Raw genomic sequence first — 144,179 nt, 5'->3', positions numbered from 1 at the left:
TTCCTTGACTGCTTCTGCATTGGGACAGGTGCTTTATCCTCAGTCTACCATCATCAGTGTTGTTGTGTGAGTCACGGTCTCCAACTGCTGCAATTCTGGCCTCATAATGACAGTTTCTTGTTAATTTAATTCCATCTCTCAAAAGGTGACTAAAGGTACATATTTACTTCAGTTTATTTTTGGCATTTAAGTTTCTAGTAATTATACCTAAAGACAATTATGCATTGCAATTTGACTATGACCTGTTTATACCCTGATTGCTAAAGCATATGTACATCTGATTCCCCACCAAATGTACTTTACATGGGTCACTGAGTGGGATCATTGAATTATTTTTCCACCTGTATATGAGAAAGAATGGATAAAGGGGACCGTGGGTTATGTTCCCAACTTTAAATGATCTAGAGTAAGAAAAAGAAAATGCTGATAGCGACTTTTAGACTATTGCCTGAAAACAGGAGGTGCAACTGAATGTACTGCACATTCTTGCAACAAGCTTGCAAACAGCAGGTGCAAATTCTTTTCTTTTGGTAAATGCCTGGGAAATAAATATCCAGACTTACTTTTTTCCACTCAGGCTCACTGTGGTTGTTGCAGGAAGCAATGGAGACAGATGACAGATTAAGCAGCAGAGCAGCGACCAGGAACGGGAGCAAGGCAGGGCCCGTGAGAGCAAAGGTTTCAGGGCAACTGCAAATATGAATGACAAAGTCACAAACAACACTGAGCTCTGCAAATAGTGATTACAGCTTGCAGCCATACGTTTCTCTTCAAGATTGTGAAAGCTGATGGTTGTACATCAACAAATGGCCAGTGCCTGTGAATACCTGAAATGATTTGAGGCCACTCTGGGGTTTCCTTGGATACTCAAGTAATTAGGAATCCCTTCTCCCAAACCGGATCTGCAATAACTTGAGGTAAAATTAGTTCTTATGTACCTTCTCCCCTGTGGATTCTGCTGAATTGTATTTGTGTCTGTTATAGCATTACGCTCTGTTGTTTTAGGTGTACAAAGCTCTCATTTTCCTTGCAGACTTTGCATTTTGGGTGCAGGACCAAGTTTAACCCATCTTTGGGAGGCAGCTTGGCAGAGTGTCAGCTGTAGAGATGGGGATTCGGAGACCTGAGATGAACCCTGGCTCCCCATGACTCTCTACATGACTATTGCCAAGGGCCTTCTTGGAGCCTGTTTAAAGAACTGAAAGAGTCTATCAGGATTCTCTCTCTCTATGAAAGCCCCAACTTAAATAACACACACACACACACACACACACACACACACACACACACACACACACACAGAGGCATTACTAGGTTATATTATTACTTCATGTAGACTAAACAAAGGTGTCAGGCAAACAGATAGATCTAGAGATAAATATTTTAATAACTTGTCTATACATTCAGACAGACACACACACACACACACATCAATTCTGCCTCTTTCTTTTCTAATGCAAAAGAGCTTTCTCTATACGAGGAATCATATTAACCAAAGTTAAATTAAACTGCAAATTAACTTTGGCTTAGCAAACCTGAAAAGGAGGAACACTTCTCTTTCCCAGTACCCACCTAGTCAAGCTCTGGGTTACCAGTCGACCTCCATGAGGGGAGACATTTTGTGATGACTAGTAGTCAGACACAGGAATCACTTAGATGGGGAGACGAAATTCCCCAGAGGAAAGTGTGTGTGTATGATGCTATTATCAAAAATAAGGATTTGAGAATGAAAGTGGTTTTGAGAAGACAAAACAGTGACTGTCTTTTCAATTGATGGGACACCATATATAAGACCACAGTGCCTGGGACCCTCAATGCTTTTGTTCTTAGTGCCTTCTGCGACCCAGCTACATTCAAAGTCATTTCTGAGACTGTTTGAAAACTATAGCTCAAGGGGGAGGGGCACTGAGAGGCCTCTGTCCCTGTTGCCTCCCTCCACAAGCAGGAGAAAAATGTCTTTGTTTTGAAGTAGAAGATTCACAGGGAATTCAGAAAGAGTGGTGAAAAATAACGGAAAGAGACCACCGTGAAGCCATCCTGAGGTCTATTCTTCCAGCCCGTGAGAATTACAGTTGAGGCTCAGCAAGTCCCATCAGAATTAGTGGCAGTGTTCAGAGAGGTGCCCACAGAATGACGGTGAAGATTGCTTACCTCTTCTCCTTTTCCTCTCTCTCCCACTCCTCCTATTTCTCTTCTCCTTTCTCTTACTCCTCCTCCTTTTTCTCCTTCTCCTTCTTCTTGTTCCTTTCTTCCACTCACCAACCCCACTTTCCCCTTTCTCCTCCATTGTTTTCACAGTATCAGATCCCCTGGGGCAACCTTCCTTCCCAGGCTACAGGTTCAGTCCCAGGAGCTAAGGGGTGCAAGCAGTGGGTGGAGTCATTTCGACTAAATCCAGCTAAGGCCACTGGGGGCCTAGTAGTTCTCCATGCAATAATCTGCTCCATGTGGCTTCTCTTTCAGTCTTTTTCCCCCTCCCGATTGAAAGTATATTCCAGTAAAACTGGAGGTGAAGAAAATGATGGCATTCCTAAATTCTTGGCCATAGCAGGAGACTGAGTGGCATCTGAGATTGGGCACAGAAGAAAGTAAAGCCAATGATGGGTAAGGACCCCTTTGTTGCGATTATGTTGTTTAGAAAAAAGAACAGGATGTAGAATCAGGAAATGGGAATTTAAAAGCCTCACTCAACTATTTACTTTGTGATAGTGAGCAAGTCACTTAGCACTTCTGTGCCTCCATTTCCCCATCTGAAGAGAGTTGACTATACTTCTCCTGGTTGCCATCAGGAGGAAAGGAATGAAGACCTGTTAAGGCACCATGCCATTTCTCTGGATCTCTGACCTCCACCAGGAAGCTGGAGGCTGCGATTGTTTACGAGTCCAGACTCTGATTTTGAATTGAGAATAGAGATAGTTGTGCATAAAATTAGGATGTCAGGGATTTGATTCAAAATAATATAAAATTGGAGAGTGAGTAGGGGACTATTGCAAAAAGGACATTTGCCATGAGTTGGTAATGGTTAAAGTGAAGTACTGGACACACAGGGGCATTATTTTACTAATCTCCCTACTTTGTATATACAAATGGCCCTCACTTTGCACAGATGTGACGTGCATGGATTTCAGTTTCCATGGTTTAAATAACACCAGCCATCTCATCATGTACTTTGAATTTTAGTTTCTATGGTATATACACTGGGAGCAATTGCACAGAGACTAAGCTATGCTGTTGGCACTTCTGTCCGTACATCACTGCATAAACAACAGATGCACACCATTATCAGTGGCCAGTCACGTCACTTCTTTCAGTGTCTATCTGACTGGTAACTGCCCTTCTGTTGTTTAGCTCAGACAGGAAGTGTGTGGCTGTATTTCCTCATGATAAACCCACGTGACCGTTTACAAAAATGGAAAATTGAGAGACGTGTTCCCCCACCCCCCAAAATAAAACCATGAATATGCACCAAAGAAATAAAAAAAATGTTAACATTGGACATGAAACCGGAGCTGCATGTAAATGACTGTGGGAAGTGGGCGCTTCAAGACTCAGCATGTGCTGCCAGAGCAGCTTGGAGAAGACAGAACATTGACTCAACTGGGGGAAGTGGTTTTGATGAAAGGTCAAAAGGATGAAGAGTTCCAGAGGAAGTAACACTGAGATGAAATTCCATCTTCTAGGCATTCTTGGTGATGCTCTCAGCACTGAAAGTGCAAAGCATAAAATGCTGGCTACTGAATCAAGCTGGGGAGTACACTCACCAGGGCACAGTAGCAGTTTGCTCCATACTGTGAGTCAAGCAATGGGAAGGCAAGTGCTGTTAACACTAAGTTACAAACAACTAAAACATGCTTATTCAATTAAAATATTATTTAATTAAAATCTTTCTTTCTTTCTTTCTTTCTTTCTTTCTTTCTTTCTTTCTTTCTTTCTTTCTTTCTTTCTTTCTTTCTTTCTTTCTTTCTTTCTTTCTTTCTTTCTTTCTTTCTTTCTTTCTTTCTTTCTTTCTTTCTTTCTTGCCAGTCCTGGGGACTGAACTCAGGGCCTGGGCACTATCCCTGAGCTTCTTCTGCTCAAGGCTATCACTCTACCACTTGAGCCACAGTGCCATTTCTGGTTTTTCTGAGTAGTTCATTGGAGATAAGAGTCTCACACAATGAGGGAGGGAGTGACCCTGTTCAAAAAGAAATGTACGATTTTTGCTGCCTTTACTACATGGGTCAAGTGTGAAGATAATGAACCTTCACTCAGGAAGAAGCATGCCAAGGCCATTCTATTACTGCAGGCAACCTGAAGCTTCGCTTATACCACCCTACCCTTCCCAGTGCAGACCTGAACACTGAAGACCCCAGCTCCAGCAACTCCTCAATGCCCCCATGCCAGCTGGAAAGAGCCACTTAACTTTTTCAGGGTCTCAAATGATGGGAATTTGCTTTGTTCTCATAACTCCATGTTGCTTCCATGGCCCACTGACCCCCCCTGCCCCCCCCACACTACCCCCAGGAACCCCTCTTGGTTCTCAGGAAAACCTCACCCCTGACCTAATCTGAAAGTGCTAGACTTTCAGCATCAGGAGGATACCCCTACCATAAAGCCCCAAACAGGACAGTTTGCACTAAATTCCAAAGACTCTCACCCTACAATGTATACAAAACTAAAAATTCCTCCCTCCCTGCTCTTTGTTTCTCTGACTGTGCTAGGTGTTACACAGAGTCCCTCTGCAGCCATGATTAAAGCCTGCTCTGGACTGAAAAAAGAGAGAAAGGAAGAAAGAAATGTATTCATTACCTGACTTATGTAACTGTAACCCCTCTATACATCACCTTTACAATTAAAAAAAAAAAGTCTCACAGACTTTTCTGCCTGGGCTGGCTTCAAACTGTGATCCTCAAATCTTGCCCTTCTGAGTAGCTATGATTATAGGTGTGAGCCACCATCACCTGGCTAAAAGGTTTATTTTCAATGTTTTTTTTTTTTTTTTTTTTTTTTGGTCCGGTAGTGGGGCCTGAACTCTGGGCCTGGGCACTGTCCCTCAGCTCTTCAGCTCAAGGCTAGCACTCTATCACTTGAGCCACAGCGCCACTTCCGGCTTTTTTCTTTTTGCTTATGTGGGGCTGAGGAATCGAACCCAAGGCCTCGAGCATGCAAGGCAAGCGCTCTACCACTGAGCTACCTTCCCAGCCCCTATTTTCAATGTTTTTAATTATAGTGTACTAAATAAGTATTTGTTTTACCAAGATCTTTGTTTCTCTATATGTATCCCACCAGCAGTAAAAGAATGTTTTGTTGTTGTTGTTGTTGGTGGTGGTGGTGGTGGTGGTTGTGGGGCTTGAACTCTGGGCCTGGACTCTGTCCCTGAGCTCTTCAGCTCAAGGTGAGTGCTCTACCACTTGAACCACAGTGCCACTTCCAATTTTCTGGTGGTTAATTGGAGATAAGAATCTCATGGAGTTTCCTTCCTGGGCTGCTTTGAGTTGCTATCCTCAGATCTCAGCCTCCTGAGTAGCTAAAATTACAGGCTTGAGCTACTGGTGCCTGGCTTAAAGAAATGTTTTGACATTCCTTTTTTGTGTGTGCCAGTCCTCGGGCTTGAATTCAGGTAAGAGCACAGTCTTCTTGCTTTTCACTAGAGGCTGGAGCTGTACCACTTAAGCCATAGCTCTGCTTCTGGCTTTTTGGTGTTAATTGGAGGTAAGAGTCTCACGGTCTTTCTTGTCCCAGCTGGCTTTGAACTTCAGTCCTCAGATCTCAGCCTTATGAATAGCTAGGATTAGGCATGAGCCACTTGCAGCTGGCTTCACCAACATTCCTAAAAGTTAGGAAACAACTGTAAGTTACCCTGTGAGTTATGAAAATCACTTTGCATGGTTTCATCTTACACAGCCAATTTTAGTCTTGAACTGTAGAAAGTGAAGACTGTCAGCATTTGAAATTGTCAATGCTATTTTTCTTCTAATCCCCATTCAACCGCTTTCTTATAATAATTATTTAACATTCCTGTGCTTCCGAGTCCTCTTTGTCAAATAAAGGCAATAATTACAACCTTTTCACTTGTAAAGATTTAACAAGTGAGTGGCTGTCAAGTAAGAACTGAGTAGAGTGAATGGCATAAGAAAAAAAAGACACTGAGTGAACACTGACTGCTATTTTATGTATGGATCAGAACCTGGAAGGAAACAGAATACACAAAGTATTCAGAGAGAACTATAAAAATCCCTACCACCACTATCAGATGGCTTGTGCTCTTCCTGTGAATGCACTCAGTACAGCACAGTTCAGGTTGGCCAGTAATCTTCACATCCTGATAAAGGTACACTGATATTCATCCCTGTTTCTCAAGTTCCTTTTTTTTTTTTTTCATGACTAACGCCCTATCCCAAAGAATCTATTTTAATATTTTTCTCTAACCAATTCCCTATCACAATTTAATACCCTCATGCTATTCACATACCCTATACATATTGTTTTACACATCCAAAAAACTGATATCTGCCAGGCGCCGGTACACACCTGTAACCCTAGCTACTCAGGAGGCTGAGATCTGAGGATTGTGGCTCAGAGCCAGCCCAGGCAGGAAAGTCCATGAGACTCTTATCTCCAATAAGCCACCAGAAAACTGGAAGTGGCACTGTAGCTCAAGTGGTAGAGTGTTTGCCTTGAGCTGAAGAGCTGAGGGGCAGTGCGCAGGCCCAGAGTTCAAGTCCCACGACCGACAAAAAAAAGAACAGAAAAGAAAGAAAGGAAGAAAGAAAGAAGGAAAGAAAGAGAGAGAGAAAGAAAGAAAGACAGACAGAAAGAAAGAGAGAAAGAAAGAAGGAAGGAAGGAGGCAGGGAGGGAAGGAAGGAAGGAAAGAAAGAAAGAAAGAAAGAAAGAAAGAAAGAAAGAAAGAAAGAAAGAAAGAAAGAAAGAAAGAAAGAAAGAAAGGAAGAAAGAAAGAAAGAAAGGAAGGAAGGAAGGAAGGAAGGAAGGAAGGAAGGAAGGAAGGAAGGAAGGAAGGAAGGAAGGAAGGAAGGAAGGAAGGAAGGAAGGAAGGAAGGAAGGAAGGAAGGAAGGAAGGAAGGAAGGAAGGAAGGAAGGAAGGAAGGAAGTGATACCCTTCTTCAACAATTTTTCCCCTTTTAGGGGAGATGGCACTGCCATTGACAGTACACTACGCAGACCAAAATGCAGCAGACATGAAGATTGCCCACCCAATGTCCTCACTGCCAAATCTCAGCTTCCCACCCCTTCCTCCCCCACCCCTCACTCCAAACCTTTCTAAGACAACCTTCATTTTGTTATTGTTGCTGTTATTGATCCACCGTCCTCTGTAGGGCCTTCCATTTTACTAAAGCAATGAGACAACTCCATTCCTTTCGCTAGCAATTTTGATTAGGAATTGATATGTAACGACTCTGGACATATTTTTTCTAAGTGGCTTTGGGGAAAGGTTTCTTCATGAATATAAAAGAAACACATACCGAGAGATTGCCTAAATTTTTCTCATGAGTTTTGTCAGTTCTTGTTGTGTTGACTTCAACTCTGGCAGCTATCTTTTGTCTATCAGGAGAGTTAGCAAGGGGCTTACATGACATGCTAACAATGAAGAATGGATAAAAAACAAAACAAAACAAAAAACAGGGGTCTTGATTACATGGAATTGCTGAATTAATCAACCCTGGAGCTGCCTGCCTTGGGATATCTTGTCATATGAGTCCGTACTTTTTCTTATTGCTTTAGTTTGCTCTATCAGTATTTATAGGGACTGTGGCTTTAAGGACCGCAGGTGATATAAGAAAAAGAGCTTTGAATAACAGAAGATTTTGAGCAAGTAAATTAGTAGAGTGTCAAGGCTTCACAAAAATTGAGGACTGCTGTGTTTTGGAAATAAAGACTACATTTTTCTTTTTTTCTTTTACTTGTGAAAATACCGTACAGAGGGGTTACAATTACATGGACAAGGTAATGAGTACATTTCTTATCAAGCATTGTTGCCTCCTCCTTTGTTTCCTCTTCTCATCCCTTCCCATCTCCTCCCCCTCCCCCCTTCCATCCCCCTTTCTTCCATTCTTGAATAGCCTCATCCATGTTCACAGCTCCAGAATCAGACTCATGAGTTAAAACTATCAATTGGCCAGACAGTCTTGGTAAATTACGCTTTCGAGAATCAGTCTCCTTTCAAATAAAATTAAGTCAGGAGTATCTGCGCTGGGTTAAAAGTTGTTAGTAAAATGCTTAGAATTGGTCTGGCATATCAATAGTATTTTATAAATAGTTGTTCACTTTTCTTTTTTTTTTTTTTTTTTGGTCAGTCGTGGGTCTTGATCTCTGGGCTTCTGGGCTTGGGCGCTATCCCTGTGCTCTTCAGCTCAAGGCAAGTGCTCTACTGCTTGAGCCACAGCACCACTTCTGGTTTTCTAGTGGTTAATTGGAGATAAGAGTCTGACAGACTTTTCTGCCCAGGCTGGCTTTGAACCCTGATCCTCAGATCTCAGCCTCCTGAGTAGCTAGGATTACAGACATAAGCCACCAGCGCCCGGCTCACTCCTCTTATGATAATGGCTTCTACCATGGCCTCTTGTCTGTTCCCAGATTTCCTCCAGGTACTTCTATCTGGACATTTTAGTATTACTACAAATTGAACTCATTTCCTCCCTTTTCTTAGCTACTACTGTCCTAACCAGACAGTGTTCTGTGTTCTGGATCCCAGAAAAGGACTGTGTTGTTTCCTGAGCCTAGAATGTACTTCTGTGCCTTTCAAATATCCATCTGCTATGTTCCATTAAAGCAACTTAATCCCTGAAGTGCTATAAGTGGCCTTGTCTCTAGCCTCCCATAGTGTTTTATATCTCACATGTCACTTTTTCATTAAGGGGAAATAACTACCTGTCTTCCCCAATAAACTATAAGCTTCTTGCAGACTTGGACTGTAATGGACATTTATAGTCTGAGTCTGTTTATTGGAAGAGCATCTTTTCTTTCCTTTTTTTTTTTTTTTTTTGCCATTTCTTGATAATATACCAGTTTTCACTCTCCTGCCTGTCCTTTTGGGGGGGCGGGGGAGACAGATCTATTCCCCCAGCTGCAGAATTGGTTTTACTCTCGAGGGGTAATTTCATGCTCACCAAAGCAATAGGTTTATATCTGGATTTCTGTATTAATCAGTGCATTTCCCTGGACATGGGGGTTGGTTTCAGTAAGCTTGTGTGACATGGAGGATTATTAGTTTGTTTTCCTGTAGCTATACCAAAATAACTGAAGTGGGGTAGTAAATAAAGAAAGAGAGGCTTATTTAGCTCATGGTTGTGGATACTAAGAGCATGGAAGCTTCTGCTCAGGTCTGGTAAAACCCTTCTGGCTATATCACAACACAGTAGCTTGTGTCATGGCAAGACTCATGTGAAAATGAGACAGTAAGTCAGAGTGTGAGGAGAGCCAATCTCCCCTCCCCCAGTCCCATAGGCATTAATCAGAGTCCTGTAGGAACTGTGGTAATTCCTTCCTAGGTGATGGCCCTCGTGATTGATGTAACCACATTCTACCAACCCCGATCTTCTGAAGGTTCCACCCCACTTAATAGCACACATTGTGGGACAAGCCTCTAAAACACAATTCCTTGGGGGCCCAAACTACATCCAAATAATAGCATCCAAATGACAGTAAAGAAAAGGCAAACTTTACTAGATGTTTCTGAGAAAGAAATGTCTTTGGTTTTAAATGCGAACTCCATCAGAGATTTCTTCTCTTTGGTTAACCTTGGTGTCTAGTGGAGCTGTTTGGGCACAATGTGGGATGCCATTCTGAAGCTGAGCAGGCACATAGGGGAGATGACCCAGGAGCCACTGAATTAATCCAGTTCTGAATTCTGCCCTTCCTCTGAACTTGGATTTGCATGAGCCAGGATTGCTTAGTAAATTGGAGGCAGATCTCTAACTTGTAATAGGAAGAGCACTCACTGATAAAGTGGTCCTGCGGGCAACATTGTATCCACCACAGTATCTGCCATATGGCAAGCATCCAAGAAATGCTTGTTGGGTTGGATAAGCCCAGATTCCTTTCTGACTCTCTGGCTCTACTCTGCACAGTTTCTCTGTCAGCAATCTTCTCCATACAAGTTCCCATCTGCTTCCCTCCTCATTTGAGCTTAAGGCTTCTGGTAGGAGTAGCTTCTCATTTTTCAAAAATGGAAACAGAGCTGGGCACTGGTGGCTCACGCCTATAATCCTAGCTACTCAGGAGACAGAGATCTGAGGATCACGGTTCAAAGCCAGCCCAGGCAGGAAAGTCTGTGAGACTCTTATCTCCAATACACCGCTCAGAAAACCGGAAGTGGTGCTGTGGCTTCAGTGTTAGAGCGCTCGCCTTGAGCTAAAGAGCTGAGGGACAGCACCCAGGGCCAGAGTTCAAGCTTCATGAAACATTCATGTCTATCCAGTCAGGTTCTCTTTCAGAAAACCCTTGATAAATACTGACAAATCTTAGTTCATAGTTTCTCCTTTTTCTAGACTTGGACTATTCACCTTGTACATTGCAATCAAGTCATTTCAACATTGCTTCATGAAGTTCTAAGCTTATTACTTCCTGGTGATAACCTGTAATCACCTTAATGTAGACCAATAAACTAACTGTCTACAAATCATGTTTAGAGTGTGTTATGACTATTAATACATGAAGTTGCAAAATATATCATGGAATGATACATTTTCCAACAATGTTCTTTTGAATTCTTTTGTCTTCTCTGGTTGTGGTTTAAGAGCTTCATTGCTATGAGTATAATTTGTTTTTCTTCTTTTTGAAATTCCCAAGTATATAATATGTTGTCATTAACTACATTTTTATGATGTACAATAGATCCCTTAACTTATTCCTACTGTCTAATTGAAGTTTGTGCCCTTTGACTAATATATCTTTAATCCTTCTACCCTATTCTTTGATAACCACCATTTTGCTTTGTTTCTGTGAATTTAATTTTTTCAAACTTCACATATGAATAAGATCATATGGTATCTGTCTTCCTGAGCTTGGCTTATTTCCCTTTGCATAATGTCCTCCAGGATCCTCTATGCTGCTGCAAATGACAGGAATTCCTTTTTAAAAAAAAATAAGTAGAAATACTCCTCCATCAATTTTGAAACATTTTGCTGAGTCAGTGGGGAATTGAAATATTAATCTTTAGAAAACCACACATGGGAAATGAAAATTGTGTGGGCCCCATTTATTGCGAATTTAGGATACATAAAATTTCAGTTTTATGCTCTGAAACAGAAAGGAAGAAAACAATAAAAGAAAGAAAAGCCTAGCACAGCCACTGACATAAAGTCAGCACGTAAAATGTCCATTCCTCTCCCTGCGAACTGTTTTTCACATATCCAGGGACTGACCTAGCTCACCTAAAGAAGTGATGAGATCCAGGCTAGCAGAAGGAGCTGCTGCTGCTCAGAGATGAGCCTAGAGACACTCAAGGCAGGTGTGGCAGCAGAGCATCTAAGGTTGCTTGGTAACAAGTGGGTGCCACCATGCAGAACAGCATCTGCACATCATGGGGGATGACAGGCTGTGTAACCTCTGCAGAGCCTTCTCAATCAGGACCTCTGCTGCCTCCTCTTTCAAACCTTTCTCCCTGCTAATGCCATATCATATAGCGTTTGGGCCACTCTTTGCCTTGCAGTGGGAAGGAAATTCAGCCTGCAAGAACTACAACATAGAAGCAAAGGCAAGGTGAGTATGCTCCCAGGGGAACTAAGCCATTGCACTCTATGCAACTGCTGCCCGATGGGCAAGAGCACTGGCAATCTCTCAGCAGCCATTTCAGCTCTTGTTTGTTCTGCTCTGGCAAGTCAGAAAATACAGCAGCGTGATGTGATAGATTTTCTTAAGTTCCATCAAGACAGCTATATCTCTGTTCCTTCATGTCTAAGTAAATTCCTATCTGGGTTCTCTAAGCCAATGACCACACATTTGAATCTAAATCTATTGAACTATGTCCAGCACCAAGAGGTGACTTAGCCACAGGGAGAGGAGGGAAAGGGACAGGACTGGAAATGAATTTCTGTCTTGAGAAATTCCTTGCAAAAGAACAAGTACAAAGATAACCATTATGTTGAGCTCTGTAAATCCAAAACAGACAACACACATACATGCAAACCTATGGATTGACACCAATTGTAGAGAAAGCCTTGCGCTAGGTATGAAAAGGAGAGGAGACGAAGCCCTTTGTCTTATAATTTTGTAGGTAAACAAGTTTTACAAGCAGGGAACTTAATTCGAAAAGAAACAGCATCATCCGCATGTCAGAGTGAAGAGACAGTGAATGGGGAAAAAAGAGTTGGTTTAATCATTCATTTGCTTATCCAATCATTCACTCCATAGACTGTTATTAAGTGTGCCAGCTGATGCAATAGAGTGGAGACACAAAACCAAACAGGACACAGACTGTGCTCCTGGGACTCTCAGCCAGAAATGGCAGTTACACAAACAGGAGCAGTAACGTATCATGAGGGCTATTGCAGATGCAGGTACAAGGTTCACAGTAATGCTAACCAGGTGGAAGTCTGTGGGCAGAGGCCAAAGGAGGCTTGAGAGAAGGAATGGCAGGATGACCTTTCTGAATGTCCCATGTGTGCAGAGCAAGTGGCAGACACTGAAGATGTTGAGGTCACCCATAGTTCATAGTACAGAGCTCTCAGGTCTGGTGAAACCCTTCTGGCTATATCACAACATAGTAGCTTGTGTCACGTAGCTTGTGTCTAAAGTCAAAAGTAGCTTGTGTCTCATGTCTTAGAAGCCCAGGTTGACTGAGGAACTGCTTTGGGGGCCTGCCACTACAGTGTGGAAAGCAACATTAGAGGAAAGATGTCCTCTGTTCGAAGAGAATCTGATGCTAGGAGACTGCTCAACTCTAGAAATGAGCTGGTCAGCTCCTATCCTCTTCAGAACATTTACCAAGCTGGTGACAGGAACTACCTTAAGGATAGAGCCTGCTGTTCTTCCTGACCACCTTTGAGGAATCGTTTCCCAAAAACTGTCACTCTGGAACAGACAGAAAGGTGTCAAGAGGGCCTGATGGATGATCCTCTGCAGGTAGACAAATTCAAATCAGATGTCTATTTCTTTACCATTAGTAAGCAATGCAAATGAAATTCAGCTGACATAAGTGAAAAGGGTCTATTTAACATAAAGATACAGGGCTGGCTTTTAATACTGGAGGAAAGCATCAGATGGCAGGTCCCAGTCAGAACCGGAACCAGGGAAGCAGGTGGCCTTCCCGTAGGAGCCCAGTGATGCCTCTCCCTGTCTCCGCTTCTCTCTGGGCATCCACTTCTTCTCTCCGTCTTCCTGTCTCAACATTGCAAAATAGACCACCCACAGTGTTTCTACCTTCTAGTTCCTGGGGCTGTAAGATCCTGTAGGAAGTTTGGATCCCACTTTTTTTTTGGGGGGGGGGGGTCCGGTCGTAGGGCCTGAACTCTGGGCCTGGGCACTGTCCCTCAGCTCTTCAGCTCAAGGCTAGCGCTCTACCACTTGAGCCACAGCGCCACTTCCGGCTTTTTTTCTTATGTGGTGCTGAGGAATCGAACCCAGGGTCTCAGGCATGCAAGGCAAACGCTCTACCACTGAGCCATCTTCCCAGCCCCAATCCCCCTCTTTTTTTCCAACACAATTCCATATGTGTCCCCTCTGGGAGAGGGACTCTCTCTCAACTGAGGAGATCGCAGGTTTCATGCTGAGTGGATGGCTTCTGGGAAATGCCATTTATAGGCCAAGGAGGCCTCTCAAAACTTTGGCAGGCTCTACAGAAGTCATCAGCCATGGATCTTCCTATCTCTGGACTCTGTTCCCTAGAGATAAATATTCATTGCTGTACCTTGTGAGTGAACTGATTTGGTGAGTGAATACATGCAAATCAGTATATTAGGAGGCCCTCTGCCCTCTGTACACAGAGGTGATTATAATTTTTATAGTAGTCAATAAAGATATAATAGGACCTACTTTTAGGAAAGTTCAACAGACTGGCATGCAGCCCTCTTCCCTGTGGCAAAGCTGTCCATGTTAACATGAAGATGTGGGCGAGGCCTCTCTTTCTCGGCTCTTCTACCACTTCTTATGTCTCGTCTCTTATTGGTCCTCCCAAGCTTTCTTGGCTACTACAAATCAATTATTTACTCTCTGAGGCCTGTCATGTCCACAGGTACTTATTCATAATGACCACATTGAAGAACGTTACATTTGTATGCTTATGGTATAACCGTGCTCTCAAACTGTAAGGCTGTGGGTTGAAAGAGCTTTCTGAATGTCTGGGACACTGCTGTGAATCAAGCATTCACCTGACAGCTGTTGTTGATTCATCATGTACTCACAGGGAGGGCAATATCCACTTACAAACTTATCAAAAGAATCTTAGGAACTCATTTACTTCAGGCCACTGCTTCTAGCTAAGATAAGGTGGAAGCTTCTGAAACAAATGGGCAAATATTTTGTATCTACTCCCCCCAAGCCAAAAGTTGGACAGATTGGGATTTTCGAATGGAAAGGTCCTCTTGGTTAGTCTTACCCTCAGGATGGGTTTCGGTTCCCCAGGACCCAAGATACAGCCATCTGGTCTACAGTTTAGCCAGCGGCTGTGGCTCTCCCAGAAGGCTCTCTCCAAGCTTTGTTGTTTTATCATTAAGTGAATTCTTCTTTGAATGGAGAATCTCAAGTCTATTCTTGTGTCATTGCCATTCATTGTTCCAGTTCAGTAGACCGGTATGCATGCTTCTTTCCCCTGGAAGCCCTTCTTGATATGGAATAAGAGCCATGTGTGCCAAGAGCCAGTGGCTCACACCTGTAATCCTAGCTACTCAGGAGGCTGAGATCTGAAGATCATGGTTCAAAGTCAGCCCAGTGAGGAAAGTCCATGAGACGCTTATCTCCAATAAAACACCAGAAAACTGGAAGTGGTGTTGTGGCTCAAGTGGTAGAGTGCTTGCCTTGAGCGGAAGAGCTGAGGGACAGTGCACAGGCCTAGAGTTCAAGCTTCATGATCAAAAGTAGGGAAAAAAAAAGCCATGTGCATCATGTCAAATCTCCTCAATCCAAGGCCATGTGCATCATATCAAATCTCCTCAATCCAACTGTCCTTGAGTCCTTACCACATGAATGGTTCATAGGCCCTTATTCTTCCCATTGGGCAGATTCTGTTTCTAGCCCTGCAAATAATATTCCAGTGTGGTCTAACTGGTGATCTGAGTGGGAGAAGGACCTTCTTCATTTCCTTTCTTTCTTCTTTGTTCTAGATGTAGCTGCCATGATTTTATTAATATCTAGCTTTTTTTCTTTGTCATTTTCTTTTAGTGGAAGTATCACAATATTGGCTCATATTAAGATTTCAAATTTCCTGTAATTTTTTTCAGAATAAAATTACTTTGTTATTATAAACATTATATAGATTCATTATAAAATACATATGCAGTAGGGAGGGTTGTTATGAGTTCAGTGAGAGAGCGCTTGCCTCGCGCGTGCACACACACACACACACACACACACAGCAACACATGCAATAATCATATTGTAACTATACTTATTTTTCCTGGTCCTTGGGCTTGAACTCAGGGCCTAGCACTGTCCCTAAGCCTCTTTGTGCTCAAGGCTAGCACTCTACCACTTGAGCCACAGCCTTACTTCTGGAGTTTTCTGAGTAGTTTATTGCAGATGAGAGTTTCACAGACTTTTCTGCCTGGGCTGGTTTTGAACTGTGATCCTCAGATCTCAATTTCCTGAGTAGCTAAGATTACAGGCATGAGCCACTGGCACTTGGCTTGTAATTGTACAAGCGATAACTATTATAGTTAACATTTTAGTATCTATCAGACATTTTCTATGCATAAACAGTTTTACCGGGCTGGGAAGTTGGCTCAGTGGTAGAGTGCTTGCCTTGCATGCATGAGGCCCTGGGTTCGATTTCTCAGCACCACATAAGCAAAAAGAAAAAAGCCTGAAGCGGCGCTGTGGCTCAAGTGGTAGAGTGCTAGCCTTGAGCTGAAGAGCTGAGGGACAGCACCCAGGCCCAGAGTTTAGGCCCCACAATCAGACTCCAAAACAAAAAACAAAAAAACAACCAAAAAAAAAGTTTTACCAAAGTAGTAGTAAACTACTATAGACTAAATGGCTTATAATCCTTTACCAACCTGACACTGAGAGGTGAGGTCTATTTCACCCTTTTTATCTGGCCTAGAACCAAGACCTGTTGGAATTAATAGAATTATTCAAATAACCCTGGGTAACTTCCAAAGCTGGCTGCAAGCAATGTCAGCTTCTGCTCGAACCCAATCACTATGCAAGGAGGCCTCACCAGCCACGTGGGGCATCCAGAGAGAGGAGGATCAAAGCTGGATGCAAAACATTGCCAGAGCACCCACATGGTGACCAGTACCAAGCAGCAACTTTATCTGTTGGAAGTATTGTCTGCCAATAGTCCCAGGTAGAGTAAGTGTATGGCCTCTCTAGGAACATAGAGGAATGCAGCCTTGGCCAGTGACGGGCTAATGAGAAAGGAAAAAGACCCAGCTCAGTGGGTGGGTCACTTCTGAAGAATGGACCTTTGGGGCTTACTTGAGACCTGAGTTGAATGCTCACTGCAGTTCCCTCCATCCCTCTGCTCTGTTCTCCTCCCTTCATTCCTTTGTAAAACCTTCCTCAACAAACTTCCTGCACACAATCTCCAGCTGAGTCTGTTTCCTAGGGAACCAACTGCCATAATGACATTTGACTCACATTGAATTGGCAGATTCTTCTTAAGACTTTTTCAACAGTCTTGGACTTGAAGAACATTTTCTTCCTATTCATTTCCATTTATGAAACCACTTATTATACTAGTATTATGCACTAATTTGGTCCCCCCCCCCACCGCCTCCACACATGCAGTTTGTTTTGGGGCAGGATCTCACTGTGTAGGACAGACTAGCCTTGAACTCATCATCCTCCTGCCTCAGTCTCCCAAGTGCTGGGCCCAGTTTTCTCAATCATTTCAATTGCATCATGTTGAAGGGCTTATTAATAAACAGATCTGGCAATCTATTCTAAGAGCAGAAAGGACTCAAATCCACCAATGCCACCATACACATAGGAAAACCGAGAAACACAAGGTCCAGCAACTTTTCAAAGGTCACACAGAACAGGAAGAGGGCATCTTCTACAAGGACATAATATACAGATGGTACATGAAAGGCTCTGCCTGTGGAGGTGCTAGTTTTTAATGCTACCCTAGTAGAGTATTGCCCTTGATTGATTACTTACCAGTGAAAACCTATTCTTACTAGCAATGCTGCTGCTGCTTCCTCCTCCTCCTCCTCCTCCTCCTCCTCCTCCTCCTCCTCCTCCTCCTCCTCCTCCTCCTCCTCCTCCTCCTCCTCTTCTTCTTTTTTTGCCAATCCTAGAGCTTGAATTCAGGGCCTCAGTGCTGTCTCTGAGCCTCTTCATGCTCAAGGCTAGCATCTTACCACTTGAACCACAATGCTACTTCTGGCTTTTTCTGTGTAGTTTATTGGAGATAAGAGTCTCACAGACTTCTCTGCCCAGGCTGGTTTTGATCAATCCTTAGATCTCAGCCTCCTGAACAGGTAAGATTACAGCACAAGCCACAGGTGCCTCGTTTAGCCATGCTTCTTTTATCTGCTACTCCTTCACAATGGATCAAGACCAAGAGATAGGTTCCCTTTTTATTGTATTAAGAGCATAAGAAAAGTTCTAGTCTACAAATTCCACTATGTGTACTTTGGCCTCAACTATACACAGTTAACTGCTGTGTCTTTATTTTCCTAGCCTGGCCTTGCGCTCACAAGTTGTAGGGTATCAGGCAGGACAAGGCACACAAAATCTCTATGCGAGATAAAGAGAATGTAGGTGCATGAGGAATCATTTTCCACCCTGCCTGTGTACAAATCCTCACGGAGGGTTTATGGGGAGTAGAGGTAGAGCCTGGTGCCTGGATTGTTTGTTTAAACTCCACTGGTGATTTTGATACAGAGCCACGTATGGAGACCTCTTACAGAGTGTAAAAGAAAAACAGAAGAGGTCTGCCTCTAATTACCCATTAGCTAAAAAGGTCTTAGATTATCTGTGCATTTAAAATTTTTATAGTGGCCAGCACAATGAAATTTCCTACCCTTTCAAGTCACTCCAAAATATCAATCTAAGGTCATTTTCATCTCCCTAGAAATGATAATGTAGGTTTCTCCCCCTAGCAGTTTACACATGCATCCATGTACATGCGTGTGCACACACATGCATGCGTGCACACACATTGCATCATCTCTGCTTATCTGTATACTGAAGTTTTAATAGATTCCAAGTCATGTCTTTTATTCTTTAACTCTGTTCCATAGCCTGTTCTTTCTGGTTCAGGAAAACAATCTGATGAGGTGCTGACAGATAAATGCATAGGAGTACAATCTCCAGAGTGCGCTATGAACCGCATGGTTAATTTATTCCATGGGGATAGTCTCTGAGAGTCCTAGTTCTCCCTTCTAATAATTGAGTGGCCTCAAGCAAATAGCTTACTCTCTGTAGGTTTCCTCCACAGAGACCTAGATTATCACGGCTACTTCTGATGACAGTTCTTTTGGAAAACTAGTTGAGCATCATCAGAAAGTTGCTGCAATGGCCATAAAATTAAATAAAATTAGGCCAAATGAGAATGAAGTTAGAAGCCCTTTCATCCAGTTCACACCAAGGTGAGTGGTGGTTACTTTGTCTACCTAGCAACTCTTTTCCCTCTACTCTCTTCTGGCAATAGCACTTCCTTCCTTTAGGGGAACTTCTCTCTTCTTCCATATGGTCCTGGAAGACTGATGATGAAAATTCTGGGGATCCTTCTGGGGCATAGAAGTGGGCATGTGACTCTGGTTTAACCATAAGAATATCCTACTCATCTGGCCAGGGTAACTGGTCTGGGAATTCATCCAAGGGCCAATTCAGAAAGAAGAAGAAGAGGAAGAAGAGGAAGAAGAGGAAGAGAGAAGAAGAAGAAGAAGAAGAAGAAGAAGAAGAAGAAGAAGAAGAAGAAGAAGAAGAAGAAGAAGAAGAAGAAGAAGAAGAAGAAGAAGAAGAAGAAGAGGAGGAGGAGGAGGAGGAGGAGGAGGAGGAGGTGGAGGTGGAGGAGGAGGAGGAGGAGGAGGAGGATTTTTCTAAATAAAGAATGTGGGAAAATGATTTTTCTCTCAGGTCAACAGCTATATGATTGTGACCCCAAAGCTGCCATCTGAGATGACTGGAAGAGGCCACGCTCAAAGAAATGAGACAATGAGGGGCTGGGAAGGTGGCTCAGTGGTAGAGCGCTTGCCTTGCATGCCTGAGGCCCTGGGTTCAGTTCCCCAGCACCACATAAGCAAAAAGAAAAAAGCTGGAAGTGGCTCTGTGGCTCAAGTGGTAGAGCACTAGCCTGGAGCTGAAGAGCTGAGGGACAGCGCCCAGGCCGAGTTCAGCCCCCACGACCGGACCAAAAAAAAAAAAAAAAAGAAATGAGACAACGAGGGACAGGGAGGAATGAGAGATGTATTTTTGAATCAAGTTCCCAAATCTGGCTACTCTGCATTGCTACTTTTTTTTTTTTTTTTTTTTGCATTGCCACTTTTGCTTTTTGAGCTACCTCCAAATTTCCCCACAAGTCAGTTTCTCCTCCTCTCCCTTACTTCCCCTCCTCCTGTCTTTTTTTTTTAAGCCCAATTTTAGAAAGCAGAGTCTTAATGAACCAAAAAATCCTCTGATAGCTCCCCGCTCTGCCAAAATAATGGGAGTAATATAAGTTATTTGTGGCTCTGTGTATTTAAGCAGTGAGTCTGTGTCCATCTTTCCTTGATCAACGTTGGATTTTTTTTTTCACCTTGATAATTCTGGGCATTGCATTTTCCAGAACTGCCCTCCCTATATTGCCCTAGATTAGAGCTGCCCGAGAATGAAATTCCATGGGAGGCAGCAGTAAAGCCAGGCATCGTGCTTCAAGGTCATTGTTGGTGACAGGTGGTGAGAAACTGCTGTTTGCCTTCACCTTCCCTGCTCTGTGACTGCCACGTCTATGCAGCAAGAGCGACTCCATGCCCCCTCCAGATGCCTTTCAGTGAACTCCCAGAGGCAGCAGCAATGTACTTCCTCCCAAAGAAGGGCCAGGCTGGCAGCAGCCTGACCTGCTTTGCTTCAAGTTCCTCTTTTTTTTGTTGTTGTTGTTGGTTGTGGGGCTTGACCTCTGGGCCTGGGCGCTGCCCCTCAGCTCTTCAGCTCAAGGCGAGTGCTCTACCACTTGAACCCCAGCGCCACTTCCAGTTTTCCAGTGGTTTATTGGAGAGATGAGTCTCATGGACTTTCCTGCCCAGGCTGGCTTTGAACCGTGATCCTCAGATCTCAACCTCTTGAGTACCTAGGATTACAGGAGTGAGCCACCGGCGCCATACGTGTGTCGTGACTGTAACTGCTCTCGGCCTATCTCCCAATTGTATAAGGTTTAATTCATATCAAATTCCTAACATCCTTCACAAACAGGGTGGCTCTGCACGTGTGGTGGATGCTAATGGGACTGGGTGGATTCTGACAAAGCAGCGTCAGCATCCTATCTTTGATTTCTGCTCACACCCTGACCTACATCCATTGTCCCCTCTTCTCTGGTCTCTATGTCTTTATCTTTCTCATTGCCTCCATTTTCCTTTTTGTTGGGAATGCTGTGTACAGTCTCAAATGACTTTTGTTTCTGATCTCTATGTGGTTCACTTTTACACCATTCCTGTTCTCCACTCCCAGTCGTAAGTATAGGTCTTGCCAGCAGACTGAAGGTGTGACACAAACTGACACGCAGCTAAATCAAGTGCTAGGACATCTTGCCCCATGCTTCCCACTTGGGATTAGTAATTAGGAAATATCACTACTAATGGGCACGGTGTGTTGCTTAAGTGCCCAATAAATGTTTGATTTGTGTGTGATGTATATCTTCTGGAGGGTGTGGGGCACCGAACTTGAGGGAAAAGGAGCGAAAAGTGCAGCAGTGGAGCTCACTGAACACTGATGAAAGTGAAAGTGAACTACACAACTGGTGGGTGGAGATGGGAGGGAGGGACTGGGAAGGAGTGAGGGAACAGAAGACACTGTAGGAGAGGAAATGTACTCATTACCTGACTCATGTGATGGTAATCCCTCTGTACATCACCTTTACAATAACAATAAATTAATTTAAAAATTGTACTCTGCATTTGAGAAAAGTTATTATTATGAAACTTGCCTGGGCACCCCAAAAAAGAAAGAAAACTATTTAAATTGAACAGTACTGGGGATATTTTTCATCAATATGGTGTATCATTGGTCCATTGGATCTTCATGTCTGGCTCAGAAATTTTCTACTGGAAGTTGGCTGTGTTCTTGGGCTCCAGGTCTCTTTGTGACAATAGCTCAAAGATCATAGCTACTAATTTCAGGCCAGCCACTGCTCAATGTGAGTCAGCTGGTTGAATCGGCTGGCCTTTCTAGGATTTGGCTAGTTTATTTGTATCAATGAAGTAAACAGGGATTTTTAGACCATTACATCTTAGGCTTGGAAGCAAGTCCAAACTATCCCTAATTAGGGGAGTTGTCCTTTGTAGCTTTGCTTGACTCATTACTTACCTAAGACCTTGTGGCTATATGTCACTGTTCCACATCTACGGGAAGATGCTGGAAGTATGATTCAGGTCTCTAAGAAGTAGGGCAAGTCTAATGGCAAGATTCTCTGTAGAATTAGGAATGTTAAATTTTTAAAAAGGACATTGTAGCCCAGCTCCATATGAGACATCAATAGTAGATAATAATTTAGGACTAGGAGAACTTAGAACAAGCAGTTGGGGGAAAAAATGTTCACTATAGACAAGACTAAAACAGGTAGCTATTGTCACTAGGTAGCTAGTGGATACCCAGATTATTTGTTGTTGTTGTTGTGGGGCTTGAATTCTGGGCCTGGGTGCTGTTCCTCAGCTCTTCAGCTCAAGGCTAGTGCTCTACCATTTGACTCACAGCGCCACTTTTGGTTTTCTGGTGGTTCATTGGCAGTACAGCCTCATGGACTTTTCCTGCCCAGGCTGGCTCTGAACTGCAATCTTCAGATCTCAGCCTCCAGAGTAACTAGGATTACAGGTGTAAGCCACCGGCACTAGGCTATGGGCGTCCACATTTTTTTTTTTTTTTTTGTCGTGGGGCTTGAACTCTGGGCCTGAGTGCTGTCCCTGTACTCTGCAGCTCAAGGCTAGTGCTCTACTTTATACCCATGTTAACATTTGATCCTCAACTCTGAGGTCACCTGCAGTTTACAAATGAGGCACTGTCCTTCCATGATCTCCAGTACATTGCCTCGAGTTGCATGGGTGGTAGGGATACCAGACACCTTGGAGTAACTTCCAATCTTTATTCTCTTTCCATGCCAACCCTGCACTTCTATACTCAACTCTCAGTTGTGCTTGATTAAGTCTTTTCCAGTTTTCTGGTAAGAAAGGAACAAAAAAATGAATACCTTTCATTATATCGTAACATTCCATATCATATATCATTTCCTATATCAATGGTTGATTTGGTAAAATTCTGATGTTGTTTGGAAACTATCTTTCAGTCAGTCATATAGACTTGGTTATTCTTACCTTCTCCATATGTGTGTGTGTGTGTGTGTGTGTGTGTGTGTGTGTGTGTGTGTGTGTGTGTGTGTGTGTGTGACTCATCTGTCTGTCTGTCTATATCATCTCTGGATATTTGGATTCTGCTGGCCTTAGATGTCAAGGCCAGGTATTCTAACCAAGTAAACCAAGCGAACAGAGGCCTGAAGCTCGTCTAGTAAGGTTCATTTGATCCTGCTACTTATCGTATCTGTCCCAGCTCTGTCCCCAGAACCTCCTAGTGTACAGGAAAGATCAGTAAAGGCCTAAATTCATATTTGCACAATTGTTTGCAACTACACTCTGCCCTCCATGTTCACATCCTAAGATGTGAAGGTAATCAATGGTCATATCCATGTATGGTTTAACCCACTTGTAAGAAACAACAGTGCATATTCCACATTTCAATGGATACTCACTGGGTCATTTGCTCAGCTGTACTTCTCTGGACACACACACACACACACACACACACACACACACACACACACACACACACACACACACAATCACCAGTGGATCCTTGGATGGTTCTAGGTAGTGAAAGTGCTATAACCTGCCCAGATTCCCACTTTCAGGAAATTGGAATTTTTTACATAAAGCCCCAAATAAAGGGGTCATCTAGGGAGGCAGGCCCTTTGTGATAGCACCCTTCAGGGGAAGTTGATCACAACCTGTTGCTGAGGAGCACTGATTGATAAAAGACACAGAAAAGTATGGTGCTGGTGGCTCACGCCTGTAATCCTAGCTACGCAGGAGGCTGAGATCTGAGGATCTTGGTTCAAAGCCACCCAGGCAGGAAAGTCCATAAGACTCTTATCTCCAGTAAACCACCAGAAAACCAGAAGTGGCGCTGTGGCTCAGGCTCAGTGGTAGAGCGCTAGCCTTGAGCTGAAGAGCTGAGGGACAGCGCCCAGGCCCAGAATTCAAGCCTCACAACTGACCAAAAAACAAAAAACAAAAAAACAAAATTACAGCCTGAAGATCACTTGACCACACACACACACACATACACACACACACACACACACACAAGTCGCATGTGCACACAAATAGAGTTATGCATCACACAGTGACATTTTGGATAACCACAGACCATATATACAATGGTAGTCCCCTAAGTTTTTAATGGAGATCAAGAGTTCTTATAACCTAGTGACATCATAGCTGTCCTCACATGGTAAGGGAACACATTACCTGTGTGTTTTTGGGTGGGGATGCCATAAAACCCCAGTAACGTTATTAACAACTAGTAAAATTAATTCTTTTTTTTGGGGGGGGGTCCGGTCATGGGGCCTGAACTCTGGGCCTGGGCGCTGTCCCTCAGCTCTTCAGCTCAAGGCTAGCGCTCTACCACTTGAGCCACAACACTACTCTGGCTTTTTTCTTTTTGCTTATGTGGTGCTGAGGAATTGAACCCAGGACCTCAGGCATGCAAGGCAAGCACTCTACCACTAAGCCACCTTCCCAGCCCATAGTAAAATTAATTCTATACTATCTATATTATCTAAAAAGGATCCATGTTCAAATTTTCCCAAAGAACCAGACAAAATTCATGCTTCTCATTAAATTATACTATTGCTCTAATATCCTTTTATCTACAACAACTCTGTTCTATCCTGAAAAAAATATTAATTTATGTCTGAGTGACTTTTTTTTTTTGGTCTCTTGTGGGGCCTGAACTCTGAGCTTGGGCACTGTCCTCAACTCTTCAGCTCAAGGATAGAGCTCTATCACTTGAGCCACAGTGCACTTCTGGTTTCCTGATGGTTATCTAGAGATAAGTCTCATGGACTTTCTTGCCCGGGCTGGCTTTGAACCATGGTCCTCAGATCTCAGCCTCCTGAGTAGCTAGGATTACAGGTGTGAGCCATCAGCACCTGGCTATGAGTGACTTTTTTTGAAGAGCAATGTTTTCTTTTTTTGGGGGGGGAGGTCCGGTCGTGGGGCCTGAACTCTGGGCCTGGGTGCTGTCCCTCAGCTCTTCACCTCAAGGCTAGTGCTCTACCACTTGAGCCACAGTGCCACTTCCAGCTTTTTTCTTTTTGCTTATGTGGTGCTGAGGAATTGAACCCAGGACCTCATGCATGCAAGGCAAGTGCTCTACCACTGAGCCACCTTCCCAGCCCATGAAGAGCAATGTTTTCATATTCTCTGTTTGTCTGATTTCTTTTCTCATGGTGTTAACTGGACGTCCATCTGTTATGTCTTCTGCAAACTTCAAGTTAGACTATATTTATATTGAACACTTTTGTAAGGAAAAAAGTATAGAGCATACACTATGTATAGAATATAATACTTGATAACAACAATAAATGCCTAACTTGTGAGTTATGTGTCTACTATACTATACTTTTTGGGGGCAGTGGGGCTTGAACTCAAGGCCACACTGAGCTTTTATTCTTTTGGTGGTTAATTAAAGGTAAGAGACTCATGGACTTTCCTGTCTGGGCTGGTTTTGAACCTCCATCCTCAGATCTGTCTCCTGAGTAGCTAAGGTTACAGACATGAGCCACCAGTGCTCAGCTCTACTATACTTTTATTATCATTTTAGGATGCATTCCTTCTACTTTAAAACATTTACTATAAGACAGTTGGCCATGTCAATGCCTGAGCAGCCCATCCGTTTTAGCAACCATCCTGATTGCATCAGGAAGCCAGAGTAGTGGATGACCTCCATCATGTAGGTTTGTGAACATACACACAATGATGAAATTGTACTGTGTGTCTCAGTCAGTGGGTGACAAGGCTGTGTATAGAATTAGGAAACGAGTCCACCTTTTCCCTGTTGCTCTCTCTCTGCCATTCTGTGGCATCATCACAGCTTGCAGTTTTATTTCCTGCTTCAGAGATTAATATAAGCCCATGCATAGTAGGGCTCACAGAAGGCAAGGCCATGCCTTACTTGTGGAACCCCATAGGCCTAACCAATCCCTGACTCTCATTGGCCCTCATGAATATTGTAGTTGTTAGATTGACTGAAAAAAATGATGAGTTTGACCATTTCTGGGGTAACCAATATTAGAACTACACTCAGACTTAGTCACTTGTCCTTCATTTAAATACTGTGCTGATTTAATAAGTAGGCAACCACTAAATAAATTCTTTGTTTAAATGAACAATGCTCAGTGGTTGAGCAAGGGCTTAGCGCGCATCCATCCCTGGGAAAGGAGGGAGGGATGAGAGGCAATTCCTGTGGGACACTTCCCATTTCTTCTTTGGTGAGATTCCGTCTCCATATTCTACCCTCATGCCTTTTCTCTGCCCTGTCCCTGTCGCAGATGCCCAGCTCTGGGCTGTGCCCTCTCTAGGAGCTTCCTCCCTGTCCCTGTCTATCGCAGGTACTCTGAGTGTGTCTTAGGCCCTGTTCAGAGGGTACAGATGACAGCCCTGGGCTGCCATTCCAGACATATCACCACACCTGGCCAAGGCCCCAGCAGCCCTGCTGAGATGTATAACCACAAGAGGGCATGGCGAGTGGAGCTCAGGGGAGGGCTGAGAAGCAGGTGGAGCTAGAAAACTACAAATACACTGGTGAGCTTGAGGGCTGTAGTAAAACTACTAGGAAACTTTCTGTACAGTCCTTTGGGCAAGCAGCCTCCTTGTTGGAGGACTTTTCTTGGGGACCCATTGGTCATTCCATCTGTCCCTTAAACACATTCATATAGGTCCAGGTGATGGTTTTGGATGGATGGGAGAGATTCAGAGTCAAGAAAAGCAGTCTCATGCACAGAGTATGCCTTCAACAGTCAATGCCTCTGTCCCAGGCCCTCCTCTGCCTCTTGAGTACTTGGCCTATGTGACAGCAGTAAGGCTGTTGACAGAGGTGAGACTGTTGGTATGGCTGAGGATGCTAGACATTCAGAGTCCTTGCCTGACATCATCTTGGGAAGGAGCTGGACAAAGAAGAGGGTGGAGCTGGCATATGAAAACAACTACTAAACCTGCTTTACCTAAGTATGTAAATATCATTCACAATGTAAAGTGCCCTTAGACTTCACAGGGCTTCCATTTGTGTTTTAGGATTTTACCGATAAGAAAATATGCATTTATACTCTTTCCACACACACCCCCATGCCTGTGTATCTTGGAATCTAATCAGTTATGGTTGTTTTATGTTTACTATTGCAGATCCATCAAAAAATTAAAACGAGGCTGGGAATGTGGCTTAGTGCTTGCCTAGCCTGTATGAACGTTGGGTTTGAATCCTCAGTACCACATAAACAGAAAAAGCTGGCCGCGGTGCTTTGGCTAAGTGGTAGAGTGCTAGGCTTGAGCACAGAGAGGCTCAGGGGCAGTGTGCGGCTTTCAGCTTAAGCTCCAGGACCAGCAAAAAAAATTAAATTAAAACTAATAGTTTTCTTAAGTAGTATATTGAATCAACTTTATTTTGATATACTTCCCAGACTCCTTCCTATATTTTCATGTACCTGTATAGAAAAATGTATCATTAAAAAAACATTGACCTGGGATATATAGACAGATCCTGCTGAGAGAAGGGGAAGGGAGGGACCATAATTATACTATTTTGCAATCAAACTTAATTTTTTCCTTTTTTTTTCTTCTTTTTCTTTCTTTGGTGGTATAGAGGCTTGAACTTGGGGCCTTGTGCTTGCTTAGACAGGGGCCCTCATGGAGCCACGCTTCTAGTCCTTTTTGCACTGGACATTGAGATGGGGTCTTACTTCCTTACCACCATCCATCTATCTTATGCTTTTCCTTGCTTTCAGCTCTTAATTGAAATGAGGTCTTAACAAACTTTTCTGCCTAGGCTGGCCTCATATGATCCTTCCAATCTCAGCCTCCCAGGCATCTAGCTAGCATTACAGACACGAGCCACCAGTGCCAGGTGAGGTTAGTATTTTTTTTTGTTGTTCTTTTTATTTTCTGACACAGCCCAGGTTGGTTGGCCTTGAACTTGAGATCCTGAGTGCAAGTGACTTATGTTAAAGATTCTACTTCTTTGTTATGAATGTTCTTGTAAGGTCCGCTCCTGGATGGCGAGCAGACTCCACCCTCCTCACAGCAAAGTCTCCACCCATTACCTGTGTTACCTAGGCAACTGGGACACCTGGAAGAGGTCACATCTGCATCCGCTGAGGTCACATCTGAATTTGATGTGGCCACACCTTTCCCTGCCCATACCCTGGATAAGGCCTAGCCCAGGCCCAGACGCTCTTGCTGCTCTTTTCTTGCTCTCTCTGTTCTATTCTAGCTCTCTCTCTGTTCTTTTCTTGCTCTCTCTCTTTCCCAGCCACGTGGAGTGCCAACCTTGCTTGGTCCCAGCAGGTCTACCCCTTACCTGAATACCACGTGAGTGCTACTGTTCTTACCCCTCTCTCTGCTCTTTTCTGGCTCTTTTCTCTCTCTTTCCTCTCTTCCCAGCTCTCTCTCATTCCCAGGCCTTTCCCAGCCACGTGGAGTGCCAACCTTGCCTGGTCCCAGCAGGTCTACTGAATAAACCTACCCCTTACCTGAATACCACGTGCGTGCTGGTGCTGTTCTTACTCGGCTACCTCTTTTTAAAAACCTAACAGTTCTAAGTATATTTCCCTTGTAGAGTTGTTTCTATGCTTTTTCATATTCAAAAGCCTTTTAAGTATTTGTACAATAGGAGCCATATTTTCTTTGCTATAAGTTCTGCCCTACCTGTTCTCAGAGCCATGATTGAAGATGGTGTTCTTCTCCACAATGCCCTACCCTCATGGTGACTTTTTTTTTTCCGTAGACATGGGGGTGTTTTTCCCAAGTTGCTGACCAGAGGAGGGATGACTCAGATCAGATTTCTGCTTTGCAGGTTTTAGAAGTGAAAAGTGGTGGCAAAAGAGTTCCCATTATCTAGACCCACTGGCAACACTTGGAGAATGAAAAATGGAGTGAGCTGTGGTAAGGACAATTCTTCCCTTGTTATGCAAGAGAGGTGGGAGTCATGGCCTCTCCTTCCAAGAACATAGCTGCGGGCCAGACTCATTACAGTGGGGAAATCTCACCGAAGTGGGAACACCTGAGGGACAAGACTGGCTGCTAAGATCCACCAAATGAACTCTCCAGCAATGCCTGGCATGGGCCCCTCTCCCTCAGGGGCTGCTGATTGCTCAGGCTTTTACAATTCTCAAGCTGTGTTCCAAGGAGCTTTTGTGGTTTAAATCAATGTGCTTCTGGGAATAAGTGCCCTTATTATTTCCTAGTTCACATTAATTGCCTTGCTCTTATACCACTGTGACATAATACCCTTTGTACTGCGGCACAATAACAGTCCTTTCAGGAATCTGTAAGAGCTTTCTAATTAGGACCCACAACCTCAAGACAGAGGGAGAATCTGAAGCCCAGAAGCAGGGATGACAAAGCCTCACCTTGGTCACAAAGGAGCCAAGACCAACTGTGGCCCCTACTTGGGGGTGGGTGGGCCCAGGCTAGTGTTTCTAGCAGTATAAACAGAATTTGGCTGCTTAGGTTCATGGCAGGGAATTCTGGGTCTGGGTCTTTGCAGTCCTGCCCAGTGCCATCTGCTATTGGATTGAGGACGCAGGAATTGATTAATAACTGTAATGTTTACGATCAGTTCTCCGGGGCCAGGCTTCTAGGACAAGCAATTACACGGACAGTAGGCTATTTGAAAGTGAATTCTGCCTTAAGTAAACTTTATTGACTACTTATTATGTGCCAGGAACCATGCTGGACGTGAAGAACACAAAGACACAACTTCCAAATGCTCCTGCAGCACAAGAAAAGCCCCATGTCTCTTCCTTATAGCAGTTATATTACTTTCTTCAATTTTAAGTCTCCTTGTTTCATGTTCTGAGTTTGAGATGAAGGATGTGAGGATGATAGAGGCATGCAATGTCCTAGGCTTGTTATGCCCAGATAAGGATCCCCAAAGACCACCAAGGAGTCAATTCTGATGCTGCAAGCACACAAGAATCATTTATTGCAAGCTTGAGCCTGGACTCTTCCAGTTTAGCAGGGTTATTTTATGGTTACAGCAAGGGTAGGGGGTTTCCAACTTACATGATTGGTTGACACTTAGTGAGTGAATCTTGTAACAGTCTTATTGGCTAGTGTGCATGGGCTAAGCGGTTAAGCAGCAAACTATGTTAACTACGCATCTGGAGCTTTAGGTACCTTCCTGTCATCCACTGATGGCTATTGCTAGGGGAGTTATGGGCAGGATGTTATTGGGACATTTCCCAGTTCTTTCCAGGAACCTGAGTTCTTATTTTTGGTAAAAGTCTTTACAATGGGCACTTTTGGTAAAGGCCTTCACAATGGAGTCTAAGATCAAAATGGCTGTACTTTGGCGAAGGCCTCTCAGGCCCAGGGAACAAGGAATCTAACATGTCCTAAATGGGTATAGTCAGCCAACTTTAGTCTAAACCTTCCGATTCTCTGTATTTTATTTTGGACGTTAAGAAGGTGGACTGTTGTTGCTTTTGTTTTTGCCTTGTTGCTTTAACCTTGTACTTCTCTCCATGGAGCTGAGGATCTGACTAGGGAAGATCAAGTGCCAGGAGGGCTCAAAAGGAATGCACAAAAATGAGTGTTTCACCCAGGGCAGCAGGGAACTTCAGGCAGGGACTCTGCTGGGCCCTGCATGTAACAGATAACCCATTGACCCATGAAGAACCAGAGAGAAAGGGAAGGAGAGGTGAAGGATGAATGAGGAAGACCTAGCTGGACATTGAAGCCCAAATCACCCCAAAAAGTGTTCTCAAAATTCTTATGGTGATTCTGTTGCTGGAGATGGCGAGGAAGACTCAAAAGATAGTAAAGTCTCTTAAAAAATAATTTTCTTCCAAGCCTTAACCAGTCCTTTTCACCTCAGACCTCAGACCTCAGATCGCAAGCTTGGTGACTCTAGAGCTCCACTGGGCCTCTGTGATACCATGGGCCACGCTTCTACCATATCTCTGTTCAACACTCAGAACCTGGAGGCAGTGTAGTCTCTGCCTGGCTGAGCCTACCATCAGTAGGCTGATCAGTCAGGGCCACTGCGAGCAGGGATGAAAGCAAGGGTTGGAGGCAGAGTTTCCTGGCCAACGGAGGGACATGGGACAGTGGAGGGAGCTCTTTGATCCCACTGACAGGATATAGTAATGTTGGCCACCAGTGGTCCACAGTGATGCCAATCTTAAGGGCTGGCAAGCCTGGCCACTTCAGACAAGGTTGAATGTGATGCAAGCTATTCTACCTGGCTAAAGAACCAGCATACAGAGGGATAGAAAAAGTGTGTGTGTGTGTGTGTGTGTGTGCTGTAGGAAAGAGCATTTCGGTGGAAGGAAAAACAAAGCCACAAAGGTGAGAATGTGCAACCCAAGCTCGCAGAATGTCCAGGAAACTAACTTGCCTGCAGTCTGGGTTATTCACATAGGGGTATCCAGGGATGAGCTTGGCTGTTAGGCTGGGGTGTCAGTGGGCAAGATGAGGCTGGGGTGTCAGTGGGCAGGGTCTTCAGTGGCAGATGGAAGGACGTAGACTCTATCAGGATCAAAGTGAGCATGGTTTTTGTTTTAAAAAAAACTGGGAAACAATGGAAGTAGTTTATTCTGAGGAGACCAAAAGGAGTAGCAAGGAAACCAGGAAGTGGAAGCAATATTCCAGGAAGATCGTAGGTTGTGAGCTAGGATGTCGGTCGTGGGAACAGCAAGGGATAATGCTGGGAAGGACAGGGCCTCCTGGCCTCCAAAGTAGGGCAGCTTCTGCCTGGACACATATCTCAGAAACACGCAGACACGTATGAGGTGAGAGAAACACAGCCTCTTCACCCTCATTCCGTTCTCAGCTGTCAGCTTTGACCCCAGTCTACCCCAACACTTCTCTGAGCCCTTCTCTTCCCTCCATCCCATTCTAGGCCATGCTGGAGGCATTTGCTCAAAGGACAGGGGTTATTTATATCTGCAGCTGCACAGCCAGAGTCTTCTATCAGAGGAATTGTGTTCAGTGGGGAGCAGGCCCACACCCCATCTCCCAGGCAAAGCCCTCAGTAGGGAGCCTGCAGCTGTGACCACCATGTGATTCTAAGGGAATGGCGCCAAGAGGTCATATGACCCATCCAACTGCCTCCAGAGGCCCTCTGGCAATGCCCCCCTTCCCCCCCCCCCCCCCCGTGGCTGGACAGACCTCCTGTTCTAAGGCCCTTAACAGTTCTCATACCACCTCTTTCCTTTAGCATATGGTTATTTTCCTATTTCACCAAGTCCTTCCTTATACCCCTCCTAAACCCCAGTTCTGTGGTTGGAAGGTGAGGGGCATGGCTGACTCTCCAATACCCAATAAGTAGGGAACAAGTTCTGATCAGGTAGCAGGTGGCTCACTGTGCTGGTTTTGCTTCCCTTACTTCTTCCAGCCTCAGCTCAGCTCTAGACTTGTGTTGGTCAGGAAGACTGTGTGACAGACACCAAAAGGAGTTCTTGAGTCTGTGAACTTTTGGTCCTCCAATGACCTGGAACGTTATTACTCTTCTCAGAGGCAAGAGCTGACCACAAACCTGTCTTAAAAGGACATTTCTTGCCCAGATGCTGTCTGGGCCCACACACTTCACCTCTAAAGGATCTGACCAACATTTGGTGGGTACCAGTCAGGTACCAGTCTGTATGTGTTATCTTTAGTCTTCACCACTCTTGAACAGGGCACTTACTAGCTCCTCTTGACAGATGAAACCACAGCTCAGAGGTATGAGGAATGCTCAGAAAACAGGGATGGAAGTAGAGCTGTGGCTCAAGGGGTAGAGTGCTAACCTTGAACCAAAATGCTAAGGCATGGTGAGTGTCAAGCCCTGAGCTCAATCCCCAGTACTGACACAGAAAATAACCAGGGGTTTGCCGTGGAGCAGGGGATATTAGAAGGAGCAATCTGTTCCTATGAGTAGGACATGGTGACATCTTCCATCACGTATCTAGGTCGCTGTACGCGATATTGAATGTGTATTTGGTCAGAGGTACACAAAGGGCACAGACAATTGGATGGACTGGTCTGAGGGTGTTTCTGCAGGGCTGGAAGGTCAAGTGCCTTTTTCATTGTGGAACAGTTCAGTTATAAACGACCACGCTCTGATCAGAGCTATTTCTCTCTGACAGGGTTTTGAGTTTTCCATCTCCCTCCAACAGAGACCTGTAGCAGGTTTAAGGCGGCCATGGAAAAGCCTGTTTCTTCTTTCTTCCCTGGTGAAACTCATCAGACACCGAATCAGCTCAGGCTCATCCAGCAGGGTTTCATCATCAGCCTTCACCCCAGTCTCTGTGAGAACCAGTGGCACACAAAGAATGTGCCATCTCCATTCCCAGTGCCTGGTAAGTCACCTGATGGGAGTCTAAACTGTGTGGCCTTGCTGGCTGTGCCTTTGGCATGGATCTGGCTCCGGCTCAGACAAATGATGAAGAGCCGCAGGGCTGTAATGTCAGCTGACTTACCTTGAGCGCTCAGGATGAGGAAATGTTTTCCATCAGCCACTTGGGCAGGGGTGGATGTGGGTGTGGAGGTTGGGGTAGCGCTCGAGACTTTGTGTTCTCCTATGTCAAGGGCTCTCAAGGAGAGTCCAGAGGTACTCCTTTGCCGAGACGGCAAACCTAGCCAGGACTAATACACTTTTGAGCATCCCAGGGGACAAGATAACCACTGAGTAGGAAAGAGCTGATGCTGCTTAAGTGATTCCGTGATTACAGTTCTTTCTCAATGTCCCTGGTCTCTTGGAATGTGATACTGAGGCATTTTGAGTCACGCAATGGCCCGGCCAAAGCAGCAGCAATACATGTTAAGTTTTGAGTATGAACTCCAGTTCCTTGAGGTCACGTAGCTTATTCTTCAGGAACTTGCCTTTTTTCCCTTCTCCCCTCTCTGATCATGCCTAGTAGAGACCAAGAAGGGACATCGGTGTGTTTTTGTGTCTGTTTTGTCAGTTGTGGGACTTGAATTCAGGGCCTGGGCGCTCGTCCCTGACCCTCTTCGTGCTCAGGGTTAGGGCTCTACCACTTGAGCCACAGCACCACTTCCATTTTTTGAGTGGTTAATTGGAGATAGTCTCACAGGGCCTTTTCTGACCAGGCAGGCTTCAAACCCTGATCCTCAGATCTCAGCTTCCTGAGCAGCTATGATTTCAGGTGTGAGCCACCACTGGCAGGCTGGGACATAGGCATTTTAAGTGTTGCAAAAAGTCTGTTTTCCTAATTACTCTATTTCCCTTCTGCTTGTTACTAAAGGATAATATCAAGATTCAGAAGACAAGGATAGAGCGCCTGGCGAGCAAGTACAATGCCCTGATCTTAAATCCCAAGAACTACTGAAAAAAAAAAAAAAACTGTTTAGAACATGTGCGGGATTATGTCTGAGGTGACAGAGGACCTGTCTAGCGAGCCCAAGTTCAATTCCTAGTACAAAAAAGAAAACCCAGAGGTGGCATGTTTTTGTGCTTCATTTCTCAGCTTTTATTATAAAAACGTTCTCTATGTTCTCTGACATGAGAGGGCCGATTCCATCAGGACACTACACAACTTTGAGGGGTCTTCTGTGGATTCTCCCATCTTCAGATCAAGCCTGGGTATACGCAGCTCACAGCAGGATGGGAGCTGCTTTCCCTATTACATGGCATCTGCACTTGCTGGTGGGTAGGGACAAAAAAACAAGGGTGTGGGGATACAAGTGTTAACACTTCACCCTGCTCAGCTCACTCCTTCCATGTCATCAGGAGGTGATGGAAGCAGAAAGCCTCATCAGCTCCACTGTTTCACTTCTCAGACAGATCTTAGGACACAGAGGCTCTAGGCACTGGTAACCTTTCCTAATTCTCAATCTAATTTAGTCCTATTGTGAGGGTTCTTAATCATCTAAACACTTGATTCACTTTCACAAATAAGCTTCATTAAAATTCACAAATGACACTGGATGCTGGTGGCTCATGCTTATAATCCTAGCTACTCAGGAGCCTGAGATTTGTGGGTTACAGTTTTTGAAGCCAGCCCATGTAGGAGTCCGTGAGACTATTACCAATCTACTACTCAAAACGTGGAAGCAGAGCTGTGGTTCATGTGCATGTGCACACACACAGATACATGCACAAACAGACACATACACACATCACAAATAACATCTCTAAGAAACTTGCCGGGCACTGGTGGCTCACGCCTGTAATCCTAGCTACTTCGGAGGCTGAGATCTGAGGATCTTGGTTCAAAGCCAGCCCACCCGGGCAGGAAAGTCCGTGAAACTCTTATCTCCAACAAACCACCAGAAAACCGGAAGTGGCGCAGTGGCTCAATTGATAGAGCGCTAGCCTTGAGCTGAAGAGCTGAGGGACAGCGCTCAGGCCCAGAGTTCAAGCCCCAGACCGACAAAAAAAAAAAAAAAAAAAAAAAAAGAAAGAAAGAAAAGAAAAAAAGAAACCTAAAGGGAGTTGAGGAAAGTACTATTTCTTCTTTACAAACCTGCTTTCTTTGACATCCTGACCTCTGGGAATTTCCTGAGTTTTCTCATTTTCCTGATTTTTCTAATTCATTTGGGGTTGTTTCCTTACCCTTAGAAATGTGTCTTGCTTTGTTTTAATCATAACTGTAATTCAAAACTCAGTTGCTCATAGTTTACTGTACTGAGATCTACCATAGGCAAGTGGACTGGTTTCAGCAGGGACAGTAAAGCACAGCTTCTGATGTTAAAGGTACTCTTGGGCAAGAATTGAAAGAGCAGGTGATAAGCTCCTGTAAGGTGCTGCTGGTAGGAAATCTAAGCCAACTCACCAGACCTTCAGACTTTCACACATCCCATTGTGTACTTTCAGTTTGATTGATAGAAGCTAAATCCAGCACTGTAGAACAGGGTTTTGTTGGGCCACACAGGATTGCGTTACCCAATCCACTGTCAGCTATACGCTTCCATGTGGAACCTGTAGTACATCAAACGATTTCAATGCCTCATCTAGTGGCCTATTTGCGGGTTTTATCTAGGTCTTAAAGTAAAAGTCCTCATTGCTTCTTCTTTCATTCCCTATGCCATCCCATATTATAGGCAGTAGCTACACAAAGGTATTCAACGGAACTAACAGTAAATGAAAGATTCCATTTTCACCATACTAGCCATGTCTTAAAAAGTGAGTACTGTACACAGAAGTTAGGGGCTAGCCGGGCAACAGTGGCTCACGCCTGTAATCCTAGCTACTCAGGAGGCTGAGATCTGAGGATCACCACTCAAAGCCAGCCCGGGCAGGAAACTCCGTGAGACTTATCTCCAACAAACCACTAGAAAACCAGAAGTGGTGCGGTAGAGCGCTTGCCTTGAGCTGCAGAGCACAGGGACAGCGCCCAGGCCCAGAGTTCAAGCCCCACGACCGACAAAAAAAAAAAAAAAAAAAAAGTTAGGGGCTCTATTGGACAGTGTAGTCTTACGAATGTTTTCATTACCGCAGGAAGTTCTATTGGCCAGTACTGCTTATACTCCATATACCAAGTGGCAGCTCATCTTCTTTTTCAACAATCCCTTCTTTGAATCAAACTATAGTTCTGGAATTATCTTTTCTTGTGGGGGGCGATGGGGAGAGGGAATACTGGAACTTGAACTCAGGGCCCTTGGGCATTCTCCTGCTTGAGTCATATCCCCCAATATTCTGCTGGCATTTATTAAACCAGTGACCTACTTAAGGATCCATGGTGCATTAATTCTTATAAACAGAATTTACGAGGTCATTGCAAGGATATGCAGATCTTCTTTGGTTGGTTAGTTCTTCACAGAAGAGTGACTTAGATATAGCCTCCAACTATAAATTATCTGCATCTTGGTTAGTTGGAGCTTAGATAGGGCACATCAGAAGATCTCTTGGTGTGAGGTGAAGTGCAACAGTATTTTAATCTCTATATGGTCAATACACTATTGCTATCATCATTGAAGGAAACCAGCATAAAATATTTTACATAATTTTCTTTGTATGTTTACCTTGAAATATTTTAATGATTTCTAATAAAAATTGTGTTTTTGTTAGGTCAGCATTATTTTTGCTATTTTACACTAAGACTGAGCATAGAGAAAGATAGTTTGAATATATTTAGTAGCAGGGGAAAAGTAACTTTTTATTTGGAAGAGATAAAATGCTAAGTTTAAGAACTGACCTAAGACTGAAAAATAGGATAATAATAATAGCAATAATTATAACAGCAAATACATTTGTCTGCTGGGCAGGAAGGATTTGTGTGTTATACCTACCCTTGAAACACTATTTTCCTATTATTGAGATACAGTAAGGAAAGGATGCCCTTTAAGTAGCTTGTCCAACCTCACAAAATTAGGTAGAGCTAAAATTTGACCTGGGTAGTGTGGCTTCAAAGGCTGTCCCATCAGCTTTCAGGCTACATTAAAGTCACTACACATTAAAAACAAATAGCCCTCAAAGGAGCAGGCTACAATGCTTGATAAGAAATGTACTCACTATCTTGCTCATGTAATTGTAACCCCTCTGTACAGTATTTTCACAATAAAAAAAAAAAGAACAAATAGCCCTGTCTTCTTAGATTCAACGTGCTTTTTGTAATCCATATTTCTAAATTTTTGGAACATGCTTATTTCATAATATAAAATGTTTATCTTTTGTCTTTCCTTGAGTAAGTTTTCTTTTCATTAATTATGGTATTGAAATGATAAACAGCTCCTCCCCCTCAAGAAAAAAACTGATGCAAAAAGAATACTGTAAATATACTGAATATAAAACCAGAATTCTGTCTTTGTGTCTAAATAACATACTTTTTTTTTGTTTGCTCCATGGTTACTTTCATACTCTGAAATATTTGAATTTGTTCTTAATAATTCACTCCCAAATTTGTGCCAAGGGTCCTGTAGTACACTAAGTCAGAATTTTCATCCTTAACAAAAGTCTTTTAAGGACACAAAATCTGGGAAGGTCTCAAAGGAATTGGTGGCTTTCTAAATTTGTTCCTTTTTTAGATAATTCTACTTTGAAAGTTCCAGAAACCTGAAATCCACACTATAATATTAGCTACTTAATTAAAAAATAAAGACTTTCCAGGAACTGATGTCAAAGTATAGCTCAGTGGCAGAGTGGATGCTTAGCATGTGGAAGGCTCTAGGTTTAATCACCAGCACTAAAAGCTACAAAAAAAGCCAGGTGCTGGTGGCTCATGCCCATAATCTTAGCTACTCAGGAAGCTTAGGATCACAGTTTCAAGGCAGCCCAGGCAGAAAGTCTGTGACACTCTTATTTCCAATTAACCACTAGAAAACTGGAAGTGGAGCTGTGGCTCAAAGTGGTGGAGTGGTAGAGTGCTAGCCTTGAGTGAAAAACCTTAGGGGCAGCACCCAGGCCCTGATTTCAAGGCCCACGACTGACAGAAAAAAAAAAGCTTCAAAAAAACTTTTTCCAATTTTTCATTTTTAGTACTTGGGCTACCTGATACTGCAATGCTCGAAGAAATCTAGTCTAACTCAGTGATTTACAAAGAAAATAATTTTAGATAGTGATAGAGTGACTTGCCCTAGATCAAAGAGTTAAATCATCAAAGCCAAAAGAACCCAGGCTTTTTTTTTTTTTTTTAATTTTTTATTTTTTTGGGTCCGGTCATGGACCTGAACCCTGGGTCTGGGCGCTGCCCCTCAGCTCTTCAGCTCAAGGCTAGCACTCTACCACTTCTGGCTTTTTCTTTTTGTTTATGTGGTGCTGAGGAATCGAACCCAGGGCCTCAAGCATGCAAGGCAAGTGCTTTACCACTGAGCCACCTTCCCAGCCCCAAGAACCCAGGCTTTTGATTCAGCTCTTTCCATACCAAAAAGGACAAGGAATTCTGTGCTTCTTCCCTACCATTCTGGTTATTTTCCCCAAATCTTATGTTCCTAGATGCTCACCAAAGATACTGGTGGGCTTCTATAGAGATGTGATCTACATTGGACCCCAAAAAGACTTGCTTATGAAGATGTCTGGACAGGACAGCATAGTGTACTATTATTCACAATGGGGCCATATATTGTTCATCAACCCAAGTGATCTTGAAGGGACCAGAATTGCCATTACCTCCTGTTCCTAGAGGTTAAAAGACAAGTTTTTGAAAAACAAAAATACAAAAACAAACAACTCCTTTTGTTAAAACTTGAACTCTAGACCTCCTTTGAATCCACGTGACCTTGATAAGAAAAAGTTAAAACACAAGCAAAGAAATTGGGAGATTTATTTAAAAGGGGGAAATTCCAGGGAATGTGTCTTCTTCATATTAGCAGCTGCATCCAGCCCAATTAACTATTATCAATATCTGCAATCCAGCCAGCACCCTAAAGTTCAGAATTCATGATGCCCTAGCACTTAATGATCTTCAGAAACAGTTATGTTAATACCTACTATAGTGTGTTAAGACAAGAAAGTATGTTATTATATGGTTTTCAACCAATATTGTAATAGAAAAAAAGGGGTTTTCTGGCTAGCCAGAAAATTATATTCCCTGAGCATCCCAACAGTTTGAGGTTAAAGAGATTGTTCCTTCCACACAATCCAATCTAACATCACATACCTTGTCAAGTAATAACTAAAGAGTTGTCCCTTTTAACTTAAAACATTAAGAGAATAAACGTGATTTTTTCCCACTTGTAGAAACAATGGAAAAAGTATATATTAACCACACAAATATCAGAAAATACAGCAAATTAACTTGCAATTTTTCTATGTAATTGCTAGCTGCTCTGTGAGTCTATTAAATACTAAACATAAATAAATTAAGATTGGTGTAGTACAGGAAGAGACAGGTAAGTGGTTAAAACAATGCAGTAGCATGTTTCAATCCTGCTAGACTGCAGGCCTCATGCTCTGGAGCCTATGGCATGACTACTACCATAGCAAACCCTGTGTGGACTGGTCACATTTCCCAATGCCTAGCTTAGCATTCCAGGTTGATGTCAAGCAGCAAGCCTTGTAGTTTGGTAGTGAGGCAATCAAATTACTAATCCAGTCACCTCAATATGTGACTATTCTTAAAAGGAGAAGAGAAAGTACACACTCAGTAACAACCACCACCACCCAAAAAAACCCAAAAACAAAGGAACAGCAATAAAATAAAAATGTTAAATATAAAATAAAGGACTTCCTTTAGAAGGAAACAAGAAAATAAAATCTTCTGGGATAGGAAACCAATTATTTCTCAAAATAATTTCTCAAAAAATTTTAAGGAGCCTGGGAAGGTGGCTCAGTGGTAGAGAGCTTGCCTTGCATGCCTGAGGCCCTGGGTTCAATTCTTCAGCACCACATAAGCAAAAAGAAAAAAGCTGGAGTGGTGCTGTGGCTCTAGTGGTAGAGCGCTAGCCTTGAGCTGAAGAGCTGAGGGACAGCACCCAGGCCCAGAGTTCAGGCCCCACAACCAGACCCCCCCCCCAAAATTTTTTTTTAAGGAAGCCGGGCACTGGTGGCTCATGCCTGTAATCCTAGCTATTCAGGAGGCTGAGATCTGAGGATCACGGTTCAAAGCCAGCCCGGGCAGGAAAGCCTATGAGACTCTTATCTCCAATAAACCACTGGAAAACCGGAAGTGACGCTGTAGCTCAAGTGGTAGAGTGTTCACCTTAAGCTGAAGAGCACAGGGACAGCGCCCAAGCCCAGAGTTCAAGCCCCATGACCGACAAAAAAAAAAAAAAAATTTAAAGGAGAATTTCCCCCCCAGAATGTTACACTGCAGAAATTAATGAGTAAGTGGATTTCACATGATAATTTTCATACTTAATATGAAAAAGCAAACCTTTTCAGTCAGTTTGGTCAATCCCTTGGAAGTCTGCAGTGTGCGCATGGCATGGTTAAAACCGCGTGTAGGCATTGCGCTGCTGCTGCTGTAAGGGTTGCTGGGCTTGCTGCTGTTGTAGGCGAATCTGCTGGGAGTAAGGATCTTCCAGAGATTTGACAAATATGGTAGTTCTGGGGCCAGTCTTCCATACGATGCCATTGGCGTCTTTCACTGAGGATTCCACTGTGATGTTATGTGTTCCAAGGATAGCAAAGTTCAACAGGAACTGGGTACTGAAGTAATCATTATGAGGCTCAACTTTCTGCTCCATCTCATTGGTCATATTGTCAATGGGTATCTGCAATGAATGAATGTTGAATAACAGTAGCTACATTCATTCAGAGGCTCCTGTTCTAGGTACTTGGTTTAGTCCTTGCAAACAACCAAGATACAAGGTACTATTATCAATCATCCTTGCTGTTTAGATGAGCAGGCTAAGACAGAGAGGTTAAGTAAGCTGCCCAAGGTGATAATAAAGCAGAGCTGGAATGTGCACTCAGGTGGGCTCACTTGGGTCTACTGGCCCAACAATTAAGTGACATTGCCACTTATCTCTCCTTGATCAGAATAAGCTCCCAGAGCCTTTCAACCCCCTCACAGGCTGGCCTCTCTCCATGTTCTCTCTTCCCTACATCCCAATTCCCATCTTTATTCTGTAAAGTTACACACCTGAGTTAGCCTCTATAGCTCTAAAAGTAATTAAAATCATTATTGGATCTCTTGTCTGCCTAGATTATCTGGGCAGAGGAAAGGGAAGTCTCCTCAAACCCCAATATCTGCTTTTATGTTCATCTGATCCCTCTGGAGGCAAAATTGCCACCTGCTTAATCACAAAAGAACACTGGCAAACTAAGCTGGTAAAACCTGCATCACAATTTTGCCGGTTTTTGAAATTACCTTGTAGTCTTGTCCTGATTTACTCTGAAGTGTCGAAGAAACATTCAAACAGACGGACTGAATTTTGCGGAAGAGTCCTGGTTTAGATCCATGCTGAACAACTCCCTCTACCTTTAATGCCAGCTGCTGGTTATTCTGTACAGCAATGGGTTCTGCAGGATTCCGAGGGGATGGAGACAGTGCAAGCTGGAATGCAAACATCAAATAAATGGCCAATAACCTAGAGCAAGCTTCCTTCTGCTAACCACTGGTAATAACTAACACATTGGCCTAAGCACCCTACTATACCCATGTTGGGATAACTAGGCAGAAAGACCTTCAAAGCCCAACTTCCTTATGCCTTTTGTCTCTTAAATACTATAGAGCTTTTTATCCCAGATTTCAGTTTTGTTCAAGGGCAACAGAATTAGAGACAAGCTAAGGCACTGCTCTGTCAGGGTTTATGGCAGAACTTTCACTGACAATGAATCTCTTTTAGTAGGAAATGTACTGAAATGTTCATGTCTAGCTGCTGTCTCTATACTCTTAGGTAATTTAGAACAGATTAAGTTCAAATGCAAATGAACATTAAATGCTAGGATTACTTGCATAATGAAGTCATGATATAAAAATGTAAATTTCCACAAAGTAAGTTTCCATGAGTTTTGGTCAGTGGCACTGAGAACTGAACCTAAGGCCTTCTGTATGTTAAACAAATACAACTGTTCTTAAAAAAATTAAATTTAAAAAGAAAATATTTAAAGTCCCAAATATATTTCAATTGCAGAAAGCTCAAGTCTTGCTAGATGAAAAAAAAAATTGAGTTACTGATAATATTGTTGAGCCACCGAACTAATCAACCCTGGAGTCAATATGCTTTAGGAGGAATTCTTGTCTAGATAACTAATTTTCCTGATTAGTCATTTTGAAATGGAATTCGGTTATTTGTTACCAAAAACATCTAAATGAGGGCAAAAGTTCACTGAAGACAGCAAGTGACAAGGATAATTCAGGAAATCTCTTAGAAGTGAAAATCCACTCCTTTCCCAACATTCTAAGATTCAAAAACAGCTTTTTTGGAGGTTGAACTCTGGTTCTCAAACATTCTAATATTTGGGCTATACCTTTCAGTCCTTCTGAGTTTTTTTTTTTTTAAATGGGGTTTGAACTGGGTGCTGTCCTTGAACTTTTTCCACTCAAGTCTAGTGCTCTACCACTTGAGCCACAGCTCCATTTCCAGCTTTTTGGTAGTTAACTGAAGATAGGAGTCTCACAGACTTTCCTGCCCCAGCTGGCTTCAATCCTCAGCTCTCAGCCTCCTAAGTAGCAAGAGCCACCAGTGGTTTAAATGATTTCAAAAAGTAACTCTAGTTATTGGCCAGTTCTTCAAAACTTGTGACTCAAAAGACAAAAGGACTTTGAAGGCAGGACTGGTAATATTTTATTGGACTTGCTTCAGTCTAAGTTCGGTCTGAATAGCTTGGTCAGACAGTCTCAGTTCAAGATTTTTCTGGATGATTATGATAAAATCACCAACTTACTGCTAGAGGTAAGTGACAATGGACTATCTCCAGTTACTCAAATGTATGTCCCCATATATTTATCACCAAAAGTTTAAAAGGGAGTTTAGCTCTCAAATACCACTGCCTTCACCAAATCATTTGTTAAAGGGAAGAAAAGCATACAACTAAACTTACAAATTTTGTTAAAACCCAAGTTAAGATCCTGAAGTATAGCTATGTCCTATATAATTTCAACGTTTTTTTGTTTTTTTTTTTAGGTCCAGTCGTGGGGCCTGAACTCTGGGCCTGGGCGCTGTCCCTCAGCTCTTCAGCTCAAGGCTAGCGCTCTACCACTTGAGCCACAGCGCCACTTCTGGCTTTTTTCTTTTTGCTTATGTGGTGCTGAGGAATCAAACCCAGGGCCTCATGCATGCAAGGCAAGCGCTCTACCACTGAGCCACCTTCCCACCCTCAACATATGTTAACGTTAATCGTCTTCCTATATTACCTTGATGCTGGTAGACTGCAGTTTCTGGAAAAAATATCTCTGAAATGAAAGGGGTACTTTCAGCAAGGCAATGATGGCATTGCAGAGGCATGCTGTATGCTGAGGAAAACAAAAATAGAGTAAGTTTTCGAATTTCATCAACAAATCGTACATTCAGGAAGGTATGTAAAATTGTGTATGCTGGAAATTATCATAAAAGTTCCTATCAATAAGCAATATGCACAACATTCAGGATATATACCAGTTCACTCATTCATGTCAAGAATTATAGATTATTACATTATCTTGAACTGTATTCCATAAGAAATAAATCACAAATGGGAAGAAATCCACATTGCTCAAGGCCAAGCAGTTCTGGCATGAATTTAGGACCTGGGTGCTGTCCCTGAGCTTTTGTGCTCAAGGCTAGCACTCTACCACTTGAGCCAAATCCACTTCTGGCTTTTTGTTGTTGTTTGTTTTGGGGTCTGAACTCTGGGCCTGGGAGCTGTCCTCAGCTCTTCAGCTCAAGGCTAGCGCTCTACCACTTGAGCCACAGTGCCACTTCTGGCTTTTTTCTGCTTATATGGTGCTGAGGAACCAAATCCAGGGCCTCATGCATGCAAGGCAAGCACTTTAGCACTGAGCCACCTTCCCAGCCCCCACTTCTGGTTTTTTTGGTTGTTAACTGGTGATAAGAGTTTCACAAACTTTCTTGTCCAGGCTGGCTTTGAACCAGTCCTCAGATCTTAGCTAGGACTACAGGCATGAGCCAGCTTAAACATAGTATTACTGGATCATTTTAGATACTAAAATATAGAACAACTATCATAAAGCAGAGTATAACAAAGAGTATGGTAAAGGAACCAGATCCCTACAGAATCTTGGCTTTGAGAGAGTTTATTCTTTCATCTCATCTCTACAAGTTAGCTTCTTTGTCCTAATAGCTATGATGCCCAGAGTAAGCAATGGTACAAACTGACTAGAATTCAGATTAAAGATAATTTTAATCTTTAGTTGCTATTTGTAGTTATGCTTTCATGGGATTGTGAAACTTTCATAAAATACTTTATTTCTAAAACTGATTTCACTCATGTGGGTTTTGATAATCTCAGAGGAACAGAACCACTGAATTTAAGTGAAAGAGGTCATATAACTCAAGAGTTCAAAGAAAGCCTGGTGTGGTGGTGCATGCCTATAATTACAGCACTCAAGAGGCTGAGGCAGAAGGATTATGAGCTCAGTCTTGAGATCCTGTCTCAAAAATAAATAAATAAAATAAAAAGGAAGGTTACGCAGGCTAACTTTCCAGTTTATTAATGAAAAAGATCACAGCTATGAAATGGAACAAAGTGGGACTAGAACTTGGGCTGCCTGACTTCTTAGTGACTATGTGCTATTCCATCAGTGATTTAAAAATAGACAAAAGTAAATTAAAGCCACATCAGAATGTTTTTAACTTGGGATAAATCAGTACCATTCTGTGTACGATGCCTTCCTCAGTCTACTGCAATCTCTATGCCCTGTTCCCACCCCCAGAACCACTGCAGATTGAAAACCACTAGACAGTAAAGGCCCTCTAGCTGCTCATGCTGTAACATGGCTTTAAAAAATTGGGCATTATGGCAAAAAGATGGAAAAATCCATTTGTTACTGGTTTCAGGCAGGTGAGTTTTATTGCTAAAGCAGCACTACACATCCTCCTGAACTAAGATTCTGGGAAGCATGTGGTGGATTCATCATAGCTCTGGTGGAACCAATCTTTCACAAGAATTACTTTTGCTTCTCTCTTTCTTTTTTGGCAGTGCTGGTCAATTATTTCCACACTAAACCAGCAAACTTCTCTTTTGTGTTATATCTCTACCTTATACAAAAACTCTACTTAGGTACATGTGTTGTTCCTTCTTAAGATCACAGGCAACTTGAGGAAAGGTTGTGTCTTTGTCATTTTCCTATTCCTAAGACTCAATAAATACCTGTCTGAGCTACATTTGGGGGCTCAGAATATAAAACGCAGTTTAGAAAGAGAGAAGGAAGTTAATATTTTATTAATTAGTAGCTACAATTATACCAAGCACTGTTAGACATTAAGAATTATTTCATTATTTCCTAATAATCTTATGAGGTAGGTTTTCCCATCTCATATAAATGAACATTAAGTAATTTACCCAAAGTCATAGAGCTTGGCTGAGCAAGAATCTGAACCGAGACTACATATTGGTGGCTCATACCCACAAGTCTTAGCTATTCAGATTAGAGGACTGAGGTTCTAAGTCAGTCAGGGAAGAAAAGTCTGCGATTCCATCTCCAAAATAATCAGCAAAAATCAGGCGTAGAGATATGGTTCAAGTGGTAGAACAACAGCTGAACAACCCAGAAGCCCAAGTTCAAACCCCAGTACTCCTTCCCCTTCCCCAGTCAAAAAAAAAAAAAAAAATTGGGAGGAGGGGGAGATCTGAACCTAGATCTGTGTGAACCAGGGTTCTTTTCTCTATTTCATCCTGGACAGAAACGTCTCATTCTCTCCATTATATTCAACTACAAAAGGAAGTTATTGTTCAGCATCTATTTAATTTCTCAGGATAGCACTTAGTTTCACAATCTCCCCTAGCAACCAATCTCAATGTCAAATAGGCTGTATCAATTCAACAAATACTACAACAACTTTTACATGAAAAGCATAATGTCAAGGAGGATATTCACTCCTAGATCTAATCTATCTCTTTAGGGTAGAAACAACTTTTCTACTTTCTTCTAAAATGCATGACTAAGGATGAGAGTACAGAAAAAAGAGCAGAAGCCAGGAGAGCTAATGTATGAGCAGAAAGAGAAACTCTCCAGGCCCCAAAGTTCAAAGAATGGCTATTATAGATTGAATTTCTGTATCCTCTTAAATTCATATACAGTGTTGAAGCTCTAACCTCCAACATGGTATGTAGAGGACAGGCTGTTAAGAAGGGATTAGAGCTGGGTGCTGAGGGCTCACACCTGTAATCATAGCTACTCAGGAGGCTGAGATCTGAGGATCCAGATTCAAAGCCGCCTGTGCAGGAAAATCCATGAGACCCTTATCTCTAATAAACCACTCAGAAAAAGACAGAAGTGGTGCTGTGGCTCAAGTGGTAGAGCACTAGCTTTGAGCTGAAGAGCTGATGGACAGCACCCAGGCCCAGAGTTCAAGCCCCATGACCAACCAAAAAAAAAAAAAAAAGAAGGGATTAGAGTTATTGTAGAAGAGGAAAAGAAACCAGATTTCTTGCCTCTGCCTCTTCTCTCTCTCTCCTCCTCCTACCCCCTTTCTCTACTCTCCCAAGGTTCTCCACCACTGATGCATGCCTCCAGCCACTTTTAGCACTTGTTACACCTAGACTGTTATCTTCCTGCTTTTCATTTCTTGATGTAGCTAGGAATGACTGGCAGATATCAGACCAGCTTGGGTCTTGTGGATTTTAATGCCTAGGCCAGTCTGAAATTGTGACCTTGATCTCAGCCTCACACACATACATCTAGGATGACTAGTGAAGAGCCACCGGTACCTGACTTGATGTATTTTATTTTTAAAAAGCTTGCCTCCATTTGAGTAGAGATTTTAAATGTCACTGTGGCTTTGTAACAGAGATATACCTAGTTGTATAATAGACCATCCCATTTAATCCTTTAATGCTATGAGGCAGGTGTTATGTCAACCCTGTTCTCCTGATAATTAAACAGGCAAAATGTTAACTTGTTAGGCTCACCTAATAATTATCAAAGATTAATTTAAAAAAAAAGAAACCTTAGAGTAACAAAAATTCAACAGAATGAATGTAACTTGCCATATAAGAAACGGGAGTATATTTCCGATTGAGTGATTCTACCTCCTCCAAGACATGATTATATACAGACATCATTCTTCTCTCATATTCACTATCAGCATGGGCTGCTCCGGTAGATCCATATTCCTGAAAACTGAAGTGAAGATCAATATCAAATAATCAAATAAAACAGTAACTTCAATGGTTAAATGTTAAGCACAGTCTACATTCATGTTAATTTAATTTAATTTTATTTTATTTTTTTGTCGGTCGTGGGGCTTGAACTCTGGGCCTGGGCGCTGTCCCTCAGCTCTTCAGCTCAAGGCCAGCGCTCTACCACTTGAGCTACAGCGCCACTTCCGGTTTTCTGGTGGTTTATTGGAGATAGGAGTCTCACGGTCTCTCCTGCCCGGGCTGGCTTTGAACCGCGATCCTCAAATCTCAGCCTCCTGAGTAGCTAGGATTACAGGCGTGAGCCACCAGCGCCCGGCTCATGTTAATTTTAAAAACAATGAAGTTATGTCTGGAAGTGGAGATATGGCTCAAGTGGTAAAGCAAAAAGCCAAGTGAGAACATCAGGTTCTGAGTTCAAGCCCCAGTATAGGCACAAAAACAAAACAAAACAAATAACAGTAACACAAAGTTGTAGATTAAAAAAAACTGAGGCTTAGACAGGTTAATTTGCCTATACTCAGATAACCAGTAAATGAAATGGCAAGCTGGAATTTAAACACAGAACTGACTTCAAATGATGGAAATCTTAGCCACTCCAGTTGTTAGGTAGTATGAAAAAGTGTAAAGCAGTCACAGCCATAAAGTGAAACAGAAGATATTTGTAAAGATTACAATAAATTCATAGACAATTGCCAAATTACCAATAAAGACATACGAGTAACAGCTAAAAACAGAGTGAATTGAGGAATGCCATAGAACAAAATGGTCTTGAACAAATCACTGGATAAGCATGATGGATATAACTTACAATAGAAAATAAATAGCTAGGAAATTAATCTAAAGCACAGAAATAATAATAATAAAAACAACCAGGACTGTGCAAAGAGAGTTAGTATACAGATCATTCAAGGAAATGTTTCACCTTCGTTTCTTCTTTTTTCCTCTACTGCTACAAATGCCTAAACTACTACTTTTTTTTTTTTTTTTTGTCGGTCATGGGGCTTGAACTCTGGGCCTGGGCGCTCTCCCTGAGCTGAGCTCTTCAGCTCAAAGCCAGCACTCTACCACTTGAGCCACAGTACCACTTTCAGATTTCTGGTAGTTCATTTGGAGATAAGACTCACAGACTTTCCTGCCCAGGCTGGCTTTGAACCACAATCCTCAGAGCTCAGCTTCCTGAGTAGTTAGGATTACAGTTGTGTGCCACTGATCCTGGCAGGGATAAGAATTTTAATATAGAAAAACCAGGAATATCTTTTGGTTTGTGAAACCAAAGAATAAAATTTCCAGTTCAAGCTTAGTAGTATTATTACCTCACAATCTTTCACAATAAAGCTCAATTATACAAGAAACTGCTCAATTATTTATCCAAATCAGTGTTTTGCAAATAAAAGGCAGGATATTTCCCTAGACCATCTGGAGTCAGAAAATTTATGTTTTCTCCTAATTATATGACCCTGGGCAAGTGTTAAGAAGACTACATCCTTTTTGCTTTTTCTTCTAAAATTCCTTTTCTAAGACACTGCTGTGAAAGAAAGGCAAAATAACATTTGAAAATATTTTAGGGTTAGGAAGGTGTCTTAGTGGTAGAGCGCTTGCCTCGCATGCATGAGGCCCTGGATTCGATTCCTCAGCGCCACATAAACAGAAAAGGCCGGAAGTAGCACTTTGGTTCAAGTGGTAGAGCACTAGCTGTGAGCTGAAGAGCTGAGACACAGCATCCAGGCCCAGAGTTCAGGCCCTACAACTGGACCCCCCCCCAAAAAAAATTATAATACAAACTATTATGGAAATTACCTTGCCGATTCTGGATCCAAAATTAGGGCTTCTATTGCATGAGATATCAGCAAACAGCTCTGCTGCTGTCTAAATTAATGTTAAGTTAGACATGAAAACACGGAAATCCATTTTATATTTTATATTACCTGAATATTAAAGTCAAGAGGAGGACAGCTTTTAGAGAAAGTGATCATGTTACAAGCTCAAATAGTGTGGAGCTGTATTTTTTCCTTTCAAATGATGTATATTGCTTATACTAGTGATCCTCAAATTCTGTTCCAGGAAGAATATTTCAGAGGTTGCTAAATGTGAAATTCATTCACAGAAACTTTGTTCTTATGTATTAATTACAGCAGTTCTTCATAAGAATTTGAAGCAGAGAAACAACAGAAGTTTCATGGGCAGATTTTTAAAACCAAAAGAAAAAAAACCCTATTATCTATAGTGTCTTTATCTTGATAGTTCCTAAGTAGGGGCTCAAGGGATCTGTCAACTGTCTTAAAATTATTTTGGAGTATATATGGACAAATTCTGTGTGTGTACTGGTACTTGAACTCAGGGCCTAGTTGTTGTTCTTACCACTTGAGCCACAGCCCAATTTCTGGCTTTTTGGTGATTAACTGGAGATAAAAAATGTCTCATGGGACTTTCCTGCCCAGGCTGGCTTCAAACCACAACCCTCACATCTCGACCTCCTGAGTGGCCAGGATTACAGGCATCAGACACTGGCACCTGGCAACATTTGCATTTTATAGGGTGGAGAGTGCAAAGCATGTATGGTTTCAGTCAGTAAAACAAAAGCCAAGAACTACTGACTGGCAGGTCCTACAACTTCAAAGTATTTCTTTCTTCCTTCACAAGTGATCTGAAGTTGCTAATAAGGATATATGAAGAACTTAAAGAGGACTTAGGGGACTAAAATGATGACCGAAAGTACTGAATAGATCGTAAGTAAATAAAGGCAATGATAACTAGGTCTTGGTAGCCACAAAGAAAGCATGCTGAGGCGAAGTTTTTCTGGTGGGAAAATGTGTGGTGATTTGCAGCTCAAATCAGCACAAACAATACATTAATAGAACACAGGCTTGCTTTGTTTTTTGTTGCTATTTTGGAGATGAGGTCTTTCTATGTTCTTCAGGTTGGACTGAAACTCCTAGCTTCAAGTGATCCTCTTACATTGCCACCTAAGTAGCTGGGACTATAGATATATACCTCAGTGCCTGGAAGAATTCAGGCTGTGGATGTTTTTCCTTGAGGGGGAAAAAGACTACCACTGAATCACCATTTTGTTTTAAAATCCTGGTATATGCTAAAAAAGTAAAAATTCTAAATTTCAAAATATGAAATTATAATAAACTTGAAAGTTATCAATATATATTTTGGTTATGGTCTACATTTAAAAGATAGTTCCCAAGAATAAGAATGAAGCAAGTTAGGATACAATTCTACATTCCTCAGAGTTGCTGAATCAGCATCAAAAGATGCCTGATAAAGATCCCCATATCTTGAAGCAAGACTTCGGAATTCTTCCATGGATTGCTTCATCTATAAAGAAGGAAAAGAAATCAACAACAATAAACATCTACCTGTTATTACATTAAAAATATAAAAACAGAAAAATCTTCAACAAAAATTCAAAGAAAAATCATATATCATTGTTCATTTTCATAAGTGAAACTACAAATGTTCACAAGATTATAATTTATATATTATCTTTAGTTACATTTGTAACTTCCACTAGAATAGTTATAAGCATTCCAAACTTCCTCGTTGTAATTCCAATCTCTTCATATAACATGTAGTACCCACCAAGGCATCATTAATCCCAAAACACATCAGTCTATTTGGCAAGATGAGAGAGTTAAAATATTTGACACTATGTCTGAGTCAAACCACTGATTTTTAACTTTACAGATTTTTTTTCATTTCCCAACCTCAGAAGCCCCAAGAGGATAAATGAAAATTGCACTGAAGAGAGAGTTAAGACATGCCTGATTGGAGATTCGACCACATCTCTGAAGGTCATTTCCTAAGGTCATGGCAATTGTTGTGGCAATTGCAGGTGGAGGGCTTGTCTTGAGACTATTACAAGTACAGATAAGTTGAGAGAAGGCTTGGAGAAGATCAATCCTGAGTTTTACAAATTCGCACTGAAAACTTAAAGGATTCAGTGGTGTACTGGCAGCCTGGAATAAAAAAAAAAAAAAAAAAAAAAAATATATATATATATATATATATATTTAGGATAAAGTAAAAACAATAAGAAGATGGGAGAGTGAGAAGTAAAGTTGGCCTTATAAATTTGGAGGGTTTGCATGTATTTACCCAATCCTGGTTCACAGGAAGCCAGATGCTGGTGGCTTACACCTATAATCCTAGCTACACAGGAGGCTGAGTTCTGGAGGTTGATGTTTCAGGTCAGCCCAGGTAGAATCTGGAGATTTCATCTCCAAAATAGTCAGCAAAAAAAATAGGGCTGGAGGTGTGGCTCTAGTGGTAGAAGTCCAGCCATCAAACAAGCCAAATAAGTGCAAGGCTCTTACTTAAAATCCTGATTCTAGCAAAAAACAACCACCCCTCACCCCCCCATATCAGTATCCCAGATTTGCACTGAACATGCAAAGACTATTTATAAAAATGTCTACTTGCCTAATATACCTCTCAAAGTGCAAAAAGCCTTTATATAATGTAAAGATAGTAACTATACTTAATATATTTACTTTATGGTTTTCAACCTTTAGAAGGTTGTGATCTAATTAAAAAACAGTACATCCTAAGATATTAATGATTAACAGTTTAATTGTTTTATTAATTCAATCTATCAATCAATCAATTTTGATGCCAGTACTGGGGTTTGAACTCAGGGCTCGGGCAGTGTCCCTTAGCTCTTTCTCCTTCAAGATGGGAATTCTACCACTTGAGTCACAGCTCTACTTCTAGATTTTTGGTGGTTAAATGGGAAGAGACTCATAGACTTTCTGCCCAGACTGGCTTTTAACTGCAAATGTCATATCTCAGCCTTCTGAGTAGTTAAGATTATAGGCATGAGCCACTGGCACCCTACCAATTCAACTGTCTTAAATTTCTTAGATGAGAGCTGAACTGTTCTTGTATGAAAACAAATTCCCCTACCCCTTCTTCTTCCCCTTTTGAGTTAGTACATGCTATATTTAATTTATTGCTTATTAACTTCATAAGTGACGAGGGTACAAGTAAATATATATGAATACATTGATATATAAAAACACTGGCAATAGTGTTCTAACATAAATTAGAATATTAAAAGAAAAGCAAGATACAGTTTGAGAGAAAATTGTTGCTATTCTGATTTACAACTAAAAAGAAAATAGAAAAAAGACATCTTTCATAAGGGTCAAAGACTTCTGACTTTGAGGCTGGTAGCTATTTCTATGGGCTAGACCCTTTGTTTTTTAAAAAAATTTTTTTCATAGTGTGCTGAGGGCTGAACCCAGAGTTGTGCCCATTTTAAGCAAGTGCTTTGCCACTGAGTCAAAGCCCTACCTCCCAGTTTTTTATTTTTACAGTTGTTTTATTTCTAAGAAGGAAGATAACTCTAGTTAAGTCACTATATGAGCAAATTAAACATCTAATGTTGTTATGGGGTCCTCTAGGTACAGAATCCTGAACTGAAGCAGATGAGAAGCTTGAGTCTTAAAGCCATATGATCTTGGGTCAAAATAATTTATGTCAGGAAGCTAAGGGGCAGTCGATGCTTATATCTAGTTAAAAAGATAGAAAGCTACCTTCTTCAAGTCTTGTCAAGTAAACAGATCAAACAAAAATGCTCAACCTCCTCCTCACACAAAATAGTCCTAAGAAGTACAGTACAACTAAAAATGCTAGAAGTTTCCAAGGACAGTAAGGATCATACTGCTTTCCTCTCTAAGAAAACTCACAAGAAGAAAACATTTATTTTTTTTTTTAAATTCTTGAGATCAGAGTCTCACTATGTCTCCCAGGTTGGCCTTAAACCTGGCTTCACGTGCTTGTTTCATCTTTAGTCCCAAGTAGTTGAGACAACAGGTACATGTCATAATGCATGGCTCTTGTTATTTATTTAATCCTCAAAGCACAGAGCTTGGTGTACAGAAAGTTCTTATGATTTGGTGGATAGAACTCCCATTTCAAAAGGAGAAAAATCTGAGATCCAATGATCTACCTCAAGTCACACTGTATGAATAGCAGAACCAGACTAACTCTCAGTGGCTCATCTGTCAGTACTGCCTATGCCCGAATAGTCTTTAATTACTATTAACACTCTTCAAATATATATATATATATATACACACACACACACACACAAAGAATACTATTCAATACTTTTCAAAAATTAATTCCAGATATTCCACTGTTTCGTGAATCTTAACTGCTTGACAATTTTTATCCTTATTACAGTGAATGATTAATAGTTTTCTGTTCCACATAAGCCAGATAATGAAATGCTTTTATTGATCTGAACCAAAAATTACACCTTTAAATTTTTCTGTGATATTTATTATCCTAATATAGAAAACAACAATATTCTCAGAGTAGTAAGATAATAATAAGAATCATAGTAGTCAATGCTACCCTTTAAAATGGAGAGGACTAGGAATATAGTTCCCAGTGAGGCATGAGCTCAGAATGAGTTCTGATTGCCCACCCAACTAAAAACAAACAACAAAAACAGGAACCTTTATGAATTCCTGTTTTAAAGAGCTATGAATCAATTCTAATAAGAATCAATTCAAGCTGGGTGCTACTGGCTGATGCCTATAATCCATGCTACTCAAGAGTCTAGAGATCTGAGGATTGCAGTTCAAAGCCGGACCAGGCAGGAAAGGCAGTGAGACTCTTATCTCCAATGAATCACCAGAAAACTGGAAGTGGTACTGTGGCTCAAAGTGGTAGAGTGCTAGCCTTGAGAAAAAAAGCTCTGGGACAGCACCCAAGCCTCAGGTTCAAGCCCCATGACTGTCCAAAAAAAAAAAAATCAACTCAAAATATATGCTCCCTATAGAAGTCTATATTTGTCTATTTTATGCTATCTATTTTTTGCTCTCACTCGAAGTACTACTTTTGCGATAGCCCACCATTACTTTAGGTATGATATAAATGCATATACACAAGTATTAAAGTTTGTGTCTCCCATATACCGTTTTTAAAGTTGTGTTGAAACACTTTTAAAATGTTCTATGTTGCCAGGCATGTGGCTCCCTCTAGTCTGTAATCCTAGCTATTTGGGGGATTGGAAAATCATGGTTTAAAGACAGCCTGGGGAGAAAAAAAAAAAAAGTTCACAAGACGGGCTGGGCACTTGATCCATACCAGTCATTCTAGAGGTGTGGGGAAGCACAGGGAGGATGATCACAGTCCAGGCCAGCTTGCATAGAAAGAAAGACTACCTTAAAGACAACACAAAAAGGCAGGAAGAGGGCTGGGAAGGTGGCTCAGTGGTAGAGCGCTTGCCTTGCATTCATGAGGCCCTGGGTTCAATTCCTCAGCACCACATAAGCAGAAAAAAAAAGCCGGAAGTGGCGTTGTGGCTCAAGTGGTAGAGCACTAGCCTTGAGGTGAAGAGCTGAGGGACAGTGTCCAGGCCTGCGACCGGACCCAAAAAAAAGAAAAAAGAAAAAAAGGCAGGAAGAATGGCACATATGGTAGAACACTTGCCTAGCAAGTATGAGGCCTTGAGTTGAAACCCAGTACTAAAACAAAAGCTGGATGTTGATTATAAAACCTCTTTACTATTAGGGGAAAATGCCTTTTGATTAATGTAGAAAGTGTTCATTTTAGGGAAACAGATTCTTATTTAGGGATATAACTCCAAGAAATTAGTATAATTTTCAAAAGTTAAGAATGTTAAGAATCTACCACCTCTATTTTTCTCTCATCTTCTTGATGACAGTGAAAATAAAAGTTGTAGATGGCTGATTGTTAATCTGGATATCAGAAGGGTGAAAAAGCAGTCCACTAGAATCTTTGCTTTAAAAAGCTCAGAAATGTGCTGGAGATGACACTCAGTGGTAAAGTGTTTACCCAGCATGCATAAGGCCCTGGGTTCAATCCTGACTACTGGGAGGAAGGGAAGGGGGGGGGGGGGGGGAGGGCCAGAAGCTCTGTTTTACTTCATGATGAACAGCAATGTATGAAATAAGGTCAGAGGTTTATGTCTGAGGATGACACTGGGCTAGGTTGGGAGATGACTAATGGATACCCGGAGAAAAAAGATATCTCCATGCCATGTGTCCTTTCTGCATGAATTCAATTTTCCTCACATATGTACCCAGAACTTTATTGAAAAACAACATGAAAACTTTCAACAGTCTATGAATATTAAAAAGGTTAGGGTGGAAGGGTTAAGACTTATATCCATGACCAATTTATTACTTTATTCCTATTTATTATACTGATGTTGATAACTATACCTGCTAGCAGGTTTCCAAATAGTTAAAACTGGATTAACTGAAGAAAAGGGGGAGATTTATACAAATTATTACTCCCAAGGTGGAATTAAGTAAGAGTACTCACGGTTAAGGAAGCAATCCCTTTATGGTAGAATTTTAAAGAGTCAGCAATGCAAGAAAGTGCTGAACTGTAATTCTCTTCCTGCAACCCAGCGAGACACTGCTCTGCATGTGAGAACTCCTTCAAACTATTCAGCCAGAAGTAGAAGTGTTCTGAGGCCACCTGAGTCAGCAGACTCTGATAAAGCTCTCGGGCCATGTCATGATTACCCTAAAAAAACCGAAATTGAAGAAGCACATGATGAAGTTCTTATATGTAAAAGAGTTGATGTAGCAGGTAAAAGATTAAGCCCATACTCTTGTACAATCACTCTTCATATTACATAATTCTTTGAGACTCATTCTAAATTTCTTCAGAGAACATATACTGAGCTGCTTTTATGTAACATAATACCTAAGGTTCTTTTACTAAAACAGTTCCAAAGAGAAATTACTAGAATTAACTATAATCCAAGTCTAGAATTTTAGTTTAAAATGCATTGTCTATCATTCTAGATGAGCTAATTTACTGGGGTGTTATTTGATGCCTCCAGGTAGGGGAAGGTCAATGTCCTGAAGTGCTTGGGATAGTTTGTTACAATGAAGAATTGGCTGCCAATAAGGCCCCTCCCCTATTGAGAAAACTAAAACAGAGAACACCCAGAGTAAAGTTGTTTTAAATTTTGTTGTCTAGACTTATCCTCGGAGCATTTCTGTACTAGCCATGCTTTGTAGTAGATAGTTAATAAAAATCGTTAGGCTTTTCACATGACTCAGAAGATTACAACATACTAAAACTTTCCCATTTCTACTAAAGCAAGATCAGTTTGGGGAGGAAAAAATGAAGAAAGATGTTCTATGTTGATAAAGGAATAGAAACAGCCTCAGGTCAAATGACACAGGGCAAAATGAGAGTGGTACTAACACACAACAGTCAGACAGCGCTCACACTTTCACTTACTCGTAACAACACACCATTTTTTATGAGAAAGGTTAAAAAATTAGACTCTTTTCTCCTATATATTTAGAATTTATGGCTTATGGTACATGATGAGAAATTTCCATGAATCCTGGTCATTCAGAAGGGACATACATACCATTCTGGAAGCCTGTCTGGCAATTCGGTACACAGTCCATCCATTGGAGACACTTTCAAGCTGCTGCTTAATTACTGCCTTTACTTCAGGAGATAATGCTTTCTGGCTAGCTACAAAAATCACAGTGGCCAAACTCACCTAACATTGGGCAAAAAGAAAATAACATAACTTTATCCAATAGTTAGATAACCTACCCAAAAGAGAAATGAATTACGGTCCTAAAAAAGGAACCATTTGTTTTCCATTGATATTTAATTTTCCATTTTGACATCATTAAGTAACTTATTCCACTGTCTAAAAAGGCTGTTTATAAAAGTAGATAATTAGAAAGAACTCTCATAAATTAGGATAAATGATAATATATAGTGAGATAATTTATCAATGAAATTGATAGAGATAATACAGATTACAAAACAGATAAGCTATAAAAGATTACTTGTAGCTTAACATTTATTTAAAGCTAAAATGAACAAAGTAATACTGTATATTACTAAAGGATGTATGTGGGGCTGGGAAGGTGGCTCAGTGGTAGAGCGTTTGCCTTGCATGCATAAGGCCCTGGGTTTGATTCCTCAGCACCACATAAGCAAAAAAATCCAAAAGTGGTGCTGTGGCTCAAGTGGTAGAGTGCTAGCCTTGAGCTGAACAGCTGAGGAACAGCACCCAGGACCAGAGTTCAGGCACCACGATTGGACCCCCCCCAAAAAATAAAATAAAATAAAGGATGTATGCATGGGATAATAAAAAACACCAAACTCAGGCTGGTTGGTTCTTGGGAGAAGGGAAGAGAAAATAATTAAGAAGATACACTAGGGCTTCAACTGTACTGCTAACACTATTAAGCTAGGTTAAAAGAAGAATTTGTAGTTTAAAAAAAAAATCCTGGTACTAGTTTATCTCGTGTGTGTGTGTGTGTGTGTGTGTGTGTGTGTGTGTGTGTGTGTGTGTGTGTGTGTGTGTGTGTGTGTGTGTGTGTGTGTGTGTGTGTGTGTGTGTGTGTGTGTGTGTGTGTGTGTGTGTGTGTGTGTGTGTGTGTGTGTGTGTGTGTGTGTGTGTGTGTGTGTGTCATTGGGGATCCAACTCAGGACCTTGCAGATTCTAACAAGCATTCTATTACTGAGCTAGATCGAAGTGCACCAATTTTATTTTAACTTCAGCATGCTTTTGGTCTGCTTATTTGCTTTTGTTTGTGATAGTCCTAAAGCTTGAGCTCGGGGGCCTGTGCTGTCCCTGAGCTTTTTTCCACAAGGCTAGCACTCTCTCACTTGAGCCACTGCTATTTTTGACATTTGCTGGTTAACTGGAAAGAAGCATCTCACAGACTTTCCTGCCCAGGCTGGCTTTGAACATTGATCATCAGATCTCAACCTCCTGAGTTACTCTGATTACAGGTATGAAACACCAGCATGGGACTAGTTTGGCTTTTTAAGTAACATCAACAGTAGTAATGACTTCTCTAAACATCTCCCATTAAACCAGATTCTAGTCATTTGAAGCAGGTTTAAAACAATACCAGAAGTTCCTGTTGTTTGTCTGTGGCTGATCGCCCAATGACCTTGTAGAGTTCCATGAGGTCACCAAGCATTCCATCACCCAACACTGGCAGCTGCATGGCAATGGCTGCCAGGCAATGGCACATCAGGATCCGATGGGCATCCTGAGCACTGTGTAACTGAGTCAGCAAAGTTTCCACAACTGACTGGCTAAGATGGGGCCGGCCCTTGGCCAAGTTCACCATACAATTTAAAGCAATCTGCACACCAAGAAGAAAATGGACTAGTTACACTTTGAAGATATTAAGTGAAACTTACAAAGAACAGTATATAAGTTAGTGAAGACAAAAAACAAGCATCAAGCAGTAATGTTTTTCTTCATAACAAACATGGCATATTGAATCCTACATTAGGGTTGTGAAGTTAGAACTGTACATCAGCATTTCAACTACTCATTTCAACCTAAGACTATTAAAGATGAAAATCATACAAATTAATGCTAAAGAGTCAAATGTATGCCAAATAAAATGTCAACACAGTATACTTTTACTACTTTTCAGGAAGTGCCGCTGAAGTGGTTCAGAATGCCAGCATCTCTCAGGATGATTTAAAAGCTGCACATACTCAGTTGGGCATTGGTGACTTATATCTGTAATCTCACTGCTCAGGAAGCTGAGATTTGAGGATGTGGTTCAGAGCCAGCCTGGGCAGAAACCATCGAAAGTCAGAAGTAGAACTGTAGCTCAAGTGGTAGAGTGCCAATCTTGAGCAAAAAAGCTAAAGGATAGAGCTCAGGTCCTGAGTTTAAACCCCAGTACTGGCACCAAAAAAACCAAAACAACAACCCCCCGCCCCCAGATTCCTAGATGATTCCAAATGTAATGAATTAACTTTTGTGAGCATTCACAGTAGCCCTTGGTGACTATTTTTCCATTTTTCAACTGAAGTCTAAAAACCAACTATTTATTGTATAACCATTCCCCTCAGGCCCACTTTATGACGTGGCTAATCACACAGCTAACAAAACCAGAAAATTAGAAATCCCTTTACTTTTTCACAGCTGAATCTTTTGTCAAGTCTCTTATATCCACTATTAACTCCTTTCCATTCTTCTATCACAATATAAATGTTTCTTATCTAATTTCTTGAAGAGATGATCCCAACAATTATCCTACACACCACCACTGGTTGTCATCTGTGTGGTGTCCAACATATCACAAGTGTGAGAGTCTGACACTCAAAGGGCTGAGGCTCATCTCACCCCTTGTTAACTAGATGGATGGCTTTGAATGAGTTCTTTATATCTCTGAGCCTTAATTTTCTGGTAAGTATTAGGAGGGAGAACAAGAACAATTTCATAAAGCCATACATAGATGTAAGCCTTCAAGCCTTCAAATGTTGGGCACATTAACACTCTTAACAAATAATGCTAATTACAACAAAGATTAGAACACACCTATTACTTAAATTTTTAAATATCTTTTCACTATATACAGGATCAAGTCCATGTTCTTTTTAAACATGGTGTATGTTATCTCCCATGATTACTTTTCCAATCTTCTATAATATTATCTAGTCACATGAGGCTACTCTCCATTGTTCCAATATAAAAGGCACATTCCTGCTTTCAGATCTTTTACAACAGTGTCCCTCTGGGTTCAATCTTTTCTCACTACTGAAATTCTTTTTTTTAAATTGTGAAAATACCATACAGAGGGGTTACAATTACATGGGCAAGACTTACTACTGAAATTCTAATTAATAAATTTTTCAAGGCTCACCTCATATTAACATCTACCTGTGGAAATCTCTCCTAATAATCTTGGTTGAAATTATTCACTCCCAATTCTTATCTTCTCCTTAGAATTACACCTTTATTTATATGTCAGTATCTTACTCCTTGAAGGAAGTGTCTCTCATATAGGAATTTCCTTGATCATCTACTAATGTCCTAATGCATAGAGTCTAATGTTTTGTGAAAACTTACAACTGTTGGCAAAAAAGTATGTTTTTGCTTTTAAAAAAATTAAAAAAGTAAATATATTGTGGTCTTAAGGGAATCTTTCCAAAGTGAAGATCAAGGGTAGATGTAGTCCCGGGTAATTTGGCCTCAGGGTCAAATTTAGCCTGCTGCTTATTTTTGTTAATAGTCTTATTGAAATATGGAAATCATCCTCCCTTTACCTTAAACATTTGTCCATGTTATTTTTGCCCTATGATGTTAGGATGTAGTAGATACCATGGATAGTAGACGGCCTACAAACTAGTGTTTGCCACTCCCTAGTTTAGGCCATGAAACCAGGCATTATACTAAGTGATGTTTTCACCTTTAAAGTGGCTTGAGCACCTGGGCTATCATCTTGACTACAAAGTACCAGAAGAGATTCTAGGCCAAAGACAGCATCTTGCTCCAGTGCCAAAAGATCTAGAAGAGAAATACTAAGTTTTAGGGTGACCAAATAGAGGAGTAAAACATAAACATTCATGCAAGGGAAAAACATTAAGGAGTCTAAGATCTAGGAAATTGGCTGGGAATGTGGCTTAGTGGTAGAATGCTTGCCTAGCATGCATGAAGCCCTGGGTTCGATTCCTCAGCACTATATAAACAGAAAAAGCCAGAATTGGCGCTGTGGCTCAAGTGGTACAGTGCTAGCCTTGAGCAAAAGCAGCTCAGAGACAGTGACCAGGCCCCAGAGTTCAAGCCCCATGACTGGCACAAAACAAAGCAAAACTAAAACAAAGAAAAGATCTAGGAAACAAATGTGTAAGGCTAACCTTCCTTGAAAAAACAGGGGGAACATTTGTTCTGAAATGTAAAGATTTCTTATTTCTACCACTGTATTGAATATTATAAAAATATATACATAAAATCATAAGCTTAAGTCACAAAGCTAAAAAAAAAAGCAGAATGGAAACAGCAGTATCAGCTCAACTAAAAAAAATATAAGGAACAGAAAACTATGTAGTATATGTTAATATTCTGATGATACATAAGCTATACAGGTCCACTTTCACCTTGGAGATAATATTTTTCTGCTTCTAATGGAAGCTATCCACTTTTAGAAAGTAATGAAGACTTTATATACTCTTATTAATGTTTAAAATTTAATATTAAGAGTCCTTTAGGTGGTTGATATAATAGCAGTATTATACCATCTTTTCACTACCACAGAGTGATAATTTCTCTGTAGGGTCTAGAACATTATGAAATGCCTTAGTTGTCTATATTTAGGTTAATATATGCCAGCACTGAGAACATATAGCAGTTACTTATATTACATGGAAGAAATATCCTTACTATGTTCTAGATAAAATAGGCTTAACTATTCAAATGAGAATCAACATATAACTTTGAGAAATGTTTCCTGGGTTAGTAGGAGCCTTGTAACAGTGTAAAGACCAAAAAAAGGTCAGGGTCCAAGCAGTGCTGAAGGCTGGTAGGGAGCTTGTGATCTTCAAGAAGAACAAGTAAGTACTGAAACAGATGGATTGTCCAAAATGCACTTTCTATTCCTGAACATAAAAAATTTTTTTCAAATCAATAGGCAAAATATATCAGAAATACAATAAAATATGTACATTGTTTTCTTTGCAGAGCCATCTTGATGATGCAAATCTTTACATCTATCTAGACATGGAAATTCTAGAAAAACTAAATTTGCATTGCTATGCTAGTCCAAATGGTTCTAAATTAAACTAGTTGCTATTTGAGTACCCTGATAACCTAAGTAATTTTTCTATACTGATGAATAGTATAAATGGATGTATTATAACCTGAGGATAGAGTTCTAGGTAGTCCCTATCCACAATACCCACATGTAAAGGTTAAGTGGTGGGAGGGAATGGTCAAATTTTTTATAAAATCTCTCAAATTCACAACCCCAATCCCATGACCTCAGATTTTTTTTTTTACAAGGTTAAAAAGCTTAGACTCTAAGACTATTTTAGGAGGTAACTGCCCATAGGCAAAACAAAAACCAAACAAACAAACAAAAAAACCCCACAAATACACATAGAATGCTGTCCAAATTCCAATTAAAAGTCCATACATGTTGGTACTGGCCAAGCTCACCTTTTTCTTGACAAGAGACGGTTATGTTAGTTAGGACTCTAACTCCATGTACTGCAATGCCTCTGTTATTATGGTAACAGCACTCTTGGGCTAATTTGACTAAATCAGAGGATCTGGGGGAAGAACCTACATTTCCTAAACAAGAGAAAAACAAATATAGATTAGGTTATAACTGAATTATGTAGTTCCAAAATAATTGGTTCATAGTTTAGTGTTCTTTAGTTTTGAGAAAATCTCTAACATGAATTTTTAATAAAATTTTTTATTTTAGCCCAGTGCTGGTAGCTCATGCCTGTAATTCTAGCTACTCAGGAAGCTAAGATCTGAGGGTCCTGGTTCAAAGCCAGTCGGGGCCAGAAAGTAGGTGAGACACTTATCTCCAATTAACCATCAGAAAACTGGAAGGGCACTGTGTCTCAAACTGATAGAGTGCTAGCCTTGAACAAAAGAGCTGAGGGGCAGCACCCAGGCCCTGAGTTCAAGCCCCATGACCAAAATAAACAAACAAACGAATAAATAAAATTTTCTACCTTAACCCTATTACCAATATATATCATCATTTGTTTCCTCTGTCAAAAGTACTTAACATAGGCACATGCCTATTACAGTAACACAGTACATGCCTATGCCATCATTACAGTTTTGAAATCAAAGCCAAAACAACCATTGGCTATCCTGGGAGTGCTAATGGATTCTGATAAAAATGGATGTCCTTGTCATCTTCTTGTCAGGTAAAACCACTCCTTCAAGAGAGATAAAAAAGAATTATTTGTTTGTTTTTCTTCACCTCCGAATTGTTGATATATTATACCTTAAAAAGTTTACATAAGAATTCATGATTATAGAACTGGAACGATTTGGGGATCATGTAATATAATACTCTTTTTACAGAAGAAATCAGTTCAAAGACTTTCAATATCCTTCCATTAAGGTCATAAACCTAGTTAGTTATACGTTACTCCTATACTTTATACTTTAAAGGTAAGGGTGCTACAGAGTATAGCACTTTTTCAAATTCACATTTGAAATTCTATAGTGTGGATTTTAATTTATAAGAGAGAAGTTTTCAGTTACAACTGGGAGAGCTTCAAGAACAATCAGGACAATTAAGCTTGTTCAGTTTCTTAGAAAGTCTTTCTTCATTTCTGTCTTCAATTTCCTCTGATAATTCCTGTCAACCCTGTCTTTTTTTTTTTTTTTGTCAGTCGTGGGGCTTGAACTCTGGGCCTGGGCGCTGTCCCTCAGCTCTTCAGCTCAAAGCGAGCGCTCTACCACTTGAGCTACAGCGCCACTTCCGGTTTTTTGGTGGTTTTATTGGAGATAGGAGTCTCACGGTCTCTCCTGCCCGGGCTGGCTTTGAACCGCGATCCTCAGATCTCAGCCTCCTGAGTAGCTAGGATTACAGGCGTGAGCCACCAGCGCCCGGCTCAACCCTGTCTTTAACTCCATGAGTGACCACATTTCTTTCGAGAATAAAGGGAACACTACCAATAATTACAACAGACATAAACCAAGATTATTCCAGACAGTGTAGGAAAAGGTGAGCAGAACTTCTTTCATTTTTTCCTTTTGTTCCCCTTTTTTATATCTGATTTTACACCTTGTTATAATTTTCTTTAAATATTTCTTTATGGAGATTGTTCCATGTCATTTATTTTAATAGATTGCACCAATTCCTAATGCAGTGATCTATCATAATTTATTTAATGAGCTCCCTGTCAATGGACCTTATTATGATGCTATGACACCCTCCATTAATGAACAATATTTGCTATTACATAAATTGATGCTATCGGTAATCCTGTACACATATCATTACTCAATTTGTGAATATAAGTAAGACAAATTCCCAGAAATGGAATTTCAGAATCAATTGTAATTTAATGAATATTTCCAAACTGCCTATGCAGAGTTTAGTAATTTACACCCACATCAGCAATGAAACAAAGTGACTGCTACCCACACGCTTGTCATCATAGCACATCATCACACTTCTGAATCTTTGCTAGTATGATGGATCAATATTATTTTAGTGTTTTAATGTACATTTTTAGATATATATGATACTGAACATCTTAAATACATAAAATATATTACTGACAATTTAGAAATATTAAATTTTATTTTATTTAATATACTATTTCTGGTTATAATGATAAAGTGCTCATCAATAGCTACAAATTTATAGGAATAATCTTTGGCTTTTAATCTCCTATGAACATTACCTAGTTTAGCACTTATCTTTTGCTTAATTCTATACAAACTACATTTTAACAAATTTCAATGGAAGGACATATTTCTTGCTTTAAGAGTATGTATTATAAGCTCACACAAATACTTAGATTAAAAAAATTTTGAAAGCCATCATGTATTCAGGTTAGTCTGGTATTTTTAAAAAATGGAGTCAAAACATATATATATATATATATATATATGCGCATACATACATATGTATACATGTAAATATATATCCACACAAACATATTTATATATGACTTTGGATGCATCTCTAAACTTTTGTAAGCCAAGCTCCCTTGTATGTACCTGCATGAGAAGGTTCTTATAAATTTTAAGATACTATCAAGACTTAGCTAAACAGCTCTTTTAAAGTGTGATGTTAGTTAAGAATATTATAAGCTAAGGAGATGAATGACTGGCTCTCATTTATGCAGAAAAATAATTCACTGAAAGAACACTGGATATATATAATAGCTTATTTATTTAAAAAAAAAAAAGGCTGTGAAAATCTCTCTTATACTCCAAATAGACATTCCCAACACATCAAGAATTATTATTTCCCCACCTATCTGTACTTGGTCATGTGACTTGCTTTAGTCAACAAGACAATAAATGAAAACATGATGCAAACAAAAGATTGAAAAGAGCTGTATACTGGTGGTTTGCTTTTTTTCTGGTTGCAGCTAGCATACTGAGAATAAGCCCAAGCTGTCTCTCTGTACATGAAGTTACATGAAGAATTAAGGTATCTCTTCTATAAATAGAGGCCATCTTTGACCATCCTGATTAAAGTTCCAGATGTCATAAGTGACCTCAAAGAGAGATCAATAGAAAAGCCAAGTTCAATCAAAACAGCTGACTCATGGAATAAGTGCAAATAAAATGGTCATATATTTAAGCTACTGAGTTTTGGGATAATTTATTATGTATCAACCAGTAACTGATAGAAAGTACCTTAAAGAATCACTAGAGGGTGGGAAGGTGGCTCAGTGGTAGAGTACTTGCCTTGCATGCCTGAGGCCCTGGGTTCGATTCCTCAGCACCACATAAGCAAAAAGGAAAAAAGGCCAGAAGTGGCGCTGTGGCTCAAGTGGTAGAGTGCTAGCTTTGAGCTGAAGAGCTGAGGGACAGCGCCCAGGCCCAGAGTTCAGGCCCCACAACTGGATCCAAAAAAAAAAAAAAAAAAGAATCACTAGAAAGACTGAAATATTAAGGTCAGAAAATGGGAAAAAAGGAGAGGCCTGTGAGTAAAAGTTCACAGCCCCAAACCATGCACATGATTAGTGCAATGAAGAAGCTGAATCCCTTGTTACTCATTACTTGTTTACACAGCTATCACAGGTACCAGACATGGCCAACATCCACTGTTAATGTATTCTGTAAAGTGGATGTTGCTATGGTCACTGCAACACTATGACTACTATTGGTGCCCACTTATTGTTACTGGTTCTTAATTAAGTCTGTGGCATGGACATGATTATTTGAGTCCAGGGCATGTAATTGTATCCTAGCCATAAAGGAATTATGACGAGAATATCAGGTCTTCCTATCAAAATTTACATGGCAGGGAATTTCCCTTACCCAATAAACTCATGCTATAACATTTTTTTAAGAAGTCAAATAAATGCATATTCAGTTAATATTGAGTGACTAGAAAAAGTGGCAATGGAGATTCAATAAAACTTTGATTAATTACTGTAATTCTAGCTACTCAAGGAGGCTAAGATCTGAAAAATCATGATTCAAAGTCAGCTGGGATAGTAAAGTCCTTGAGAATTTTATTTCCAATTAACTACCAAAAACACCCCCAAACACCAAAAATGGGAAATGGAGTTATGGACTGAATAAAGTGGCTCAGGGACAGTATCTAGGCCCTGAGTTCAAGCCCCAGGAGGAAAAAAAAAAAAAACCACCCAAAACTTTGCCTTAAGTCTGTTATATAAACAAGCTCTTCAGTTGGCATTAATAAAGGCTTTTCTGAATCAATCATTTTTGGAAAGCATTACTGATCTGGGATAAAGTGTTCATTATGTTCCAGAGAGATAATTTATAAAAAGAAATATATAACATTTTCTTTTAAAATCAACAAAACTTGGTTGAAAGTACCCTTGAAAGATTAAATTCAAGGGAAACTTTGAATCAGATACATAAAACCTAACCAGTTTATTTTTGTGGTTTGTTTTCTTTTGTGGGGAGGGGATGCCAGTCCTGGGGCTTGAATTCAGGGTCTAGGTGTTGTCTTTGAGCATTTTTGCTTAAGGCTACTGCTCTATCACTTGAGACACAGCTCTACTTCCAACTTTTTTGGTCACTAAGTGGAGATAATAATCTCATAGGCTTCCCTGTCAGGGCTGGCTTCAAACCACAATCTTCAGATATCAGTCTCCCCAGTAGCTAGGATTACAAGCTTAAGCTATAGGTAGGTGCTTGGCAGCAAATCAATTTAATCTTGTTGTTGTTGTTGGACATGGGGCTTAAACTCAGGGCCTGGCACTGTCTCTGAACTTCTTTGCTTAAGGCTAGCACTCTACCACTTTGAGCCACAGTTCCACTTCTGGATTTTAGCTGGTTAACTGCAGATATGAACCTCCTGCCCGGCTGGCTTTGTAGTGCGATCCTCAGATCTCAGCCTTCTGAGTAGTTAAGATTACAGGCATAAGCTACCAGCACCTGGCTTCTAACCAGTTTTTTAAACATTCTAAAAAATGTTTCATTCAGATATGTTTAAAAAAGGACAAATCCTAAGAATAATATTCTTGAGTTAAGAAATCACTTTCAGGGCTGGGAATGTGGCTTAGTGATAGAATGCTTGCCTTGCATGCATGAAGCCCTGGGTTTGATTCCTCAGACCCACATAAAAGTGGCACTATGGTTCAAGTTGTAGAGTGCTAGCCTTGAGCAAAAAGAAGCTTAGGGACAGTGCCCAGTTCCCTAGTTCAAGCCCCAGGACTGGCAAAAAAAAAAAAAAAAAAAAAAGAGAGAGAGAAAGAGAGGAAAAAAAATCACCTTCAATAGATTGTCAGCAAATAATAGAACAATGAAACTGCCCCAAATTGTATCATAAAGGGGTTGGCAGGATTGATTGGAACCCACTGTTGTATACATGCACAGAAATGTTACAATTAAATTGCCCTTTGTGTAACTAATGTATGCTAATAAAAAATAAATTAAAAACTCATCTTCAGATATATCATTAGCATATAATGAAATTATAACCTTCTCTAGGTTTAAAGCTTAAGAGAGGAAACAACTTGACATCAACACAGATAAAGGATTTAGCACATGATCTCTACTTACCTGGAGCTGTGCTGAAGTAATGTTTGATGGCAATGGTCCCTGATAGTGTGGAAAGGACAGACAGCATCCCTAGTTTTAAGCTGTCATAAGGAGTTTGGAGAGCACATTCACAGAGGGCCTGAAATGCAGAGGAGAAATGAATTTAAAACATCAATCTATTGAGCTGTTGACTTTAAATTTTCTAGCTCTTAGAAAAATGATATATTATGGTCAAATTGTCAAACTTTTTTTTGTGTGGGGCTTGAACTCTGGGCTTGGGCATTGTCCCTGATCCTCATCTGTACTAAAGCTAGAGCTCTACCACTTGAGCCATAGCACCACTTCCCATTTTTGAGTGGTTATTTGGAGATAAGAGGCCGACAGGGAGTTTTCTGCCCAGGCTGGCTTCAAACCAAGACCCTCATATCCTCAGAGTAGCTAGGATTATAGGTGTGAGCCACCAGCACTCGGCCAAATTGTCAAACTTCTTAAAGGAGCCTAAGACAACATGATTACTAAATGTAAAGTGATCTCCTGGTTCAGAAAAAGAACACTAAGTAAAAAGCAAAGAAACCTGGATAAAGTATATACTTCAGTTAATAATGAATCAGTGTTGGCTCATTTCTCTCTTGTGGCTGTTGTTACTATTTCGTGGTGCTAAGAATCAAACCTAAGGCCTAATATATGCCAGGCAAGTACTCTACACTGAGTTACATCCCCTCACCCCAACTGGTTCTCTTACAACAAATATTAGCATAATAGTATAAAATGTCAGTAATAAGTGGCGCTGTAGCTCAAGTGGTAGAGCGTTCACCCTGAGCTGAAGAGCTGAGGGACAGTGCTCAGGCCCAGATTTCAAGCCCCACGACCACCAAAAAAAAAAAAAAAAGGAACTTCTGGGCTGGGAAGGTGGCTCAGTGATAGAGCGCTTGCCTTGCATGCCTGAGGCCCTGGGTTCAATTCCTCAGCACCACATAAGCAAAAAGAAAAAAAGCCAGAAGTGGCGCTGTGGCTCAAGTGGTAGAGCGCTAGACTTGAGCTGAAGAGCTGAGGGACAGCGCCCAGGCCCAGAGTTCAGGACCCACGACCGGACCCCCTCCCCCCCCCCAAAAAAAAAAGAAAGAAAGAAAAATGGTATAAACTGTAATAATAATGAATGATTTTGGTATTCCCGCCAAATTTTAAATATGTGCCATAGGACCCCCAATTCCTCTTTTGGAAAATTATGGTCATAGAAGTGATGTTTACAAACTATTCAATGTAGCACTGTCAACAATAACAGTGAAAGTAATACATATATACACATACATATATTTGTTACTGGTGGTGGTTGTGGGGCTCAAACTCTGGGCCTAGGTGCTGTTCTTCAGTATTTCAGCTCAAGGCGAGTGCTCCACCACTTGAGCCACAATGACACTTTTTAATGGATTTTTCTGCCTATGTGGTGCTAAGGAATCGAACCAGGACCTGATGCATGCAAGGCAAGCACTCTACCACTGAGCCACCTTCCTAGTCCCCAGTGAAAGTATTTGAAATGACTTTTTCAGTAGGGGGTCTATGAATACACAGGAAGGACCACACAGCTTATAAAGAATGCAGTAGCTCTACCTGCTTAATATGAGATGCTCTCCAAGATGAAGTTTAAGTAAAGGGTTCAGAAAATGCAGAGAGTATATTTTCATTTGCATAGAAAAAGTATAATATATATATATATATATATATATATATATATATATATATATATCCTTGCACATGGATGAAAAAGTTTATGAAAAATACTTAAGAAACTAGGTAACTGTGATCACCTCTGCAGAGAATACCTGTGGGAAGAGATGGAAGAAAGACTTACATTTCACTCACTGTACACCTTTCTTTATTGGTCATACGGCTTGAACTTAGGGTCTCATGCTTACTAAACAGGCATTCTCACTGCTGAACCATGCTTCTAGTCTGTTTGTTGCTGGTCATTTTTGAGACAGGGTATTATCATCTGCCTGGTCGCACTCTTGGGTGCAGTTCACCTGTGTTAGGCTCCCCAGTAGTTAGGATGATAGGCACGTGCCACTGCATCTAATTCTTTGTTGAGAAGGGGTCTTGTAAAGTTTTTCTGCCTGGGCTCCAACGGCAATTCTAACAAGTAGCTAGAATTACAGGTGAACTACATAAAAAAGAGCAACAGCAGAAAATATTCTCAGGGATGGAACAGAAAGATACCCATAGGTTTTGGTAATGGAAGGAGAAGAAAGTCCAGGTAACACAAACAGAAACTTGAGTAATTAGGTCACAATATGAAGCATTATTTGTGGGGTAAGAGAAGAAATGTTCAAATGGATGAAAACTAAAAGAGACAAGGAGAGCTACTTCAGATTATCAAGAGCCTTGAAAGTTACGTTGAGTAATTTTAACCTGATGAAACAGGTAGAAGAAAGCCATAGGGAAGAATGACATGTGACAAGTTAGAGAAGATTGTTCCAGTGATGGTGAAATCAGTTAACAATGGGAGCTGAGTGCTAAGGAGGCCATCCTACAGCCAAAGGGAATTACTGAGGTAGGTGGTGAAGACAGCCTGAACCAGACTTTGAGTTTTGTGGTAGCAGACAAAAATGAGAGATATTTTGGGCTTTCTTTTGGGTTAAAAGGAGTGCTAATAATTGAACTCAGGGCCTTGGGCATATACCCCTGAGCAACACTCCTAGATCATAGTTTTTTTTTTAAATTTTTATTTTTTGTCAGTTGTGGGGCTTGAACTCTGGGCCTAGGTGCTGTCCCTCAGCTCTTCAGCTCAAGGCAAGCACTCTATCACTTGAGCCACAGTGCCACTTCTGGTTTTCTGGTGGTTTATTGGAGATAAGAGTCCCACAGACTTTCCTGGCCAGGCTGGCTTTGAATCATGATCCTCAGATCTCAGCCTCCTGAGTAGCTAGGATTACAGGTGTGAGCCACTGGCACCTGACTAGACCATAATATTTTAACATAGATGAGACAGAATATACAAGAAGGATTCAATAATCCTTAAGAAATTTTAAAACTGAACTACATAACTTGAGGTTACATACGGATGAAAAAAGGAAAATAGGAACAATGGATGGAGTGATGTTGAATCAAGCAGTACTGTATTCATAACCTGACTTATGGAATTGTATGTAATCTCTCTGTATAACTGCTTAATAAAAAATGTAAGTCTGCTGACCATATAATATTTATTCCAATTATGCAGACTGAGAATTATTGTAGTAGAAGCCAATTTTGGAGGAAAGACAGAAAATAAGAGATACGAAGTCTAAGAAATATTCATTAGGCTTTTGAAATCTGAGATGCAGTAGATTTTTAGCAGGAAAACTCATAGGAGAATTCTGGCCATCTCACTTGCCACTTCTGTGATCTGAGCCAATTACTGAAATCTTTGTGACTCAACTTCTTTGTATAAACAATTGGAGTAAATATTTATTAAAAAATTGCTGGTTTTCGACCACTATTGAGAGTTGCTGAAAACCTGGTTTATATTTTGTAAGTGCTTTGTGTAGATGACTTGCTTTGCTTTATTTATTAATTTTTTGAGAAATGCATCTTTTAAGGATGCTTCATCAGATGGTTAAGTTGTGGGCAATGGAGATATTCTGGTTAATTCAATAATCTATTTCTGTCTACATAAATTCCTTGTAGTGTCTTTACCCACTGAGTTTCTATGAAAATAAATTATCTTTGCCTGTTTAAAAAAAAATGGTTTTCACAAAAAAAAAAAATCTGTAAAAGACATGCATAAAATTAATTGCTTGCTACTATGTTAAAAAACAAAGTTACGTACACAGTAGAACAGGAGGAATATTTCACTACAGACCCTTTTATAACTTTTAAGTACCAGTGAATGTGGTTAAATTCCGTATTTTAAATAAGGAGAATTTTCAACAAGAAGAATTCGGTAATTTTGAATAAAGATATTAATAATTTTCAACAAGAGGAAATTTACCATTTGAAAAACTAAACATTAGAAAATCTATGATAAATTATTTACAATGTTATCTTCTGATTTCTGTCATACAACACATTATTGGATACCTAAAATAGCCATAAGTATAAAATGATTTAAAAGCTCAGTGATTAAAGTAAGAAAGCTTAACAGAGCAAATGGAAGTTCCCTAGGGATAGCACATCAATCATATTTCAATGATGAAATCTGGTTCAAGTTTCTGTTTCAAGGACATTACATGGTACACAATGGTTCTTCTTCTTCTTTTTTTGGGGGGGTCTGGTCGTGGGGCCTGAACTCTGGGCCTGGGCCCTGTCCCTCAGCTCTTCAGCTCAAGGTTAGCGCTCTACCACTTGAGCCACAGCACCACTTCCGGATTTTTTTCTTTTTGCTTATGTGGTGCTGAGGAATCGAACCCAGGGCCTCATGCATGCAAGGCAAGTGCTCTACCACTGAGCCACCTTCCCAGCTCCCACAATGGTTCTTACCAGGACTGTTTTAATATCAACAATAACAATAACAACCATCTCTTCAAATGGAGTCCCTGTCTCACTGGCCGTCACCTCACTGACTATGGGGTGTGAATCTCTCCCTCTATGCTGGCTCACCTTACTGTTCAACTAGATGCCATATTCTGAGTTAGTGTTTCCCAGTTCAGTTTCTGAAGAGGGGCAGCTTTCCTGCCCTGGAATGGAAATGACCACCAGGAATTTGTTCCAAAAAAAGAACAGTGAAAGGCTTTTTAAATTTTCTATGTCTCCATTTTACTAAAAACATTTGTTAAAAGAGCTAACTCTCGGGCTTCATTTGTCCTTCCTTAGTACGGGGTGAGGTACAAATCAGTCTTTAGAATAGTTAATGTTAAAAAAAAATTTTGTCTGTACAGGTATCCTGATCAAATCTTTTGCTTTAAGTAAGAGAAGTCAACTATCTCTTCAGATAATGCTGTGAGCTGGGGGTGTAGATCAGTGGAAAACAATTGATCAGTATATGCATGGCCCTGGCTTCAATCCCTAGAACTGCGAAAAACAAAAAATTCAAAGCAGAAGTATCAGAATATTATAAACTGTTAGTACAGCCGGGCGCTGGTGGCTCATGCCTGTAATCCTAGCTACTCAGGAGGCTGAGATCTGAGGATTGCAGTTCAAAGCCAGCCCAGGCAGGAAAGTCCATGAGACTCTTATCTCCAATAAACCACTAGAAAACTGTGGCTCAAGTGGTAGAGCGCTTGCCTTGAGCTGAAGAGCTGAAGGACAGCATCCAAGCCCCAGTTCAAGCCCCACGACCAGAAAAACAAAACAAAACAACAACAAAAAAAAACCCTGTTAGTGAAGCTTAATATTGTCTATGTTAGCAAGGCACTCAAAAATCCAAAGGAAAATCTATACACTAAAAATCTTTGGTTCTGATATTATTACTGTGACTGTATTAATAATGTACTAGGGCCCTGATTTAGGTATTTCCCTTTTTCTGTTCTTAAAACATTCCTAAATTTTTTCACCTAAACTTGGGATATTTGGCTTCACATGGAATTTTTTAAACTAATAAACTGATAAAAAAATAGTAACTGAATGGATACAACTTGAACTAGAAATATTAAAAATTAAAAATCAATTGGTAAAGGGCTGAGAAGTTGGCTTAGTGGTAGAGTGCTTGCCTTGCATGCATGAGGCCCTGGGCTCTATTGCTCAGCACTACATAAGCAGAAAAAAGCCAGAAGTGGTGCCGTGGCTCAAGTGTTAGGGTACTAGCCTTGAGCTGAAGAGCTGAGGGACAGCGCCCAGGCCCAGAGTTCAGCCCCCATGACTGACAAAAAAAAAAATCAGTAAGCTTGATATCAGTTCTGATATCAAGCCTCAGCCCCCCCCCGCCCACACACACAAATCAATCAACAGTAATAACATTAGCTAAGAGGAAGACAGAATGTAAGGAAGAAAAAAATCAGGAAAGGAAGTCCTTGAAGAATAAAATTCTAATTTAAAGCAAGCATACTATTAGTTTATGTAGGTATATTTTGGAACATATACTTTAAAAATGATTGCTTGACTACTTCTACTTAGTTAAAAACTATTCCCAAATTTCTGTCACAATGGTAAAAATAATTCTTTGTGGGAGAAACACACATTAAAAGAATATGTGTTCAAATGGAGGCAGGATGGTGGACTAGAAGAAAGCAAGCACTTTCAGCCAAGGTTGAAGGGTAAATGACTATTTTAATGAGATTATGAGAAGTCCTCTTCCTTGAAGTCACACTGGCCCAGTGTCTACCTTGGAACATGGTGTGGCCTCAGCAGAATGCCACTGAAACAAGCTAATTGAAAAATACTGCAGTTGGATTTAAGGTGTAGACATGGATCCGAGTAGGGTCTGCTGTCCCTTCAAGACTGGTGGCTCAAGCAGGCAGCAAAACAAGATCAGAAGAGTGAACAGGCACTAACAACTGAGTGAAGGGACTGGGTCATAGAAAACAATCCTCAGATCTCAGCCTCCTGAGTAGCTAGGTTTACAGGGATGAGCCACCAGTGCCCAGCGAAAGTTCGTAATTCTTTAGCAACTGACTCCAAAGATGTTGAAGAAGCTAAAAGCCTGACAAAGAATTCAAAAGACTGATTTTTAAAAAGGTCAGTGATTCCAAGAAAATAAAAAACCCAGTTGAATGAATTAAGAAGACAATACAGGATATAAATCAGAAATTCAATAAAAATATAACTTTGCAAGGGGAAAAAAACTCAAAACATTGGAAACAAAAGTCCTGAAATCATATTAAAAACTCACTGGAAAACATCACTGAAAAACTACTTTAAGGAGAAGAGAGAAGTCCAGGCCTTGAAAATAAGGTTAATGAATTACAACATTCAGACAGTAATAAGAAGAAAGATGTCATGCAAGACCCTTGGAACATGTTAAAAGAGTGTGTGTGTGTGTGTGTGTGTGTGTGTGTGTGTGTGTGTGTGTGTGTGTGTGTGTGTGTGTGTGTGTGTGTGTGTGTGTGTGTGTGTGTGTGTGTGTGTGTGTGTGTGTGTGTGTGTGTGTGTGTGTATATATATATTCTGTGTCAAAGAAGGCAATAAGATATATACTACAGGAACAGAAAACTCGTGGAGTAAAATAGTAGAAAATCCCCTAAATCTTAAGAAATAACCAGGTATAAATGATATTTAGAACTCCAAATAAACATGATTAGAAAAGAACCACTCCCTTATATATTATGGTTAAAATGCCATGAGCACAGAACAAAGAATATAGAAATGCTACAAAAGGGAAACAATCAAGCCATTTATAAGAGCAAGTCCATGTGAATAAAAGCCAATTTCTCAACAGAAAGGCCAACTGATCTTAAATGGTATATTTCAAGAAAATAACTGTAAACCTAGGTTACTATATCCAGTGGTGACCCTTCAGAATTGAAGGAGAAATAAAGACCTTCTACCACAAACATAAACTAAAGGACCACTAAGCTAGAACTATAGAAGATACTTAAAGGAATTCTACAGGAGAAGTTAAAACACAACCACAAGAGGAAAGAACAAATCTGACTAGAAGTGTAGATAAGCAAATGAGAATTATGAACAAATCAAATATCGATTGATACATAACACTTTTACATTCTTGCCATAAACGTAAATGGTCCAAATTCTCCAATGAAAAGAACAGTGTGGTAGACTGGATTACAAACAAGATCCAACTGGGCATGGATGGCTTATGCCTGTAATCTTAGCTACTCAGGAGGCTGAGATCTAAGGATTGTGGTTCAAAGCCAGCTTAGGCAGGAAAGTCCCTGAGATTCTTATAACCAATAAGCTATAACAACAAAACAAAAAACAACAACAACCAAAAGCTTGAAGTAGAAGCAGAGCTGTGGCTCAAATGGTAGAGTACTAGCCTTGAGCACAAAAGCTCAGGGATAGCATCCAGGCCCTGAGTTCATGCCCCACGACCAGCACTCAAAACAACAACAACAAAGTTACTCCCCTCCCCCGCCAAAAAAAACCGCTACAAGATCCAAGTTTTTTTGTTTTTGTTTTGCCTACAAGAAACACATCTCAGTGGCAAAGACATACACAGATTGAAAACAAGGATGGAAAATGGTGTTTCAAGCAAACAGAACATGTAAGCAAGCAGATATGTTTTCTGACATCTGAAAAAGGTTTCAAGTCAATATTAGTCATTAATAGACTACACAGTGGAAACACATCAGAAAGATACCATAAATGCTGAGCATATGGTTTAAGTTGTAGAAAACAAAGTCCTGAGTTCCAACATCAGTATCAACAAAAAGAGACTGTGTAAGCATGCGTGCGTGTTTATATGTGTGTGTGTAGTACTTAGTACAACAGTAGGTGAGCTCAATACTTAATTCCAAAAATAGAACTCTGAACAAAAAAGTCAACAAAGGAACTTCAGTGTTAAACCACAAAATAGATCTAACAGGTATCACAGAATGTTTCATCCAACAACTGCAAACTATGCATTTTTGCAGTAACTTCCTCTAAAATAGATCATACAGGCTATAAAGCAAATCATATACCATGTATTCCAGTATTGTTTGTACTCCATCATTCTTCAAAGGAAATTTTAAAGTAGGGAAAAGAAGAGAAAGCCATCAAAAGAGTACTGCTACTTCTCAGTGGGACATCCTTAAGGTCCTTGGAATTCTATCACTAGAACTCAAAACTGAGGATAAAATGAAGACCTTTTCAGACATGCAAGTATTGGAGGAGTTTATTCCTACCTATTCAGTGAAGGACTTCCCAAAGACAGAAGAAAAGTATCCCAAAGGGGGGAAAAAAGTGAGATGAAAGAAGGTAGTACAAGGTTCAAATGAATACTCCACTTATAAAACAGTAACAGAACTATATGAAAAGACTATTAAAATGTATGATGAAAATACATAAAAAAGGTTAGAAGCATGTTTCCTTTGAGTTTTGATTAGGAACAGACATTAGAGGAAAACAAAAGGTCGGTAACCCTGAAATGTTCTATACAGTGACTTACATAAATTTTCATTTAAGATTATTATTAAAACTGTTCACTTTGTACCCTTTTCTCTTTTCACAATCTATTGCATAATAAGGAAAAATGCTAAGGAGCAATATAGTACTCCCTAACTGATCGTTTTAAATAAATAGGTCTGGCTCCATACATGAATTTCAGTAAATGACTAACATAATTCAGCACATTTTCTACTTGAAAAGACAGTACAGTTTAGTAGAAAAATCACTATATAAGGGACTAGAGGACACAGTCTCTTAATTAAATGACAAAGTTGTCGTAAGCAACTCTTGTAAGTTTAGTCAGTCTCTTGAACCCTAATTGTTTATCTATTAAATGCAAATACTAATAACTGTCCTAACTCTTGGGATATTTGTAACTATCAAATCATGATGTAAATAGGCTGAGAAAATTAAAAAAAAAAACCCAGCGTTATAATTTGGATATAAAGATTTGCACAAAAAGTGTATTGAAACAGTATTTAGAACTGTGGCTTTAAAAACATATTATTATCTTCAAATACTTGTACAAAGGGGCTTTAATTTAATATGCCAGTTTATGAATACAATGGGTCTTGATCAATGCCACTCCTTCCATTTTTTAGAGTTGAGCTTTTGAGAAGTGACTGGACCATGCTCATTAGGGTCTGCCTTCTAGCCTATAAGCCAGCGTAGATAGAAAAGTTTGTGAAATACTCATCTCCAATTAACTACCAAAAAGCCAGAAGTAGAGCTGTGGCTCAAGTGGTAGAGTGCTAGCTTTGAGCAAAAAAGCTCAAAGACAACACTCAGTTACTGAGTTCAAGCCCTGGGGGAAAGAGGGGGAGGAAGAAGGAGGCCAGGGGAGGGAGAAAAGGGAGGAAGAAGGAAAGGGAGAGGGAGAGAGGGAGGAAAAGAAGGAGGGAAGGAAGGAAGGAAGGAAAGAAGAAAGGAAAGAATATAGAGAGAAGCTTCATTCATTAAAACAAACACAAACACATAAGATTTTTACTTATTTTGTTTAATTTTGGCTTTTTTGTAGCCCGGATGGCTTCAAATTTGTAATCCTTCTGCAATCCTTAGTACTAGGATTATTTCTCCTAATTGTAGAATTATAGGCATGTGCCACTACACTTGGCTATTTTTCAACAAAGTAATTTCTGGGCTGGAAATGTGACTTAGTGAGCATATATGAAGCCCTAGACTCAATTCCTCAGTACTACATAAACAGAAAAGGCCAGAAGTGGCACTGTGGCTCAAGTGGTAGAGTGCCAGCCTTGAACAAAAGAAGCTCAGGGACAGTGAGTCCAAGCGCCAGAACAACAACAACAACAATAATAATAATAAGTTCTATCACATACATTGACAATATTTAGAAGTTTTTCATATTCAACCACTTGGGAGAAACGTAATATAAAATTGTAATGTGACACCTCGTGCTAAGGACTCACACCTGTAATCTGAGCTACTCAAGAGGCTGGAATCAGGCAAATGGTAGTTTGAGGTAAGTCCTTCTTGGTTTTAGTTCTCTCTTTTTGCCTGGGACTGGCTTTGAACCATGATCCTCTTACCTATAATTCCTATGCCTCCCTTCTAGCTGAGATAATAGGTTTTCCACCTCTGAAGAAGCTAGGATTATCTGTGTATACAATCACAGCCAGCCAAAAATGATTTATTTTATTGTAATGTTATATTTTCCTATATAAAATATTCATGTTCAAAGATCTACATACCTGAATATTGTCCTTGTTCCAAGTATGTGGTGTTTTATTGGCAAGTAATTTCAAATCTTGAATAGCAAGTCTCTTTACTGCTTTCCTGGGATCATTTTTCAAATATTGCAGCAAAAGCTGAATCTATAAAGGAAGTTATATCACTCCATAGTAATACTGCCATAAATAATACTGCCACTAAGATTATTATTATGCACAATGAAATCGTCTCATTTGTACAACTGATATATGCTAAGAAAAAAAATCTGGAATTTTCATTAGGGATGAAGTACTGTTTAGTAAAACTTATAGTTGACAAAGAACTCCATTCAAATCAAAGCTGTCTTTTTGTCATATTAGTGGTGTAGCCAAATTTGGGCCTCTTTCTTCTTGTGTTGAAAATACTACCATTTATGTAAGATTCTAACATAGTGACTATCATTTAAGACATATTCCTTTATTGCCAAACTATACATCCTGTCACTTACTCCCCAACATCTCATTTTTCTCCAGGGCTTCCAAGAATCAGTAATATGAATTTAAAAAAGAAAAAAAATTCAACTAATCTTTTTTTGTTTTTCTTTTTAAATGAGTCACAAGGCTTGAACTCAGGGCCTGTACACTGTCCTTGAGCTCTTTTGCTCAGGGCTAGTGCTCTACCACTCAAAGCCACAGTGCCACTTCCAGTTTTCTGATGGTTAATTGGAGATAAGAGTCTCACGGACTTTCCTGCCCAGGCTAGCTTCAAACTGTGATCCTCAGATCTCCACTTTCTAAGCAGGTAGGATTATAAGCATGAGCCACCAGCACCTGGCTCAACTGATTTTTATTAGAAAAAGGAACCTTAAGGCCACAAAATACATGAGCTACTTCCTCATTTTTATCATATGTATTTGCAAGTTTACTGAAGTTTAATAAGCAGGCCAAAGAAAATTGGGGTTACCTGCTTAGGTGTATCAACCAAAGATGAAGCTGCAAGCAGAGTAAAAGTGTGCAAAGAAACAATCACCATTTTGGTGGAAGGATAGGAAGTGACTAGTTGTTGTAAAAGCTGACGCGCACTGGAAGCCAAGAGAGCATCATGGTGCATGTGCTGTAGGATGGGGATCAACTTCAGCTTCAAGTCTACTGGTGTAGCTAAACCTAGATACAAAAAGAATTGTCAGAGGTCTGATTATCATTCTTAACAATGGTACAGATTTAGCAAAATGTCCATTTAAAAATAAACAGCATAATACATTGCTTCTATCATTAAAGATACTTATGCTACAGCTAATCAAAAAGTTCAAGCCCCCCCCCCAAGTATTACCTTAATTCGTTAATAATTATAAAACTACATGTTGGCCAAGCACCTATAGTTCACACCTGGAATCCTAGCTACTATGGAGGCAGAGATCAAGAGGATCACAGTTCGAGGTCAGCTCAGGCAAGACTTCAAGATATTTTAAACTGGTAGCTAGATAGAGTGGTACATGCTTGTCATCCTAGCTACTAGGCTGAGATTGGGAGTATTGGAATTCTAGGCCAGTCTTGGTTTAAAAAAAAAAAATTCTGTTGCAACTCCATCTCAAGAGGAAAAAGCTACATATGGGTAGCACATTAACAGCTGTGGCTGAAAGTGAAAATAGGATGATTGTGACCTAGGCCAGCCTAGGGAAAAGCATGAGACTATCTCAAAAATAAGCAGAGCAAAAAAGGCTGGAAGCCTGGCTCAAGCAGTAGCGTACCTATCTAGCAAGTGTGAAGTCTTGAGTTCAAACTCCAGTACCCCCCCCACACACAAAAACACACTCAACCCCCCCAAAACAAAACAACCCCAGTATATATTGACAGTAGACATTACCCCCAAAAAGGCACAGCAGAAAGTGGCCATATTTACTTCTTATTTCTTTTCTTATCACATTAAAAACATTAGAAACACATACAAATGTATAAACATTTAACACTCAGTGGCTACAATTTGATTAAATTAACAATATTAACTTTTCTTAACAACTTAATAAAGATCAGACAGTGTGAACAGCTTTGAAGTCCTCTGAGTTTTGTGTAGAAATGTCTTTCCTTGATTAAATAATACAGCTAGAAAACCACAAAGTCTAACATCAATGTATCATTTCCTGTCAACATTGGAGCTAAACAGACTTTTCTTCTATAACATAGCTTTGTGGGGATAGAGAACAAAAATTTGTCAACTGTAATATACTACAAATGATGCCAAAGCTAATTTATACTCTGCAGATCATTGGTTTTCCCACTGTGAAATAACTAGTTATGAACATAAGATGGCATTTAATAAATAATGTTGGTTTGATTTAACAAGCTCTCCCTTATGATCTAGGTTTGGCCTCACCAGAGAGCTCCAACAAGAAATAGAAGAATGAAATCAGAGTGTTTATTCCCTGGCTTCTTCCCTGCAGGGTCACATGATGCTCATGTGATATTATTCTGATAGTTAGGATACTGAACACATTTCGCATGCTGACAATTCTCCCCTTGTCTTCTGCTTTTCACTCTTTTCCAGGTTTCTCCTTCTTTCTCTGGCTCTTCCTTCTGAATCTCTTTCACAATCTCATCTTATCCATATTTGATTTTTGGCATTCCCTTAAACAGGCAATAAATTCTCTTCTCATTCTTTGTACCTTTTTTAAGATGATATAATCCCTTGGTATCCATTATCAACTAAACTACTAACTATTAACTAAATACTAAAGACACGTCCCTCCTCTCCAACCATAACTTCAGACACATATATAACCCATGATCTACTGGCTATCTCTACTGGGGTGTCTTAGAAGCATTTTATACTTAATAAAGAGAACTTCTGATCTTACCCCAAAAGTGCATCTTTAAAATTTTTCTCATCTCAGTAATTATAGCTCCTCAGACGAGTCTATTTTCACATCTTATGATCCAGTTACTAAATTTATAGTAGATCTTATGGTTATATCTTTAAAATATAACCCAAATCTGACTATGTTATCATGCGGATCCATTTTTACTACCATCTCTTCTCTGAAATTGTTCTAAGAGTCTCCTAAGTATTATCCTTACTCTAGGCCTTTCTCATGGCAGAGTGTGGCATGTTTCTCCATGAGATGTTATCTAATATAGCAGATACTCAACAACAAACTGCTCAATTAAGCTGGTCACTGGTGGCTCATGCATGCTATAGGCCTAGCTATGCAGAAGACTGAGATATGAGCATTGCAGTTCACAGCCAGCTCTGGCAAAAATGTCTGTGACTCTTATCTCCAATTAACTAATAAAAAAGCCAGAAGTGGAGCTCAAGTGTTAAGAGTGCTAGCCTGTGCCCAAGCCCTGAGTTCAAGCCCCAGTACTGGTACAAAACAAAACAACTTCTCAATGAATGAATGATGCTTCCTTCTTTTATCATGAAGGTAACAACCCTTTCTACAATGCATTTCTGGCAGAAGAAAAGCACACAAATGAATAAAAGAGAACAAGATTAAGGCTCAATCACAGCATCTTACTCTTTAATTAAGTGATATTTCTATTACTTGTGCAATGTAAGCAAGTTCTCTTCAACTGAAAGAGTTTAATGCAGGTAAAATATAACTTACCCTCCTAAAGGAATTCCTATGTCAGGAAGGTACAATAGTGCAGTGATTAAAAGTATGCTAAGTGGTGTGACTTTGGACATATTACTGAATTTTACTGTGGCTCCACTTCCTGTGCTGTAAAATGGGTATCTATCCAAGGAAGCCACATCACATAATTGGAAAGAATGCCATTTGTAAGAATACAAAAAAAAAAAAAAATAGTGTTCTTTAGAGTTGTGCAATGCTGTAGACCAGAGCTGCCTATAATGAATATTATAAAGACATATCGGGTCAAAACACAAGGGATTTAGAAAGTGAAATTAGAAAAACAGGGCCATATAGCCTATTTGGTAAGGGATTTGGATCTGGTTCCAGTTTCAGCTGGAAAACACTAGAGAGACATTAGCAGAGAGTCCAGACTCCTAAGTAACACTATTTTCTACCAAATCAGAATATTTTCCTATTCATCTTCATGTCTCACTCCTTCCCTCTTTCATGTCTCACTGTATCAGAGGGTTTCACTGAGAAACTCATGTAAAATACAAAAATCTCCCTTCTTTCCCTGTACTGACTACTGGAACTTTCTACCCTTCCTATCTCCCTTTTTCTCCATAGTGTTTGCTATGTCATCTCTATATTTGTCTATTGCCCATTACTTTTCTCAACTAGAATGAATGTTGGTTACATGATGGTAAGGGCTCAATTCTGTATCGTAAGTACCTAGAACAGTTTTAACATATAGAAGATGTTTAATATTAGTTGAAGGAATAATAACTCACATATGCTAAGTACTTAACAAGTGTATTATTAATATAAATCCCATGAAGTAGCTTCATATTACTAAATGAAGCATACATACCTTGAATCATTTCACTGATTTTGTTACAGATTCCAACAGCAAAATCCCTTTGGGAAAAAAAAGAATAGAAAAATTGAAACCAGAAAATTTAAGTTGCTGAATTTTTCTAAGAACTTGGTATAGAATACAATTAGCACAGGAGAAATACAATATTCTAAATCATAATGAATATGCCAGACAAGTAACAGAAACACATGACAGGAAAAACCAAAAAATACACAACCCTCCAACCACCACATAGGCTCACGTGAACGCCTCTCTAATATGATCTTTAAAGAAAGGTTCCCTGATTTGTGAATGTTGTTGAAATTGTATCTTAGTGATACTGTCTGGAAAAATCAAGGTCACTATTGTAGAATACACTTTAAGATACACATTCATTTATATGAAAAGCTTTGAACACAGGTTAGCACTCTACTACTTGAGCCACAGCGCCACTTCCAGCTTTTTTTTCTTTTTGCTTATTTGGTGCTGAGGAATCGAACCCAGGGCCTCAGGCATGCAGGGCAAGCGCTCTACCACTGAGCCACCTTCCCAGCCCCTCATTCAGCTTTCTAAATGAGGAGCATTATTCATTCACTCAGTTTTGGAAAAAAAAAATTTTTTTTTTGGGTCCGGTTGTGGGGCCTGAACTCTGGGCCTGGGCGCTGTCCCTCAGCTCTTCAACTCAAGGCTAGCGCTCTACCACTTGAGCAACAGCGCCACTTCTGGCTTTTTTCTTTTTGCTTATGTGGTGCTGAGGAATCGAACCCAGGGCCTCAGGCATGCAAGCAAGCGCTCTAACACTGAGCCAACTTCCCAGCCCCTGGAAAAAATTTCAGAGAAAACTTCCCTAACAACCTCAGCTAAAACAGTGCATTGAGGCCATTCGAACTGCATCATTTTCTTTTGTCTTAATACTAACATTTGAAATTATTGTGTGTTAATTGGACCTGATCTTTGTATGTGTGTGTGCCAGTCTTGGAGCTTGAACTCAGGGCTGGGGTACTGTCTCTGAGCTTTTGTGCTTAAGGCTAGCACTTTACCACTTGAGCCACAGCTCCACTTTCAGCTTTTTGGTAGCTAACTGGAGATAAGAGTCTCATGAACTTTCCTGTCTGGGCTGGCCTCCTGAGTAGCTGGATTATAGGTTTGAGCCACTGCACTTGCCTAGGACCTGATCTTTATTACTCTGTATATCTGGTTCTTTGAACAGTACCTAGACATGATGGATATTTCTTCGCTAAATGTATCAAAAGTTTTTGTAATAACTCAGAGTTTAAAGATCTAATACAAGTATTTAGGGCCAATAAACTAAAAATTAGAATCCTGTTATTTTTGACTAGTCTCGATGAGACTAGACAAAATAATATTCCAGTTGTACCTTCCTACACTCCAGCCCCTGACCCAAATATGATTTGATAGCATTGGGCTGACATTCCTGCATTCTAACAACTGGCTTGTGCCACAGAGCTGCCGACCCTTTCTGAGGGAGAGAGCTCAGTTCACCAGTCACCACTAGATGGCACCACTCTCACTAACAATGCCTGCTTTGTGTCTCTTAAGGCATCTGAGGCTTGCCACTCTTGCTTTGTAACCCAAGGACTAGCTCTTTAAAAGCATAAAATCTTAACTTATTAAAATAGTAAGTTAGGAAAATAAATTAGGTATGGTTATGGGAGTATAGAAAGAGAGAATAGAATAAGATAAATTCTTTATGTTCTATTTGGCTAGTCTGATCTAAAATCCAAAAACAAAACAACAAAAAAAACCCACTAAGACAGGGACTAGAAATGTGGCTTAGTGGTAGACTGCTTGCCTAGCATGCATGAAGCCCTGGTTTCGCTTCCTCAGTACCACATAAACAAAAAATAAATGTAAGGGAAAAAAATACTAAGACAAAAATGCACCAGTATTGGTTAGACGAGGTAAGTAAACCTTGGTCTCAAAATCAAACACTTCATTAATCTTACTTCAATATATTTACATAAGCCCTTCAGGCTTTCTTTTGAACTACAGTAATTCAGTACTTTTTAATATCACAAATATAAGTGCATCATATTGAAGCATGGAATATAAAAACACTTTCTACATAAATGTTAATATATTTACTGGTCCTAAGTTCAATAAGCCAAGTTCTATGTTAAGTCTTAAATCATCTTCCAACACAAATCAGAAATAAAATAATTTCTTGATAGCACAAAAGAAAAAATAAACTAAAAAATGTTCATATATAATCATTAACAGAGTGCTAGTCTTGAGCAAAAGAACTCAGGGACAGAGCCTAGACCCTGAGTTCAAGATCCAAGACACACACACACACACACACACACACACACACACACACACACACACACACACACACACACACACACACACACACACTCAACACACACATACACATACACACACTCCACACACACACACACACACACACACACACACACACACACACACACACACAGAGTTTAACTACTAAGCTATAAATAAATGCCCAGGGCCAGTAGCTCATGCCTGTAATCCTAGCTACTCAGGAGGCTGAGATCTGAGGATCGTGGTTCAAAGCCAGCACAGGCAAAAAAGTCCATGAGACTCTTCTCCAATTAACTAGCAGCAAGCTGGAAGTGGTGCTGTGACTTCAAGTAGTAGAGCTCTCGCCTTGAGCTGAATTGCTGAGGGACAGCGCCCAGGCCCAGAGCTCAAGTCCCACAACCCACAATAAATAAATAAGTAAATAAAAAAATAAACAAATGTACCCAAATTTAGGACTCAACATAGAAAAGCTTTTATAACGACTGGATATACATATTTAATCTAACAGATTATAAAGAACTTGACAGTAGTAATCACATAACTACTATTTATGGGAATCACTCCAACTCAATAAAAGCAGTTTTAAAAAGTTCTCTCAATATCAATAACTCTAAGAAAAATTTTCAAAGCAAAGAATTGTATTTATTCAGATGTCTTCTCAAAATATTTGTTTTTTATTCTTTACTCTTTTAATGAATAATCTTATTAGTCTAAAGATAAGATCAGCTGAAGAGAAAAATATGTATAATTAAAATCAGAAAAAAGCTGATTTTGTTTTATCAAATTTCAAAAATTTGATCAAGTATCCTAAACTTTTTAAATTGGTATTGATCATTCATTCACCTGATTATAAACTAAAACTGACCATGTAGCCTGGCAGAAAATAAACAAAAAGAAAATAGTAATTATATACCACTTTACTAGTCTGACACATTTCAGTATGTTTCTTTTCCATTACAGCCAGTATCTTTGAAAAAAAATAGCAACATAAATTGCTAGTACCTCAGGTAAGTTTCCAGAAGTGGATCTTCTGGGTCTGAATAGCCAGGCTTACAGTTCTATCCTAGCTACTAAGGAAGCTGAGATCTGGGGATTGCAATCTGAAGCCAGCCTGAGCAGGAAAGTCGGTGAGACATGTATCTTCAATTAACCATTAAAAAGCCAGAAATGGAGCTGTTGTTCAAGTGGTAGAACACTAGCCATGAGCAAAAAAGCTCAGAGACAGCACCCCGGCCATGAGTTCAAGCCCCGGGACCGGTGCCAAAAAACAAAACAAAAAACCCACAGTTAATTATAAATAAGCAAGTCAAAATAGCAATGAAGTCATGTTCAAAGTTTCCCTGATTTTAAGGACATGGTATCCTGAATATGTTTTAAGTTACTGTCTTTATCAAACTGTTCATGGCTCAAGGGCAAAACAGGTGAATATCAGAGGTAAGAAAGAAACTATTTAGGATCATAGATGTGTATATGTGTGGATGACTCCACAATGGACAAAGCTGTATCCAATAAAGCTTTCCCAAACTCATCCATTTTGATCTTGTCCTTTTGGAAATCAATATTTGATGCAACCTTTCTATCTTATGTATTTAAGTTTTACTTCCCCAACAAGTAAACCTCTTGAAAAATACAGTTATTTCTTCAAAACCTCTTCTTGGGAAGCTGAATTATTAAAAGGCCTATGCTTACTTTGACTGTGCAGAGAAGTTCGCAGCAGCAAACACAGCAGCTTCCACTTCGACATTATCGTGTGAATCCAAACTTTGACGAATACTATGATGAGCATTCTTCCTCTCAGGAATTATAGATGCCAGACTTCCCAACATCCTAAAGAAACAGAGAAACCCAAGAAGAATGTAAACACAGTGAACTCCAAGGCAGGAAAAAAGAACACAAAGCAACTAGATTATCCTACTACAAGTTTGCAGATCATTCATACATCTTGAGTTAATAAATCTTAATTAAACTAATCAGGAATCAAGCAGTAGCTCAAAACCTAAATACTTCTATATATTTCAATGTATCAAAATGATAAAATGGGTTATCTAATACAAGCTAAATTTCTAAAAACAAACATTAGGTGCCAAGAAGGGTCTAGAAAACAAAGTTAAATTATTAAAGCATGAAACTACCAATTTGCAATGCTGCCTGGAAAAGTTTTAGTAGAGAATCAAGAATACGACTTTTTTTTTTTTTTTTTTTACCACTGAGCAGATTTACAAAGTAAAATAAGTAAGTCTTCCCAGTCTTATACCCCACAGTTATACTGATATACTTTTCATATCTACCCTCAACATCAAGAACAGAAAGGAAAGTAAAACTTGGAAAACAATACACTATATCGTAAAAGTATAGGTTTGGAAACAAAAATATGATTGTGATATCAACTACAAAAAGCAAAGCTTGGGGCTGGGAAGTTGGCTCAGTGGTAGAGCGCTTGCCTTGCATGCTTGAGGCCCTGGGTTTGATTGCTCAGCACCATGTAAGTAGAAAAAAAAAAAAAAAAAAGCCAGAAGTGGCACTGTGGCTCAAGTGGTAGAGCGTTGGCCTTGAGCTGAAGAGCCGAGGGACAGTACCCAGGCCCAGAGTTCAGGCCCCACAACTGGACCAAAAAAAACCCAAAAAACAAAACAAAACAAAACAAAAAGCAAAGCTTGAGCAATAATTTCAACAGGAAGGCATATATTTTGAAAAACTGCAAAACACTGAAATAAACAAAATCTAGGATTCCAACATATTCTCACCTCATTATAGTGATATAATCACCTAGACATAAGTACTGTAGTTGAGCTCATATAAACAAGACAATAAAAAGGTCTAAATTTCTAATTTATATTTAATTTCGGAAGTGGAGGTATGGCTTAAGTGGTAGAGTGCTAGCCCTGAGCACAAAGAGGCGCAAGGCCAGCATCCAGGCCGGGTCAAGATCCACAACAGGGAAAAAAAAAAAAAAAAAGTAATGAAAGCAAAAAAGCAGGTTAAGGATGTGGTCAAAATCATAAAATGCAGGCATGAGGCCCTCAGTTCAAACCCTAGAACCAATCTAATTTATATTTAATTTTGGAAGAAATAACAAAGTTACTAATTTAATATTCTTTATCAGACTAAACTAATATTAACACATCCTTATTGATAGTGTTATTATGTAATATCACAGGGAAAAATATCCTTTGTGACTGAAAATATTCCTGGAAATGTAACTCAGAGTACTATATTTCAAATGGGTATCTTCCAGCTTGTTTTCCATTGTTATTTTAATTTACATGTTTAACATATCAGGTAAAAAGCAGAACATCTTTAAATTATTTCTTCCTTATTTTCACCTTTTATTTATTTGCCTGTCCTGGGGCTTGAACTCTGGGCCTACACAATGTCCCTGAGCTCTTTGTGCTCAAGGCTAGCACTCTACTACCACTTAAGCCACAGCACTTCTGGCTTTTTCTGAGTAGTTTACTGGAGGTAAGAGTCTCACATACTGTCCTGCAGGAGCTAGCTTCAAACCATGATCCTCAGATCTCAGTCCCCTAAGTAGCTAGTATTACAGTCTAACCCACTAGTGCCTGGCTTATAACTTTTAAATGGCAACCTGACTGAATATAAAATTTTTTAGTTTAAGCTAGGCACTGGTGGCTCACACCTGTAATCCTAGCTATTCAGGAGGCTGAGATCAGAGGATTGCAGTTCAAAGCCATCCTGGACAGGAAAGTTCATGAGACTCTTATTTCCAACTAACCACCAGAAAACCAGAAAGTAGCTCAAAGCAATAGAGTGCTGGCCTTGAGTTAAAGAGCTCAGGGACAGTACCTAGGCCCTGAGTTCAAGATCTACCACCAAAAAGAAAAATTAGTTTAAATTTCCTTTAAAACTTTTTTGCATCAAGTGTTACTATTAAAAATCCAATTTGGCTCTTCCCCCTATAAGTTCTTTATTTCAAAAATTCCTAGAAATTACCAGTTTTATTGATAAGTTCTTTGTGTGTGGGGGGGGAGGAAGTCATGGGGGCTGAACTCTGAGCCTGGGTGCTGTCCCTCAGCAATTCAGCTCAAGGCTAGCACTCTACCACTTGAGCTGCAGCACCACTTCTGGCTTTTTCTGCTTATGTGGTGCTAAGGAATTGAACCCAGGGCCTCATGCATACAAGGCAAGCACTCTACCACTGAGCCATTTTCCTAGCCCCAATTGATAAATTCTTAAAAAAAAGAAATGAAGCAAGGCTCAACTGCTGTAATTTACTGAGGGGCAAATGGAAATTGAAATGTTAATATACACATTCAGACTAGCTCTAAGTTACTTATAAAATTCATTTATTCTTTAAATTCCATTAATCCTCTTCTTTATTACTCTGATAAACCTAAATAACCCTTGTTTGTAGAAAATAACTCAAAATTACAAAATTTCATGGAAAACTTTTATAATTCATAAAACAATGATCCATCAGAAATAATTAAATGCATGCCATAACTTTCATAACTTGTTTAACTGATTATCTTTCTGTTTTTATATCCTCTAGACTTATGCCACTCAATTATGTAATACCCTATAAATCAGCTATTCTCATAGACACGTAAGTATCCTTAATGTTTCATTTTATAAAAATACTATGCTCAATGTATTTTATCTTCGGGCTGGGAAGGTGGCTCAGTGGTAGAGTGCTTGCCTTGCATGCACTGGGTTCGATTCCTCAGCACCACATAAGCAAAAAGAAAAAAGCTGGAATTGGTGTTGTGGCTCAAGTGGTAGAGCACTAGCCTTGAGCTGAAGAGCTGAGGGACAGCGCCCAGGCCCAGAGTTTAGGCCCCACGACAGGACCCAAAAAATAAATAAATAAATAAATAAAATAAATATATATATATCTTCACCAATTTTTAAAAATCTTGCATATATTAACTTGTTAGAGGTAAGTGCATCTTAAATTTAAATTGTCCTATTGTATATCATTATTTTTTCTATTTTATTTTCAGTGGTGCTGGAGATTGAACCTAGTGTTTCAAGCATACTTATTACTATAGGATACTGTTTTTACGGGTTTTTTGTTTGTGTATACCAGTCCTGGGGCTTGAATTCAGGGCCTATTTGCTATTCCTGATATTTTTTTGTTCAAAGTTAGCATTCAACCACTTGAGCCACAGCTCCATTCTCAGCTTTTTGATGTTTAATTGGAGATAAGAGTCTTACAGGCTTTCCAACGTGGGCTGGCTTCAAAATGCAATCCTCAGATCTTAGCCTTATGAGTAGCTAGTATTACAGGCACAAGCCACCATTGCCTGGCTTTAGATAAAGTTTTTGAAAAATAAAAGATCTTTTAAAATATTACACAGTGCTGAAATTATTCATCCAAAGGGCATAGAAATGATTTTAAAAAGTCACTAAATTCTGAACAAGGAAGAACTGATGTGGACATGGAGAAAGGAAACTCAGGGGAAAAATAACACCCTAGACTTTCTGGTTATAAAGAGGATTGTCTAGGCTCTGAAAGCCAGAAATGAAAGCTATAATTTAGCAAATTTCAAAAATATCCCCCAAATTATACACATAATTGCATAAACAGCAGAGCTAAAAAGAATATGATTCAAGTATGATAAAAAGCTTACAAAGCCAGGCACCAGTGGCTCATGCCTATAATCCTAGCTACTTAGGAGGCTGAGATCCGAGGATCACAGTTCAAAGCCAGCCAAGACAGGAAAGTCTATGAGACTCTTATCTCCAATTAACCACCAGAAAGCCAGAAGTGGCAATGTGGCTCAATGGTAGAGTGCTTACCTTGAGCTGAAGAGCTCAGGGGGACAGTGCCCAGGCCTAGAGTTCAAGCCCCACAACTGACAAAAAAAAAAAAAAAAAAAAAGCTTACAAAGAGAAATTTTAACAAAATACCTTTAAATGACAAGAAAAAAAGGAAAGATTGAAGAAACTACAGTGATATTTGGTGTTTCCCAATTAGTTTAAATGTAAACTATCACATACATATGAGCACATAACCAGGAAGGAATACTGACAGAAAATAGTAAGAATGAGAGAGCAAAATTTATTTAAAAAACAAAAAAAGCTGAGACTAAGTTGTATTGGAATTAACCAAGCTATTATATCAGAATTCTTACCTACCCAAACTCAAGTTTGATAACAACTAAGAACCCAAATAGTACAATAGATGTTAACTGGAATTTACTGGATGATTAGCATTTTTTCAAACAAAAACCAATCTTTAATATTTAAAATGACAAAAGGAAGTATATATTGCCTTTTTGGTACACACATCACAGCTGAATGATAAGGTGAATTACTATAGCAATGCTATACCGGAGTGTGATAGCTCTTGCCACAGGATCATTACTGTGAATCACAGAAAAAATCCTCTTCACAAATTCATCCACATTTAAAATCTTCTCCAAATGCTTCTCGCTTTGTTGGGTAACTTTAAGAACACACAGTCTTAGGAAATTGTTTCTAGGAAAACCAGAGATAAATAAATTAGGACACTTCAGGAAAGAAATATTTACTTTGAGGTTAGTCATGCTGATATTAACTTTTAACAACAGGTTCAATCTTATACTCTGTCTCACCACTAAAAAAATTACCTAAAGTCTATACTTCAGGTGGATACTGAGTAAAAGCAGTAACATATGATCTACAGTCTTGCTGTAAGTTAGCTATGCCATAAGGAAAAACCCTGGAGCCAAACTAAATCTCCTCAATCACATTATAAGCAAAGCCAAGTGGTTCAATGGTCTTCCTCCTTTCTCCAGCAAATTCCATCACTTCTTTTCTCTGTCAAATCAGATTTGGAATATGTATGAGTATTCACAAACTTATGTGTTTCAGAAACTTCACAGACTTAAATCTCATGTTATAAGCCACTAAATTAAGTGAGAAAGTTCTCAAAACAATCTGCACAAAGCAAAAACTTTCCAACATACACATTAATATATTAAGGGATTCATCTTGGAATGAATCTTGTTCCTCAGAAGCATTTGCTTCACTTTTACTAAGAGTCTTTGACACCAAAATGTGACACAATGAAATATGAATTCACTAAAATGATACCCATGTGGAAAGGTTTAAGGGCACCAGTGGCTCACACCTGTAATCCTAGCTACTCAGGAGGCTGAGATCAAAGGATCACGGTTCAAAGCCAGCCCAGGCAGCAAAGACCCTGAGACTCTTATCTCCAATAAACCACTCAGAAAACCAGAAGTGGTACTGTGGCTCAAGTGGTAGAGTGCTAGTTGAGCTGAAAAGCTGAGGGACAGCGCCCAGGCCCAGAGTTCAAGGCCCACGACGGACCAAGAAAAAAAAAAAGACCACAAACAATACAAAACAAAAAAAAATCCATGAATATGTACTTCAGGAAAGGTTTTACAAAGACTTACCCAACTCTGAAAACATCAGCTAACTTTAGGAATGCAGAATTGATGAGAATAGGGAATGGATACTTCTGGAAAAGCCTGGGAAAGCGAACCACTGCTTCACACTGTTCACCAAGTTTGCCAGATCTTAAACCTATCGAAAATGGCAAGGAGAGAACAATTTACAAATTTGCACTTGCAAAGTAAAATAGCAAATATTAACTTATCATATGGCAAAGTAAAATTTTTCTCAACAATACAAATAAAACTCATTTAAAATGAAAAATGAGGGCTGGGAAGGTGGCTCAGTGGTGGAGTGCTTGCCTCACATGCATGAGGTCCTGGATTGAATTCCTCAGCACCACATAAGCAGAAAAAGGCAGAAGTGGCACTGTGGCTCAAGTGTCAGAACACTAGACTTGAGCTGAAGAGATGAGGGACAGTGCCCAGACCCAGAGTTCAAGCCTCACAACTGACAAAAAAAAGGAAGAAAGAAAATGAAGGCTGGGAAGGTGGCTCAGTGCATTCAATTCCTCAGCACCACATAAGGAGAAAAAAGCTGGAAGTAGCTCTGTGGCTCAAGTGGTAGGGCGCTAGCCTTGAGCTGAAGAGCTTGAAGGACAGCACACTGGCTGAGTTCAGCTCCCATGGCTCACAAAAAGAAAAAAGAAAAATGGTATATACATCAGTAAGCTGATAAACTAACACTCATATATAATCCATAATGCAATAAAATTAGAATCACTAGAGAAAAATATCTTAATATTTAGTGATTAAGCAATGCGCTTCTAACTAATCCAAAGGTGAAAGAAGAAATCAGAAAGAAAATTAGGAAAGTATCCTCAGTTGACTGAAAATAAAATTACAATCTATGGCCTACAGATCAAAATAGTGTTGCGGGTGGCTCATGCCTGTAATCCTAGCTACTCAGAAGGCTGAGATCTGAGGATCCCGGTTCAAAGCCAGCCGGGCAGTAAAGTCAGGAAAGTCCGTGAGACTCTTATCTCCAATAAACCACTAGAAAACCAGAAGTGGCACTGTGGCTTAAACGGTAGAGTGCTCACCTTGAACTAAAAAGCACAGGGACAGCGCCCAAGCCCCACGACCGACAAAAAAAAAAATTGTAACACCAAACATATATTAGGAGAGAAGAAAGGAATTAAATCATTGACTTAACAAAGTGCCAACATAGTTAATTTTAATTTTCGATTCTGGAAAATAGATATCTATAAGGAAAAAAAAAGAACTACAACCCTTAGTTTTGTACTACATATAAAAACTGACTCTAGGGCTGGGAAGGTGGCTCAGTGGTAGAGTGCTTACCTTGCATGCATGAGGCTCTGGGTTCGATTCCTCAGCACCACATAAGCAGAAAATTTTTTTAAAAGCCGGAAGTGGCGCTATGGCTCAAGTGGTAGAGCGCTAGCCTTAAGCTGAAGAGCTGAGGGACAGCACCCAGGCCCTGAGTTCAGGCCCCACAACCGGACCCCCCAAAAAAAATTTAAAAAAAAAAAGAAAAAAAGAAAAACTGACTGTAATTGAACCTAAAAGACCTAAATGTAAGAAGGTACGAGCTTGGGTTAGGCAAAGAATTCTTATAAAATATTTTTAAAAATGACTCATAAAATGAAAAAGTTGTAAATTTGGGAGAGCAGGGGGGAGGCTGGTAAGGGATGTGAAGGGTAAACAAAGGAGGAGGCTGCAATGCTTGATAAGAAATGTACTCATTATCTTGCCCATGTAATTGTAACCCCTCTGTACAGTATCACAATAAAAAAAGGTTAAAAAAAAAAAAAAGAAAAAGTCGTAAATTAACTTCTACTAAATAAAATTTTCTTAATGTCTTTTGAAGAGCATAGACTTTATGCTCTTCTAAAGATAGTATCAAGGAGCTGGGCGCTGGTGGCTCACGCCTGTAATCCTAGCTACTCAGGAGGCTGAGATCTGAGGATAGCGGTTCAAAGCCAGCCCGGGCAGGAGAGACCGTGAGACTCCTATCTCCAATAAACCACCAGAAAACCAGAAGTGGCACTGTAGCTCAAGTGGCAGAGCGCTCGCCTTGAGCTGAAGAGCTGAGGGACAGCGCCCAGGCCCAGAGTTCAAGCCCCATGACCGACAAAAAAAAATAAAATAAAATAAAGATAGTATCAAGGAAATAAAAGCCATATATGGGAAGAAAAAAATTATAAAACATGTATCTAATACAGGACTTCATGTACATTTATTAGAACTCAACAATAAAATGTTCAATTTTTCAAGCCTAAAGAAATTTCACTAAGTAGGAAATATGGATGACCAAAACACATAAACAGATGCTTAACACTGTTAAATCACCAGAGAAACAAAAATGAAAAACCACTACATACTCACTATAATGACAAAAACAATTCAAAAGAAAGCTGGCAATACCAATATCTGGTGAAGATATAGGTGGACTGTGAGCCTCATATACTGGTGAAGGGAATGTAAAACTCTATAGTTCTTTTGGAAAATACCAGTACTTTTTTAACTAAAGATAAACACACCCTTACCATACAGTCAGTAATCCTAGATATTTACCCAAATGAAATGAAAACATATACACACAGAGATCGATATGTAGATGCTCACAGTAACCCCATTCATAACAACTCAGAACTGAAACAACCCAAACATTCATCAACTGGTGAATGAACAAACAAGTTGTTGTACATCTATATAATGAACTACTAGTACTACTCAGTAATTTTTTAATGGAATTACTGATTCATACAACGACATGGGTAGATCTATTAAGCTGCTTTAAAATGATTCCAAATACACACAAAATAAACAGCATATGCATTACTGTTAATATTCAAGCAATTGACAACATACGAACTTAAGAATCTGACAGATTTTAGACTATGGTAAGTTCTCTGTTCACTCCTTTTCCAAGGACCAACTGCTCAAGCTATACTAGGACTATGTACTTTCTGCCAGCCTTCCAGCTATTCTCTGAATCCTCTCCAGCCAACACCAGCAAAGATGCTTAAAAGTTGCTTTTGCTGAAAACACTGATTCCTTATAGATGGGCTCATAAATTAGCTAAAAATCATCTCTGCCTTCGTTTCGAATTTGTCTTTACTCTAAGGTATTGTTTCACTTTGAAGGTGATGATGCACAGGTGCACACATATGCCATGGAAACAATTACCTATAATGTACACACACACACACACACACACACACACACACACACACACACACACACACGCACGCACACGCGCTCCTATAAAGATGTGGGTGCATCCTCAAACAGGAGTAATCACTTTGGGGAACCAGATTACTTCCCTTAAGTGATGTCAATTATTAATTCTCCTTAGGAACCCTCAAAATTCAGGTATAGGAAAATGGTCAACCAGGCGCCACCAGACCAATTGTGAGAGAAAATACTGGGAGACTACCTGCCACTATCTCTGACCTCTATGACTATTTAATATTCACACAGAACTCTCTTCTTTATCCCCAGTTCTTTGTCTATCTAAAGCTAAAACTTGTCTGTACCCTGAAAATGACTTGGAAAAAAAAAAAACCCTACATATTGTCCTCTCGTGGGTTGGCCATAATAAATCTCCTTTTTTTTTTTTTCACTTGCCATGTCTCTTTATTTGTCATAAAGAGACAAGTGATTAGACCTGCTATGTGGAAGCTTAAAGTTTGGGTATGGAGTCTAAAACTCCAATTTCAGCACCACTTGCTAGTATTCTATATTATCCATTGTGTTAGTCAAATTATCTCCTTTAAGAACCTTTTATAAAAAGGTGTATCTCAGACTTGAATTCCTTTTATATAGACATAGCTCTGCTTCCATCCTCATTCAACAACTACACCTCAATAATTGACTTTAAGCCAAATCAGTCATTCAGTATATGGTTAATATACCCCATCTATTGAATGTATTCTCCCTGAGAATTGTTCTTTTATTCTCTCCCTTTTTAAGTATCATAAACAAGAGGGAAAAAATCTCTTTGTATGAGTCATAAAATCCTATTTTGATCATATTATTTTAACCATATAAGATCTCAAAAATCTTTAGACTAAATGAAAGAAGCCAGTCCAAAGACTACATATTTAATGCATTCTATATAACATTCTAGAAAAGGTAAAACTACGGAGACAAAAACAGATCAAAGGTGTCCAGGGGCTGGAGAGAGAGAAATAACTACAAAGAGGCAAAAAGAAACTTGCCAGGGTAATGGAAATATCTTGACTGTGGTCATAGTTTCATGATTGTATACATCTGGCAAATTTTAACATATATATATATATTATTCCTCAATAAGCCTGATTTTAAAGAAGCAAAGAACAAAAATAAAACCCAACAAATAAACACACTAAAATGAATACCTTAAGGATTTAATCACATCATTTTCAAATGTTTCTTTCTTTTGGTAGTTCACCATTCACAAACTGCTAATTCTATCTCCATACAAAATAAATAACAGAATATGTCTGTGCAGTACCCTCTGCTTATTGTTAGAAAGTGACAAAGAAAATCTGAAGGCTTTTTCCCAGGTGCCACAATATTTCAGTACAAAAGACAAGCACTAAATAAATCTGTGCAGGCAACTTCCATTGTTTGGTATCTGGAACATACTTCCTCATAGAAAAAATATAGTACTATCAGCACTGACAGTAATCTGAAAGCTAATAATACTTAACAATAAATGCTTCTGTGGGAAAATTCTAATTTCTAATTTCTAATTGAGATGCTTAGAACGTATCCCTCCCTCACTCACTCCCATACGCACATAAAAGAACTACCAAGGAAGCTCCAAAAGTTTTTTCCCTACCAAAAATAGTGCCAATAAAGACAGTCTAAGTAACTACCAATGGAGTATCAAAGTCTTCACACAGGGCAGTGAAGCACATAGGGAAGAGGAAGGTTAAGGTTGAGGATGGAGGTGAGTGGAATAGAGGTAGCTTAGGTATATATGCTGGGAAAAGAGGTTTTCGACTAAACTCTGCAATAACTGATTCCCCTCCCCCCCCACTTACTACCAATTAGACACAAACAGTAAAATTCTATTTGTAGTGAGTTCATCTGAGTTGGGATGAAAAAAGTGAAGTAGGAAACAGACCATGTATAGAGAAGAGCTCCTTGACAGAATGTGTTTCCTTCTCTTGAAAAACAAAAAGACCCACAATGATTTGTTTCAACAATGATTAGAAATACACTCAAGATAATTTTTAAATGTGGTGAGAGAAATGTTTTGGCTTTTCTGTTGTCAATTTTACTTAAAAGAGACTCTTGTTTCTCAAGGCCATCAGGGTAAATGAGTTTAAGGACAGAAGTGGAGCTGTGGCTCAAGTGTTAGAGCGCTACCCTTTGAGCAAAAGAAGCCTAGGGACAACACCCTAACCCTAAGACCCTGAGTTTAAGCCTCAGGATCAGCACCAAAAAAATTAAAAGTTAAAAAATAATAACAATGAAGCCAATGAGATGAGGCTATGCCCCATGTAAAGAAGTAAAAACAAAATGACAAAGAAAAAAGCAAGTAGAAAGTATGGAAAAAATAGAAATGATATATGAGTTTAAATAAAAATAAGTCAAAATGGCAGTTAATCAAAATGATGATAATATATACACCTTAGATGCTTATTCTGTGTCAGCAGAAGCACTTTACTAATATTAATGTTTCATTATAATCACAGAAGTTAGGCAAATTATTTCTTTCATTTTTAAGGAAATAAGCAATGACTTTTTTTCAGAGTAAAAGGACCAGAATCCATGGGTTCTTGAGAACTCTGACATTTCCAACTCATTCAGGATAATAAAAAGAGCAGACATGAATGGACCAGCACCAGTCAATAGCTAAAGCAGCATACTGCACTTTGCTTTCAGTATTTAAGAACTATCCTAAGTCTTCCCGTATAGCAGCCTCTACCTCCATTCTGTCATTCCCCCTTCTCCAAGTACTACTGCGATTGCATGACAATCCCAAACCTGTTCTGTCCATACAAAGCTGCCTTTGATATATAAGCAGGGTTCATTTATATCATCTTTCCCTCTCCTGCTGACACCATCTAGTCTTGAGAAAGTGAGAAAGGGTCTCATGCCAAGAACCAGTCTGCAAAGCTCTTACAGGATATAGCAGTGAGGCTCCCTGCATACTCCTGGTATTATCTATCCTTTGCTTCCTACTTCCTTGCCACCCAACCCACCACCCACTTGAGCCTTTCCGCTTTCCCTCTCCCTCTGCCTTCTTTTTCCTCCTGAACCTGGGTTTAAACTTAAAACTTTACACTCTCAACTGGCTTGCTTGTTCATGGTTGAAGGTCCACCACTTGAGTTATGCCTCCAGTCTGGCTTCTTGCCAATGAATGAGATGGTAGTCTTTTGGACTCTTCTGGGCTGACTCTGAAACTCAAGCTTCCAGATTTCAGTCTCCTGAGCAGCTAGGATTACAAGCATGAGCCACATCTGTGGCTAGCTAGCTTTTGTCTTATCAAAATTTCTTATGTTCTACTTGGCACCAAAGCTATGCCTATCAATATCCTTCTTACTTGGAAGAGTAGTTTCGCAGTTTGGCAATTTTTATCTATTCTCACTTAATGTCTCTGGAATGATGCATTTTCAGCTTTCAGTAACCAAACTTCTCTATGAAGTAAGTATGACTAGTGTTATAGAAGTACCTAACTAATCCCAGTCCAAAATTAAAGATTGTCTTGGAATTTTATACAAGATTCTTTACGAATTTCACCTTTGATAAATGTTAATAGTGGAAGTCACAGTCAGGTCCTAATGCAAGTCTAAAGCATTGTATGTATTGTATCATGAAATATCTGGTTACATTCCCTTCCTAGTTCCTAGTGTAGAACACTGCAAATCCTTCAGAAACAAGATTTGGAGCCAGGAGCTGGTGGCTCGCACGTGTAACCCTAGCTACACAGGATGCTGAGATCTGAGGATCCTGGTTTGAAGCCAGACAGGGAAGGGAAGTCCATGAGACTCTTTATCTCCAATAAACTACTCAGAATAGGCCAGAAGTGGTGCTGTGGCTCAAGTGGTAGAGTGTTGGCCTTAAACACAAAGTGGCTCAGAGACAGTACCTAGGCCCAGAGTTCAAGCCCAAGGACCAGCAAAAAAAAAAAAAAAAAAAAAAAAAGAAAGAAAGAAAGAAAGAAAAAGAAACAAACAAGATTTGGCACTAGTGGAGCAACCTAAATGTGGTATTCCAGGTCTTTGAGGGAGCCAGAGCAACTGTTTTGCCAAAGCTGGTTTAGTTTACTAGTCTATATTCACCTTGACTGACTTTCTGACTTAGTGCTTGTTTGCTTGCTTGTTTCCTTGCTTTGGAAGGCTATCCAAGATGTTTAAACTATTTTTTAGGAAGGAAATTGCTCAAAATAAAGAAAAAAAAATCAGGCTGAAAAGATATAGGTACAAAAAAAATAGGCTGACTGTCTCAAGTATAAAGGAATGAGAAATTCTTTAAGAAAGAATATCATTGATTTTGGGAATTGTATAAAAGGAAAGAACTGGGGCTGGGAAGGTGGCTCAGTGGTAGAGCGCTTGCCTTGCATGCATGAGGCCCTGGGTTCGATTCCTCAGCACCACATAAGCAAAAAAGAAAAAAGCCAGAAGTGGCACTGTGGCTCAAGCAGTAGAGCGCTAGCCTTGAGCTGAGGAGCTGAGGGACAGCGCCCAGGCCCAGCATTCAGGCCCCACGACTGGACCCCCCACACACACAAAAAAAAGTAATAAAAAAAAAAAAGGAAAGAACTGTTTGATGTTCATCAGTTAGAGAGTACTTCAGAAGTTTCTTGCTTTACATATACAAAATTCCTAAAATTATGGTTTTCCTTCCCTTCAGATGTACAGCAAGTTGTTTTAATCCACAGTTGTGTCTACTGTCCCATTAATATTGTATTCTTTGTTCCGTCAATAAATATTTGTGCTTAAAACAAGACAAAATCCCAGGAACATTGGGCTGAGAAGGTGGCTCAGTGGTAGAGTGCTTGCCTTGCATGCATGAGGCCCTGGGTTCAATTCCTCAGCACCACATAAGCAAAAAGAAAAAAGCCGGAAGTGGCGCTATGGCTCAAGTGGTAGAGCGCTAGTCTTGAGCTGAAGAGCTGAGGGACAGCGCCCAGGCCCAGAGTTCAGGCCCCACCACCGGACCCAAAAAAAAAAAAAAATCCCAGGAACACTTACTTAGACCAACCCAATACAAGTATTACAACCAAAACAACAACAAAAAACACCTCAAGAGACTGGGAAGGTGGCTCAGTGGTAGAGTGCTTTCCTTGATGCATGAGGTCCTGGGTTCGATTCCTCAGCACCACATAAGCAGAAGAGCCGGAAGTGGTGCTGTGGCTCAAGTGGTAGAGCGCTAGCTTTGAGAGACAGCGCCCAGGCCCAGAGTTCAGACCCCAAGACTGACCAAAAAAAAAAAAAAAAAAATCAACAGGCATTGTCCAAGTCAGAAAACCAAAAGTGGCTCAAAGATCCTTATGACTTCTAGTCCAGCTCTTCATTATTTATTACGAAAGCCATCATACACCGGCTTTATAGAATTAAGTGTATACTAGGTGATAAAATGGTCCGCTCATACAATAAAGATCCTTTAAGTACATTGAAAAAAAGGTTTCAATGAACACTTGAGTTCTTTATTGATAAATACCCCTGCTTGCTTCCTATACCCGACATGGAAGGTCGAGCTCTTCAATACTTAATAAATAACATTTTTTGCATACCATTATGCTATGTAATACTTACAACTCTTGCCAGCCCGGTATTGTACTCACGTTGTAGACACTAAGCCTGAAATTGGATTGCTTGTCTATGGATGACAAACTCAGCAGAACTTAAAATTTACCTCTCTCTAACTCCCCAGCTCTACCCGCACGCCCCCCCCCCCCCCGCCCCTACACGGCGAACTCGTGGAACTCGTCTGTAAAATGCGCATCTTTTTGGATGGCCTCCACCGTATTTAACCTGTTTTGTACATCTCAGGTTAACAGACACAGAAGAAAAGCAAAAACACACAATAAAGTGCAAGCGATTCTTCGGTACTGGTCGAAAACTTCGTCGCAAATGAAGGTCCCGAAAAAATAATTTCACCATCTAGCAATTTCAGAAAACTAACCACTCGCCACTGTTTGCGAAACTGGAGTACTGGGCCCTCCAGTGGTCAAAACGGGCTCCTCACGAGCGATCGCCACTTGTTCGGCTGGTGGGGAACCAATCCCGAAATCTGCCCGCAACCTCCCGGAGCCGCCAAAACCCTCCTCGCCCAGCCAACCTCCGCGCATGCGTCTCCGCACCCTCCCGAGGCCACCACCACGGGGTGGCGCCATTCCCCCCCACGACGCGTTCCGCCCGCTCAGCCCGCTCTTTCCAATACCTTTGTCCAATTCCATGAGCGCAGAGTTGGCATCCAGTTCCTGTTCACCATACCCGGCATCTGCCAGGAAAGACTTAGTTGAGTTCGACGCCATGACCCGAATAGTTCCTCCACTAGCCTAGTCAGAAAGATTGCAAACTCTCCCTCCACACCGCCATCTTCTCCAGGCGCCGTCTCGCGGATTTTTCCTCCGCGCTTTGTCAAGCTGTCTTACGCATGCGTCATGGTGTCCCCGCCGCTCGCAGGCGCCTCCGCGGGCCCCCCGCGCAGGCGCTCAGGGAGCTTCTGAACCCTGAGTTCCCGCGGCTGAGCAAAAAGAAGGCGGGGACGCAAAGGGGGAAGTGACTCAGAAGCGCCCGGACGCAGCGGTGGGAGCCAATCAGAGGGCGTGACGTCAGTTTGGCGCGGAGTTTGGCGGCCGGGGCTTACAGTGGCGGGAGTTGGAGGCTCTTAACGGGTCGTGCCGCGGAGAGCTCAGTCCACGGTTCCCACCGAACGTGGCGGCCGATTTTCACGGCTTTTTTCTCAGCTGAGCCTTTTTTTCCTGGTCCAGATGCTCTTCAACTCGGTACTCCGCCAGCCTCAGCTTGGCGTCTCGAGGAATGGTGAGTAACGGTCTTAAATGATGCTCGTGGCTGGCGGGATTCACCTCCCCCACCCTCACCCCCCCCCCCCCAAAAAAACCACTTGGGATCCGGGCCGACTCCCATCCATTTCCCGGCCCTTCCGAATTCTCGGGCGGCAAGAGTTAATGTTAGCGAAACTACTGGGAAAAGTTCTTCCTCCATTCCCCCCGGACACTTTTTAATCGCAATCGGACTTTTAAAACTAGTCGTGTAGGCCGAAGGAAGGACGTGGAGTTGACTGGCCTCCCGGGCCCCTCACTGCTTACGTCAATATCGCGCGTTAGCTAGAAAATGCATGGAGGGGTGTGTGAGTTTGGGGCGGGGGGGGGGGGGGAGGCATGCGTTCTCGGAATAACTGTGAGATCGTCGGCTTGTATTCGTGCGATCGATGTAGAGTCTTAGTGATCCTTATTATTTGCTGTTGCACACATCCGTGACCGTGACCTCGCTGTTCAGGAACTCAGTTCCTGCGGAGAAGACCAGACATCTGCTTTTAGCAGCGTCAAAATCTTCCCCCCCCCCCACCCCCGTCACCACTGGTCATAAAAAAAAATTTCCCAATTACAGAGTGACAGATGCTGAGAACCTCTCCCCGTCCCTCCCCCCCGTGACCATTGTTAATAGATTGAACTATAATTATTCCAGATGTTTTTCCTTGCCAGAAGTAGTCGAGGAATGGAATCAAAGTATTTTGTTTTCTACTTCACGGAGTGTCTTTGGACAGCCTCGTGGTGCTGTACACAAATTAAACTCATTTTCTACAGTCCCTTAGGCTTCTTAGGTTAAACCGTTTGGCAGTTCAAGAGACGAGCTCGGGTTTGGGTTTCACCAACTTGAATCTCTAGTAAAGAAGTTAACGATCTAGATTAACGTGGATAGAAATGAAATCTTGCACGTTTAAAGGTCTGTTATACCCAATTGTCTTCCTTCCCCCTTGAAACCACGTGGACAACAAAAAGAAAAGAATCTGAGAACATTTTGTTGTTTGGGGAGTGGGTGTAAGAAAAGGATATTGAAATGTTGACTGGTCTTTTAACTTTTAGTGCCCCGTCTAAAACTGTACCATCCTTACTTCCCTCTTGGTAATTACACTCAAAATGGCTTTTTTCTCTGTCTCTTCTGTAATTTTGAGTAACTTTGCCCTCGTCAGGAATGGCAGCAGTGCAGTGATTGTTAACTGTCTGTAGCATTAAATCACCTTAGTTTTATTGCACCCTGCTCTGATAAATTGGAAAGCTATTCATCCTTTATGACTGATTTTTTTTTCTGTGCTCCTCTGGTTTCTTCTTCCTCCTATTCACAAATATTCTATGTGGTAGGCACTGAAAACCATTCATTATTATATGTTACCTACTGAAGTCTATGCAGACATCTTTTTCCTCAGTTTTGGTGTCACCCTTTCTTCTCCCTATTCCCATACATAATTATATCCATAAATTAGGCTCCTTCTACCTACGACCTTTTGTTCCTTATATTTTAGATTCATTTCTATAAGAGCTGAGTGGGTTGATCTTCACCCAGGTAGTCAGACAGACATCTCAAATTTAGATGTGCAAAAGTGAACTCACTTTTCCTCCAGACCTGTTATATTACTTATTTTAGTGAGTGATCACTCCATGACTTTATCTGCCTCATTATTTATTACATATTCAGAAAGTTCCCTTAAATTTTCTTGAACTGATCATCTTCTTTATCCCCGCTGATGTTGTATCTTTACACATATTGGGTCTGTTTTATACTGTATTTACCATTCCATTTCTCTAGCCTAGGTCTTAATACCTTCTTATCTAGATTACAAAATATCTCCTAAATGGGTTCTTAGTTTCCTTCTCTCCAGTTTAATTCTTCATTGTTCCCAGTGATCTCTACACAGTGGAAGTTTGATTACTTCTTATGTGTATTTTTAAGTGTATATTACAAGTTTATGTATAGAATTTCTGACCATATTGTAAATATTTACATTTTAAATAGAATATAAATAAAGTGAATTTATATAAAGTCATCTATTTTTAACAAACCTTATCCATTGCTTTTCCCCTTATTTCCATTTTATTTCTCTCATAGAATATATTCTAATCAATATAATTGTATAGTTAAAAAGTTTTTACTAATCTCTCCTATTAACTCCTCTGTGTCCAATATGTCTGTGTTTACACATACACACTTATACATATGTACATATAGCTATATATTTCTGTTTAATATGAACTTAAGAATTCAAGGGCTGGGAAGGTGGCTCAGTGGTAGAGCGCTTGCCTTGCATGCCTGAGGCCCTGGGTTCGATTTCTCAGCACCACATAAGCAAAAAGGAAATAGCCGGAAGTGGTGCTATGGCTCAAGTGGTAGAGCGCTAGCCTTGAGCTGAAGAGCTGAGGGATAGTGTCCAGGTCCAGAGTTCAGGCCCCACGACTGGACCAAAAAAAAAAAAAAGAATTCAAGAGCTAAAATTTTCCCTTGGATTAAATTACAGTAATCTGTATGCAACTGGTAGAAATAATATAATTTTGAAAGTGTATTTTTAAAATACCTTGCAAGGTATAAAATGGGGTTGTGTGAATGTCTTTCTGTAAAGTATAAGAAAGGAAGTAATGAAGATGGAAGAGAAAGGGAAGTACCTCAACCTTCTCACCTTCACAGACCAGTTTTGGAAGTATGTGTGTAAGTGTGTAAATTGAGCATTTAGAAATTGGTTCTCTAAAAACTTTCATATCCTGTATACTTCTTGGGAAGTTTACATGTAAACCCCAGGGTCTAAAGCTATAGAATGAGTAAATAATGAGTGTTGTGGTGGTTGCAAGTTAGGTTTATTACACGGTAAAAGTCCAAAAGTAGGCTGGGATGTATGGCCCCATGCTTGCCTAGCAAGTACAACATTCTAGGTTTGATTCCAGTACCAGAAAAAGACAAAAACAACAAAAGTACCTTAAGGAAACTTATCAAGATTGTGTTGTAAGGAGTTGTAAAAATAGAAAAATAAGCAGGGACCTCTCAGCAAGTTACTTCAGGGTTAGTCTTGGTTTGGGTATTAGTTGTAGTCCATGAGGAGTAGTGGAAAAGTTACTATTTAATTGTAAGACACTAAGTTTTGCAGAGTATCATATGATAATCAGTTTGATCTACTTTTAAATTTCTTTAATTAGACTTTTAAAAATGAACACTACACAAGAACATTTATACTTAAAATGGAGGTTTTTGTTTTTATTTTTTTTTTGAACCTAACATAAATGGTTATTGCATACTTTTAGTGGTTTTAACAGCTTTGTTTTTATTGTCTGACATTGAAATTATGAAGTAGTGCCTAGCAAGCACCAGGACCCAGTACAACTGGGGGGAAAAATAGGTTTTGGGTTTTATAAGATTAAGGATGCCTACCAACTGAAATATGTGCAAATATTCCTGATATCTGTAACATTCTTCTGGCTTTTTTTACTTTTTGCTTATGTGGTGCTGAGGAATTGAACCCAGGGCCTCATGCATGCAAGGCAAGTACTCTACCACTGAGCCACCTTCCCAGACCTGTAACATTCTTGGTCCCATAATTTGGTAGGTCAGCCTCCATGGTAACATAAAAACAAATCTCTGAAGGTGGGCTTACCATTTAGGATCATGGTACACATTAACAAGATTGTTCTAATACTCTTTAGCATACTATAACTGGCCCTTAGTTACAGCACAGTAAAGAAAACATTCATAAAACTTTTATTATTTTCTTAGTGAATATATTACTGTTATAAGCACATAAATATATTTCACTTTTGACTGCTAGATTATGTGTGGTAGTCATTAGTAACTTTAGAGTTTGTAGTAATGTTGGTTTAGAGACTCCAAGGACATAGCAAGGTTTTCACTCAAGAGACTGATAGTTTAATGATGATGCTTTTGTGGGACAAGGGACAAGATGTCTTTGTTTTTGTGGCCATAGTAGGGTTTAAACTGAAGATCAGCCTAGCCTGGACCATGACCTTCCTTTTTGGTGCTTCTCTGAATTTGATTGATACTTGAGATGAACCAAATCTCCACCCACTAAGTAACTAGGATTATATAGGCTTGAGCCACTGCATCCAGCAGATAAGATCTTTTTTAATATATAAAGGCTACTTGCTTCTTCTAATCTTAGTATACTGAGAATTGGTAATTAAGATTGTAAACCCAAAACTGTGCCTTACTTCAAAGTTGGGAGTGCACTTTCATTTTTCTCTTAGAAAATATCAAAAATGGCATTCTAGAGGAGACCATAGTTAGTAAATGGATCTATATTAGATATCTAAAACTCTGCTGGGCACCAGTGGCTCATGCCTATAATCCTAACTACTCAGGAGGCTTGAGATCTGAGGATCACAGTTCAAAGCCAACCCTGGGCAGGAACATCTGTGAGATCCTTATCTCCAATAAACCACCAGAAAACCAGACGTGGCTCTGTGGCTCAAGTGATAGAGCACTAGCCTTGAGCTGAAGAGTTCAGGGATAGCTCCCAGGCCAAGAGTTCAAGCCTCACAACCAATGGGGGGAAAAAAACCTCCTTAAGCATAAACAATTATCTCTGCCTTTGTGAAAGGTGTTCAAATGTGATAATACTTAGAAATTGAAAAGGCTTTCTTTTGTTTTAGGATGGTCTTCATATTACCCTCTGCAGTCCCTTCTAAATGGTTATCAGTGCAGCTATAATGATGAACACACTTCTTATGGAGAATCAGGAGCCCCAGTTCCTCCTTTTGGATGCACCTTTTCTTCTGGTAAGAGAATTACCAGCAAGGCTAAGCCTGGACAGAAATAATTTATTTCCTACCATAGAGGGAAAATATAACACTAGTTTTTCAAAGAATTACATGAAAAAAGGTTACTAAGGCTCAACTACCATGAAAATAGTTTTGCCCTATAGATCTGTTTGATTTGTTTGAATATGTATCTTTCTGTGATTCACTGGGACAATATGGACAGAAATAGAAGTATATCATATGTTTTTATTTGCTATTGGCCAGTACCGATTTTGATTTACTTTGTCTACTTGAGTCTATGTGAAGATAATTTTGATAGTTTTGAATCACTTAATACCTTGATAGTCAACTGAAAACTTTTATGTTACTTTTCATGTATTCTCTTATTTCTTATTTAGCCCCCAACATGGAGCACATTTTAGCAGTTGCCAACGAAGAAGGCTTTGTTAGATTATATAACACAGAATCACAAATTAGCAAAAAAAAGTGCTGCAAAGGTAAGTCTGTAGTTTTATTTCCCCATTTTGTGTGTGTGTGCACGTGTGTGCCCGTCCTGGGGCTTGAACTCGGCTTAGGCACTATCTCTGAGCTTTTGTGCTCTACCATTTAAGCCATACCTCCAATTCCAGCTTCTTTAGTGCTTAGTTGGAAATTTGAGTTTCACGGACTTTTCTGCTCAGACCTGCTTTGAACCTCGATCCTAGGATCTTAGCCTCTTGAGTAACTGGGATTACAGTCTTCAAATTTAAATTTTTTACACTTAGCACGGTTGGGGAAACAGGCTTTAAATATTGAGAATCATATATTTTCACATATAAAACTAATTTCTGACCTTATCATTTAGAACAAGAAAGTATATATAGTATGGAATTAACTATAGTAAAACAAAGGCCATAAATGTAGATATACAAAATCAGATCAGGAATTTTTTTTTTAATTTAATGATAGAATATTTGAGTTGATCTGTGGTATATAGACATATGGCAATGGAAGAGGGCACTCTGGTAAGTAGAGGGAAAAGCACCAGCAAAGACCTAGAGGTTGAAAAGCATGAATATAATAAGAAAATAAGGAGTGATTTGGTTTGGTTGGAATAAGATAATAGAGAAATGTGGTTACTAAAATGGTTCCAGTTAGAGAGCACTTTCTATAAAGGTTTTTGAGCAGGAGAATGTTTCAAAAAGATTCCATATTAGAGAGTACTTCTTGTCTATTCATAAAAGTAATTTGGCATGGGATGAAAATTCTCCTATGTGGTAATGAAGAAAATGTGTAATATGATTTTCCCTGGCCCAGAAACTTTACAGTGCTGAGCATTGATGTTTTTATTAGTGTAAAGCATTTAAGCTGTTTTTAATGGCTCCAATAGAGCAATCTAGATGATTCATATTTATACTTTATTTAGAATGGATGGCACATTGGAATGCTGTCTTTGACTTGGCCTGGGTCCCTGGTGAACTTAAACTTGTAAGTAGCTTTCATTTCATTTGACTCTGGATAAATATTGATGAAAGGTTACTTTTTAAAATGTGTACTACCTTATTATTGAAAGGTTACGGCATCAGGTGATCAATCAGCCAAATTTTGGGATGTAAAAGCTGGTGAGCTGATTGGAACATGCAAAGGTCATCAATGCAGCCTCAAGTCTGTTGCCTTCTCTAAGTTTGAGAAAGGTAGGTTTGTGCTTATCCTTTTATCTCCTTAAAAGCTTTTGTTGTGGGGAAATTTAGATTCTGATATGAATGGAAACCTTAAAGAAATCAAGTATATTAGGCCCATTCTATGGTCATTCTCTTCCACTTATCTTTAAATGCCTGAATCTTCTGGTATGAACAGCTACAATACCTCTATTTAACATTGAAGGTCCATTGAAGTCAAATCTTTTGTACTAGTTACTCATTAACTCTCGAACTATTTAGTTGGAAGCCACATTCGGTTGGCTTATTTCTGTGATCCTAGCTACTCAAGAAGCTTAGACCTGGCGGATTGCAATTCAGAGCCAACCTGGGCAAAAAAAAAAAATACGAAAGATTGGGCTGGGAAGGTGGCTCAGTGGTAGAGTGCTTGCCTTGCATGCATGAGGCCCTGGGTTCGATGCCTCAGCACCACATAAGCAGAAAAACCGGAAGTGGTGCTATGGCGCAAGTGGTAGAGCACTAACCTTGAGCTGAAGAGTTCTGTCTTCAAGTCACCAACAAAAAGCCAGATTATAGCATGACTCAGGAGGTGTGAGCAAGCAGGTAAAACAAGTATAAGGTCCTTTGTTCAGACCCTGGTATGGCATCCCCTCCCCCCAAAAAGATAAATAGAACATGAGATTGAAGTGAAAACTGGGTATGATAAACTGGTTATGATTGTTGTCTGTTTTGGTCCAACACTAGGACTCCTACACTTGCTCATTGGCTGGTACTTTACTACCTGGGCCATGCCTCCAACCCATGGCTATGATTCTTATCTAAAAAATTTTGCTATGTTTCTGTTTTCACTCTACTTGTATTGATGTAGATCTGTATTTCTATCCTTGGCATTTTTGCAAGCACTTAAGTTCCCAAAACTGAAATCATGATTTCTCTCTGTCAGTGTCATTTTTATCCTTGTCCCGGAGAACTTACCTTAAGTGCAAGTCTAGTAATAATAAGCTACCCTTTATTCTTTTCTTTTACTGCTTGGGCCCCAGCGCCACTTCTAGTTTTCTAGTGATTTATTGGAGATAAGAGTCTCACAGACTTTCCTGCCCGGGTTGGCTTTGAACATGCATCATCCTCAGATCTCAGCCTCCTGAGTAACTAGGATTACAGGCGTGAGCCACCGACACCCAGCTACCTTTTATTCTTGAAGCATATTTTCTATTAGGTATAAAAATTCTGAAGTAAGGGCTAGGAAGGTAGCTCAGTGGTAGAGCGCTTGCCTTGCATGCATGAGGCCCTGGGTTCGATTTCTCGGCACCACATAAGCAGAAAAAGCCGGAAGTCGTGCTATGGCTCAAGTGGTAGAGCACTAGCCTGGAGCTGAAGAGCTGAGAGACAGTGCCCAGGCCCAGAGTTTAGGCCCCATGACTGGCAAAAAAAAAAAAAAATTCTGAAGTATCATATTAGTGGCTCACACCTGTAATCCTAGCTACTCAGGAGGCTGATATCTGAGGATTACAGTTTGAAGCCAGCCTGAGCAGGATAGTCCATGAGACTCTTATATACAATTAACCATCCAGTTAACCAAAAAGCCAGAAATGGGGCCGTGATTCAAGTGGAAGAGTGCTAGTCTTGAGCAAAACAAAGCTCAGGGACAGCACCCAGGCCTCAGTGTAATCCTCAGGACCATCAACCCCAACCCCTAACCCTCCTGCAAAACAAAAGGGTAGTTTCTTACTTTTACCCTAAATTGCATGGAGTGTGTATGTGGGGAGGGGGGGGTTGGTTGTGTTATGCAGTTGCTCACCCACTGAGCTATATAACCCCAATCCTCTTTTACTTGATTTCAAAGGATAAAATATTAAAGATACATTGAAGTTCTCCTATGTTCCTCTCTTCAATCCCATTGCTCTCCTCCTGTACCCAGAGGAACCTTTATACAATTTTGTGGATACTTTATGTTGTTTCTACTGAAGCAATGCATCTAAAAGGATTAGAGTCTCAGCTATGGATTTATACTGCTGAGTATACCTTTACACCAGGTGGCAATGGCTCACACCTATAATCCTATCTACTCAGGAGGCTGAGATCTGAGGATTGCCATTCAAAGCCAGCCCTGGCTGGGAAGTCCATGAGACTCATCTCCAATTAACCACCAGAAAACCAGAGGTGGTGCTGTGACTTAAGTGGCAGAGAACTCACCTTGAGCTGAAGAGCTGAGCGACAGCACCCAAGCCCAGAGTTCAAGCCCCATAACCAACCCCCCCCCCAAAAAAAAAAAAACCTTTACAAGTTACTTATCTTCACATTTGTCACCAAAATAGGGGCAGCACTTACCTAATAAAGTTGATAGCACAGATTGCTATCGTTTGTGTAAAGTATATAGAATTTAGGAAACAGCAGGTGCTGGTGGTTTACTCCTGTAATTTTAGCTACATGGGAGGTTATGATCTGAGGATAGTGGTTTGGTCCTCTACCCAAGCAGTCAAATCTCAGAGACTCTCACCTCTAATAAATCTGATTTTTTTTTATATTTATTTATTTTGTCAGTTGTGGACTTGAACTAAGGGCCTGGACACTGTCCCTGAGGTCTTGCTCAAGACTAGTACTTAGAGCCACAGTGCGACAGTTTTCTAGTGGTTAATACTCAGCCTCCTGAGTAGCTAAGATTCCTGACATGAGCCTTCAGTACCCAGCTTGCTGGTTATTTAAGAGTCTGAAGAACGTTTCCCCCCATGCTGGCCTCAAACTGTAATCCTGCTCTCGGCCTCCTGAGCAGCTAGGATCACAGATGTGAGCCACCAACACCTACCTGTACTTTATTTTTTTTAGTTGTTATTGCTAAATTCAGTCCCTATTTCCAAATTCAGTACCTAGCTAAGAATGCTTTATATAGTTAAAATATGTCATTGACTAATTTTGTTAACATCTTGATAAATTTTCTTTACAGCTGTATTCTGTACAGGTGGAAGAGATGGCAACATTATGGTCTGGGACATCAGGTGCAATAAAAAAGGTAGTTTTAATCTGGTTGTATTTTAATTTTGATAGAGATTAACCACACTTAATTATTTTGAATCAAAAATGTTAGTGATTTTATCTCGTACCACTAGGGGGCATATGTGTTCATAGTCCTCCATTCTGCTCTGTTCAATTCTCAGGATACTACTTATTATTGAAAGTATAGTTACACTTTTCCATTTCTTTATAGCATCATCTGATTTATAGTGTCCTTTACCTAAATGATTGACAGCATTAAACTTACATATACATAGGCTCTCTTATTTACCTTTTCCTTTTTTAAGTTTTAAAGAAATAGATGAAGTTAAATATAAGCTTAAATTTCCCTATGATACCATTAATATGACTTCATTTTGTAAAGCAGTTTTAGCTTCACAGCAACATTGAACGGAAAGTAGTTTCCATATGCTCTAAAGCTCTACACACATAACAGCTGCTCACATAAACCATCCTATGCCTAAATGGTTTATTTACACACTACCTCACCACATTATTATCACCCCAAGTCTATAGTTTGCTTTAGGGTTCGCTCTTGTACATTTATGTACAAATGTATAATGATAAATCTTACAGAATAGTTTCACTGCTATTCAGACCTACCTCCTAACAATCCTAGCAGCCACTGATTTATTTATTTTTTATTTTTTGTCGGTCGTGGGGCTTGAACTCTGGGCCTGGGCGCTGTCCCTCAGCTCTTCAGCTCAAGGCGAGCACTCTACCACTTGAGCTACAGCGCCACTTCCGGTTTTCTGGTGGTTTATTGGAGATGGGAGTCTCATAGTCTCTCCCGCCCGGGCTGGCTTTGAACCGCGATCCTCAGATCTCAGCCTCCTGAGTAGCTAGGATTATAGGCGTGAGCCACCAGCGCCTGGCGCCACTTTTTTTTTTTTTTTTTTTTTTTGTCTCCATAGCTTTGCCTTTTTCAGAATGCCAGCAGGTATTTGGAATCAGTATATAGCTTTTTCAGGTGGGCTTCTTTCATTTAGTAATATTCATGTAACTTTTTTCTTCAAGTCTTTAAGGCTTACCAGCCTTGTTTTACTGCTGAATAGCAACTTGTTGTCTTGCTAAATCACAGTTTATCCACTCACCTGCTTAAGGATACTTTGGTTGCTTCCAAGTATTGACCATTATAAATAAAGCTTCCATAAACATTAGTTGTTTTGTTTTTGTACCAGTATTAGAGCTTAAACCCAGAGCCTGGGCATTGTCTCCTAGTTTTTTGTTCAAGATCAATACTCTACCATTGAGCCACGGCTCCCCTTCCAGCTTTTTGGTGGTTAATTGGGGATAAGAACCTCATAGACCTTCCTGTACCAACTGGTTTTGACCCATGATCCTCAGATCTCAGCCCCCTGAATAGCTAGGAATATAGGCGTGAGCCTCTGGCTCCTGGCTATTGTGTTTTTGTTTTGTTTTGCTTTTAATCTCACTGGTAAAACTGCTCTCTAATTTCATTGATCTGGTTTTTAAAAAAATTACTTAGTATTGAGGTCTTTATGTTCAAGATGTTACATTCAGCATGAGATTGAAAACAGCTAAACCAGTTTTGATGGAATATCTTTCAGACGGGTTTTATAGGCAAGTGAATCAAATCAGTGGCGCTCACAATGCCTCAGACAAGCAAACCCCTTCAAAACCCAAGAAGAAGCAGAATTCAAAAGGACTTGCTCCTTCTGTGGTAAGGTTTCAGAGATGTACACACATACGAATAGGTTTTTGTTGTTTTTTTTTTAACAGATTGTCAGGATGTAGTTGAGGCTGGACTCAATCTCATGATCCCCTCAAATTTAGCTTCCCAACTAAGATTTACTTCTGAAGGATTACAGACATACATCACCACACCTTATGTGTTTTTTTCTAGGAAGTTTGTTATGCATACAGATGGGTACTTTGGATTAGGTAAATAAAAATAATTTCCATTTGATATCAGTACTTTAGAGCTTACACAGCACCTACTATGATGGCTCTCAAACTAGTGAGTTATCTAGAGAACATTTTAAAAAATTAGCTTTTTAGGGGCTAGGAAGGTGGCTCAGTGGTAGAGTGCTTGCCTCGCATGCATGAAGCCCTGAGTTTGATTCCTCAGCACCACATAAGCAGAAAAAGACAGAAGTGGTGCTGTGGCTCAAGTGGTAGAGCGTTAGCCTTGAGCTGAAGAACTGAGGGATAGCACCCAGGCCCATAGTTCAAGCCCCATGACCAACCAAAAAAAATACAGCTTTCTGAAAGTTATCCTTAGAAATCTTCATACATTCATATAACTGCAGCATAATGTGATTCATTAGGAAAGATAGAGGTACCTAGAGGGAAGAAATCCTTGTCTGCATAATAAAAGGCTGTAGAAAAGATGTTCATTTTTTTATACTTTCTAAACATATAGCAAAATATTAAATGTATTTAAGAAATACTATTTTATTTATCAATGGCTCAGACTATGCCTGTGATGCATCTTTTTTTTTCTTGGAAAAACCATCATTGCTTTCACTTTAATACATTTCTCTAATGTTACTTATTTTGTAGCATCCAAGTAAATATTTGAAGAAATATGTAATTGCTAAACTATTACAACATAAGAATGTATCCAAACACAGGATACAGTTTGAATGGAAACAGACTGGTCTTTATAGAGTCCAGATGAAGATAGTATATGACCTTCTTGTCATGTAGTGAGATTCAGATCTAGAACTACTTATGCAGTAACAAAAAGTTGCCCCTTTAACTTTTAGAGGATGCTGTCTTTTCACTCGTGTGTGTGTGTGTGTGTGTGTGTGTGTGTGTGTGTGTGTGTGTGTGTGTGTGTGTGTGTGTGTGTGCGTGCACGTGCGTGCGTGCGTGCGTGCGTGCGTGTGTGTGTGTGTGTGTGTGTGTGTGTATCTTGGGGCTTTAACTCAGGACCTGGGCACTATCCCTGAGGTTTTTCTCTCAAGGCTAGCACCCTACCCCTTTGAACTATCGCCCCACTTCCTGTTTTCTGGGGGTTGATTGGAGATAAGAGTCTTACTGACTTTCCTGCCAGTGTTGACTTTGAACCATGATACTCAGATCTCAGATTCCTGAGTAGAGAGGAGTACAGCAACATTTTATAGATGAAACAGGCACAGAAAAGTTAGGTTGGTTTCTTGTTTTTTGTTTTTACCAGTCCTGGAATTTGAACTCAGGCCTTGGGAGCTGTCTCTAGCTTTTTTTGCTCAAGGATAACACTTCCCCCTGAGCCACTTCCAGTTTTGGGGTAGTTTATTGGAATAAGAGTCTTACACTTTCCTGTTCCCACTGGTTTCAAACCACAACCCTCAGATCTTCGCCTCCTGAGTAGCTAGGATTAAAGGCATGGGTCATTAATGCCTGGCTTAAATCAGTTTTTTATAGATAAACACAGATCATTAGTAGGGAAATTCTAAGTAGACTGAGACAAGTAAAATCTTTGTCTCCAGTTTATTTCTTAAAGTTAACACAAATGCTATAACAATGTTTGGCTCATTTTCTTACAAATATATTTAGGTTTATTGAAAAGAGAATATTCAGAATTGTAGGGGAGCCATTTTTAAACACCTGTTCTCTTTATGATAAAAGTTGTAATACCAAAGACAGAATTTCCTTCTTTTTCTTTCTTGTGCTATTAGGATTACCAGCAAAGTGTTACTGTGGTCCTCTTTCAAGATGAGAATACGTTGGTTTCAGCAGGAGCCGTAGATGGGTAAGAGACTATATGTCTTGGTTCTTTTGATTAAGTATCTTTCATGAGCGTGATAAGACAGTCACATTGTCCTTTTACAATTGAGTGTGAATGCTTTTAACTTTTGACATTGTATCCCACCTGAGAAAAGGAACTACAGATCACTAGAAAATTAGGAATTGGAACTCTTGCTTAAATAATTAAATACGAACATACATGTTTTACACTTAACACATTGTCTAGCATACAGGTGAAGTGTTTGCTTACAGAAGCTGGATAGGTAGCTTGCTTGCTTCATCACAGTATAATTTACTGATACAGGATACATTTTCATTTTTGGATTTTAACTTTTCAGGTCTAGGAATATTATTAAAAGGAGAAATCTGATTCTGGGTATGAATTTAGTCATTGTGGAGTAATTAACAAGATTTATAGTAAGGCCTAAATACTTCCATATACTTGCCATCTGAGACTTACCTGAATTTTGGCTTGCAAATAAGTCTGTGGTGTTTGTTCATTGGCTCATGCTTCTTCCAAGCATTGTAGAAGTTGTGGAAAGGGACTCTTTAAAGCATACTTCTTTATCCACTATATCTCCAAGCACATTGCTACCTTCAAAAATTTTAATTTAGGCCTGGGAAGTTGGCTCAGTGGTAAAGTGCTTGCCTCTCATGCATGAGGCCCTGGGTTCAATTCCTCAGCACCAAATAAGCAGAAGAAAACCAGAAGTGGCACTATGGCTCAAGTGGTAGGGCGCTAGCCTTGAGCTAAAGAGCTGAGGGACAGCGCCCAGGCCCAGAGTTCAGCCCCACGACCAACAAAAAAAAATTTTTTAATTTAAACCAGACACTATAACTTGTGCCTATAATCCTAACTACTAAGAAGGCTGAAATTATGAGAGTCACAGTTTGAGCCCAGCCTGGCAAAAAGTTTGTGAGATACCATCTCAGCCAGTAAAACATTGGCCTGCATGAAATCCCACATGGGAAGCATAAATACGACCACATTCCAGGTCAGCCTATGCAGAAAACAAGACCCTATTTGAAAAATAAGCAAAAGGGGCTGGAAGCATGCCAGCACTGGTAAAATGCTTGTCTTGCAAGCTCTTAATTGAAACCTAGTACTGCCAAAAGAACTCACTTTAATTTAAAAAAACAAAATAGTGCCTCCTTACTAGACTAGGCTTCATATTGTCTCCTTAGGATACTAAAACCATTCTGTGGACCACACACTCAGGCAGGAATGAGGTTGGCTAACGTTATTACTGTGGAAGCTGGACACAGTGGCTCAAGCCTGTAATCCTAGCTACTTGGGAGGCAAAGATGGAGGATTGAGGTTTAAGGCTGACCTGGACCTAATAGCTTAAGAGACTCAATCTCCCTCAATGGCTGTGCAACATGGCATGAGTCTGTCATTGCGACACTGGCAGGAGGTGCAGGTTGGAGAATTACAGGCCAGATTGGTCCCTTAAAGCCAGACTCTATCTACAAAATACCCAAGGCAAAAAGGGACTAGAGGGAGAGGTATAGCTGAAATGGTAGACTGCATGCATGGGAGCAGGAAGCCTTGAATTCAGTCCCAATCAAGTTCCACCAAAAAGAATAAAAAGTAAAAAGCTAGTACTGTGGTTATAAATGGTTGTGAAAGCTTGCTTGTTTAGTGTCCAATGACACTGCTACTTTATACTGCCATTTTATACCAAGCTTGTTTGCCTATAAACTAGACATAAAAGAGTAAACAATTATCGCAATAGGATAATGAAAAAATATTTTTCCCCTTTCACAGGAAAATGTGTCTGGACTACTTAAAGAGTTAGGTATAAAGATATAACCAAAGGAGCAGAATTTGCTACTTGCGATGTCAAAGGGCAAATGCAGATTATTAAAGGATTAGGAAATGTTTTTCCTAAAAACAATGGAACAGTTACTATCAGCATCCAAACTTTATCTTCCTTTTCCGCTCCTTTGGAGTAAACTGCAGTGACCCATCACTAGGTCAATTCACATCTGTTTCCGTTGTGTCAAGCATTATAAGCTTGGCATTGAAAACAATAGTGTGACATAAATTTATTTCCCAATGAGATGTCCTTGCTGTACCTGGTGAATGTGGCCGAGGAGTTAGATGAAAAATCATGTTACAATGTAAGTAAAATTCTTTGGGTTGGAGAAGACTTAGAAAATAACTATTTGTATTGGGTTTTAGGATAATCAAAGTTTGGGATTTACGTAAGAATTATACTACTTACCGACAAGAACCCATAGCATCCAAATCTTTCCTGTACCCAGGTAGCAGCACTCGAAAACTAGGTAAGTTCATTGACAGTACTTTGAGAGAGAGATACGAATTTTTGCTAAATGGCTTTTTTAAATACCTCTTTTTCAGCAGCATACAAATTGAGAAGCTTTAATATATGGTTGATTCTTTTTAAAGTTCTCATATTTTTTCATGTGCTGTTTGTGTGCCTAGATTTGAGCCTTAAGTCTAATCACCATCATCAGGATATACTAACTGAAGTTTTCTTCTAGGATACTCGAGTCTGATTTTAGATTCTACTGCCTCTACTTTATTTGCTAATTGCACAGATGACAACATCTATATGTTCAATATGACAGGATTAAAGACTTCTCCAGGTAAGATATTAAGTCATTTGAATTCCCTTACCAGGAAATAACACCAGGTTTTTTGCCAATGATAATTTAATGTCTTGTTTTCTAAACAAAATTTGTAAACTCATGTGAAGACTTTGATTCCATTGATCTTAAGGGTATACTTCTCTTGTGATCTTTAAAGTACAGAATCCTGTTATTTGGGGTAACAATAATCTCCTGAAATTATGCCCTTTGATCTATTTGGATTATCTGAACTTTCTATGTCATAAGCTCACAAAGTAAAGAATGCTTTTCTATTCAACTTTGGTCTTCTTTGGGAACTTAGAGGGTGGAATTTTTCAACCCTTCTCCCCTCTTTAGAGTGATCTTTTTATGTTGGACACAGGCCATAGGAGAGGTTTTCTCACCTTTTTTCTCCTCAAAAAAAAATAAAAATATATATAAAAAATAGAATCTAATACTTAAAATAAATAATGGTTTAAGGAAGTTATTTGAGTTACATTATTTCTAAGAGTATTATCTGTTATTTAAATAAAATATATATAGCCGGGCGCCGGTGTCTCAGGCCTGTAATCCTAGCTACTCAGGAGGCTGAGATCTGAAGATCACGGTTCAAAGCCAGCCTGGGCAGAAAGTCCGTGAGACCCTTATCTCCAATAAACCACTAGAAAACCGGAAGTGGCACTGTGGCTCAAGCGGTAGAGTACTTACCTTGAGCTGAAGAGCACAGGGACAGCGCCTAAGCCCAGAGTTCAAGACCCACGACTGACGCGCGCGTGCGTGCGTGGTGGGGGGGGCCTGGTTTTTCCTTAGGTCTAGCTACTTAGAAAGATGCTAGATAGGCTGATAAGAAATTTTTTAAAAGCACAAAACTTAGCTTAGTTTATCTGTATTCTTAGAGAAATTTCCAAATATTTCTCCAAGCAATTCTGTTAGGTCTTTGCTGTTTTCAGCACCATCACAATTGGCATTTCTGGTTTCTTAGATTAAGTCTAGTATTCCTTAAGAAAGAGCATAAGTATTTGGAAGAGAGAAAAGATTTTATAATTTCTGTTGCTATTTTCCTTAATGGAATGAGAATTGGGTTAGCTGCTAATTTAGTCACCATTTTCAAATTTTTCCCTCAAAAGATAAAGCTTAGGGGCTAGATGTGGCTCAAGTGATAGATTGTCCACCTAACAAGTGTAAGGTCCTGAGTTCAAATCCCTTAATACCACCGAAATAAATAAAACATTAAAAATTCTTGAATCTTTTGTCTGATGTACAGAAGTTGTTTGTCTTTGTTTTTGCCATTCCTGGGGCTTGAATTCAAGGCCTGAGACTCTGTGCTAAAGGCTAGCACTCTACCACTTGAATTGCAGCACTACTTCCAGCTTTTTCTAAATAGCTTATTGGCGATAAGGCTGGCTTCCAACCACAATCCTCAGATCGTAGCTTCTGGTGTAGCTAGGATTACAGGCATGAGCCACTAGTGTCCAGCTTCTCCTTGCTTTCCCCTCTCCCCCTAGTTGTGGACCTTGAACCAAAGGCCTGGATGCTGTCCCTGAGCTTTTTGCTTAGGGCTAGCAATCTACCACTTTGAGCAACAACTCCACTTCCGGTTTTATGGTAATTAATGGGAGATAAGAGTCTCACAGACTTTCCTTCCCTGGGCTGGCTTTGAACCACAATCTTCAGCGCTTAGCCTCCTGAGTAGCTATGTTACAGGTATAAACCACCAAAGTTTTTGTATATGCTTTTTCCTATAGCATAGCAGTAAAAAGGCCTTTGCCCCTCCTCCATTAAATACTCTACTAATAATTTAATAAACATTTCTGTACTCCTGCAGTAGTTTGATTTATTCTTATAAGTAGTAGATAGATAGTTGGTTGAATGAATGAAACACATCTGGCGATTACTTGCCCTTTTTTTCTAGTTTTGGCAAAGATTTAATAAAACACTTAAACTAGGGAGAGGTGGAAAAGAAACATTTATTGCTATGCGTGCAGAAAATGGAAATGAGAGTTAAGAATTTACATTACTTGCCCTTCAAGCCTTTTTTTAAAGTCTGGATTTGCTAGGCACTGATAATTCATGTCTATAATCTTGGCTACGTGAGAAGGCTATATGATGTCATATACCTGAAACCCCCATCCCAAGCAATAGCTTGGCACATCCCACACACATACCATCCTAGCTAAGGCAAGAAGAGAAAGACAGGTGGATTGTGATCTACATGCATGTCCTGCTTTAAGATAACTAATGCAAAAAAGGGCTGGTCAATGGTAGCACTCACCTCTCAGGCCAGAGTTTGAACTCCAATATTATCCGCACCCCACCCCCCAATAAAAAAGGTCCTGAAGTAAAAGCACTTGATCTATGTGTTTTATTGACAGTATTGTATTGGACTTAAGTTATGTTCATATCCCGTACTCAAATCATCACAGACTAAGTGGAAGCCTAGCATGGTGGTACATAGCTATTAATCTCAACACTGAGGAATCTGAGGCAGTAGGATTGTGAGTTTAATGCCTACTGGCGCAACATAGACCTTGTGTGAAAACAAACAAAAACACCCCGCCAGCTACTTGGGAGGTAGAGATGGAAGATCATAGTTTAAGGACAGCTGAAGCAAAAAGTTATTCAGATGCCCATTTTAACAAATGAGCTGAGCATGGTGACACTTGTTTGTGATTCTGATTACAAGGTAGGTAGGTTGTTGATAGGATTTTAGCTCAGCCTAACCCTGTTCAAAGAACAAAAGATCCTAACTAAAAAATAACTTACAAGCATAAAGGGCTTGGAAGTATAGTTGAAATGAGGCAACACCTGCCTAGAAACCACAGGGTCCTGAGTTTCAGCTTTAGTACTGCCAAAAGAAGAAAACAAAACTAAATTGAGCTGAGGCTGAAGGGAATATGTTTCAGTAATTTCCAGTCCAGCAGAGGGCAATAAAAACAAGCTTAGTGGAAAATTCAGATTATAATTCCCATTCATAGTTTAGAGTCGGGGATGAATAATTACAGTTTTGGAGCAGTGTTCAGAATAAAGGGACCTTTGTATTTTGTAAGATTTATCTGTCATAGAAATTTATATCTAAGCTGAGTTTATGAGATTGGATCTAATATAAATAGCCTCTTTTCGGGTTTCTGGACACTATCTTTAGAAGTGAATATGTTAATAAAACATACTCAAATATGTGTATGCTGTCTGTGTTCATTAGAACACTGGAAGCAACAAGAAACAAGTAATTTGTTTTTCCCCCCCTGGCAGTGGCTGTCTTCAGTGGACACCAGAACTCTACCTTTTATATTAAATCCAGTCTTAGTCCTGATGACCAGTTTTTAGTCAGTGGCTCAAGTGATGAAGCTGCTTATATCTGGAAGGTAAGTTACCAACCTGGCCCCATGAATGTCAAAGGAATTACCTTTAGAATATTTTCTGTCCAATATGAGGTAAATTTAACATAAATATTATTGGCTTTTTCTGCATCAGATGTTTGATAAAGGTTGCTTGCTTATACAGAAACTATTAGAAGATATATATGCTTTTGTTTATTATAGTTGATCAAAAGTTAATATTCTACATCCTCTGTAACATCTTTTCTTGCTTTCTAAAAACCACATGCTCCAGGTTGTCAAATTCCTTTAAAATAGTCAATTCCTAAGTCTGTCACTTAAATCACCCATAGAAGATCCTTGCAAAGCACAGTCACTCAATTTTTTGTATGATTGTATTCTTAGTTAGAAAATGTGATGTATTGGGGAATGGGGGGAGATGGGAAGGGATGGGAAAGGGAAACAAAGGAGGAGGCAACAATGCTTGATAAGAAATGTACTCATTACCTTGCCCATGTAATTATAATCCCTCTGTGTACAGTATTTTCACAATAAAAAATTTTAAAAAATTAAATTAAAAAAAAAGAAAATGTGATATATGGGCTGGGGAAGTTGCTCAGTGGTAGAGTGCTTGCCTTGCATGCATGAGGCCCTGGGTTAGATTCCTCAGCACCACATAAGCAGAAAAAGCCAGAAGTGGCACTTCTGTGGCTCAAGTGGTAGAGCACTAGCCTTGAGCTGAAGAGCTGAGGGACAGTGCCAGGCCCAGAGTTCAGGCCCCATGACCGACAAAAAAAAAAAAAGAAAATGTGACGTACGTGTGTGTGTGTGTGTGTGTGTGTGTGTGTGTGTGTGTGTGTGTGTGTGTGTGTGTGTGCATGTATACACACACATAAGCCTTAAAGAATGAAATTAAGGGAAGGACAAAAACAAATCGTTTAACTAGGGATACAGCTGGACCCATTGCAACAATGAGATGTACAAATCTTTATGTCGAAAAACGAACTTTACAACTTTGGTGGGGGTGGGGAGGATCGGGTGGGGGGAGTATGGGAAGGGATGGGAAGGAGAAACAAAAAGGAGACAAGAATGCTTGATAAGAAATGAACTCGTGGCTGGGAAGGTGGCTCAGTGGTAGAGCACTTGCCTTGCATGCTCAAGGCCCTGGGTTCGATTCCTCAGCACCACATAAGAAAAAAGCCGGAAGTGGCGCTGTGGCGCAAGTGGTAGAGTGCTAGCCTTGAGCTGAAGAGCTTAGGGACAGTGCCCAGGCCCAGAGTTCAAGCCCCACAACCGGACCCAAAAAAAAAAAAAAAGAAATGAACTCGTTATCTTGCCCATGTAATTGTAACTCCTCTGTATGGTATTTTCACAATAAAAAATAAAAAAAGATAGAAATTAAGACATTTGCAGGAAAATGGATAGATCTAGAGCTCATGTTAAGCACAATCCGACATTCAGAAGACAAAGTCTGAATGTTTTTTCTAACAACATAGAATCTAGTCTTAAAAGATAGGCTTATACATATACAGTATATGTGTATACACCAAGAACATGATTGTAATTGTGGGACCATTTGGAGTGAGAAGAGAATGTTAGAGGATAAATAATATAGAAATGCCTCATGACCAACAACAACAACAAAAAAAGAAATGCATTGTATCTATGCATGAAGATGTCATAAGAAAACTCACCAAAAGCCAGGATGTGAAAAGAGAGCAATAGAGAGGTTTATCTTACTAACGTGTAAAAATTTACAACATTCAGGGCTGGGAAGGTGGCTCAGTGGTAGAGCGCTTGCCTTGCATGCATGAGGCCCTGGGTTCGATTCCTCAGCACCACATAAGCAAAAAGAAAAAAGCTAGAAGTGGCACTGTGGCTCAAAAGAGTGCTAGCCTTGAGCTGAAGAGCTGAGGGACAGCGCCCAGGCCAGAGTTCAGGCCCCAGGACTGGATCTAGAAAAAAAAAAAATTTACAACATTCTACAGTATAAAAAAACATTTGTACATGGTGTGTACAACTAATATAAGCTAAAGAAAATGAATGATAAAAATATGTAACAGGTTCTATTGGGAAGTAGGTGACAAAAAATTTATATGCATATATATTCAAAATAAATATGTTAAAAATTATATAAACAAAGTGGGCAAAGTACTTATGGATGGAGCATTTGTTTTTAAGAAGAGAATACAGGGGACATTGTATACATTTACGTAAATATCAAAATATAATTCCTTTATATAACCAATATATGCTACTAAAAATGAATTTGAAAAGTAAAACTGAAAAATAATCATAATATATTATTTTCTCTTCAGGCTATTAAAGAAGATATGATTACTTTATATTTTTTTAACTTATATATAAATTTTGGTACTGAGGTTTGAACTCGGCCTTGTACTTACTCTTCCACTTGAGTCATGTCCCTCCCTATTCCTTCTTGTATTGGCCAGCTTACCTCCCTTCTTTCCTTTATTCTTGCAGTACTGGATTGGAATTCCTTTCTACTTTGGTTATTTTTCAGATAGGATCTTATACTTTTTTTCCTAAAATGACCTTTAAGTGCCATCCTTCACTTACAGGTGATTACAGATGTGAGCTACCACATATTCAGCCTTATAAAATATAATAGTACCAGCCTAGCACTGGTGGCTCACACCTGTAATCCTAACCACTCAAGAGGCTGAGATCTAGGAATCACAATTCCAAGCCAGGGCTGGGAAGGTGGCTCAGTGGTAGAGTGCTTGCCTTGCATGCATGAGGCCCTGGGTTCGATTCCTCAGCACCACATAAGGAAAAAGAAAAAAAGCCAGAAGTGGCGCTGTGGCTCAAGTGGTAGAGCGCTAGCCTTGAGCTGAAGAGCTGAGGGACAGCGCCCAGGCCCAGAGTTCAGGCCCCATGACCAGACCCAAAAATAAATAAATAAACAAATAAACACAATTCCAAGCCAGCCCAGGCAGGAAAGTCTGTAAAACTCTTCTTTCCAATTAACTAGCAAAAAAGATGGAAAGAGGGCTGTGGTTTAAGTGGTAGAGCCCCAGCCTTGAACAAAAAGCTTAGGGACTGTGCCCAGACTGAGTTTAAGCCCCAGGACTGGCCGGCATGGGCACGCACACACACACACACACACCTTTTTTTTGTCAGTCATGGGGCTTGAACTCTGGGCCCGGGCCCTAAGCTCAAGGAGAGTGCTCTACCTCTTGAGCCACAGCACCACTTCTGGTTTTGTGGTGGTTAATTGGAGGTAAGAGTTTCACAGACTTTCCTTACCCGAGCTCACTTTGAACCATGATCCTTCACACACTTTAATACTATTAATATTTTAAGAAATTAAGCCAGGTGCCGGTGGCTCACGCCTGTAATCCTACCTACTAAGGAGGCTTCGATCTGAGGATCTCGGTTCAAAGCCCGGGCAGGAAAGTCCTTGAAACTCTTACCTCCAATTAATCACCAGAAAACCGGAAGTGGCGCTGTGGCTCAAGAAATAGAGCACTTGCCTTGAGATGAAGTGCTGAGGGACAGCGCCCAGGCCCAGAGTTCAAGCCCTACAACATAGAGAGAGATTATTTGAAAGCTTTTAGTAACAGTGTCCTAAATGATTAAAAAAAAAAAAAAAAGTTGGAGATAATATTCTATGGGATGATTTTGTGTGTGTGTGTGTGTGTGTGTGTGTGTGTGTGTGTGTGTGTGTGTGTGTTTTGTTGGTCATGGGACTTGAACTCTGGGCCTGAGCCCTGTCCCCCAGCTCTTCAGCTCAAGGCTAGCGCTCTACCACTTGAGCTACAGCACCACTTCTGGTTTTCTGGTGGGTTTTTATTGGAGACAGACTTTCCTGCCCTGGCTGGCTTTGAACCGCGATCTTTAGATCTCAGCCTCCTGAGTAGCTAGGATTATAGGTGTGAGCCACTAATGCCTGGCTTCTACCTGATACTCTTCTGTTGTGCCTCCTCTTTCCACACATTTTTGAAAAATTGCTAATAAAGCACTCACTTTAGAGACTCTAATTTTTGTGGGGGTAGGTGTTGGTCGTGAAGGCTGAACTCTGCCTGGGTGCTGGCCCTCAGCTTTTCAGCTCAAGACTAGAGCTCTACTGCTTGAGCCACAGTGCCACTTCTGGCTTTTTCTGCTTATGTGGTGCTGAGGAATTGAACCCAGGGCCTTATGCTTGAGAGGCAAGCAATCTACCACTGAGCCACCTTCCCAGCCCCGAGCAACTGTCTTATAATTATTGCCTAGTTTTCTCTGTCAAATTCTTCCATTGACTTTACATATTGTATGTGTCACTAGTACTAAGGCTTCTGTCTTAACATTTAAATTTGAGTTTCAAATTTGGACTTAGGCTTATTTTTTTGCTTTTCCCTTCTTTCCTGTGTTACCTACATTTTTCTACCTTGACCCTCTAACTTACCTAGACAATTTTACTCACAAGTCTATATCTTTTGGGATCTCTTTCTTAAGAAAAAAATATCAAAAGCCAGAAATCTCAAACATACTAAAAATTGTAAAGAGGATTATACAAAATAACAACAACCTGTAAACCATGTACTCTTCTATAGTCATATTACTTTCTTTATGCATAGTAGTTATATACTATATTGTATGTGTGCATACATAGAATTTTGTTCAGTTGTTGCTTTCTCTAGTCTTCTCTAGCATAAAAGCCTTTTTACATTTTTATTTTAGTGAATGAGAATTGAGTGGTTTTACTTCTTCCCTTTAGATACACGTGCTAAAAAAGATACTTGGCTGTTGATTCTAACCCATTTCAGACATCCAATTAGTGGCCACCACATACATCTGTGACCCTTTCTAAATTCTAGATTAGGTCACATGTCACCACTGAATGACGTGGTTCAGACATGATGTTCTCTTGCTTGTCTACACAGTCCAACTTGGTGTGCAAGTCCTGATATTTGAGATCCTGGCAAGCTTGCTGCTCCTAGTATTAAATTTGCCTAGTGAGGTAGTTTGGTTTCTCTTTTTCTTGATTAAAATGGTGGGTGTGAAAGGTGGGAATTTAAAAGTAATTTCATACAAGCTGGTTGTTTAGACTGTTGTGTTTTTTTTTAACTGTTGAAATATTTTTCTGTGCTTAAAAGCCATAGACAAAAGAAAGCACTAAAAGAAAGGAGAGGGACATTGTTGTTCACTCTTAAAAACAGGGAATGGCATTTTAGTCCTCATTATTGCCCAGCAGTGGGGAGATACGTCTTTAATTTCCTATCTCTTGTCCCACTGTGACTCCTACCTCCACCTTCCTGATTTGTTTATATAGAGCTACTAAATAATATTGGAGTGGTTATAAATAAACTGATTTGGCATAGCCATTCTACCGCTGACTGGCGAAACATTGAGCCTGACACTTTAGGAAGTGTAAATGATCTCATGGCAGAAATAAAGATTAGATTTGATTTCCAGTTGGGTAGTGTGAGATTTTGTGAAAAGTGATCTTTTTGGGATGTTTAAGAACACAAAGTGCTTTAAGACATGAAGATCAGTTAATTACTTTTAGAGATAATGTTGTCATTTTAACTTTAGAGATTCCTTGTGCCTTGAATATCCTGTGAAATATGTAAGACAGGATATTTTTCTGTTTGACTATCTATAAAATGCTTGGATGGAAATGTCATAGACTTTAAAGAAATCCTTCCTACTTAAAAGGGGAGCTTAAAAATGAAATAATTATAGTAATATTTTTTAATATACTTCCTCTTCTTTTTTTCTCTTGTTTTAGTTGATCATGGAGCTTGAACTAAGGGCTTGAGTGCTGTCCCTGAGCTTTTTTGCTCTACCACTTTGAGCCACAATGCCACTTCCAGTTTCCTGGTAGTTAATTAGTGATAAGAGTCTCAAAGACTTTCCTGCCTGTGCTGGCTTCTAACCAGATCACTGGCACCTGGGTTAATATACTTACTTGAATGAAGATGAAGAATCTAAAAAGCATCTGAATTTCATTAGAAGAAATTCATTATCAAGAATCAGTCACCAAGTATATATCAGTACTAGGATAGTCCTAAACTGTCTTAATTCTTTTGGAAGGAATTTGTTTTTATCTTGAAATTCACTTTAATCCTTTGTACACTTAACTTAGGTCTTCCTAGGTATAATGACACAGAAACTATAAAGAAGGGTAATTTGAAATGAAAAGTTGGAGGCAGGGTAAACCAATAGAGAATAATATGTTCCGGGGCTGGGAAGGTGGCTCAGTGGTAGAGCGCTTGCCTTGCATGCCTAAGGCCCTGGGTTCAGTTCCTCAGCACCACATAAGCAAAAAGAAAAAAGCCGGAAGTGGCGCTGTGGCTCAAGTGGTAGAAGAAGCACTAGCCTTGAGCTGAAGAGCTGAGGGACAGCGCCCAGGCCCAGAGTTCAGGCCCCACAACCGGAACCCCCCCACCCAAAAAAAAAAGAGAGAGAGAGAATTAATATGTTCCTACCAGGGATGTTCAGAGAAATATGAGAATTCTCTCTCCCTTTTAACTTGTGGCTACTAGACTTGTGTGTATCTTAGGTGCAGAGAAACAATGATCACTCCAAATGGAAGATGGAGAATTCCTTTGACAACTAGTATAGTCAAAGACTACCTTAAAAGCCCTTTGTAAAATGTTTCCCTGTGAAATAATGACCCTCTTTGGCATTGTTGGAGTAGACAGTAAGACCTTTAAAGATATTGAAAATATCTTTATCTAATATATCTAAAATATCTAATAACTGTTAATTCACTTAAAAAGTCAAATTAGACTTCCTTGTCTTTAGAATCATTGCGTATGTTGTTGCCATGTAATCCAAGAAGAGCAGTACCAACTGAGTTAGGCCTGGCACTGGTGGCTTACGCCTGTAGCTACTCATTAGGCTGAGTTCTGAGGATCGCAGCTTGAAGCCAGCCTAAGCAGAAAGGTGCATGAGACTCTGATCCCAATAAACTACTCAGAAAATCCAGAAGTAGCACTGTGGCTTAAGTGGTAGAGCACTAGCCTTGAGTAAAAAGAAGCTCAAGGATAGCAACCCAAGCCTTCAATTCAAGCCCCAGGACTGGCACAAAAAAAAACAAAAACAGTTGAATTAGAATCCATTAAATAGTTTACCAAGTCATTTTTAGTTATTCTTTCCAAAGTTGTCTCCTTCATACTAATGAACCTTATGTCAAGCCTGGGAAAAATGAATAGAGAATAACTTCCTTGCTTTTTTTTCCCAAATAGATGGTAATTACAGTTATGTAGGTTTATATTCTATTGTTTGGATTAATTCCTGTGGCCTGTAAAAAGTATTGAACGAGTGAACTATATAGTGTTATCAAATAGTATTACTAGTGGCATTCAATGATGGTGTAATATGTTTCTTAGTCACATGGGCAATTCACAATAATACTTCTTTATTGATAGGACTTACTTGAAAATTTAACTTTAAGCAAATTAAAAGAAAATATTTGTCTACAGAAATACCATGTAAATTTCAGCTTTTATATCCTTTGAGGCCTTCAGTTATCCAACTCAAAATGAAAGGATAATTAGGTCTTCTGGAAGTAAGATTGCCCTCTTATCCCAAGAGAGCTGATAGCATGTTTCCAGTATCTTCAGGATTCACAGTTAATTTGGTATTCCTGGAAGTAACTGACCAGGGAAGATCTGAAAATACCCAAGCCATGTAACAACAGGACTAGCTTGTCTATTCAAAGTGTAGTACTATCAGGGCTGGGAAGGTGGCTCAGTGGTAGAGCGCTTGCCTTGCATGCATGAGGCCCTGGGTTTGATTCCTCAGCACCACATAAGCAGGGGGAAAAAAGCCGGAAGTGGCGCTGTGGCTCAAGTGGTAGAGTGCTAGCCTTGAGCTGAAGAGCTGAGGGAGAGCACCCAGGCCCAGAGTTCAGGCCCTTTGACCGGACCCAAAAAAAAAAAAAACCAAAAAAAAACAAGCAAAGTGTAGTACCTAGCAACTGAACCTCATACTTCTAGAAAGTCTACTCACTAAGGGACGATGTCAATCTTGAATTTTAGTCAAAACATGTTTAGCTAGGTAGTCCTTATTTGAAGTAAGTAGTTTGTTTGAATATCTAAGCTCATATCTATATTATATATTCTGAACTACTTTCATTGCATTTTCTCAGATCAGTGACAGAAATTGTATTGCCATTGGAACTTATTTTCTGAACTATAATTAGGCAAGTTTAAAGGCCTTGATAATAGCTCTGAAGCCCTCAAAAGGCCCAGGAGGGTAGAATGAAGCCCTCTGGGGAACCTAACGCTGCTTTGCTGACTTGTTTGTTTTTGATTGTACTAGGTCTCTCTACCCTGGCATCCTCCCACCGTGCTCCTGGGTCATTCTCAAGAGGTCACATCTGTGTGCTGGTGTCCATCCGACTTTACAAAGGTTTGGAACAAGTCTCTATAATTAGTTTAAAAAGCAGATCACAAGTTTGTAGATTTTCCCAAGGTTTGGGAGCTTGGAAACTTAAAAGATACAGAGAGCACTTAGGATCTGTTATCAATATTACTAATACCACACATACTAGTTTCCTCTATCAAAAAAGAAAATACATTATAGTTGAAAGAGTAAGATTGGATTTCTACTTTTCTTCAGTTACTCCCTGCATATGTATAGAATTAAGTTAAGACTCATTTTAAAATCTAAGATGAAAAACTAGTGTAAGGTGAAAACCACTTTGAACAAGTAAATGTCCCATTTCACAAATCTGTAAAATAAGATGAAGAATGTAAATTACCAGACATAAGTAGGTGCTCTGTAAATATTGTTATCATCATATAGAGTGATTGTGGGATTTGAAGTGTTTCTTGTTGAAGAGTAAAATATGTGTATCTTCTTTTGGCCTCCCAGTAAGGAAAGGAAAAAGTTGCCAGTCTCTTGGGGGCCAAGACTTAAGAGAACGTGTGTTCTTTTTTCTCTTTAGTGACTGAAATAGAGAAATTATATAAACAAATGCTGGGGAATAGCTCTGGTACCAGTGGCCATTTGCCACAGGCTCTTCAAGCTGGGCTTTCTCTGCCTTAAAAGGCCTGGGACCAAGATCAAGAATGGTCAGATATTTTTAAAGGGGCAAAGGTTATTTTTAACTTCTTTTGGTCTACTGAGCTTATTTTCCCAAATTGTTCCTTTACCTATCTAAAAAAGAATCTCCAAGGAATGCTTTCATTGTATTTGTCACAGCCTACTGGGATTGTGATCTAAATCCAATTAGAAATTATGCCACTTAGCAATAAGACAGAACATGCGGAATTCAGCTGAAAATTGCAGAACCTGAATGTTGATGCTAGGCCATCATTGATTATTTAACAGACTATCAAGGATATCTTAATTAAATGTTTCATAGTTGAATAGATGGTTGTAGAGATCATGAGTTGCCCTACTTCATGAAAGAAAATGAAATGAGCCTGTTATAGTAGAGCTTTGGGTAGGTAAGAAATTACTAGTAACACAAGTCATATCAGCAGAAAATACATATAAAAAAATAAACAATTCTTTGGAAATCTGAAATGATTGCTGAAGTGAAGGAATACAGTTCTACTATACTTGAGATATCATTTTCTGTAGCATGTTAAAGCAAGCGAAATAATTCTCCAGTCATAATCCCTTCAAGCACATCTGGTTTTCACTTCCTTTCTGTTCTTAGATTGCTACCTGCTCTGATGACAATACACTAAAACTGTGGCGCTTGAATAGAGCCTTGGAAGAGAAACCACTAGGAGATAAACATTCCATAGTGGGTTGGGCCTCTCAGAAGAAGAAAGAGATGAGAGCTGGCCTAGGTAAGGCTGTCACGCATCTTCTACACTTTAATTATTTCACTGGTTCTACCATATATAGTGAGTCACTAAATTTGGTCTTAGTACGTTTTTAAAGAAAGGCACCATCTTCTTGGCATTCATTCTTTTTTAAAAGAAATATTGTCTAAGCAATTATACTATGTCATCTATACAATGCACTAGAATACAGTGGTGGATTTATTCAATATATATTTATTAGAAACCTATTACTGAGCACTGTTCATAGTTGTCTAATTTTGTTCAACAACAAGCAAGAAATTCACAAATCTGAAAGATATATAAAGAGCTTACATATTAGGAGAGACAAAAATTAAGTGCTTTGGTAAACAAAAGGAAGAATGGCAAGGCATGCTGTTAATTTTTTCTACTAGATAGGCAGGAATCCCTGGATAAAAAAAATGACCGAGTGAAAAAGCCCTGTAGATGTTTTGATAAAGATATCCAAGCAGACAGAATAACAAGTACAAGGCCCTAAAGCAAGAACAAGCCTGTCATAATTGTTCAAAGAGGCTAATTCAGCAATAGCACCTAATGGCTAGAATGGGCAAAGGAGGGGGAAGAGACAAGTAGTTGAAAAGAAGTTCTTGTCAGATTTAGGCATTTATTCTCACAGACAAAAAGCCTCTAGAGAGTTTTGAACAGAGGAATAGCATGATCTGACTGTTAAGTTGAAATGTTCTTGCTCTTGTGTTGAGAACAGATTTTAAGGGCATCAGGGTAGAAGCCTAAGGCTGATTTTAAAAGCCAATAGAATAATCCAAGAAGTGTTAATGGTAACTTAGACCACAGAAGTAGCAAAAGCCGTAAGTCATCCAAGCCTGGTGTAGTGTTGCACAGTAGGATCCCAGCACTTAGGAGGCTGAGTTTAAGGCCAGACTGGGCTCCTACTGACACCCTGTCATCACTTGCCCTGTAGGCTCACAATCTAATCTAGGAGGCAGATGCAGAAACTACAGTGCATTGTAAATATTTCTCCTAGCTGTATTAATGAAGAGTTCTAAACACCCACTTCCTGTGGGAGAGGAGGAAAACAGTTTGTGAACCCTTCACAATGGAGAGCCTTGAAACATGAGAAGAATTTTGCCTGACAAAGAACTGGCCAAGAAAACCACGTGCACAAAGACAATGATGTGACAGTACACAGCTTGTTCAGGAAGCAGCAATAATCTGTAACAGGATCCTAAAGGAGTCTAGTACATGATAAGACTGAAAAGGTAGAGTGAGGCCAGATGCTAACCTTCATATATATAGAAAGAAAATGCAGATTGGCAGATTATTAGTAAACTCTAGAATTCCTCAAAGGAGCTGACTTTCAGTAACCCACCCTGCTACATGTTAGCAGATATTATACTTTCCCTATACGGGATTGCCAATATAGTGACATGCTGTTAAAAAGAATGCAGTGCATCTGTGTAAACTTTTCTAAAGAGATATAGAAAAAATGATAAAAAGAGCAAATTGCAGAACATGTACATGTAAAATATAAACTATTAGTATCTTGAGTTGCTTCAAGGAAATATATATATACTTACATATGCTGTAATTACACACATAGGAAATTGTGTACCTATGAAAATGAATTGAAATGAGAAAAATCCAAGAAGACTCGTTATTGTACTTTTTTCCTCTTTATACTGTTTGAATTTGGGAAGAGATTTGCTTTGCAGTCTTGGGGCTTGAACTCGAGTGCTGTCCCTGAGATTTTTTAGGGGGGGGGAGTCTAGTCATGGCCTGAACTCTGGGTCTGAGCACTGTCCCTCAGCTCTTCACCTCAAGGCCAGCGCTCTACCACTTGAGCCACAGCGCCACTTCCGGCTTTTTTCTTTTTGCTTATGTGGTGCTGAGGAATTGAACCCAGGGCCTCGGGCATGCAAGGCAAGCGCTCTACCACTGAGCTACCTTCCTAGCCCCCTGGCTTTTTTTTCTGCATATGTGGTGCTGAGGAATCGAACCCAGGGCCTCGTGCATGCAAGGCAAGTGCTGTACCACTGAGCCACCCTCCCAGTCCTGTCCTTGAGCTTTTTGTGCCTCAGATCCACTTCTGGCTTTTTGGTGGTTAATTGGAGATTAGAGTCTCGTGGACTTTCCTGGCCAGGCTGTCTTTGAACAGCGATCCTCAGATCTCAACCTCCTGATGAGCTAGGATTATAGGCGTGAGCCACTAGTGCCCAGCTTGACTTTTTTTATTATGAAATTTGAACTTTAAATAAAAGTTTAAATTTGAGGGCTGGGAAGGTGACTCAGTGGTAGAGCACTTGCCTTGCATGCCTGAGGCCCTGGGTTCGATTCCTCAGCACCACATAAGCAAAAAGAAAAAAGGAGGTAGTGGCACTGTGGCTCAAGTGGTAGAGTGCTAGCCTTGAGCTGAAGAGCTGAGGGACAGCGCCCCAGCCCAGAGTTCAGGCCCCACAACTGGACCCAAAAAAAAAAAAAGTTTAAATTTGACCCAAAGTTTTGCTAACAAAATCTTTTCTTTGACCTCCAAGGTCATAACATCCTGAAGAAAAAGGAAATGCCCCAACTTTGTAACACTTTAGGTTTCTGCTGACCTGTAGTAGACACAAGTGTGTTAGATGGCTGATTTGTCCCTGTGCTTCTTCCATTTCCCCTAATCTTGCCCTAGAATTGGTATATTGTAAGACCCATACTATTGTAGGACTTCAGTTCTAAATGTATGTTTCCACCCATTTAAATGGAGTGAGTGACTCTGGCAGCTGTGCAGTGACCTGCTATGAGGAGTGTAGAAAGTGAAAAACACTTCCTCCTGAAGTAATGACTAGTCAGGCTTTTGGACAGTGGACACGGACTATAACCAGAAGCTCTGTAGACAGGTCACTAATACAAAGTACTTTCCATAACACATTGTGACAAAGCAAGTGTTTTCCAGTGGTGGCTTCAACAAAAGAACATCACCACTGTGGTTGGTTTCAAATATGCTTGAAGAGAAAGTTTGAGCAAAGTCAGTTTATAAATTTTGCTGTCCTGAGGCAGGAAATTCACCACTGTCGAGTAATAAAAGGCATTGGATAAAAAAATGTCAAAACAGGCTGGGAAGGTGGCTAAGTGGTACAGTGCTTACCTTACATGCATGAGGCCCTGGGTTCGATGCCTTAGCACCACATAAACAGAAAAGGTTGGAAGTGGTCCTGTGGCTTAAGTGGTAGAGTGCTAGCCTTGAGCAAAAAGAAGCATTAGGGACAGTGCTCAGGCCCTGAGTTCAAGCTCCAAGACTGGCCAAAAAAAAAAGGACAGCAGGCACTGGTGGTGGTTCATACCTGTAATCCTAGCTGCTCAGGAGGCTGAGATCTGAGGATCACAGTTCAAAGCCAGCCTGGGTAAGAAAAGTCACTGAGACTCTGAAGTATGGCTCAAGTGGCAGAGTATTAGCCTTAAGCAAAATCGTTTAGAAATAGCACAGAACAGTCCTGAGTTAAAGCCCCAGGACCAGCACCCCTTCCAAAAAAAGGATAGGAAATAAAGTGACTGAATGACTAAAGTTAGTATGTAGAGATCTTTAATCCTACTTGAAAGGAAGATTGCATTTTTATATATCAGCCCACTCTAAAAATTAAAAGACTTTGTGACTGAGAAATAGAAGCCTTTTCTTGTTATTTGAAGACAAGAACAGAGTTTTAAAAATTTAGAAAGCTCAGAAGTTAAATGGTAAAATATAGTGTTGTTTGTGGGTTAGCCTAAGGAAAGCAGAATAAAGTTTTTAAGAATTTGTCTAAGTGGTTGCCATGTGTATAAACAAAGGGCTAAGGTTGCTAATCTCTAAGATGGATTTGTTTTGCAAAGAGCAAGCTTTGAGATTCTGGATGTTCTTTGCATTCTTGGCTAGTTGATCATTAGTGGTCTTTGTAATTAAACTAAGAAATCATGTGAGGCTTGATAACATTAACAGGTAATTAAAGGAGTATTACTTGTGGAGATAAAAACTATTTTTATTTAACAGATTTGGAAAGATGAGTCAGATGAATGGTCATGCCGGAAGTCACATTAAATGAATACGTCATTGTGTCTGGTTATAGACCTGTGTGTTTCTGTTTGAGAGTCCATGTGATGCCTTTTTGCCTTACTATGGATCCAAAGTGAATACAGAAACGTTAATTCATCCTCACTCAAGAAACTGAAATACGCCGGGTGCCAGTGGCTCACGCCTGTAATCCTAGCTACTCAGGAGGTTGAGATCTGAGGATCTTGGTTCAAAGCCAGCCCGGGCAGGAAAGTCTGTGAGACTTTTTTTTTTTTTTTGGGGCGGGGGGTTCTGGTCGTGGGGCCTGAACTCTGGGCCTGGGCGCTGTCTCTTCAGCTCAAGGCTAGTGCTCTACCACTTGAGCCACAGCACCACTTCCAGCTTTTTTTTTTCTGCTTATGTGGTGCTGAGGAATCGAACCCAGGGCCTCATGCATGCAAGGCAGGCACTCTACCATTGAGCCACCTTCCCAGCCCCATGAGACTTATCTCCAATAAACCACTAGAAAACTGGAAGTGGCGCTGTGGCTCAAGCTGTAGAGCGCTAGCGTTGAGCTGAAGAGTGCAGGGACAGCGCTCAAGCCCCACAACCGACCAAAAAACAAACAAAAAAGAAACTGAAATACCATAAAACCTGTGTTTTAATTTATAATTCACTATGGAGTATGTTTGTTAGATAATTTCAGAGCACCTGTTCTTTGTATGCTTTGTAGCCATTATAAATGACGATGTAAATCCTTATTAGTGAGGAAACTGTGAAGCTGAGAGGAATATGCATTTACACTACAATATTTGGTAGAGATGAACAATGGCATACTGTTCAGTCTTTCAAAAGGAAACTAAACTGGGCACAGAAAAAAAATAATGCAGAGAATATGTAGAGAATCTAAAAATGTTGAACTCAGAAGCAGAGAGAAAGAGAATGGTTATGAGAGTTTGGGTGGGAAGTGTAGTGATGTTAGTCATAAAACAATATTTGATATATATGTGTCTGTGTGTGTATATTAAACAGGGTAAGTTTGAGGGTGAGGTTCGGAGTAAATCTTGAATCTCTTAGGTACTATGGTGACTACAATTAATAATAATGCATTCTATATTTGAAGACTGAAGCGAATAAATTTTAAATGTTTTCACTATGCCAAAAAAAAAAAGTACTTATGAGGTGATAGATATATTAGCTTGACTTAATCATTCTACAGTGTATATATAGAGCATTACCTTGTACTCCATAAATATATATAACAAAAATAATTTTTTAGAGACAAAAGATTATTCTATGGTAGTTTCATTCCATGTAGTTTCATCTTGCTTAGGCAAATTTTGAGGTATATATTATATAACATGCTCATATATAGAAACAATACTGAATGTGGTTTACCTGGGCATTTTGAGATTTTTCATTTTCTAGATTTTTTTTTATAAGTATATATTTTACAACAGGCTAGTTGGAAACCTGGTAATTAGGAAAGTGCTCAAAATCAAACCAAGCCTTGAATGGTTAATGTAGCTTCTATTAAGTCTTTAAGAATTGGGGGGGATTTCTACAGCTTTCACTTTGATTTTCATGATCCTGTCTTCATTTTACAGTACCAGTAACAAGTAGGCAGAGTACTCCTGCCAAAGCACCCAGGGCAAAGAGCAGTCCATCCATTTCCTCCCCATCATCTGCAGCTTGCACTCCAAGCTCTTCTGGAGACCTTCCTCTTCCATCAAATACGCCATCATTGTCCATTAAAACCCCTCCTGCCAAGGTTTGGTCTCCTGTCAGCAGAAGAAGCTCCACTTCTTCTGTCTCTCCCAAGCCACTCCCATCTTTCAAGATGTCACTTAGAAACTGGGTGACTCGAACACCTTCCTCATCACCTATCAGTCCACCTGCTTCCGATACAAAGATCACATCTCCAAGAAAAGCCCTCATTCCTGTGAGCCAGAAATCATCCCAAGCAGACGCCTGCTCTGAGTCTAGAAATAGAGTGAAGAGGCGGCTAGACTCAAGCTGTCTGGAGAGTGTGAAACAAAAGTGCGTGAAGAGTTGCAGTTGTGTGACTGATCTAGATGGCCAAGTTGAAAATCTTCATTTGGATCTGTGCTGCCTTGCTGGCAACCAGGAAGACCTTAACAAGGACTCTCTAAGTCCCGCCAAATCAAGTAAGATTGAAGGAGCTAGTACCAGTGTCTCCGAGCCTCCTTCTCCTGTCAGTCCTTACCCCTCAGAAAGCTGTGGAACGCTGCCTCTTCCTTTGAGACCTTGTGGAGAAGGCTCTGAAGTGGTAGGCAAGGAGAATAGCTCCCCAGAAAATAAAAACTGGTTGTTGGCTATGGCAGCCAAACGGAAGGCTGAGGCTTCATCTCCACGAAGTCCGTCAGCCCAGACACCCAATTCCAGGAGACAGAGTGGAAAAACATCACCTGGCCCGGTAAGTCACCAGTGGTGGTAGGATACATTTCCTAACTTGAAGGATACTAGCTAGCTACAGGTGTCAAGTCAGGACATTTAAATCTGTTTATTTTTTAGAGTTGCCAGATGGAATACATACCAATAAAATGGCAAATTTTGCATAGGATTTATTTATACTACAATTTGATTTTTATTTTATTTTTGGTCAGTCATGGGACTTGAACTTGTGGTGATGGGCACTGTCCCTTAGCTTTCATGCTCAAGGCTAACACTCTACCTTTTTTTTTTTCCCCCTTGTCGGTTGTGGGGCTTGAACTCTGGGCCCGGGCTCTGTCCCTGAGCCTTCAATTCAAGGCAAGCTCTCTACCACTTGAGCCACAGCACCACTTCCAGTTTTCTGGTGGTTTATTGGAGATATGAGTCTCACAGACTTTCCTGCCTGGACTGGCTTTGAACCACGATCCTCAGATCTCAGCCTCCTGAGTAGCTAGGATTACAGGTATGAGCCACCAGCACCCTGCAACACAACTGTTTTGAGCCATAACTTCACTCTGGTTTTCTGGTGGTTAAGAGTCTCACAGCCGTTACTGCCTGAGCTGGCTTTGATCTTAGTCTCCTGTGTCACTTGGATTATACATATTAACCACCATTGCTAGGCTTTATACTACAGATTTTTATACTAATTAGTATCTGAGATTCAAGTGTAATTAGGTATGCTGTATTTTATGTAGCAACTCTCCTCCCATTAAAATCCCTCCCATCAGCTGGCACAAATGGCTCAAACCTATAATCCTAGTTATACAGTAGGCTGAAATCTGGAGGATTATAGTTGAAGGCCAGACTCTGGAGAAAAAAGTTCTTGAGATCTGTCTCAAAAATAACCAGCCAAGCCGACTCACTCCTGTAATCCTAGCTACTCAGGAGACTGAGATCTGAGGATCAAGGTTCAAAGCCAGCCCAGGCAGGAAAGTCTGTGAGACTCTTATCCCCAATAAACCACTAGAAAACCGGAAGTGGCGCTGTGGCTCAAGCAGTAGAGTGCTCGCCTTGAGCTGAAAAGCGCAGGGACAGCGCCCAAGCCCAGAGTTCAAGCCCCATGACTGACCAAAAACTAAAAAATAGCCAGCCAAAACAGGCAGAAGCCCTTAGCTCAAACTCTTACCATAAGAAACAAAGCCTTACTGAACCAGGTGCTGGTGGCTCACCTATAAAGCCTCCCTACTCAGGAAGTTGAGATCTAAGGATCAAAGATAAACTTGCCTGCGGCAGGAAAGTTCGTGGAACTCTTACTTCCAATTAATTGTCAAAAGCTGGAAGTGGTGCTGTGGCTCCAGTGGTAAAGTGTTAGCTTAAGCATGAAAGCTCAGGGACAGTGCTCAGGCCCTGAGTTCAAGCCCCAAGAACAGCACACACAAAAAAGTTTTCTTGCATGTGATAGTGATAATTTAGAAGTCTCTGTGTCACTTTTAAGTTAGAGAGAGTGATTTAACTCATTCCAAAAGTTGATAGTAATTGAAACTTTTTTTTTCTTTTTTTGGGAGGGTCAGTTGTGGGGCTTGAACTCAGGGCCTGGGTGTTGTCCCTGAGCCTTTTTGTGCTAAGGCTAATGCTCTACCACTTGAGCCACAGCGCCACTTCTGGCTTTTTTTCTGAGTAGTTAATTGGAGATAAGAGTCTCATGGTTTTTTGTTTTTTTTTCCCCTGGGCTGGCTTTGAACTGTGATCCTCAGATCTCAACCTCCTGAGTAGCTAGGATTACAGGAGTGAGCCTCTGGCTCCAGCTTCACCCTTCTTTTTATCTCAGTATGTGGAACTAGACTCCCTTTTCGATTAGAATCTAATTGCTAGTCATAGCTTTCCATCTTCCTAGATTAGATTCAGCATGCTTACTATACACTCTGTTTTCTGCCTCCATCTCTCTTAACATTTCTCCATTTAAGTTTTTTTTTGTTGTTTTTTTGTTTTTTTTTTCTCCCGGTCATGGGGCTTGACTCTGGGCCTGGGCACTGTCCCTCAGCAATTCAGGTCAAGGCAAGGCTTTACCACTAGAGCCACAGCGCCACTTCCAGTTTTCTGAGTGGTTTATTGGAGATAAGAGTCTCACGGACTTTCCTGCCCGGGCTGGCTTTGAGCCTCAATCCTCAGATCTCAGCCTCCTGAGTAGCTAGGATTACAGGCATGAGCTACTGGCACCGGGCTTCCATTTAAGAATTATATGTAACATTTGGTGTGGCAACTTCATGTGTAATGCTTAAAAACACCACTGTCTTTGTCTTGATATGGCCACTTCAAAAGCAATGGCATTTCTGGTTTTTTGAGTGGTTAATGAAGAGATAAGAGTTTCATGGGGACTTTTGTGCCTGGGTTGGCTTTGAACCTCAATCCTCAGATTTTAGCTTCCTGAGTAACTAGGATTAAAGGCATGAACCACTGGCACCCTGGCTAACAAAACCATTTTGGTTCCTAGTAGGCTTAACTGGTCAATATTTTGGCATTCTAAATTAAAGTACTCTTAGAGGAAACTTACTGAGATTACTTTGAACTTAGAAAAACTCTGAAATTTCTTCTTCTAGGTCACCATTACTCCCAGCTCCATGAGGAAAATCTGTACATACTTTCATAGAAAGTCTCAAGATGACTTCTGCAGTCCTGAGCACTCGACAGAATTATAGATTCCAATCTTGAGTGAGCTAACTGAACTTTGGTCAACTAACAAAATGAAAAGAGTGACTCTATCTTTGCTCTTTAAAAAAAAGTTGTCATCCTTTCATTTTTTGAGAAAATCTTTTCTACTCTTTGTTATACCTGCTCTGGTTCTACCTGCAGGTATATCAGAGTGAATGCTGTGTTTAAGTTTCATAAAGCTAATTTGTTACTCTAGCATTTTGAATGAATAATCTTTGCTTTTTAAACTACACATTTTTTATAATAATGACATCTCAGGTTATGAAGGCAAGAGAATACAATATCTCTTTATCCTGAAAGTTCACTTACACAATGGGTGTCTGGCAGCTACAGGACAGGCCTGTTGGAAGGCAAACTGCTGAAGACATCCCTCACGCGTCTGGATCGGCCCTGCCTCAAACAAGCATAAGTTTGTTTGAAATATATAATCTTTTCACATGCTTTGTGGCTTTTTTAAAGTATGTATAAAAATGTCATCAGATCAGTTCATTTATACTGGTTCAATGTTAAAATTTCTTGATTAAAGTCATCTTTATTTTAAAATCAGTAACAAATGAATGTGCACTCTTGAGAAACTAGAATGCAGTGACAGAACACTCTGATTCATCTTTTTTCCCTGAAATACATCTCTGAGATTTAAGGTGTCCATATTTTGATCAAACAATCTTCTGTATTAACAACCTAAATAATCACTTTTCTAGAGGAGGTTATCCTTTTTTTCCCATGTAATAAAGGGAGGATATTTTATAAAAAATCAGTAGTCATGGGCTGAGAATGTGGCTTAGTGGTAGAGTGCTTACCTAGCTAGCATGCATGAAGCCCTGGGTTCAATTCCTCAGTACCACATAAACAGAAAAGGCCAGAAGTGGCGCTGCGGCTCAAATGTTAGAGTGCTAGCCTTGAGCAAAGGAGGCTTGCCCATGCCCTGAGTTCAAGCCCCAGGACTGGCAGGAAAACAAACAAAAATCAATAGTCATACACTGAAGCTAGAGCTGGGCCATCCTCAGTTCTTTATGATCTGCAACTTTTTAAAAAATGTTTTTAAGTAATGATTTCTTCATTGATTTTTTTAAAGATGATAGCACTAAACTGAAAATCCAGAACCTAAAAAGTAAAACCTTGTATTTTTCTTGGTTTTCTTTAAAAGCGGTAGCCCTCTAGAAGAGCCTGGAGGTATTCCCCCAAAAGGAACTTTAAATATTTAATATAGACAATTATCTTTAGTGATATGCAAATACTTTAAACATTTTTCCCATTAAACAACAATTATGCATCCATCATTTTGAAATAGACCTGTTTTATTTTTCCCTGCATGCTCTTATGGAAAGAAGCTGTATGTATTTGGTAAAGATCTTCTTCCAGTTAGGAAATTTTAATTCATTTTATTCATATCCCAGGGAACTGTGTAGACCTTCTACTTCTGTCCTGATTTGAACATTTTTACTCAAAATTCTTTTCGTTCTTTTAGTTAACCAGGTCTGCATAGGTACTTCATGGTTTCATCCAAGGGGGAAAAAATAAAGGGAAGTCATAGAATTGCTGTAATTGAAACCAAATATACCATAACCTTAATTGAATGTTTAGGAAATCTACTTACATTTATTTGATGTTTGATTTTTTTTTTTCAATTTTAGGGATTGGGAAGGTGTTATTTATGACCCATACCTACCAATCTATAATGCTAAATACGACCACTCTTACTCCAAAGTCACTTAGGAGATCCATCTAAAAGAAAAGATGGCCTTGTATCTCTGGATATCTTCTGGCAGCACTAGTGAGTGAAATTGGGGCAAAATGTGGCTGTCACAAACTGCCAAGATACTAGTGGATATAATCTGCCTTACTTGGAAAACTGCTACTTCATGTAAGTGCCAAAGGTTAGATGTAATAAGATAATAATTATCCCTGCCTGTGTCCCTGTTAGGCTTTGCACTGATCCTGAATAATCAAGCCTTTTACCTCATCTGATGTCTTTTTCTGAGCTTTTTACATTCACCTAGAAGCAATTTGCATAAAAGAACTTGAATAAGAGTAAAGAAATCTTCAACTTTTTCATTGAATGAAATACATTCCCTAGGATATAATCTTGGCAGAAGTTTTTGGTTTTTGGTCGGTTGTGGGGCCTGGGCACTGTCCCTCAGCTCTTCAGCTCAAGGCAAGCACTCTACCACTGAGCCACCATCTCAGCCCGGATTATTTATTGAAACCTGAAAGAGGCCAGGTGCCAGTGGTTCACGTCTGTAATCCTAGTTACAAAGGAAGTTGAGCTCCAATGGATTATAATTTGAAGCTAGCAGGGCAGAAAAGTCCTTGAGACTTCATCTACAAAATAAACAGTAAAAAGCTGGAACAGGGGCAAGGCTTAAATGGTAAAGTTAACAGCAAGCCCCAGGACCAGCGCCAAAAAAACATGTCAGCTGATCAGGTCCACCCTTTCAGATCAGTATGATTGCAGCAAACATACACAACACAGATGTATTATATTATTAAAGATCAGGCTTGTTTAAAGATGATTTCAAGAAACATAATGAGGATCTTTAATTTTTGAGCTTTAATATTCCATTTATATTCTTATTTCTTTTTGATTTCCTTAACTTGCCACATACCCTTTTCTGTATGACATACTAAGTTGTATTCAAGCCATTTTGTAGAATATGAATAGCAGTAGAACATTTTGAAATGCCTTTGATTGGAAGCTGTTCAATTCAGCCATCACTTATTCATCACCTGGGTGCCAAGCCCTGTGTGAGGCACCTGTTTGCAAAAGTTTGCTGTTTTAGTTCTCAAAGTAGTTGCTTTTGTCTGTGGCACTTTCAGTAGGCTAAAGTCAGCATTTGAGAGACACCAGTCAGATTTTTTTTCAGGACTTGGGCTTCAACTCAGGACCCTGTGCTTGCTAAGCAAAAGCACTCTACTACTTGACCCATATACCCCACCCAGTCAGATTTTTTATTTTTATTTATATTGTACTGGGTCCTGAGACTTGAACGGGGGGCCTATGCACTGTCCCTGAACTTTTGTTCAAAGCCAGTGCCCTTCCACTTGGGCTATAGCTGCACTTCCGGTTTTTTGCTGGCATTAGAGATAAGAGTCTCATGGATTTTTTTCCTGCCAAGGCTGATTTTGAACTTTGATCCTCAGACTTCAACCACCTGAGTAGCTAGGATTACAGGGATAAGCCACTGGTGCCCAAGTTTTCAAAACATATGGCTTGGTTTTTGTTTTTGTTTTTCCGGTCCTGGGGGCCTGAACTCTTGGCCTGGGCGCTGTCCCTCAGCTCTTCAGCTCAAGGCAAGTACTCCACCACTTGAACCACAGTGCCACTTCTGGCTTTTTCTGTTTATGTGGTGCTAAGGAATTGAACCCAGGGCCTCATGCTTGCAAGGCAAGCACTCTACCACTGAGCCACTTTCCCAGCCCATGGCTTGAATTTTTAAATGTCCACTAAAGGCCATGAGGTAAAGACTTGATTACCAGTCTTGATACTTAAAAGTGGTGCGACCTTTGAAAGGTACAGCCTAGCAGAGGAAGTTAGGCCATTGGGGTTGTGCCATTGAAAAGGATTATGAAGCCGGGAAGTGACTCCAGCCTGTAATCCTAGCTACTCAGGAGGCTGAGATCTGAGGTTCAAAGCCAATTCGTGCAGGAAAAGCCTGAGACTTACCTCCAATGAACCACCAAAAAGCCAGAAAAGTCCATGTGACTCCAATTAACCACAGAAAATGAAGTGGCGCTGTGGCTCAAGTGGTAGAACACTAGTCTTGAGCTGAAGAGCTGAGGAACAGTGCCTAGGCCCAGAGTTCAAGCCCTACAACCAAAAAAAGAATCACCTGGCAGGCTTGTCCTTGTTTTTAAACCAGTACTGGGTCTTGGGATCTCAGTTCTTTCCATGGGAGAAGTAGGCCTGTGGGAAAGGTCTGCTTTCCTGATGGCTGGAGATTCCAAGGCATGCTGTAACTTTGTCCCATTTATATGGGGACAGGTGTCATTCTGGACATCATTTCTTCAATGGCCACTATTTAAATAGGCTATCA

General features: G+C 40.1%; 2 protein-coding genes across 9 annotated transcripts; one reads left to right on the top strand and one right to left on the bottom strand.

Moving 5' to 3' along the window:
* Positions 1 to 33,940: 33,940 nt before the first annotated feature.
* Positions 33,941 to 101,937, bottom strand: Ints7 (integrator complex subunit 7). 4 transcript variants are annotated; one of them, XR_011376313.1, is made up of 22 exons: positions 101,720 to 101,937; positions 92,374 to 92,503; positions 91,304 to 91,450; positions 86,699 to 86,836; positions 82,718 to 82,764; positions 79,242 to 79,441; positions 78,320 to 78,442; positions 67,671 to 67,788; positions 62,136 to 62,270; positions 60,391 to 60,488; positions 58,084 to 58,323; positions 56,571 to 56,708; positions 55,499 to 55,705; positions 50,959 to 51,153; positions 50,409 to 50,512; positions 48,986 to 49,054; positions 47,036 to 47,168; positions 43,242 to 43,340; positions 41,253 to 41,438; positions 40,314 to 40,653; positions 38,443 to 38,617; positions 33,941 to 35,482 (listed from the first exon to the last, which is right to left on the bottom strand). XR_011376313.1 is itself a non-coding variant. In XM_070041552.1 (20 exons), exons 1-20 carry the CDS (start codon positions 101,811 to 101,813, stop codon positions 40,369 to 40,371), a joined length of 2,886 nt encoding a protein of 961 aa, XP_069897653.1. In that variant the 5' UTR covers positions 101,814 to 101,937; the 3' UTR covers positions 38,745 to 40,368. The 4 variants fall into 4 exon arrangements, 1 of the variants encoding a protein (XP_069897653.1); XR_011376314.1 differs by lacking the exon at positions 38,443 to 38,617 and having other exon boundaries at positions 33,942 to 35,482; XR_011376316.1 differs by lacking the exon at positions 38,443 to 38,617 and having other exon boundaries at positions 33,954 to 34,204.
* Positions 101,938 to 102,115: 178 nt separating this feature from the next.
* On the top strand, positions 102,116 to 140,690 carry Dtl (denticleless E3 ubiquitin protein ligase homolog). Of its 5 annotated transcripts, none has more exons than XM_070041547.1 (15): positions 102,116 to 102,324; positions 106,953 to 107,078; positions 107,459 to 107,557; positions 108,466 to 108,527; positions 108,613 to 108,733; positions 111,639 to 111,704; positions 113,278 to 113,390; positions 115,333 to 115,406; positions 117,588 to 117,691; positions 117,911 to 118,015; positions 121,247 to 121,359; positions 129,586 to 129,675; positions 130,934 to 131,069; positions 136,650 to 137,479; positions 140,034 to 140,690. In XM_070041547.1, exons 1-15 carry the CDS (start codon positions 102,273 to 102,275, stop codon positions 140,130 to 140,132), a joined length of 2,190 nt encoding a protein of 729 aa, XP_069897648.1. In that variant the 5' UTR covers positions 102,116 to 102,272; the 3' UTR covers positions 140,133 to 140,690. The 5 variants fall into 5 exon arrangements, with proteins under 5 accessions (XP_069897648.1, XP_069897650.1, XP_069897651.1 ...); XM_070041549.1 differs by lacking the exon at positions 102,116 to 102,324 and adding an exon at positions 102,418 to 102,472 and having other exon boundaries at positions 140,034 to 140,689; XM_070041550.1 differs by lacking the exon at positions 102,116 to 102,324 and adding an exon at positions 102,492 to 102,648 and having other exon boundaries at positions 140,034 to 140,689.
* Positions 140,691 to 144,179: the final 3,489 nt, after the last annotated feature.

This window comes from Dipodomys merriami, unplaced genomic scaffold (assembly GCF_024711535.1).
Source record: "Dipodomys merriami isolate MVZ:Mamm:240054 unplaced genomic scaffold, mDipMer1.0.p SCAF_31, whole genome shotgun sequence".
NCBI lineage: Eukaryota > Metazoa > Chordata > Mammalia > Rodentia > Heteromyidae > Dipodomys > Dipodomys merriami.
The sequence above is the reverse complement of the archived record's forward strand: the minus strand, read 5'-3'. Positions and strand labels throughout refer to the sequence as shown.

Bases quoted from the DNA above. Each gene is read 5' to 3' on its own strand.
- Ints7 (XM_070041552.1), bottom strand. From the start codon at position 101,813: ATGGCGTCGAACTCAACTAAGTCTTTCCTGGCAGATGCCGGGTATGGT. The intron at 82,765-86,698 runs GTAAGCATAGGC...TTTTTCCCAAAG, and splicing joins AACTTCTCTGCACAGTCAAA to GGATTTTGCTGTTGGAATCT. The intron at 55,706-56,570 runs GTATGTATGTCC...CGGTTTTTTTAG, and splicing joins CCAGACAGGCTTCCAGAATG to GGTAATCATGACATGGCCCG.
- Dtl (XM_070041547.1), top strand. From the start codon at position 102,273: ATGCTCTTCAACTCGGTACTCCGCCAGCCTCAGCTTGGCGTCTCGAGG. The intron at 117,692-117,910 runs GTAAGTTCATTG...GTTTTCTTCTAG, and splicing joins TAGCAGCACTCGAAAACTAG to GATACTCGAGTCTGATTTTA. The intron at 131,070-136,649 runs GTAAGGCTGTCA...TTCATTTTACAG, and splicing joins AGAGATGAGAGCTGGCCTAG to TACCAGTAACAAGTAGGCAG.